At 39.6% G+C, this 115173-nt stretch overlaps 2 protein-coding genes across 9 annotated transcripts; both read left to right on the top strand.

Moving 5' to 3' along the window:
• The first annotated feature begins 1312 nt into the window (after window positions 1-1312).
• LOC133275802 (D-dopachrome decarboxylase-like) lies at window positions 1313-3015 on the top strand. The gene is made up of 3 exons (XM_061465993.1): window positions 1313-1501; window positions 1574-1749; window positions 2539-3015. Exons 1-3 carry the CDS (start codon window positions 1394-1396, stop codon window positions 2609-2611), a joined length of 357 nt encoding a protein of 118 aa, XP_061321977.1. The 5' UTR covers window positions 1313-1393; the 3' UTR covers window positions 2612-3015.
• Window positions 3016-4507: 1492 nt separating this feature from the next.
• Window positions 4508-113376, top strand: CABIN1 (calcineurin binding protein 1). 8 transcript variants are annotated; one of them, XM_061465986.1, is made up of 38 exons: window positions 4515-4642; window positions 5666-5804; window positions 7262-7327; window positions 7743-7835; window positions 7914-8027; window positions 8205-8339; window positions 8602-8782; window positions 9720-9849; window positions 11560-11709; window positions 12747-13039; window positions 13997-14165; window positions 14590-14726; window positions 15100-15317; window positions 16838-16916; window positions 17164-17351; window positions 18589-18738; window positions 19482-19676; window positions 20771-21007; window positions 22505-22658; window positions 22891-23006; window positions 27564-27725; window positions 29258-29464; window positions 29841-29986; window positions 31852-32113; window positions 34132-34392; window positions 35053-35204; window positions 35771-35949; window positions 44102-44284; window positions 45926-46263; window positions 52214-52327; window positions 81184-81347; window positions 83217-83313; window positions 84507-85148; window positions 85601-85675; window positions 98598-98889; window positions 110199-110363; window positions 112055-112281; window positions 112770-113376. In XM_061465986.1, the coding sequence occupies exons 3-38, from the start codon at window positions 7325-7327 to the stop codon at window positions 112911-112913; spliced, it is 6552 nt and encodes a 2183-aa protein (XP_061321970.1). In that variant the 5' UTR covers window positions 4515-4642; window positions 5666-5804; window positions 7262-7324; the 3' UTR covers window positions 112914-113376. The 8 variants fall into 8 exon arrangements, with proteins under 8 accessions (XP_061321974.1, XP_061321972.1, XP_061321973.1 ...); XM_061465987.1 differs by lacking the exon at window positions 4515-4642 and adding an exon at window positions 4930-5194; XM_061465990.1 differs by lacking the exon at window positions 5666-5804 and having other exon boundaries at window positions 4508-4642; window positions 12747-13030; window positions 35771-35862.
• Window positions 113377-115173: the final 1797 nt, after the last annotated feature.

Here is a 115173-nt window from a genome sequence, read left to right as displayed (position 1 = left end):
CCATCGAGAGTGAAGGAAAACACGTATCAATAAAGATGTTTGTGACAGTCCCATGTTCTGTTCTAATTGCTGACATCTGATAACTTGAATCTTTTATTTTCCCTTTGGAGGCTTTCTGAGACGCTGGTTTCTTTCCACATGGGGTGGGTTTTTTTGGCCTTGGAATTGGAAGAGATTTATAGTGTTTAAAGGAATGAAAAACAGAAAAATGGATGCTTAACAGCATCTTACTTGGAAGTCTTGACTCCCAGGGATCAGGCAGTGGTGGGCTTGCACCTGGGGTTTGCAGGGTGGGTGAATAACCCCCCTGCTGTCATTTCAGTTGCAAACTGGGGATCATCTCTTCTATTTACAAGATTATATCTTTCTGTACATTTACCCTGGAATCTAATGGTTTTCCTGGGCTCTTTTTTCTGCTGCTTTCCTGGATTTGAAGGCAGCATCTGTGTTACCACTTACCACCACAGGCAGCCACCCCGACTGCCTGCCTGCCATACCCCGTCCCCTCTCTCTTCACAATCTCTGTCCTAGAAATCTTTTTCCAGCCTTAGTGCTGGCTGGTTTACGCACAGAACTCCTCATGCCAGTATTGTCTGCATTAGCAGCAGTAAAGGCCAAGAAATTTCTCCAGCAAAACAAATGGTCAATTCCATCAGTTTTCATTAAGATTGCCTAGAACTGTAGAAAACCCAACAGTCACATCATAAAGGGTTTTCAAAACAGTGATGTGCCCTTTTAGTCTAGCTAGTTCATAACCTTTTGCTGTAAATGAGCAGGTGTAATGCTCACTGGGCAGTAGCTGAGCTCCTGAGAAAGCTCTGATGTCTAGGTTAGACACCTTTGATCTGTAGATGAGACTGTCCCTATGAGGCAGCCTGCAGGGTCTTTTATCAACTTGGGAGCTCAAAGTCCTGATTGCACAAGCTTGTTTGGTAACACGTTGCATAAAACAAGAAACCTCCCTGCTTGCCTTTTACTTTCTTGCAGTGCCTCTTGTTCTGAGACATCACTGCTCTGCCGTTCTTAACTCTCCCTGTGCAGAGGCGTCCATCCCGGTGACCAGAAATGTCTTCCCACCGGCATTAAGGCCTGTCACAGAACTCGTTCAACCCATCCATCGGTGGGACGGGAGTTCCTGGCTCCCGCAGTCTCTAACTCACACCCCAGCAAAGCACGGTGTCCAAAGCGAAAGGCCCCAGACCCAGCTGGGCTAATACGGGGAACACGCGGAGCCTGTGGCGCTGGAAGCGCAGGGTGACTCCGCATTGCTGCAGCAGCCTCGGGACCGGCGAGAGTTCCCGGTTCCGGGGCCCGGTCGGCGCTGGGGGCGGAGCGGGGGCCGGGCCGGGCCGGTCGGTGGCGGTGCGGGCGCGCTGTACCGTAGCGCGGGGCCATGCCGTTCCTGGAGCTCGACACCAACCTCCCGGCCGGGCGGCTGCCCCCGGCGCTGGCCCAGGACCTGTGCGCGGCCGCCGCAGACATCTTGGGCAAGCCGGCGGAGGTGAGCGAGGGGCCGGGGCAGCGGCGGCGGGAGGGGGGGGGAGCCGGGGCCTGACGGTGGCTGTGCCCGCAGCGGGTGAACGTGACGGTGCGGAGCGGGCTGCCCATGGTGCTGGCGGGCTCGGGCGAGCCCTGCGCGCAGCTGCTCGTCTCCTCCATCGGCGTGGTGGGCTCGGCGGAGCAGAACCAGCGGCACAGCGCCCGCTTCTTCGATGTCCTGACGGCGCAGCTGGGCCTCGGCCCCGAGCGGTGAGTGCGGGCGGGACGGGGGTGCTGCGGGGACGGGGGCTGTGCCGGCCCGCGGGCTCCGGCGCCCCGAGGTGAGAGGCACCGCGCCTGGCCCGGGGGCAGAGCGAGCGCCTCTGCTCTATCCCTTCTGAACGTGTGAAACACAGCAAACCGTACAGACGGGTGCACAAAGTAATGAGGAAGTAGGTTCCCATGTCCTCTGTGAGGTTAAAGCGTAACAGAGCCTAGACTAGGCGAGCAAACAGAGAGTGCTCATGAATGCCAAATCCCAGACGTGGTTTGGGTCCAGATAAAACTATGGACCGGTCTGCAGTCGTTGCGCAGCCTGGGTTACTGTTCTCTGAAGATGAGTAGTTCCAGTTGCTGTAACTGGTGCAAAACCCCCATGGGAACAGGTTGCCGTGCCAAATGGCTGTCCTGAAGGTAAGCCATGTCCCTCTCTGCCCCTCTTCCCTGTCTTCCCAAGGTGAGTAGTAGCATTTCCCTGCTTTTGTCAGGGTAAATACCTGACAGAGATTAAGAGCTGCATGGGTCCTTGTGAGCAAGTATCTTGTATAAGCAGTGTTGAAATTCAATCTCCTTTTTGGTTTGTGTGGATGAGGTCTGGCATCTGTTTGTACCCTGCCCGCACATGGTTTATTTTTGCGTCTGTTAAATTAACACCGTGAAGTGTGAGACAGTGAGAACATCGTGCAGATTTCCTACCTTGTTGCAAACTGGGCAGGGATAATATCTAACTGTAAACTAATGTTTCTTGTCCACTGCATTTTTGCTTTTGTACCCGAAAAGGATTTTCATCCGCTTTTACCCACTGGAGCCCTGGCAGATTGGCAAGAACAGAACAGTCATGACATTCCTGTGATACCCTTGAGCAGCCGATGGAACAAAGCAATGATGAAGATAACCTAGAGATTACCAGCTCCATCTAATTGTTTCCTCTTATGATCAAATCTGTGTAGCTCTGCACTTCACCTGTGTAATTCGCTTTTGTCTTTGCATCCTGTGCACACAAAGCTGAAGAGTGGGATGATCAACTGTATTAATGTTACTGAAATAATTCAAGGTCTTTGTCTCAAGCCTGTCTCGTATCCCAAAGGCTCTCCTGGTGTGGAGTTTTGGGATCATACAGCATCTCGCTGTCTTCCGTGGCTGGTGTTTTCAGCTCACTGTCCCTGTGGGGAAGCGTTTTAGGTTTTTAGGACCCATATGCTCCCTCACTTTATAACTGAAATACATGAGGCATTTTAGTAAAACAAAAGCACAGTATTTTTTATGTCTAATGTTATCTCCGTCTTCCACTGGTAATGAGAACACTTCTCAGTGTTTTCAGACCCCTACCAGCCACTTTGTGACTCGGTCAGGTTGCAGACGGGGAGCTCAGAGGAACTGGGAGCCCGCCCTTGGAACATAAAAGTGTCCATGGGAACACAAGGCTGGAGGATGCTCCTGTGCCGCTCTGCCATTCTGACTGCAGTTTTATTTGAGACTTGAGGACTTGAGCTAGTTGAAAATATTCCTTCTAATTACCATTTGCAGTTAGTTGTTCCCTATGCAGCGTAAACACCTGTGTTTGCAAAAGTCAGGAATATAACACCAAACACCAGTTTGTGTGTCAGGCTAGGGGGGGGACACACGTTAAACCTGATCTAGTTAATAAAACATATAAAAGCCTCTTTTTGATAAGTGTCAGTTTATTGGCTTCCAGCATTGGATGGGGTCTGCTTACCATCTGGACTTACCATCCCCCAGCTATAGTAGATCTTTTTACTGCTGTACAGACTCTAACTTCCCAGGTTTAACCTCCTAAGGTTAACCAGGATTTCTGCTTCCAGAAATGACCTCTGTTGTTTGAGAGCTCTGTGTGGGCATATTTGCAAATTCAAAGGTAAAGAGCCACTTTTGAACGTGGTTTAACCATTTCCTAGCTTCCGACCTTTGAACTGCAGAAGGTCTTTCTATGTATGTACATGAGCACGCTGAAGGGCACCCCTGACAGACATGTATTACAGAATCGTGATGGCTTCAGAGGTTATTCCGTGGGTACAACAGTCTGATGCTGCTGTTCACGGCAACACCGCCTGTACTTTGCCACAACAGAAAGATGGGGGCATTGTTTTCACCCACAAACAGACCCTGGAGTTCATCCTTCTAGCAGTAAATGCTGGGTCAGTGAAACGCTTGAGCACAAGCTGAACTTCATCAGTGTGATGTGACTCGTAACAAGAGGTGCCATCTAAGCTGTGGCTGTACCTCGCAGATGGTGCGAGGCCTGGGTGTGCTGGGTCTGCTCAGGGCTTGCCTGGACATTGTGCCTGCACCAGGGCTCCGGTAGGGCTGCGGCTGTCACACCTTGTCTTTCAGGCTCACCGCAATGTCATCACCTCAACATTTAAATACAATTATTTGTACAAGGAGCTGTTTTGCAGTTACGGTCTGGCTCGAGTCACTGCTCGCACCGTCCTGCCGCCACCACACAAACACCTCCACCTCCCTGGGGCAAAAAAGCACTTTTCCACCCCAAGTCACGGGAAGTTTTAGGGATAAAACAGCAGTTTTAGGATGCGTTCCAAGCCCATTGCGACGCCATTCGAGCGTTTGCTCCACGCCACCGGGAACAGCGCCCTCCGCCGCTGTCACCTCCAGCTCCAACCGCGACCCGCCCCGCCTTCCTGTTCCCCGCGTTCCCATTGGCTGCCAATGGAGGCAGCTGCTCTGCCAATGAGCAGCCTTTTTGTTGGCGCGCGGGTCTCCGGGGCTCCGGCGGGGGTTGCCGTGGAGACCGCCGGTGGGGCCGTGTCTCCGGGGAGCCGCCGCTCGCCTGAGGGAGCCGCGCCGGGAGCCTCGCGGCGGCCGCTCCCCGCCCTGCGCCGCCATCCCGGGGCGGCCCTGCGAGGTGAGTGTCCCGTCCGCCGCAGCACCGTGGAGGGGCTTCAGGGGCTGCCGGGGCTTTGGCCCTTCCCCTGCTGCGAGAGCCCGGCGCGGCGGGGTCGGCCCTCGCCTCCGTGGAGCCACGGTGAGGGGCGAACGTGGGTTCGCTCCTTCCCTCGCCTCCTCCCGGCCTTTTGTGCCGCCCGCTGGGACGTGGAGCCCGGCAAGCGGAGTGACAGGCGTCCCCGCTCCTCTTTGCGGAAAATGACCGTATTTCGGTAAAAGCGGCTTTTGCTAAAATGCGGCGGAGGGGATCTTTGCCCCGTTAAAAACAAAACCCGAAATAAAAATAGGGTGGTTTTATTTTGAAACAAATGTGTATTTGCAGTGAATGGATCCCAAGTGTAGCAACAACAACAAAAGCCAGGAAAGCCCAAGTCGCTCCCTTTGTTTCTTATCTTGAAGTTGGGAATCGCACGAGCTCTGGAAACGGAGCAGACCGTCGACATTTTTAACGAGGTTTTAAACTACTGAGGTAAAAGGAGACAAGATTTTGAATGCAAAAGGCTTTAAAGAGGTATTGTTGCCTTTTGAGGACGTGCCCACCTGTCATAGCCACAGATGGATCAGCTGAGACCCTCCTGTAGCTGAAAAAAGTTCAACCCAGTTTATAATACTCTATATTAAAGACTATTTCTTTTTTTTTCCCTGCTTAATTGACGTAGCTGGTTCCTCTGGAAGTGCTTGTAGTGACATGCTTTATTCCTAGATGTTACAGTACTGTGGTAACTCGGTCCACAGTTACGTTAGCAACCATGGACAGTGTAAAAAAAAGAGATGAAACAGCTCCCCACCTGCCTGACACACAGGTACAAAAGCTGTGTGGAGGCAATGTCATTGCCCTGTTTCTCAAAAGCATTACACTGTTCTGTTTGGTTATGTGCGCTCAGCTTGTGAACCCCAGAGAGGAAAGGTGCTAAATACTTGTTACAAACTCTCTGTAGAGATATAAAGTGGAATTAAAACTGTTTCCCCACCTTTTCTGTAGCTGCAGTTTCACTGGCAGTCTAACCGCAGAAGTAAACTCTTGACTGTAGTCCCTCTCCTGTTGAGTTCCTCTGCTGCCTTGAGCAAGATTATGTGGATTCAGCAAAAGACTTCAGCGATTTCTGAATATAGGTGTATCTGTAAGTGAACTTTAAAACCACTCGGGTTAAATATGTAGTTGATATCGTCTAATCATACAGTCTAATTTATTTAGATGCAATAAGCATCCACACTTCCTGTCAACACCTGGGGTGTTCAATATTTCTGAAGGACATAGCCATTAATCCCTGTGCATGCATTTTCTCCATTAGCAAAGCAGACCAGGAATGCTTCTCTTGAAAGAGATTTGAGGTTTTATTAATGTTTATTTACTTAAGGAGAAAAATGTTTTATTGCTGTGCAGTTGTCAGTCTGTTTAGCTGCAAGTGAGGAAAGTAAGTGGTGCATGGGCAAGCAAAATACCATTGCTGAATGAATGAGACCCTGTCAAAGCATTATTTTCGCTACATGCAGAACTAATCATGATGATGTATGAGCTAATTCAGCTTACAGTTCAAAACTCCCACTGCTTCCTGCTGTGGTTAATTCTGGACTTACTCTTCTATTAATGTGGCCTCCAATATTAAAGACTGTTTTTAGCCTGTCTCATGCATGTCACATTTTTTGTTTGAGTTGATGGGAAGGTTTTATGATGTAGCAGTGAAGCTTTTCTTAAAAAGCAGCACAGAACTGTCATTTTTTTTGCCTTTACTAACATAAAGTTTCAGGAAGGTAATAGAACATAAGTTCAGTTTCTTTTGTTTGTATATATCTAAGAGGTCTAAGAACTTGCTTTTGCCTTAGAAGGTGGTCTACACTCAGAAGAGACAAGTGTGTTATAAACACTGGTTCTGTTCTAGCAGGGATAGCAGTGATAGAAACATTTTTAATCAGAGGAATTTCCAGGCACAGGCAGTATTTTGAGCAGTAGGTTGACCAGCTGCTCTACCCTGCTGCAAAGTCAGTCCGACACAGATAACCTTCTATGTTTTCCCTCCTGTTTTGTAAATATCCATAAATGCTGTGGTATCCAGGCCTGAGAGTGCACTCTGGTTTGTGCTACAGGTAAAAGGTGCAGGAAGGATTCTAATTTTATTTTGGTAATGTAACTTAAGATAAACTCATAAGCAATAATGGTTCATGCTCAGAAAATGTCAGAAGCTTTTTTTGGTTTCACCTTTGTCATTAAAAGGATTCATGTTATAATGTTGTTAATATAATGTATGTTTATTAAGTATTTTGCAGTAACTGAATAATCTTATAGGCGTGATTACATTGCAAGTACTTCCACTCCCACCTCACCACCAGGACTAGGGTCTCGAAAGTCATCCTGAAGTAATGCATGTGCTTAAATTTGTATTTTGCTCTCTGCCTCTATTAAAATTCACTTTAATATTATTGTTCCTACATTATAGGGCAATTTATCCCTTGGCATGGGGGGTGGTGGTGACATAGGGCAGTTAATTGGTTGTTGATTAAAGTATTCCCAGCCTGTCTTTTATTTCTGAATGCTTCCTTTATGGACAAAATAAATATTCTAACCCTGTTTGCTTTCCAGACCTGTTTGTGTTAGGCCTTTCATCCTAATCCTGGAGAAAAGACAGTGAGAACAGCTGAGAACATGGTAAGTGCTTACTGAGATGCTTTTTGAGATGTTTTGGTAGAAATAAAATAGAAATTTTTCTCTTTCCACAGGACTAAGACTAAATTGGCATATTAAGAACATTGGGTTTGGAGTGATTGTGGTTATTCTTATTAAAGAATTTGAAAACAGTTTGCTGTAATTGTCTGTTCTGGGGAAACTGTTACTTGCAAGACACTTGAAATTTTGAGGTTTTTTTCAGCTGATTTAATGGGAGAAATAATTTTGAAGTTTCATTGTTTGCAATTAGTGATGACATTACAGTTCTTGTAACTTTATGTAGAGATCTCTCAGTATTGTCCATTTACCAAGTAAAGTAAAAATAGAGAAAACTTGACTTTGCGAAGGCACACTTGTAGCTGTAACATTTCTTGTTGCATCTCGACTGTCATTCTAGATCCGAATTGCAGCATTGAATGCGAGCTCCGCAATTGAGGATGACTACGAAGGTACCTTTAAGAGTCATAAGACACAGACAAAAGAAGCCCAGGTAAGTAAACTCACAATTTTTTTAATTATATTTAATAAAGTTGCTCTACAAAATAGGTTCTGTTTTTTTAAACCACAGGAAGCAGAGGCTTTTGCTTTGTACCACAAAGCTTTGGACCTTCAGAAACATGACCGATTTGAAGAGTCTGCAAAAGCTTATCATGAGCTGCTTGAGATTCGTCTTCTGAGAGAGGTCAGTGACCTTTAGAGAATGAAACTCTAGAAACTGGCTTTATTTGATATTATTTCATTTCTTTCTGGCTAGTTGAGAGATATCAGTGTTATCAATTGGCAAATAGTTTGCTGTTCTTTTTACTTGTGTGATGTCTAATTCCCGATGCCCACGTTGCATTTATTTTATCATTTCTAGGCAGTTCTTTCTGGTGATGAGAAAGAAGGACTGAAACATCCAGGCTTGATGTTAAAATATTCCACCTATAAAAACCTAGCACAGTTGGCAGCACAACGCGATGACTTAGAGACAGCCATGGAGTTTTACTTGGAGGTACAGTACAGCTGAAATAAAACACTGGAGCCTCAATGTCTGCAAATACTTGCCAAAATATAGATGTACACCTTTCAGCATACATCACTTGAATGTATGTCTGAATTCTGAGTAGTTGCTGACATTATATATGATAACTGGTCTACCAGTCAGTCCCTGAATCAGTAGCAAGCCTGCTAAAAACTAAAGCAGTGCCAGTCCCTGTAGACAAGTGAATATGCATGTCTGAAATGTGAATAATGGTGTTTGTTATGCTTTCTAGGCTGTGATGCTAGACTCTACTGATGTCAACCTATGGTATAAAATTGGCTGTGTGGCAATCAAACTAATCCGACTGCCTTTGGCTCGTCATGCTTTTGAAGAAGGTCTCAGGTGTAATCCTGATCACTGGCCTTGTTTGGATAATCTTATCACGATCTTGTACACACTCAGTGACTACACAAGTAAGTACAGTACACAAAAAAAAGTTGTCAAGATAGTGTAATTTTTACGTATCAGTAAAAACCTGTAATGATGCAGTTGTGCAGGAGAAAGTGTGTCTTGTGTAAGCAGTACCTTAGGTTATGATAGTGACCTTATGATAGAGATTTTGTAATTTCATGCTGAAGTATGGTGGTTTGTATCAATTCTGGCTACCCTAAAAATAAATGCTTGTGGCCTCTTAGATCAGAGTGTTCGCAAGAAGTTTCTCTTTAGACTTTTCTCTTGCATATATGTTGATTTTGTTTTTCTGGGCATTTCCAGCTACATAGTTCTAGGGTTTGTTTATGAAACTGCAATCATACTTCACAGCCTAGTATGATTAATTGTAGTTAGAGCAGTTGATACAAGAGACACCAAGATTTTACATTTGAGTAACATCTAGTGGATGAACTGATTCAAAAGAAGTTTGTGAGAGAAGCTGTAAGATGGCAGAAACACTGCATCTGATCCCTTAGGTTCAGCCCTCTGGAATAGTCCTAAATCTCTTCACTTGATTGCCCATGCAAGCAGAAAACTGGTGTGATATATTGCTTGTTCCACTAACGGAATCTGAAGTTCAGACATTTGGTAACATGAGAATGGTAAATGGCTAGGATTCTGCTTTATGATTCTAATTTCTTTTGTACAGGAACAGAGTCCTGAAAGTAAATAAAAGATACACTGCAAACATTGTTTAAAATTAATGGTACCCTTCTTCTGGATATAATACTTGGGAAGACATTGTAGGTTATTTTAGCTGTATGCATGTAAGCATTTGGCATGTTTCAAAGCTATTGGTCTAATTTATGTGAATGTCATATTTAGCTGGAATTCTGTGGTGTATACGAAGCCCAGAAATGGGAGCTTTTGAATGAATCAAAGCAGTCACTGACTATTCAATTTCTATTTCTCTGTCAGCATGTTTGTACTTTATCTGCAAAGCTCTGGAGAAAGACTGTCTATATAGTAAAGGATTGGTTCTGAAGGAGAAGATCTTTGAGGAGCAACCTTGCCTTCGGAAAGATTCCTTAAGGATGTTCCTCAAATGGTGAATGTCATTCTATAGTATGTGCAGCATTTGGAGTGTAAATTTTGGCTTTGGGGTAGTTCAGGAAAGCTGTTGAGATAGAACGCTTTTAAGCTACAACAGTGTCTTGCTGACCTGTCTTCTAAATGATAAATCAATGTTAACTGTTGGGGCTGCTGACAGAATGTTCTTCAGTAATTACTTTTGGAGGGAGGTAGAAAGAGACAGAAAGTCCATTTGCTATTGCTCACTTATTTTCATACCCAGATCTCTTGTAATCATCTTCCTTTGTTTCGTTTTGCTTATTTGCAGCTGATATCTGCAGTATGCATTTCAGTTTTTCTTTTCTAATTAAAAAAACCCCAAACCAACCAACCCAAACCCCACACATGTTACTACTTTTCCAAGCACTTACAAATTTGGAACTTAATACTTTTCTCATTTCAGTAAGTTTCAGGAAGTATTACTGATTTTTATTGACAAGTGAATACAGTCAGAACACTTTCTATGTTTCATTAGTACCAAGATGCAGAAATTCTTAGTTATTAAGCTTTCAGACCACTGCAACTCTGAAAATATTTTACAATATTATATTTGAGATATTAGTCCTTTATTATTACTTTTTTATTGCAGTACATAAAACTTTCACTAAAAGTTTGGGTTAATGTAGCTCTGCTAAGTAGAGTGTCTCTGTGTAGATTTTTGTAGTAGGAGTGGGTGGGAGGAAGGTAGGAGAAGAAAGTAGAGGCCTGTAAATTGTACAGGATCTAAGTTAACTGATAATTCAGCGTCAGAGCTGCTTCTGATACTGTAATATGTTGCTGGTGATGGTCAACAGAATTCAAGAGAAGTTAAGTTTTTAATTTAATCATGGTTCAGTCTCACTGAGTGTAATGTCATTGCATGTGCAGCTAACATCAGTACACTGTGTAAATTGTATGTGGTAATTGGAACATACATCCTAGTGTGCATCCTTCAGTTATGCAATAAATCAATCAAAACCAGTAATGTTTTAGATTAAAACAATATCTAAAATGTGAAAATACAGAGTATTTAGAAGATAGGGAAGAGAAAGGATAACAAATTTTAAGGCTCTAGGATTCTATGTATAGCAGTGGACCTTTAATAGGAAGCCCTCTTTAGTTAGAGAGACCCTGATTTATCAAGCTGCCTTAGATCTGGCTCTAAAAATGAATTGCGTGGTTTTGGCCACTTGGGTTTTGTATCTGGCTTGAGATATCTGAAAAAAGTGGATTATTCTTCACTTGCAAAAATTAATTTCTAGACTCAGACTATACAAGACAATTTTCAACTCCAAATTTTATTTGTGATGACGTGAGTTTCACAGAATAATATTTTAGAATGAAAGGAATTTCTCAGCCATACAATCTTTTTTCTGAACTGAAAACGTCTTTCCCAGAAAGAAAATAAAACCTCCTACTTCCCTTTCATTTCTCAGTGTTTGGAAAACAGAACAGAACAATCTCCCTTTGTTTTTTAATCTTTAAGAGAGAGTAAAGATTTTTGGAGGGTACATGCTTCTATATGCATGCTATAAAGCTTGTAAGATAGTTATTTGAATGCTTGTTTTAACGCTATCATTTTTGTTCCAGTATAGAGAGATATCAAATTAATCTTCTGAGGCTTAAAAAACCCCAGCGGACTCAAACAACAAAAGCACAACCAGCAAACAAAAACTTTAACCAGTCTTCGTTTCTTATTGTTTCTTAGTGACATGTCTATCCATAATGTCAATTTGAGTGCAGCCGAAACGGGAAGAATCATAGATGAAGCACTGGAATTACGAAAGAAAAGACAAGCTTTGCTAGTACGTGACAGAGAACCAGACCTCAGACTGGTCCAGCCAATTCCCTTTTTCACGTATGTCTTTGTCTTCTCTTTTTAAAAGGTTCCTCTGAAGCCACTTAGACTGAAAACTGTGTTGAGGTTCACCTATCTTCAGAACCCTTTCTTCTTGTAAAAACAAACCCCCCAGTGTTTTCATGTTTTACGAGTTTCTAGGTTGGTTTGCTGAACCCAGGACACTGTGCTTATGATTTAAGCATAAACCCCCTATCTATCACTTTTCAACCTTTGAATTAAAACCAGCAATGTAAAAAACAAACAAATATTAGTGAAGAATGTTTTGGCAGCCATTACAACTGTATTATTGGATTTTTCATATATGACTCCTTTGTATATGAACTTCAAAGTAAGTTTAGCTTTTTAAAAAATGGCTTTACTATTGGGATAATGGAAATTCAGAAAAAATACAGTTCATTATTTGCAGCAAGATGTAAGGATATTACTAAGTTGCTATATATGTCTTTATTAAAGCGCAAAAGATAGGGCTTTATTTTGGTTTTTTAATTGCACATTTTTCTGGAATATTAGTGGACTCTGCACATAGGTCCTGTTGCAGAAAAATTGCTTCTACCTGTGGATAAGGGTGAGGTTCTTTTGTTGTTGCTGACTGAATGCAGAGCCTGAAAATTGTTCCTTTGAAACTGCTTTTTTTTAGGGTTCAGTGTAATTTGCTCAGCAACTACTTCACAGGCCTTCTTTTGTTAGAGCCATTTTTTGAGATTAGACACATTATCGACTCGCATTTTCTTCCTACTGCAATGAACTCACCAGCTTCCTCTGAAAATCTTTTGCCTGCTGTCCCATTTTGTTCTTGTTTTTCTAAGTGGTGTGTTCTAGAATGAAAGCTCCTAAGAGCCTCTGTTCCAGGCCTGGAACTGTTAATGGTCCGTGTGACAGGAAACGTACGAGGATACTCTCCAGCTTTTCAGTCACAGGACGGATTTTGACACTCAGATATGTTCCTCTCCCACTGAAAAGCTGCTCTTGCTAATTTAGAAAATAATATGGCAAGAATTTATGAAGTTGTGATGCTGTTGTGTTTCCACATGCAGGTGGAAGTGTTTAGGAGAAGCTTTACTTGCCATGTATCACCACCTCACAACGTGTGACCCTCCTCGACCCAGTCTGGGAAAGAGAATTGACCTCTCAGAATACCGAGATCCAGTTCAACATGTGATGCTTTCTCCTACCTCTACTCCTGTCAGTGTTATTCAGCCAACTCCTGTCAGCACTAATCCAGTAGTGACAATACCAGATCCTGTATTACCTTATACACCAACGACACCCAACTTTCCAAGTCACAGTCAGAGTTTATTAGAACCAGGAACTACTGTAGGTGAGCAAGGTACTTCAGTCTAAGATTCAAGATATTTTTCTTACTTACCCGGGTATTAAAAGCACTACAGAATTTGTTGGGGAATACTGTCTTTAAACTGCATGTTGGTGGATTCTGAATCTTTTCAGCATATGGTAGGAAAAGTGAAGTTGAGCTCTGTAAAAGTAAGTTCTGTTAACCCTTCACATTTGAAAAGGAAGGCCACCTAAACTGCCTGAAAGTCATTGATTCCTGACTAAGACATAGGACCAGTGTTCAGGACAGTGGTCTTGCTTCTTTGTCTAATTGAATTGAGAGTCAGGTTGATTTGTTTTTCTCAATTGTTTCAGATTACAAACCTAACTTTTTCTGGTTTTGTGCTACGGAGGCTCACACTTCAGTTTTTCAGTCCTTAAGATTAGAAGAATCATGACTTCATCCCAGCAGTAATGCATATCAAGCTTTTAATGTTGTGAAGAGTCTTGAGTGCTTCAGAATGAATGAGCTATTACAGAAGATGACTGGATTATTCTGCTCATGTGTAACATTAAGAACCTGAGAGAAGCAAGCTGTCAGCTAGCTTGATTTGAAATCTGAGCAAGAGGCTTGAGTGTTTACATTGTAGCTGTACTTACATAGCTGAAATTGCCAAGGAGTTACCAGTATTTGGTTTATATTCATGGGAATTTACAGGTGTTTCTGGAGTTAAAGGCAGGCTCCTCTGATTCCCAGTTTAGAAACTTCTTGAAGACTAAATAATGAATTCTAATGAATAATGAAATGCAGAATTTTCAGTAAGTCTGCTTCTTGCCTCAGAGCAGCATTTTTATGGAAGATGCCACAGCCAGTTCATATTAATGATTAAAGAAAATTATTTTAAGATTTTGGCACTGTCTTCAGAAGGATACCAACAAATCTCAGGTGTTGCTGGAGGATAAAATAAATGGCCAGCCACTAATAATTACTTGTTTTCAATTCTGTTTCTAGGTGACATCTCTGCAGGTGATAAATCTAAGAAAGGTGTGAAGCGAAGGAGAATTACAGAAGATAGTGGTGAAACAGCAAAGAGGAGATCTGCTAGAGTCCGGAACACCAAGTGTAAAAAAGAGGAGAAGGTTGACTTTCAAGAGCTGCTGGTGAAATTCCTTCCTTCCAGGTACTGTACAGCAATAACTTCATCATGAGAATATCAGGAGCTAAGTAGAGAAAGCTGTTTGGGGTTTTGTTTGATTGATACGCCCCAACATTAAAACCATTAGACCCAGGTTATTTTTTTAAGCAGATGTGATTCATTAATAAAATTGTTTTAAATGAAAATAACTAAAAATTAATTGATAAATAAGATGGCTTTTGTCAGTATGGAACTGATTTAGAGGACAATGCGGATGTTAAAATGGGTGAGATAAGATAATACTGGTTTTGACAAAATTTGAGAGCTGGATATAAATCTCTAAATTTGCTTCAGTTAATGTAGTTTCGATGTTAAAAAATGCACAACGCGCCATGTTTAGGTTTCATTTACCAGTGAAAGCAAGAATGAGGATTTTATTGATACTGTGTTTTGTTCCCTTTTCATACAGATTAAGGAAGTTAGATCCAGAGGAGGAGGAAGATGCTTTCAATAACTATGAGGTGCAGTCAGAGATCAAAGAAGAGAATTTCCAGCATGTTGGACCACACAGAATGTCATTTGATTCTACAACATTTATGGAATCTGGTAAGGATTTTGTTGTAACTCCCACTCTTTCTCTGTTGTTTCTTCCATATCGTGTGCTTTATGTTCTGTATTTTCCTATCACATCTAGAAGATAGAGAAATAGATGTTATTTTAGAAAGAATAGAAATATCTCAGTTGGTGACAGGTATGTGGTTTTGTTTTTTTTTTTAAGTCTTGGGGACTGCTCAGTTACTGTGTGTGAGAGCTCTATTGTGTGAAGTTACCCATTTGAACAGATTGGAATGCAAAACTTAGCAACACAGGAGAACTGCTGCAATATTCGTGCATAAAACATTATTGAAACTTACTTATCTCAAATTGTTGGTTGTCTTGACCTTGAACATGTATGACTTTGTGTTTATCTGCTTTCCAGAAAAACAGGATGTTCATGAATTTCTGCTGGATAATCTGAATAATGGTGGGATCTTGGAGCTAATGATGAGATATCTGAAAGTCATTAGCCAGAAGTTTCTAGTAAAATGGCCTCCTGGCTTATGTGAGGTGGTCCTTAGTATCTATAATAGCTGGAGAAAGCATAGTAGTAGTCTTCCTAATCCCTTACTGAGGGACTCAAGTAATCAGCATATCAAGGTATGAAACACTTTTCCTTGTGCTTCTCTTTGCTGCTGTGTTGCTCTCTGTGTACCAGAAGTACCTAGCTTATGCAGCTAGATGCAGGTTTTGCTTAGCTCAGTCTGGGGAGCTGCATGTCCAAGCTTTATAAACTATGGTTTGCTGCAGCTTGCGTAACAGATTGTTCCTCATCTCCTGAACACGCATGGGTAATGTTATATGCAACTATACCTTATGCATAATCTGTGTGTATATATACACATACACACACACATATAGATGTAATATAAACTCTACAGATGTAAATATATTTTAGTCCTTTACTCTGTTGTTGCTCTTTTATTTTTCACTTCCCTCCCTTTAGTTCTGATAGGACACAAAGTTTGGTTTTGTCACCAGACTGAGATGCAGTATGACTGCAGTTTGAAATACTCTGTTTTTCAGATCAAGAGTATTTCTACTTCTTTTGCAAATAAACTGAATTATGGAAACTATGTCCCATTGACTTAATTTACAAAACAGACAAAAGCATTGCTGGGTAGCAAATGTTACATCTCTTACACATCCTGTGACTTTCATGTTTCTGTATATTTTCCATAAATATATCCTCTTTGTTAAACAAATATAAATATATTTATAAATGTATTCCCTTGGTTCTCATTATGGCTGCATAACTGCTCGCTTGTATGAAAGATCTAGAAAGTCAAGGTTTTGTAGCTATAGTGTTAAAAATCACTGTCCTCATGCTTGTCTGTTCTTTTTCATCCTTGAATTTATTTTAAACTTTATCTGCAAGCTATCCTAAGTGTAAGAAATCGATGCTTTTAGGATTGTAGAGGACTATTCTGGTAATGCGTATAGACTTTGAACTTTTTCATAAGCACCCTTTTTTAACAGCTGGACCTGTAGCCCTTTTTCCTATGTATTTAATCAGAAAATAGTGTATTCTTCACTACACAAGTCTACCTGGCAGAGATCCATGGTGATGTGATTTTTTTAATGTACTCCTGAACTTTATCCAGCAAGCATTAATAAGCTGATAAGACTAGAGTATATGCTCAGTCTCATGGAGATAAATACTGAAAAAAATTACAGCATATAGTCTTTTTGTTTCTGAAGTATCAATACTTCTGCTATATTTTGGAAACATGCTTTTAGCATGATTCAGCAATTGAATACAAATTCACATAAATACAAATACAAAGTTATTTTAGGCAGACAAAAAAATAGGGATGTCACTTTTTCCTTAACCTCAGGCAATGCTGTTTGACTGCCTTCTTCTATGAGCTGAGATTTTAATTTTTCTTTTTAAGGCTTCTTCTAAGTATTGTTTTGTTTTGTACTTGTTGATCTATAAATGCTATTATACACCTTTAGACAGAGGAAGAAATAGTCATAGCTTGGGGATAGAAATCCCAAGACGATAAGATGAAGGTTTTCTTTGAAGTAAATTTCAAATAATTTGGTGTTTTTTACTCCTCTTTTAATGTATTTCTTCCTGCGTACTCTTTTTTGCTGTCTCCATGCTTTTTCTGAAGGATATGATGTTGATGAGCCTTTCTTGCATGGAACTGCAATTAGATCAGTGGCTGCTAACAAAGGGGAAGAGCTCTACAGGTAAGAAATGGATATTACTTTCTTCAGACTTTGAAAACTCTTAAGTTATATGAAGAAGTGTGTCCAGGAATTCATTGGATTTTGGACCTATTTTTTCCTTAATCTCTTTCAGATCTGTATTTTATTGGTCTATAATTTTCTTTTTGTTGTTTTAAAGCAGATAAATACTGTTGAAATACTAGGATGTGGGACTCCTTTCATGGGATGCTAGTAAGTTTATGATAAAAGGTAATGAATTGATTTGCAGTTTCTCCACGAAATTGCCCTGCTGCCTCTGTGAATGGAAAGTTTGGCCCTGACTTCCCAGGAATTCATTTCTTGGGAGACCTGTTGCAGCTGTCATTTGCATCCTCACAGAAGGATTTATTTGAGGAAGGCTGGATGGAGTTTGTCACTCGGGTGTACTGGCTGAAAGCTCGCTTTCTAGCACTGCAGGTTGGTTTTACTTTTGATCTAACAAATGAAACTTTTCACCAAATTAAAATCATACCAGCTACAGCTGATCTGGGAAGCTCAGTTCATTTAAACATGTGGATAAAATCAGATAAAAACTTAGTGACTACTTAGATTCTACTTTTTAATATAATTAACTATCCCTAAAGGTAGATGTAGAAATGAAGTAGGAGGTCTCATGTGCAAAGCTACTATTCAGATATATTTAAGATCTAGTATTTGCTTAAATTAGCTTGTGTTCAGCCTAAAAAGTGTATTTGGGCCAAAGTTATTTGGAGCAGTATTGTGTAGTTGCAGAACATGGATTTTTTGGGGGACCTGAACTAGTGAATGCTATCAAAATCCCAGACAGTTGAAAATGCAGTTTTTAACTGAAGCAGACTCTTATGTTAAATTACTGTCCACTTGGCTTTTTTTAGGTAGCATGATTCTTTTTTTGGAGATGTTTAATTTAATATGCAGATTTTGAAAGAGTGTTTTAAACCTGAGGGAATACTTTGAAAGATACTTTTTACTTGATCCCAAACCTTTTCCTCTCCAAGTGTTGCTTTATCAGAACATCAAAGAGTTTTTCTATGCATCAATTATGTTTAAGTCGATCATGAGCTAATAACAGGAATCACTTTCAAAGTGAACTAACCAGTTCCATCCGTTTTTATTTTTGCACCTAAGGATTCCTTTCTCATGAATCTGAGGGAAAAATGAGAGTTCCTATATGGCTACTGCCATTTTTCCTTTACATTGTCAAGTTACATTTTGCCCATGCAGTTGCATTCCCCTCCTGAACCACTCAACTCTTAGTTGTAGAGAGCGAGTAGAATGCATTCCCTTAGCATAATATAAGAATGCTTGTTGACTCAGTGTTTCTATTTGCACAAATGGAAGAGTTATTTATACTGTTTTACTCCTCCATGTTTTTAAAGGAAAGGGATTTTAGCAATCGAAATTAATATTTCATATTTATGCTAGCTGAATTCTATTTCCCTGATTTGTTTTACCCGTAGCTAAAGTCACTGGTAAGATACGCTGTTTCTGGTTGTTGTTTTTTTTTTTTTTTTAATTTGAGATTGTCAATTGGATTTGTTTTTTATTTGGGAGGATGTGCAGTGGTAGTGCCTGCATTGAGTCGAAATATTTTCTTTCTATATGCTTTAGAAACCCTTGCTGCAAGTAGAACTCTAGGGTTTTTTGTTTGTTTTCCTCTGTACTGTTTCTGTAGGGAGACATGGAACAGGCACTTGAAAACTACGATATCTGCACTGAAATGCTACAGAGCTCCACTACAATGCAAGCTAAAGCTGGCAATGAATGCAGCATCATAATACGGTTACCTAATCTACATGTTGATTCTGTTGTTTCTTTAGAAGAGGTAAGAATTAACTTGCAGGTGTGTTCTCCCCACTCCAATCCTTCCCAGTTCCAAAGGTCATCTATGAATTAGCACATTTGTGATGAGCATTACCACATCTCTCGTAGAATTTTTCAAAGAGTGAAAGGACAGGTTCATAGTTCAATGATAATGTCAGGGCCATTGTAATGCTTTCAAAAAGACACCTTTTGATTCTGTTGGTCCTGTACAACTTAAAATTGCTTTTATGCAAAGTAAAAATATTAGAGCAGCTGCATGTAGAATGGTAGAATATAAGATTAGTGTTTTATTTTCTTTTCCTAAACATATATTTCCCCTTTGCCTAAATAAGCTGTTTTCTTCAGCAGCGTTTTCCACATTACAATTTACATATACTTTTAAGCAAAGGGATGTTCTTCTATTCTTCCTATTGCTGTTTTGGGGGATGAACTCCCAACACAGGAGATGCAGTCTTCTCTTTCAAATCTGTTTGATGGATGTGTTTTTGCAGTGTAGAAATGTGTGATTTGGGGATTTGAGGCAAAAAAGTCTAAAATAATTATAGCACTAAAGTCATATACTGCATAATAATTACAAATCTGTGGAATGGGTGACATATTACGTGGTAGATGTTTTCTCCCTGGTTTACATTCCTGTATGTAGCTGTGGCGTTCACACAGCTTTACTGCTAGGAGAAATGTCAGTAGTCAAATGTATGCGAAGACAAAATGAAAGTTGAATTATGCCATCTGTGATGTTTGCAGATTGAAAAGAACCTAAAATCTCTGGAGAGATGCCAGTCTTTGGAAGAGATCCAGCGACTGTATGAGGCAGGGGATTATAATGCAGTGGTGCATCTGCTTCGTCCAACATTATGCTTTAATGGTTATGGCAGAGCAAAACATCTGGAATTTGTAACATCCATACCAGAGAGACCAGCACAGCTGCTTCTCCTACAGGTTTGTTTTGCTTCTTCAAAGATCTTTTTATTAAGGAATTAAGATGTGTTCCTGAAAACTGGATGAAAAGATTTCTTGAGTGGATCTTAATGTTTTGTAAATGACTCGTTAACCAGAACATGGAACCAGACTTTTAATTTGAACAGCTTTAGCAATATGCCAGCTTTTGCTAACTGAGAATGTGGTTAAAGATACTAAAATGTCTGAGGCTGCTGTGGAATGTCCAGAAAAAATGTACATTCAAATAAACTTGAATCATTTGCAGAGGCATCTTACAGATGGATTCATGCTATCTGCATCTGCTGTGAATAGTTTCTGCTTTTGCTGATGTTGACTGTGTGGTGATTTGCCACTGTTTTGAAACTTTAAATTTACCTAACCTATGAATGATTTAGTGAGTTTATGGTGTATTGTATCTGTCCTGCATGAATGACAAACTATTGATAGACACATCCAGTGTGATTGCTATAAATATAGTCCATTTGACAGTATGAAAGGAAGCATACAGATGAGCTCAGCTGTCAGAACAATTTCGGGGAGGGGGGGGGTGGGTATTAAGGGGGAAGGTTGCACCAAAAAGACTGATGCTCTTTTAACTGGATGCAACCAAACCCTACAGCCTCCATGCCATCTCATGACCCAAACTTGGCAGAGTACAAAGAAACAGGAGGATGTTGCTATGATGCTAGCTGTATAGTTGCTATATTGTTATTTATGAAATAATAAAATGGTAGCACAAGATCATAAAGATCCAAACCCTGTTTCTATAGGGGCCTCTATTCAACTGCATATGTTAGACCTACAGCCATCCCTTCCCTGTTCTTTTTTTTCCATTTTTCTCTTTGTATCTCTTATTAAAGCAGAAAGATTCAGTGATTATTTTTTGAAATTTAGATCCTGCTTGTATATTTGTTATCCAGAGTCCGTGCACCTCCTGTTGTCCTTTTATAATGTCATATTTAAAGGTGTTCTCTTATCATTTCGTTAAAGTAACCGCATTAACTGTATATGTTACTTTGCCCTGCTGTGCATTCATGGTTTAAAATAAGCCCTTCATTCTTATAATAGATTTTTTTCATATTTACATTCCCTAGGAGTCCCTGCTCAAACTGAAAGATTACAAGCAATGCTTTGAATGCTCAGAAGTTGCCTTGAATGAAGCAATTCAGCAGATGATTAATATGACAGCAGCCTCTGTTAAAGAAGAGTGGGTTGCTACGGTAACACAGCTGCTCACAGGAATAGATACTTCATTATCATCAGTCAACAGCATCCTGAAAGACTCTTCTGTAACACCAAGCCTCGTTCGATTAACAAACAACCTGATTCAGGTAACCTGTTCACTTGCACTAGGAAGGAGGTATTGTGTGCTGCAGACCTTCAGACACAAAACAGCTGTTGTCTGAGTTGCCACCTACTCGCATTGATGGTTTGGGTGACATTTTTGTTAGGGGATGGTCAGGGGAGGATGAGCATTACCGTCACAGTCTTCATTTCTGTACGTTAGAAATGAGCTACATACTGAGCACACCCGTGCTAGGATCACTAACAGCAGGTACCACGAAGCTGCCTGGCATAAACAAAGAATGTGGTAATAAGATAATCTAAGGAACAACACTGTTTTCTAACGGGATTTGAAATGGTGGTAAATTGAAGACTGGTTTTGCTGGCTGGGTGCAGTTTGTAAGTTAGGGCACTGATCTTGGCTGTATGTGCTTTGGGCTAGAAGATGAGATCCCATAAGCCTTAGGAACATGGTAGAGTTGCTTGCAAGTGCTGGCCAAGCTATGGAGTTTTGCAGTAAAAACAAAGGATGGTGACAAGAGGGCAAGGGAAAAAATCATGTGTGGACTTTCCTATCACTGTTTCTGTCTCTGTTTCTATCGGTATGAGTACAGCTAACTTTAGCCTCTAAACAAAGTACTTTAAAACCTTAAAACCCACAAATGAATATTTTTCATTCCAGAAAATGGTAGACTCTCGGTTCCATTAAGGAGCAAGTCTAGTTAATGTCAAAATTCAATGTGATTGCAACTCTCAAATCTCCATTTATTTCAGCAAAAGCAAAGGACCTCAGAATCAAACTCTCATTGTGTAAAGTTGTATGTGTGTCACTATGTTACGGAATGTAATGGAATTTATTATTCATTATAATTTCCTAAACGGGTTTCTGCAATAAAAATAAATGATTCTTTATCTGCGTAAATAACAATAGAAAAACTGTTGTATGTGTGGAAAAATGTGAGAAAAACGTAGGACTTCTGAAATTCCTGGTCCTGAGGCAGTAAAATGAGCAGTTGTCCATGAGAAATGCTAGGACAATGGTTCCATGACACAGCATTGTGTTGCTCAAAATTTATTCAGTTAGATCATTTATACAGCATCTGTTAATGATTCTAATTGGTCTTTACCAGTTGTTGTAAGACCCAGTAAAGAATTCAGGAATTCTTATAACTAAGTTAAGTTCCTCTTCCTTGCTGGGATGCAGATAAATTTCTTGTACAGTAATGAGGCTTACTAACACTAAGAATTCACACATTTGCTTACTTTGAATTGTTTGTATATGGTATTAATGGAGAAATAACTTGTTGGAAAATAATGATGCAAGAGTAATGTTAGGGTAGGGGAAATGATCTTCTACTCTTTCCTGTACCAGGGTAATCTTATTTGTAGGATTTTTATTGCCTATGAGAAGCTCAGACTCAATTTTAGATTGTTTCCTTAGGATAAAGGAGGCTTCCTTAGCAACTTTGGGTTGTTCGGAAAGGGTTCACACCTGACCTTTATTTCATGTCACTTTATCTGTATAATGTCTGTTCCTTTATTAGATCATAGACTGCAGCATGGCGGTCCAGGAAGAACCAAAAGAGCCATATGTCTCCTCAGTGCTTCCATGGATAATCCTGCACAGAATCATCCAGCATGAGGAAGATGCTTTTCAATCCCTTTGCTGCCAGCAGCAGCAGAACCAGGGAGAAGAAGGTGAATTAGTTATTCTGTTTTACATATTGGAGCTAAGCTCCTTACTGTTTGGCAATATCAACAAGAAAATAATTGTTTGTCATCTTACCTTGTTGACTGAAGGAAGTAGAGGGGTATGCAAACATCACTTTCTTATCACAGAGGAAACTTCTTTTGCCAGGTGAAGCATTGGCTAGTTCGATTTAACTCAGTTCTGTGCTACTTAAATTATTTACCATCTTCTTTCTTCCAGTGAGTCCTGATACCCCTATGTTGCCTTCTTCTCTGATGCTGCTGAACACTGCTCATGAGTATTTGGGAAGAAGATCCTGGTGTTGCAATTCAGATGGTGCTCTTCTCAAGTTCTATGTAAGTGTTAGCGTCATAGAGTAATTTAGGTTGGAAGGGACCCTTGAAAGTCATCTGGCTAAGCCCTGTCTCAAAGCAGGGAACAATTTCAAACTTACATTAGGTTGTTTATTGCCTTGTCGTCATGTTTAAAATGCACTTTTAAAGCTACTTTCCTTCTTCTCCCATGCGTGAATGTTTCAGTCAGTTAATTTTGAATAGCAAAGGCTTGTTATTCCAGACCCCTGTCCAGAGGTATGTTTTCTAAACAGGAGTCTTCGTCAGATAAGAAATGTCTTTGGATAACTAACTCTGTACTGTAAAAACATCTTGCACGGGATGTATAAAGTAAATGATTTACCTTGCCCTGAAAGAGAAAGCATGGGAGAAGTGTTAAGTGATTATTCTGAGTACTTAGGAGAAATGTGGGCCTGTATCAGTCACTGATCCTGGTAAAACTTCAGTTGAATGACTTGAACTTTGTGATGCTTAGCTTCAAAAGAGAACATTTCTACTCTTTAAAAGTAAACAGATGTACTGTTTGAAGCTAATAAAAATTTCTAGTGCTTACCAGCATTCATCCAGATGACTGGTAACATTGGGCTTTATTTTTGCTGATGAACATATAAAACTGCTTGTGACTTGTGGGAAGGGAATACCTGATACTGAATCTATTTCCAGTTTTATCTTCTTTGTGTGGTAGCTCAGCCACAACTCTGCCCTGCTTGCAGCAACATTTTACACACAGTCCGTGTGGTGTTACCTGAATTTCGTCCTGAAGCTGTGATATGTTTGGCTGTTCTGCTGATAAATTTGACTTGTTTGATTACACCTGCCTTGGTTTTATACCACAGACTGAAAAAATAGTACTTCTGTTGTTTTCATGTTACTAACTAAACGTAACTTCAGATACACAATTCCTAAATGTAACTTCAGGTGTTGAACAAAGGGTGAAGAGAATGAAGGATTACTCTGGTCCTGTGTCTGAAGGCTGTTCTTTGCTCTGTTGTTCAGATGGGCATGTTAGAAGATCTAATATGCTCCAGAAATGGGTGTCTGGGCAGTAGTGCTGTAGCATTATTAGATGAAAGCAGTTACCCATTTGTTGTTGACCTTTTGAAGATTATTCCTTAATGTCTAGTTCTTACACCAGAAAAGAAATTTCCCATGGTTGAAGGAGGATACTTCTATGTGTTTTGCTGTTTCCTCACCTTACCCTTAGCTTAGAAACCAAAGTGCAGTCAGCTTTTCCCTGTGCAGAGTACTGACAGTCTGTTGGCAAAACTTGGCTGTTGGCAAAACCCCAACTAATTTGGTACCATGGCAGTTAACTGGGCAGTGCTCTACAGGGATATTACAGTGGCACTTCACAGATTCAGCTTGACTTCATTGAGGTTTATTACCTTCAGCCAAGAGAAAATCATGATTAGTTTAATTTCCCTTCTCAGCACTCCCTGGAGCTTATTAGCTTCAGCTCAGTGCCAGACCCCATCTGCCTCTGCATTTGAGCAGCAGCATGTCTAGGACAGTAATTTAGACAGCTGGGAAGGATGGCGTGGAGAGCCTGAGGGGTTCTGCAGGAGTCAGCTCACCCTGGTAGGGCTGGAGCTAATGAACAGTGTTTGAACTGAGGCTGACTCAGCGTAGGGCTATTAGATTACCTCTGCATCCTGCTCTCCTCAGTCTCACTGGTATTAGGAGCATAATGCTGATACACCTGAACTGCCTCTGCATGGATCTGCCTTGGGTCCAGAGGGTGGATTAGCACTGTGCTTCAAGAAAATAAATAGCTTGTCTCCACACTTGAGCTTGAACTCAGGTGCAGTGTTCCTGAGTGATGAATCTACTTGTATCTGTAGTGTGCCTGTATCCACAGCCTGGGGAGTCAGAGTATGGCCTGTGAACCAGGATAAATTGCAGATAATTGAGAGCTGTGAATGCGTTTACAGCTAGATCTTTGCAAATGTCATCAGGTACTTTGGAAAAAATCTTCTATTTTCGGCTGCAGAATTGCGCATTTAAACTAAAATATTGTATCATGTTATTGAGCCCAAGAATTTAGTTTTCAGAAACAAGCAGATGTTGGAAAGATAAGGAAGGATAAAAATAGGATTAATCATTTGAAGAGAAAGACAGCTTCAAGAATATTAAAAGTGTCATCATGTAATATTAGTCTATAAAACCTTCTATAGATGACCTGGCTGCTCAAGCACATTGTATTACTTGTGGCTGAAGGTTGTGTGCAAGAGATTAATATGTAGTTAAGTCCTTTAAGAGCAGTCAAAGTTTGAATTATGAAGACCAGTTCTGGGTTATTGCCAAGACTTTAAAAGCTAATGAAGAACACAGGAGGTTGTTTTTCATACTGTTCAAGTGAGAGTTCTGTTAGTGGTGTTAGATGTGATTTTGTGAGCAGCAGCAGAAATGCCGTGCTTTTATTAGGAGTATCCTGTGATCTTACATCTTCCTTTTAACTTATTTATCTACACTTTCTACAAATTTCAAACTTTGTTCATAAATTTGTACAGGAAAAGTAGTGGAAATGAGGTGTCTGCTGTGACTCAAAAGATGATTGCTGTGACTCAAAATGTCATTGAAGTGCCTTCTAAGAATTGTCTTTACTCTTATTGTTCAGGGGTTTGGCTCTTAATAAATGGCACTTTGTTCTTAGCGCAGATCTTTTAAGCAGAAGAGAGTTAACATCTAATAGTTAATCCCAGCACTTACAACCAAGTTTCTTACATGAAGAGTGACAGAATTTTGCCTTGTGATGATGTGCAGTGTTTTGTGTCAGGAAAGCCAGTCATGACGAGAAACTTCTTGTACCGTGCATTGTTTGCATAAATAATAGAATTTACAATCCTAGATGTTGAAAAAGGAGCAGGTAGCTAAAGTAAAAGTAAGATAATCTTTTATACAAATTGCAAATAGGTGAATGCTTTGCATTTTTCATTTATAACTGCAAAATTTCAGTTGGGTGTCGTGGTTTAAACCCTAGCCAAACAGCTTGTTTACTCACTCCCAGTGAGTGGAGCCGGGCTGAGAGCAACTCCCAGTTACCCCCCACCCTGGGCATGACGTGCTGTGGTATGGAATACCTCTTTGGCTAGCCTGGGTCAGGCACCCCGTCTCTGCTTCCTCCCGGCTTCCCCTCCTCCCTGGCAGAGCATGAGCCTCACAAAGTCCTTGGTCAGGGCAAGCATCACTTAGCAACAGCCGAAAACATCAGTATCACCAGCACTGTTCCCAGGCTGGAAGTCAAACACCACACTGCACCAGCTACCACGAAGGAGAAAAATGACTGCTACTGCTGAACCCAGGACATTGAGGAAACTCTTAATCAGTGTGCTGAGGAATAGGCGTGGCTGGTTGGGAGAAGCTGGTCCTACTAAAGTTGAATAAATGAAAGTGGATTTTTTTTTTAGGAAAATGCATAAAGGAAATTACTTACCAGTTAATAGAACTCTCCTGGTAGTATACAGCTTCCTAAAACTTTAGAGGCATATCACAGTGAAGAACTTGGTATTTTTCTGTACCCTTCAGTCTCCCAAATGAGATTTACAGCAGCAGCACTTCTACCACCTCAAATGAATTTTCTTTAGGTCTGCTTTGATGCTGGGGATGCATACACAACATATTGCTGTTGGATGTTTAAGGTAAAATGAATGTCATTGCTACCTACACATTTCATTTTTTCATTTAAATTTCATAGTGGAATAAGTTAAAACTGATTCTTAAACATCAGTGATTAAGTGTGGGTTTTGTTTTGGTTTTGAAATGAAGATCCAGAATCCCACTACACAGATTATTCTTGGTGAATATGTTTTGATTGACTTTGAAATGTCTTCCTGGAATGTGCTCTTTTTTGGCTTGCTTTTTAAGGACAGAATTACCTTTCATCTTTGGCATTCAGTTGCAGGTCTTTTTTAATGAATGTTTTAGAGTAAAAAACATCTTCCAAAATGTGCTACTGATGGGTATTTTTTTCTTGTAACGTTGAAGTTAAAGATAGCAACTTGCTACAGTGTTTAGTAATTTGGGATCAACCCAGACACTCTCCTTGGTGTGTAGCTATCTATATGATACTGTTCATACTGTGCAATTCTCCACCCATTTCAGTCAGATTTTCATTAGCTGTCGTTTCTTCTTCCACAAAGTCCTTTCCATCGCTCTTTTTCCATGCAGAGGAAATGAATGTTTGTGAATTAGGGTAGAAATTCTTTGGTAACTTTTTCTTATTCACAGGGGTGACAAAAGGAACTTGGTGTGCAGTGGAAAGCTTTGAATGATCTCCAGTCTGAAACATTAAGCTGATATCAAATCACATTGATTAAAGACAAGAATTCGTAAATTAATATAGGAAAATAAAAAATGAAACCACTTGATTGCCATTCCAGTGCCATTGAAATTACTTGTGTGAGATGGGTTTACAGAAATATGGGTAATACTGGGTTGTAATTTGGGAAAAATACATGTAGTGCCTTAATGTTGTTTTCATTGTTAGCCTTCCAACAGCTAGGCAACTTCATGCAGTCTTCAGCTTCCAGATATTTTTCATTGGTATTTGTGATGTTACAGGTTCAGGTACTACAAAAAGAACTTGCAGCATCCACTTCTGAAGATACTCATCCATACAAAGAAGAGCTGGAAACAGCTTTGGAACAGTGTTTTTATTGTTTATATGGTTTCCCTAGCAAAAAAAGCAAAGCAAGGTACCTAGAAGAACATTCAGTACAGCAGGTAAGATATGTATTATTTAATGTTAGTGGAATATCCTGAAGTGATGGAAGATACACCTTTGTTTGGTTTGAATGCCAGATATTATATTTTGGAGAAAGATTACTTTTATTTCCTTGTAAAATTTATGTATTTTACATATTGCAGAAAATAATTGAAAAAAATGTGGAAGCCTTTGTGAATATAAAGATATTTAAAGTGAAATGCTAGTGTAGTCATAGTCATAGTAGTGTGCCATTTTGAAGCTATTCACAAATCAGTCTTATTGAGCCATGACTTTCCTGTTTTCAACAGACAAGACGTTCGAGCTTGAGGAAAATTAGAAAGGAAAACAAGTCAGCTTGAGAGAAGAAAACTTTAGCAGCCAGCCCTACAGTTTGTGAAAGTGAAAAATGTCATTGTTAAAAATTATGCAAGTAAATTATATTATAGCTTATTTTGAAATCCATCTGGTAGCCTTTTATCAGAAATATGTGAAATTCAGTTGAGTTTGGGAGAACATCTACAGATGCCTTGGGAAGAGCATTGAAGTAATAAGAAAGGGACAGAAAAAGCAGGTCAGCAATACTCTGCCTTGAAACAGCACTGATTTTGTTCAGAAATCTCAGATGATTTTTGCATTTACCAAATGCAAGTGATCATAGAATTAGAAATTAAAAGCAGTTTCATACAAGGAAAATAACTGTTTGGCTTCGTTGAACTGACATTTTACAATACACAAATACTATTATGTTATTCATTGAATATTTGTGAATTCAGTCTAGTAAGCTTATCTGTTAGAAAAGGAAGATAATGAGAACATGGGAATAACAAAGAAAAAGGGATGTATAAGATTACCCTCTGCCCCCAGACTCCTAAAATAAATGTTTATATTTGGGCAATTCTGGATGAGAAAGTTTTTATTGAAGTCAATGTTAAATTGATGTTTACTAATATGACTTTCCCATTTTGAGCACAGAAGCAAAGTTTACTGTAAGGAATAAGATGAACAATAAAAAGAGAAAAACAGTCTAGCAAAGGAAAGTGTAATTTATTTTTTTTTATTACTGTTTTCAAGAAAGAAAAGCGAAAGGAAAATGTGAAATAAATTCTTAAATTAGAGAGTTTGAAGATTTTTGAGTCTCAGAATTTTGTCTGATTCCCATTTCATTTATTCTAACTGGAGTTTGAAATTGAAGGTGTAGAGCTTTTCTTATCCATATCTTACCTAAGATCTGTGTTGCTTAGGATATTTGCAGCTGATTCCTGCTTAGAAACAACTTCTGAGCAAGCAGGATGACTATTTTTCAGTGACATACACTGAATTACAGTTCAAATACCTTAGTCTTTTAAATCAGTGAGCTGTATGTTATATTTGTGAGCAGCATAAATTAATGGTGCCTTTAGTTGTTTTGTTCTTGGGAGGTTTAATTGGTTTCTTGCTAGAGTAATACGTATATTCGCATGAACTAGAATAGTCATAGAAATTCATCAGTAGACTTCTGATTGTGGAATTTGAGGATTATTTTTCTCCTCTCATCTACCTCCCTCTTCAGGTTGATCTAACATGGGAAGATGCTTTGTTCATGTTTGAATATTTTAAGCCTAAAACTCTTCCAGAATTTGATAGCTATAAAACCAGTACTGTGTCAGCTGATTTAGCCAACCTTTTGAAGAAGACTGCTACGATTGTTCCTCGAACAGACAAGCCTATGCTGAGCCTAGATACTGTATCTGCCTATATTGAAGGAGCTTGCAGCAAGGTATAATTAATTGCTTTTAAAAAATATCGAGAGGAGTAAAAAATGTTGTTATTTTTGCGTTGACTTTGAGATAGTTTGGGGAATTATTTATTCCATGATGTTGGATTTCCTCAGATAATTTAAATTAAATGACACCACCAAAGTTCAGTCTTGGAACGGCAAGAGGTAATATTGATTAATATGCAGTCAGTATGAGATGTTCATTAGTGTTTGTAAGTGCTCTGTGAATCTGTGGGATGCTGTCACTGTCTTCAGATTCTACCTTCGTGTTCGGTGATGGGAAGGCTACTTTCACTACAAGGAAGAAGGAAGTGTGCAGCTCCTTTAATGTGACTGTTTCATTTAACATGAACCTTTACTTTTTTTTTATTCTCAGGTACCGTCTCTCCCAGATGGTGCAGACTATTCTCCACCAGTGGTGACTGAGTTGTACTATCTTCTGGCAGACTATCATTTCAAGAATAAAGAACAGTCTAAGGCCATTAAATTTTACATGCACGACATTTGTATTTGTCCGAACAGGTCAGTAGTACTGATTCCTGATGCACTTCATTCATTCTTTTCGCTTCTTTCAGTACTAAAAGGCAGACAACAAAAGATATTTATTTTGGTTTCAGGAGTTTAAAAACCCCAAACTAAAAAGCCTGCAATCCATTATTATAGGTTTATTGTATAATTGAGTGTCTCGATAAAATAACCCAAAAAAAGACAAAACAAAACCTAGTGTTAAGTATTTGATTGTTCTGAAATTATAGCTGATAAATGAAATGATAAAATCAAGAATATCTGGGAAGGGCAAGGACCAAGTAATATTTCTCTTCTGCACCTTTTGTTCTTTGTTTCGTCATGTTCATACATGACAAGGAATGAAAAATGTCACTGTTAGTAGCATAGCTATAGCACAAATAGTGTTCTGTAGGTGATTAACTGTTTAGGCTGATACCTTTCCAAAAGTATTGGTCTTGCTGCAAGTGAACTACTCAAAGAATACAAACTCAAGTAAAATATTTCGGTGATGCTTAAACATCTTGTTTCTTTGTAATTTACAACTTACTGAAATACCACCAAGATTAAGCTCTGCCATCTTAAAAATAAAACCTGTTTTGAATAAAAGTTTTCTCAAATGAAATTAAATGATCTTTAATTTTACTGAAGGGTTTGCATATTAGATGTTAGCTTTCATTTTAGTTCTCCTTGAAGTTGAGAGCTCAGGGTCAGTGACAAACCCCTAGTTTGATAGATTTGAGACAAGAAAACTACTTCTAAATCCAGTGACAGAGACAAAAGGGAAGGTGAAGGCACAAAGCAATTTTACATGTGAAATCTACAGAGGAAATAGCTGTAATTTAGTGTTAATGAATCTTCTTGTCTGGGACCTCTGATTAGCAGATTGCTAAAACTTCTGTTTGAAGCTTGGTAAAGAAATTGCCATCCCCCATTTTTCTGTAGCTTTCGTACTTTTATACCTAAATGCATAAATAAATGAGTGGAATGCATTTCACTGTGTGATGTTTTGTTGCTCAGAAGATGCTTTATGTGGTAGCACAGTATTTTTATCCTAGTCATATGAGATACTACATCTTCACATGTCTATTACAGTTCTCCTTCCATTCCCTTCAGGAATCTGACTATTGAGGTCACTTGACCTAGAAATAGGTTTTCAATTGAAATCAGCAAGTAATTACAAGCAAAAAAATTAGAACATTATGATTATTTCTTTGCTGTTAGAATTATGGTAAAATTGATCAATTCCAGGGCTGATGACCCCAGATGTCAGGTGAGATTGTGGAATACAGAAACTACTCTTCAGACTGTATCGTCAATGATCTCATAAACACAGGACTAGATCCTGAACAGTCCTGTCCCCTCAGTAAACAGTCTTCATCGTTCATCAGAATTTTCCTACTGCGTGCATTTTAGGTTTTGTGATTTTATGTTGGAAAGTGATGATGAGGATAAAGACCATTCACAGTTCAGTCTAACAATACAAAATATCATAATGGCTGTCCGCTGGCCTACAGAAATGTAGGGTGACAATGTTTGGACAGGACAGGGTGGTTACTGAGAAAATAAATCGATGGGAGTGCTGCCATTAGAAGTACAGAAATGCTATTTTTGCATGGCAGATAAACCTTGTTTCATTTAACTTTCATGTGTGACATGACATTTGGCACAGTGCTTTAGTAGGAAACCATATTTAATAAAATCTGTTTGATTTAGGCTATACTGCCTCTGTTTCACTGTGAAGGGAGGAGATGTAGAGATCTTTTTTTAAGAGAGTACGATGGAAGGAAGAGAAAAGATACAACAAAATTAATCTTGTCTGTGCCATTCAATGTACTGTTTAGGGGGGAAATGGTTTATGTGTTACACTCTTGCTTGCATAGGTTTGATTCGTGGGCTGGCATGGCTCTGGCTCGAGCAAGTCGTATTCAGGACAAGTTGAACTCTAACGAGTTGAAAAGCGACGGCCCAATCTGGAAGCACTCTACTCCTGTCTTGAATTGCTTCAAGCGAGCCCTGGAGATTGACAGCTCTAATCTCTCCTTGTGGATAGAATATGGCACCATTTCTTATGCCCTACATTCTTTTGCATCTCGACAGCTTAAGCAGTGGAAATCAGAACTCCCCCCTGAAGTTGTACAGCAGGTGGGATCTAACTGAGTGGACTATTAAGTTTTAACTATTTTAAATGATATTTTCTAACATAGTAACTATTAAATATTTACATGCTTTATACCAGATATTAGACTGTATGGCTACTTAGTAATGTTGGAAATTCTAATATTCATTCATATAATCTGCTGGTGTCAGCAGTATTTAAAGGCTTTTTCTTTTTCCCATGTAGAATTAGTTTGAGCCTGATCTTTGAATTAACTTTTGTAACATTCTGGATAGGGGAATTAGAATTACCTTATCTTTCTGTAAATGTCATACAATGTTTTCAGGAAAAGGTGAAATGCATACATATTCATATAGTGAAAAGATCAGGAATTACTCTGATATCTGCGTCATACTTTGTCTCTTATATCTAAAGACATCCTTCACCCTTTTCTATGTTTTGGAACTATTTACTTAAACAAAAGATCAAAAAGAGGAGATAGATAGAATTTTCATTTGAAAAGTTACAAATTCATTAGTTCTTTTTGCATGACAGTGCTGGAAAAGTTGAAGTTTATTGCTAAGACAAAGTGAACAATTCTGAATCCTCTCTGACAGGGATAAAAGTTGCTAGAGGAAATGTTTTGTATGTCTTTTTTGACCAGTAAACTATTTCTGCTTTAACTATTCTCACTTAAAAATATTATGTAGTCCACAACGGGAAGCAGAGTGAAAAAAAGAAGTGCTCCTGGGTGTCTGCTGTAAGTTGTAAAAAACTTTGAGCGTTTGAACTGTAGAGAAGTGGTACTGGGAACGTCCTTTGTTTCCAAGAGAACGTATTTACAGCAACGTGATGTGTCTTGCGTCTGAGCATTGAATGTCCCATAGACACTTGCATAGTGTTTGACCCTCTAAAGAAGAAAGATGGTGTAAGCATGCGTATTAAAGGAGAACGTGGTTTATTAAGTAGTATATTTGAAATGACAACTAACAATAGGGGTTTCCTTCTGAGGGTTATTACATCCAAGAGCTCCAAAAGTAACTACTCAGAAAATTAAGTTATTACATTTTTATGCATTTGATCTATTGAAACTCTGATGTTAACTGTTTTCGGCCTCTTGGCTATGCGGGACTTGCTGGAGAATTCCAGGGTTAGTGCTGGAGTTATTTCGTATTATCAGATAAAAGGTACAATACAGAACAGCTATCTTAGGTGGTGGATGAAATTAGAATGTTTGTTTAGGACTAGTTGACTCTTCCATTTGAATATATTAAATCCACATATTTACTAAGAAAAGCTCTATTATAATAAATTGGAACAATATAATCTCCATTCATCAGTATTGTGTTTCTCATACATAAAACCTTTATTCTCTTCTCATTACAAAATGTTTAGAAAGGGAAGGTTGTGTTACAGTTTTTGAAGTGCAACAAGTGCTGAGGTTACTGTTGTAACCCAAGAATTTAAATTTATCAGTTTCTTTTTCAGAGAGAGAAAATTGCATGTATGCATCTTTTGATGTAGTTTTGTAGGTGACTTTACTGGCAGTTTAATTTATGCTGCTGGTTTTAATTTCTTTGATACATTGGGGGGGTATTCTTGCAATATTCAGCTCAAAATTATATGCACTGTGAGACAGATAAAATACATTTCTTCACAAATGATAATGGTCTGTAGTGGTTCTGGCAGACTTTAGGTGCAGAACAAAAATGTCTTTTATTCTTTGAAGAGTTAACATAATTACAGCTCTGAAAAAGTGGAAAAAATTTTGTAGACGTATATATTGGTTTGGTATTTTTCAGATTTATATGCATATTCTTACACTTCTGTCTTACTGTTTTGTTCTGGTTATTTGTGTCAGCAGTTACTGAAATGAACAAAAGCCTATCCATAAACACATTTTATGTGTTGTCAGGGTATATTTGATCACTTGGATATGTTCAGGTTGAAAGTATTTTAAATGATATACCTTGTTTATGCAATTTTATACACAGGAATATATTTCTAGAACCTTTCATCCCAGCACAGTGAATTCATGTATTCTCAACACTTTGTTCAATCACAGATGGAAGAGCGTCGGGACAGTATGTTGGAGACAGCCAAGTTGTGTTTTACGTCAGCATCTCGCTGTGAGGGAGATGGTGATGAAGAGGAGTGGCTTATTCATTACATGCTGGGAAAGATTGCAGAGAAGCAGAAACAGCCTCCTGTTGTCTATCTGCTGCATTACAAACAGGCAGGCCATTACTTGCATGAGGAGGCTGCCCGATACCCAAAGAAAATTCACTATCATAATCCACCAGAACTTGCCATGGAAGCGTTGGAGGTAAAAGAAAGTTAAATATGTAGGTTTGAAAACCTTGTTCTCTACAGATAGCGGAATACCAGTTATTATTAGTTCATATTATTAGGCATAAGTACATGGTGCTCTGCACCTGGGAACATTAACAGGAGTGACTGGAGAATAAAATGGATCATGTTAGTCAGGCTGGTTTTGTTTAAAAGACTGTTTATGTATACAGTCTCAGTACTGGACAGGCATGCAGAAATCCCACTTCTGGATTTTGCTGTACTCAGTTCATTAGTCAGCTTTTATCAAAATCAAATGTGTAGGTTTCAGAAGCATCTCATATCTATAAAAGCAGAAGTTCATGTAGGAGTTGGAATAGTAGTCATGCCTTTGCTTTTATTGTGTTGGCTGGTAAAAATAGTGGGTCTGGAACATACTCAGTGGTGCTTTGCCTCCAGGCAGACCAGGTCTGCTGTCATTGTTATATTCCATAGGTTGCATAAAATTTTTGCAGTGTTCACTGTCTTGTAACTTATAAGCAACTTTCAAAGGCAAGAAAAGTCCTACTCAGGTAAGTTTAGGTAACAGATGACTGACTGTACTAAATCCTATGGTTTCCTCAGAGAAGAGGCTATTTGTACTAAGTTGCAGAGTTACGAATTCTCTACTGACCAAATGGACTTTGGTGTTTTCTAGGTATACTTTCGACTTCATGCTTCTATTTTGAAACTTGTGGGGAAACCAGACTCTGGAGTAGATGCAGAGATACTAGTTAGTTTCATGAAGGAAGCTTCTGAGGGACCATTTGCCCGGGGTGAGGAGAAGAACACCCCAAAAGTTGCAGAAAAGTGAGTGTTAATTTCCAGGACTATCCTCTGAAAGCATACCAATAAATACTGTATAATAAACTGCTGAAATGAAGCTGAATGAAATGTGAACAAAACACCATGATTAGAATTAATTCTAATGCTTGGAGTTTTCAGGTACCATGAACAGTAAGACTATTATAATGATGTGTTGAGATGTTCTCAATAATTGGCCCATGGCAGATGAGAAAGGAGCAAAAGAGAACAATTTTTATCTTGTGACCCATTTTGAAGCCACTGGTTTTATATCTTAATAAGTTTATTTTTTAATCAACTAATAACAATGCAAAAGCAAATGGCCTTTGTTTTAAAGGATAAGAGACTTTAGTCCTCATAATTTGTCTCATTAACAACTACAAAGTAAAGAAAGTTTTACTGTTGACCAGTGACAATGCAGGAATATAACCTGTACTAAAAATCCATCGTTTACAATTTGCTAGTAAGATTTGATGACTGTATTGGGAACATCGTAAGAACGTGTAGTCTCCTTTTGATCTTCATGTGTGTCCCTAGTATGTTAACACTATTCTTTTTCTTGCCTGTCCCAGGGAAAAAACTTGCATGATTGATGAAGACTCTCACTCTTCAGCTGGAACGGTGCCAGGCCCTGGGACTTCCCTCCCCTCCTCCTGCGGTCCAGGTCTGACATCCCCACCTTACACAGCCACTCCAGTTGACCACGATTACGTCAAATGTAAAAAACCCCGTCAGCAGGCAACGCCGGACGGTACAGTCCCTGTTCTCAATACTGGCAGCACAGGGAGGTGCTCTAATCATGGGGGGTTTGAGCAGAAATGATCAAACTGCTCATTTTAAGGAGGGTGATGGGTCTGTGGTATCACGGGCAATATTGAACCTTATAACCTTTACAAATACAGTGCTTTAAATACAGTCAGAGCTTTAAGTATAAAATTCAAAGTTGTCACCTGCCACCATTGGCACCTATCACTTAAGAGGAATGTTGATAGGAGCATGCAGCTCATTGAGTTTTCAGTGATTTTTTTATTCTTTTTTTTTTTTTCTTCAGAGCTAAATGTCTGCTCTCATAAGGAAAGATGTGGGTTTAGTCTTTGAAGACTGCACACTGTTTCAGTGCCTGTATGAAATGATCATGTGAAAATTTGAACTGACTGAAACAAGACAAATGGTTAAAAAGGCAAACCAAACCAATGTTACCCTGTTTTTGAAGGAGGCAGGTGGCAACTGTTTTGAATATATTGTGTATCAGCACGAAGTGATTTGCATGACAGTGCAGTAGACTTCATCTTTTAATTTTTCTTTATCATTTACAATGACTGGTTAGCAGCTCATCTCTATAGAATATGAAGTTACACGATAAATTATTGGCTTATAAATGCAGAAGGTAGGGTGGTATCACAGTGTTATTGAAGATTTTGCTATATACATGTATAGTAAAAGTTAAGTTACTATTTAAGTAACCTGACATTATTATTTGGCTAGGAATTTTATTCTTATTCTGCTTTTCTAGCCATTTGTTTATCTATCTGGATCTCTATAAGTATCAGCACTCAAAGAGGAGTAAAGTATCTGCAATATATACCTTAGTGTTGGTAGAATGTGTCAGGCTCCACAGAAAAGCTCTGCTTAATACGAATTTATTTCTGGAGGGTGGGCTGCTTCCTACTGTCATTTTCTGAAGAATGGTGATTTTTTAATAACTTTGTTGACATAGTTTGGAGATGAATTTTCCTGTGCCTGGAAACTCTGCAAGGTGAATTTCCCTAGCAAATAATTCTTGGTGAAACTGACAGATCCTTCATTGCTTTCACTAACTAGAGAAATGTTCATTTTGTTTATTCTTATATTTTAATCAGGAATAATTCATTGGACTGTTTCGATATCGCATGTAGTGTGTTAGTGTGAATGGGTTATGTAGAGACCAGGCTCTTGTGTTAGCCTTTTGACATTTTTTGACACAGCAAACGCAGAAGGGAGCAAATATTTAAATATTCTCTAAATAACATTCTCTGTGAGAAGCAATTCTGCTTAAGACTACATCTGCTTAGGTCCTGAAGACTGTTGAAATTTTCCCAGGAGATACATAAGCTAGATAAATATTCCAGTACATGTCATTAGTACCTTCACTCAAAGTAAGATACTACAGACTGTGACATGCTAATTGCCTGATGGCAGCAAAGTTGGCTCCTTAGCAAAGCCTGAAGGTGTGAGCCAAGGAATGTCTACCTCTGCTGTGGCTGAAGTAGCAGTTCTTGGGTCTGCTAGCTTAGCCTAACTAGGACTGAGCTTTGTGCTGTCAAGTAATTAAAATTGTGAGCCACTGAAAGAAGCAGAGTTAGGGGGGTCATTACAAAGGCTGTGTGCAGCCATGACAAGTAAAATTGCAAAGTACTGCATCGTTCATGTTTTGTAAGTTGCTGGCAAAGCTAAATTCTGGATAGAGCATATTGGAGAGCCCCAGGAGACTGAAATACTTGCTTTGAGGCAGTTACAGATGGAAGGAGAGCTAACAGGCTGAACCACACTTAGAAGACTTTCACTTTTATATTATTACATATACCGTGCTCCACTGCCTGTATTTGCATTTTACTTGTGTTAAAATCTATACCTTTAAAGTAAAATGCTCTTGACAGCTTACACTTAATCACATCACTGAAGAAAACTAGTGCCTGCGTTCCTGTTTTGCCATTCTTGAAAACAGCAAGAAAATACCCATCATGTGACTACTCTTTAGAGGTGGTTTTTTTTAACCATTCCTATAACAAAAGAAACAGTCTGTATTGTTGTTCGCAGAAGAAATAATTTGGCCTAAATTCAGCCTAAATGTTTCTTCTTTCTGAGGCCTGGCAATACTCTTATTTACTCTTAACTCTGGTATCGATATTGTTCATCGTCTATGACATAAATTAAGAGTATTGTACGAGTCTTACGCACAAAGTTCTCTTCTTATGTTACAACATCCAAAACATGCTAGATGGGATCGCTGTCATTGCTGACCTAGGAGAATCTTTTGACCATTTTTGTGTGCTATGCTTTAAGGAAACGTGTCCTGTGAGGAGGGAGAGAAGGAATTGGGATGGTTTGTTTAAGGAGGAGAATACCACTGTAACCTAAATAGTTTTGAAGGCTGTACAAAGAGTTAGAGGCAAAACCCCAGGATTTCCTTGTCCATGGGAGACAGAACAGGTATTAGACTTAAATTGCATTTTCAATCTGGACTATTAGATTCAGTATTTCAACCAAGATTCAGATTTCAATCTGGACTAACACTATTAGAAAAGAGTGTCAAAGTAGTATTAGGAAATACTATTTAGAAAAAAAAGGTGAAACACTGTAATATATTCCTAGGGATAGTACAACACTGCAACACTTCAGCACTAGAAGTCTTTGAAAAGTGATACTACATCTGCCCGGGATGATGGAGTTGCAATTTATCCTGATGGGGAAAGGAATGGGCTAGATGCACTCTTGTAGTTCCTTCCGAGCCCTAGTTTTTTCTATTAATGTTATGTTTTGGGGGTGGTGTTTGGTTTTTGTTTAGTTTTGGTGTAGGGTATTTTTTAAACAAGATACCCAGCAACGTGCTTTCTGGTGCAGCAAATTATCTCATTACAAGCAGGAGAGAATTACTATACCACCAGACATCTTTTCTTGAAAATAATGGGACTCTGATCTTCAAGCATTCATCTGTAGGTAGGTAAAGCTGTGAGGGCAGGCTTATTTCAGATACATTATATTCAAATAAGTTGTTATAGTTCTGTAGTTCTCCGTCACGTTTTCGTGATGAAAAAAGAAGGCTGGGAGGCTGAGAGTATTTAAAAGCTTTATATCCAGTGAATGCTGGTAATACTAATTTTAAGTCAGATATTTAATAGAAATGGGAGAAAGGAACCAATAAATACAGCTTGTAAATAACTAAACTTGTTTTTCAAGGAGACAGAAGTATTGCTGAGTGGCAGCTGTTATTTGCTGGCCGACTAGCTGCTGTCATGTGTATAAAGTAGACAGCTTCCTTTCTCTTTTCTTGTCCTTCCACTCAGCAGCATCTTTTCCTTCCTTCTGTTAATCCTGTCTTTCCTGTTATCACCCCTGCCTGTTGCTGTTTCATAACTCTCCAAATTGAAAACTGGTATTTGATAGTAGAAGCCTGAGGATTAAATTCTCTTTATTTTCCAAGAGCAAAGTAGGAAACAAGAAAAACCAGGAATTCAGGGGGGATCAAGACTATTATTATCTGGGATGTCACCATATTCGCACTGCTAAATGGGCAGTGTTATATTCCAAACCAGATATGCTCATTGTCCTCCTTTATACAGGCTGGATGTATGTAGTCAGTAAAAACCAATTTCAGTGCAGACTTCAAGCAGTTTAAATGTGCTCAGAAAGCAGTAAAAGTATTTAAAAAACAACCCTGAATGAGAAATTTGTTTCCCCAACTGTGGACTGGGAGATTGTTGTGAGGTCTTTTTTGCTGTAATATGCCTTCATTGTGTTGATACCCAGTTCCATATTGTGGTGGTATTGCAGGTGATGTATTCAGTATCCATTGCTGTTGCAGTGTTAAAATGTTGTGTTGTTGAAGTCTTCATCCATGTCATGTAGTATGTATTGTGTAGTTAGATGTAATCGTCCTTTTTTGTGTTTGTCTTTGCCTGATTGCTTTTGCAACCAATATTGCCCGTGCTGCCTCTAACCTTTATACAAATCTCTGTTCCCCAGGCATCCTCTTCCTGCTTTTACCTGTCACGGCTTGCTTTTAATAATTGGCTAAACCTGCATGATACACTCACTGGGAAAGGCTACTTGCTTCATGCTGTGGGAGAAGTCTTACTTCATAGTTTGTTGGTCTGTAACCCTGCAAATGTTATGAAGATGCACATTTTTTTTGTAAATGGGGGTTCTCAACATCCTGATGAGACAAAGGTGATCTCTCAGAAACTGTATGCACCAGGTTGTCATTCACACTGAGCTAAATAAGCTTCTAAGACGGAGTGGGTGTTTCTGTCCACAAAAAGAACCTCCATGTTATATTTTGGAATATTAAAATCTTACCCTTCAAAATTCTCTCTCACCAGCAGTTTAAAATGAAATCTTTCAGTCTGCACTACATACATACCCTTTTCTGGCACATGGTACTGGATGTTCATGGGGACTGCATACTGGACCACAGTGAATAATGAATCGCATCCAGTTTTTTTGCAGTATGTTCCTTTTTTAAATTTCCCCAATTTAATCTCTCTTTGATTAGTAAAAATATCACACTGGTATTTAGTGTGAGATTATGTAAAAAGGATTTCACTAAATACGTGGAACATTGATAAGATACTCTGTTGCTCTGCACTTGAAGACAGAAGAACACAATACAGGACTGCAGGTTACAGAAACATGTTCAGTGCTCAGTGCAGCCAGACAAAATGTAGACTCTCATCTTTGACTCATAAGAGAATCCCTTTAAGCATTCAGAGGACTTGCTGCCCTCAAGAAATGAATCTGCTCCCATGCAAATCTCTGCAATTCTTTTATACAGTGCTGAATGTTGCCTTCTGTTATGGGTGTAATCTGTTTCAAGAATGAGAAGTGTGTGATACATCATGTTTCTGACTGCAGACCAATAAAGAAAAATGCTGATACATATAAGTGAAGAGGGGAGATATGGTGCCAGGCAGGACAACGAGAGAGTCTGTACATCCACAGCCTGTGAACAACCCACCTTTATTGCATGAGATCTACTGCATAGATACTTTTTTATCTATGTTATGCAGTTAGGATGTGACTTGGTGCAGTTGCCATGAGTTCTGCATTACATACTGCAGGATTTAGGTATTGACAGAGCTTTTTTATTACATTAAGATACATCTTGGGTAGCCTAACAAATGATAGCTGTTTGAGAATCTCCAGTGATTCTGTAGGTTCTCTGTGCAATTTTTAACTGTATGTAAGAGTTAAGCTAAAGATTAAGGGGGAATTAAACCCCATTGCCTCTTGCTCTGTACTTAGTGAATATGAAGAGCAGTTACTGTATTTTTATTTTGGTTAATTGTATATATTTGGAAATTCTCCTTATCATTTTGAAGTCCAGTTCTCCCAGTGTTTTTATTATATGCCATCTCATTTTTTCTCCTCTCCTCTGAATTCATTCTAGTTACTCAGTGTATTTTTTTTAAATCTGAGTCCCAAATAATTAAGACACCATAATTAAGCTTAATTTTCATTAGTGCTCAGTAGAACAGGAAGACTCTCATGTATTTTTTTCTGTTGAAGTTACTGATTATACATTCAAACGTGCTGGTTTGCTGAATTGCTTTTATAATAGCATGACATTTTGGCCATTTCTGGTTTGGGAATCACTAATTCTCTGCAGGCATATGTGAATATATGTGCTGGGATATATACATACACTTTCTACTGCTGATCTTGTTATTTTTTAGGTACTTAGACATGGATTTATTTATGCTCAGATAATTCTGTGGAAAATGAAGGCCAGCTGGCTAACAGCTTTGACCTTTTATCCTTTGTAGAGTTAGGTACTACACTTCGTTTTCTGTTCCCTGGAACTTTACCCATCCTCTGTGACTTCTAAGAAATTAATACTAATAACTGGTGGGTGCTGCTAATTTCTGAAATACTCCAGTGTTTTTCATCAAGCCCACTTAGTCTGAAAGCAACTATTGCATTCAAGAGGTCTCTGAAATAATAGGAGGTTGTCTCAAAAGCAGAGTCTTTTCGGTTATTAGAGTCCAATGTTAATATCATGAAGGTTATTTTTTTTTATATATTTATCATATTGAAAGAAAAGGCAAATGAACCTGCATATCTAGACCTACGCTGCTTTTAGTAGAAACTTTAAATCAAAATAGCTAGCTAATTGTCAGGAGGTATTTCCATTTGTTCCCCACAGGGAAAAGCTTCCCTGTCATGCATACATTTGAAATCTAACATGCTAAATCATTGTCTATTTTTGCATGCTGAGAAGTTAGTGTAATTTCCTAGTGAACTGACAGCACTGTCTCATACTGATCTAGCAGTTCTTGATTTGCGTTCTAAGGCTTCATCCGTCATAACCCACACATCAGAACTGACCTCCAGGCTTATGGCAACATTTGGAAATGGGCAATTTTATTTTTTTTTTCCCTAGATGAGTAATTCAGCTTCTTTGCCACAGATGCTGAAACTTTCCTTAAAAAAAAAAAGTCAAGGGAACTACTGTCAGTCTTTTTCCTGATGTCAACTGGGAGTTCAATAGTATCCATTTGTACCGCAGAAGGTTATTAAAGCTTTATAAATGAGTCATTTAAAGCTTGACTGACCTCTCTTCAGAAGCCTTCTCTTCCCATTCTTTATAATTATATTCTTTCTATATAAAACTTGTCATTATTAACCAACTATATAACTTCCAATTAGGAAGCAAATGCTGTTCCCCTATTCTTTTTTCTGAGAGAGTTTTATTAAGATCTGTTCACTGAAAGGGAAGGTTTTCTTTGTGTGGTGGTGAAAAGCCTATGGAGTGCATCAAATCTGGTTTAATTTTGTTGGTATCCTAATAAGCAGAACCTGATTTGCAAATTGAAGGCTTGCAGAGGGATTTTTTTTTTTCTTGATAAAATAAATTCATAGGAGGCCCTTATCTCTCTCCTGAACAAGTGCAATTCAGATGGAACAGAAGAAATTTAATTAAATTATCAGCTCATCTCAAAGCAAGGGCTTTTGCTTTTTTAAGATTTTCTTTTTTGATCTTATCAAGAAAAGGAATGACTAAGAATGCAGTGGAACTCCCTAGACAATAGAGGTAACATGCCTCTCGGTTAAGCTATTCCTGTATCTTCAGCAGAAACTGGATATTAATCCTTTGGGCTGCAGAACTGGAGACAATTGCCTAGATTAGAATTTTCTGTTGGACACTGAATTATGTTGGCACAATATTACAGAAAATGCCAGTTTCCCTTCTCACTGGGAATATCCATGCATCTTCCTGTTGGAGATATGAAGCTGTGGTTTTTAGGAATGCAGGGCTGCCTCTTGATGTAAAAGAGCTTGGGTTATATCAGGCAGGTTCCAGACATGGATGGAAGTTTTTCACATGGCTGTTTGTTCTCAAGTATGAATTTTATCCCCTGTGATAAAGTCATGATAAGGTACCACTGTAACGTCAGTGGCCAGTGTACACTACTCTAGTTTGTCAAGGCAAAGTCACTTCTGTTCTTCTGCCTACTGCCTTGACGTCCAAGAGTTTTCCTGTTGACTAGACCTAGTTTTTTGATGGATTGTTTATTTGCCATATCAAATCACCTTTCAGAACATTTGGTGAACAGCATCTAACACCTGCAGGATAGATGGCATCAGTGATCACTCCTGTAAGTCTTTGCCCTCTAATGATACTGACTTTTCTGTCCTTCATGGGTAATTTTTACCAGTATTGTTGTTCATGGCCTTCTTGTCATTTGAGATTTGCTTGCGTCAGACTCAAAATTATACTGGGTGCTTTTCAAGGGAAATGGCACAGTAAACCCAGGAAATGTTAAAGTCCATACTAGATGAAATATTGGGTCCTTAGTCTAACTGTTTTTGAAAGTTGAGCATCATTTCTTTTGAATCAGATTCCAGAGTAATATTCTAGGAGGAAATGTGGTGGGGCAGGGAGCTCTCTATTGCATTAGTGTTAAATAATACCTAGGGAAAGAAGACTAGGGTTTTAAATTCTTAGCACAAAGAGCTGAGATGAAAATGATTAGTAGACAAAAGAAAATACCTTTTAGACAGCAGAACTGGTGGTTGTTAAGGATCCTGTACTGCGTTTGTCAGAGCTTTGTAGAGTGGTTGCAGTTCGATGTTGCTGTTACTAAGATGCAAGTAACAGCTTGATGAGTGTGAAGTGGTGCATTCCTTCTTTATCTCTTTTGCAGAGAGGAGTCAGGATAGCACTGCAGCGGTGCTGTCTGACTCCAGTTCTACACAGGATATGTTTAATGAGCCTGCCAGTTCTCAAGACAGCCTGAGGAAGACTTACACAGAGAAGAGGATTTCTACTACCTGTGCTGATGCTGTGATACCCAGCAAAGAAACCCTGGGACCTACAGAGGAAAAGAGTATGCCTGATTTAATAGATAATATCAGCTGGTATATTATCATTAAAATGTTTCTTCTGGCATGCAGAAGCACTGAAATATGCTGCAGTGAGACTGAGGACTTTAAGTAGGCGTTGCTGCTGCATGTATGTGTAGCTTAAAATAGGAACTGTCTTTGCTTCTGTGACCATCATCCCAGTTTGTACTACCTGTTAAACCTTATAAAGACAAGAATAATGATAAGCTGGTGTCTGTGGTGGCCCTTTGACTAGCTTGCCTTCCTCTAGGTTTTTATTTACTCTTTTTCTCAATGTTTCCAATCCCTAAATAATTTAAGGAGTAGTCATTAGAAGCTAATCTCAAACAAAACATTTTTTTCTTTTCCCTAGGTATAGATGCCCTTTCTGTTCTAGCCAGTAGCAGCTTGATATTCAGTACATAGCAGAGCACAATTAGTGAAATTAGATGTTTTATTCCACTGGATAGTTTATTTCAGTGGAGAAGTGGAATTGCTGTCTACCAGTTTTCTCCATCTATAATAGCACTAAGTGTTCTGTATTCCACTGGAAAATTTGTTTCAATATCCATTAACTGGAATTTCCCTTTGTCTGATGTTTGCACAGTTGGAGGTGGCAGTGAATAAAGAGGCCAGATTTCAGTAGGAAAGACAAACAAGCCCAATGTATGAATTTTGCCCACCTTTCCGTGCTGTGCCTGTTTGAGGCCTGTTAAGTCTTTTTTTGCCTGTTCATGCAGTTTAAAAAAATTCATCTGCATGTAGCAGGCATGAGTTCAGCAATAATGAAATGTGGAAGCTCCAACTGCAACAGATGTTTTGTGAAGTAAGATTTGGTATCATCTAAGAAAAGATGGGTCAGTTGAACTGAGTTACCATAGATAGAACTGTAGGTCCTACATTGTCCAGAAGACCAGGTTAGCTGCTCTAATCAGTCTGTCCAAGCCTAAATTATGTTCTGGAATTGTGTTCTTCTAGGTAAATCATTAAGAAAAATATTTCACTTGGCAGGATGACTTTAATTTTCTATTCTTTTTTCCTTTCTTTACAGTAGAATTTTACTAATTACACCTTTATTTTGTTGTTTTCTCCCCTCCTCCCCCATCTTCCAACAATATATAAAATCCTGCATTGTGTAAGGTGTGCTCAGGGGAAAACCTAAAAAAGACAATGGAGAGATCAGTCTGTGGCTCTGTTAATGAGCTGAAGATTACTTAAACAGGGGAAGTTTAGGTTGGATATAAGAAGGAAATTCTTTCCTGTTAGGGTGGTGAGGCACTGGAATGGGTTGCCCAGGGAGGTTGTGAATGCTCCATCCCTGGCAGTGTTCAAGACCAGGTTGGACGAGGCCTTGGGTGATATGATTTAGTGTAAGGTGTCCCTGCCCATGGCAGGGGGATTGGAACTAGATGATCTTAAGGTCCTTTCCAACCCTAACAATTCTATGATTCTGTGATTCTATGATTATTTACTCCCTGAACATCAGAAATAGTCATAATTTTTCTCAGGAACCCCTCAATATTTCTGTCTGTGCTTTCATGAAGAGAAGGATTATCATTTGTTGCATTTAATTTTTGTTATTTTGTGTATTTCGTTTGCCTGCTTGTAATTTTCATGAGCACTTTTGTCTTCCCTTAATGTTCCAGTTGCAGGAAAGTCAGAAGAGCTGCTGGAGATCTCAGAATCTTACCACCCTGCTGAGCCTACAGGCCAAAAGATTCTGGTGGAGTCTCAGACTGCTGCTGGCAATCCCATCAAAGCTACAATCCCCACACCCTCACAGTGGGACTACAAAAAGAAAGCTGAACATAGTGGAGATACATCTGAATTTCCTCATGGCCTTCCAGCAGACCTTGAGGAACAGCGGAAGTTCCTGACAGAGCAATGTATTGCCTCCTTCTGTCTGTGCCTCAGCCGCTTTCCCCAGCACTACAAGAGCCTCTACAGACTGGCTTATCTGTACACATACAGCAAAACACACAAGGTGAGCAGGCCACTGGCACAAGAGCTGACTCGCTGTGTTTGTTGCCTGAGTAAGCAAACTGTATTGTCATTCATGCTAATTCAGAAGTCTCAGTGTTAAAACAGAGCAGGTAAATTTGTTTTGCAGTTTGGATTGGAACTGTGCTTTGGATTGGAACAGCTCCTAGATTGTCTGATTCATGTGTGTGAGGCCAGTTGAGTTGAAAGCTTCTTTTTTTATTACTGAACTAGGTAATTTTTGTCATTCAGCAGAGAATTACCTTTTAGATCTCTTACATAAACTAAGATGTTCTCACAATAATGGTAGCAATTATTTTACTGAATAAGTGGACTGAAAAGTGACTTGGAAGCAGCAATTTGTTAGTATTGGTGTAAACACAGCATGTGACACAGACTTTCTGGGTATCTTGGGTCTTTGTAGAATGAAGGTTTTCCTGCTGTCAGAGAATAGAGGTCATCTTGAGTAAGACAATTATTTACAGCTTAGAGATCACTAAGTGAAAGCCAGTCAGAGATCCTGCTGTTCATGAGCTGGAGATTTTGGATTATCAGGAATAACAATGATTTGGTGACTGTAATAGTATCAGTTCTTGTTTGAGGGGGGGAAAAATAACATGCTTCCTCCAGCATGACCCTTCTTCATAATAAAATTAATTTTAAAAGCATTCTGTTATGAATTACCATTGGTTTGGTTTTAGAATTGTGTCTTTTACTTCTGCATATTTCAGTTATTGTAATCATTTGTGCTTCTGAAGTATCAGTAAATTGTGTATGAACAGTAGGTTGAAATTATCGACGTTATTTCTCTAATTGCCATAATGAAGGTCTGAACTCACAGATTTTGCATTTGGAAGTCCTGTGTTATGTCATACGCTGCACTGCATGGCTTCCTGAATTCTCTCCCCACCGGTACTGAAGCGTGTGTGAATAACAGGGAATGGAAGGGAATGGAAACAAATCATACCCCTTGCCTCGTAGTAGAAAACACACCAAGAGCACTGCTGCGAATTGAGCAGTAGCACGTCTTACTGATCTACTGAAAGGTGATGAATGTTCCATTTGGCTGTTCAATGATTATCCAGAAAAACGCTACCATTTTGTTAAAGATAGTTTGTTTTGAAAACATTCTTATGCCGCTTGTATGTGGCAGTTGTTATTTTTTCCATGGAACTAATCATTAATAGGAGCCGTAGATTCCTGCGAGCTGTCATTACTGTTGCTGACAAATGATTTTGTATCAACATGCAACAAAAAAGGCTGCCTGTTTTCAATTTATTGGTTCAAATACCATGTCCTTGCCTGAGGAGCTACTTGCAAAATATTTTCTTTCTTTTTTTTTCTGTTTTTTTTATTTCCTGGTGCAGCCTTTTCTGTTTTTTTTTTTCTCATCTCCCTCCCTATATACATAACAACTTAGTGATTTGTAATGGTTTTCTGGTTGCAATACACATTGTTGTCTAAATCCACCTCATCTTGGAATTCAGAAAAATTGAATCCTACCTGTTTGAGCCCAGTAGTTATCAGGTGGCTTCAGCTGGGGCATTGTTGGCTTTTACTGTCCTGTTTTATGACAAACAACCTCTTAACACTGCAAAAAAAAATCTTCCCACTGATATATGTACGCTGCATACTTTCATGAGGTTGTAATTTTCTTTCTTTGATGACTCATTCAGGCTTTTGTAGAGCAATGCCAAATGTCTGTGTTTTAATGGTACACTAATATGTCTTCAGTAGGAGTTATACTCCTGAACAAAGTTAAACCACTAAATGAAACTATGCATTTTCAGCAGTAAGTGGAGTAAGAAGTATGCTCAGATATAATGTTGATAAGCCTGATTTCCAAAAATAAGATAAATTACATCAGGTGGAGTTGCTGTGGGGGGCAGAGGGGATTACTGGTGGATTTTAGAAGGCTGAAATTGATTTTTAAATGCATATAACCATCTTGAAAAATCCAACATTTAAGCACTAGTGCCAGGAATTTGTATGAAGAATTTAGACTGATGGCCAAACTTCATGGTTGGCTGGGAAAAGAGAGGATTGGCAGGTCTCCATAGTGCATAGAAAAACAAGTTTTCATATGCAATCTGTTTTCTCCCATTTTACAGTATTTTTTTTTTTCCTGTTGCAAGATTAGTAAAAATAGTTGTTGAGTGCTTTTTTTTTAACATCTTTTCCAAATCTTTCAACATTTTGTTTGGTTTTCCCCTGCTTACTATTTGGAGGCTATTTCTCTTTGTTTTATCCTCTTATCAGAGCAAATTTGTACATAGCTGTTTTTTGTTGGAATATATGTGCAGGAAAGTAAGGATGAAATTTCAGAGGTGACTTCACTGCCAGCTTGGGCAGTAGTTTCAGTTTCCCATTCACGTTGTCTCTGTCTTGAAGTAAAGTCTTTATCCTTTGTGATTTTTACCTCCAGAATGAGTGTTGGCACAGTTTGGAAGGAGAAGACAGGGCTTGGCAAGATGCTGTTTGTCAATATAACTAACAAGTTCTGTGAGAAGCGTTTGCCTTATGGTCTGTCAGGATCAGTGTGTACAACTGGTCTCATACTCTGCAACCAGCAGGTTGTCAGGAAATAAAAATATTTACTTAGGTGCTTTTTTTATCTCAAAATCAAAAATACTCTGCAAGTCCTGGAAGAATCCGCTCACAAATACTGTTTGTATGAGTTAGGGGTTTTTTTAAGCTTGCACTTTCTATTCTGTTCATTATTAACAGAGCCGTTAATGGGGAAATTAATGTCAGGTAGAACATAATGTCAGTAGCATGGCAATTTAGTCAAACTGGGCATAATACATGCGTGTAAAAATGCATGTAAAAAGATATATATATTCAATATATACATGGAAGACAGGCATAATCTGTCATCATAATGGATGTAAGCAATTCAAGTTGCAACAGGGTGGTAATAACAGTTCATTCAAAAGGCTACCCTTCAAGGTCAATAGTCTTTTGGGGTTTGCTTTTATTTGATGCAGTAGCACCAAGTATTTTTTGAAACAAAGCCTTCTAACAGACTACAAAAGACAACAGAGGGAAAGATTAAGGTATAGTAGGTTATTTTGTACACGTCTCAGCAAAACGTCGTGGAGTTTCCAGTGTAGGTAAAAGTGTCTTCTGGCACCATTCTGTTAAGGTGTATCCATCTTGGGTGACTCAGATTTCCGCTTGGTTGACCGTGAGGGATTTTGCTCTTCAACTTCAACAATGCTGGTAAATTTTTTTGCAAGTTATTGTACCCTGCCAGTCATCTTGTCATTGAGTCTGGGGGTGATAAAGATGTGGGAGGCAGCAGCTGAACTGGAAAGAGTACTTCATAATTTCCCTGAGTCAGACGGCCAAATCCAGCGTTTCAGACTAGCAAGCAGCATGCCAAGAAGAACAAATCCTTTTTGCTATGTCCTGGATCCCTTCACCCACTCCTAATAACTTCATCAGCAGAAAACTAAGCAGACCAGACTCAGTGAAATCTAATGAGTTGAGACCTGTTCAGGCGTATTTACTGGGGATAACTGATCATGCTGATTTAAGAAGAAGGGTAGTGGAAAATCTGTAACTACATCTTTTATTCCTATTAGTTTTGATTGTGTGAAGTTACCGTGTCATTGGCCCATTTGTCTGAAGTTTTTTTTTCTTCCTACCTAGGTTACTGTCATCATTTTGTTCAATAAAAGCCTCTGAATTATATGTACCAGATGCATGCCTAAGGATGGTCAGTGTAACACGCACAGGAGATCACCAGAGCATGACACCACATTTAATGGTCTCTTAACATTTTCATCATAAAACTTACATTCAGGAATACATCCACAGCTAAAATTTTAGGCTGGGATTTTATATTTAAACTTTGTGGTGGTGCCTTGCTTAAGGTGTTCAGTTTTGTTTAAGTTTCAGGTGATATTTTAACTGGAAGATCCAGATTGCCACACATTAGGCAATTTTTTAGTTTGTTTGCACACTTGAAATTTACTTAGTTTCCTGATGACTGCCATAAAATACCACATTTACACGCTGGATCTTGGATGTTATGATAGGCTTATTTTTGCTGGATTCTCTTTGGTGGATTTTATTCAAAATAGGATGACTTTCATGGAAGACCAGGTTTCTGTAGGGGGTCTTTTCTGTATCATATTTTCTTCTGTATGTATTTCAAAGTATTTTGCAGGCTTAGGTTAACAGGATTACAGGAATACATATTACAAAAGAAGTACCATAGGAAGAAGTTAGTCTACAGTTAAGTTTACATACTTTGCTTTCTTCGGTCTTAATTAAATTTGAAACTGAGTGATGATAATTAAATTTTCTGGGTCCTCTGACTAGCCAGAAAGTACCTGGTGATGTTTATGAGTGTACGTGTATTTGTTCCACACCAAAAAAAATCTCTGCAAATCCCCTTGACTGTCGTATGCCATAATCATGAAGGTCCTGTGTAAGTACCTATATCAGCTCTCTGAATGAAGGATTTTTGACATCCATAAATATCTGGTTAGGATTTCCAGTGTTCAGCCCTCTTGCACTTAAATCCATAATCAGCATTTTGCTGGAGGGGATGCTCCAGTTCTGGTAAGACATTGGAGATTTCTGCATGATTACTGTCATTAGGACAAAAGCACTTACGATTGAGCAGGGGTTTTACTGTTTCACAAAAGCCTTGCAAAGAAAATAATCTGTAAGACAGGATAAAAACTTTGATAATAACCACCCCCTCAGATAAAAAAAAAAAAAGAAGAGTTCAGAAGAGTTCTAACTGGAATATACTTTGGTGGATATGATTTAATCGAATTTATGATTCACAAAAGTGTATTTCCAGCCCACAGAACACAAATCAGAATTCAACATTTTCCTTTGTTTCTGTGAACCACACATCTTCCTCTTCTTTTTTCCTCTGCTCTGTACTGAAGTTGTCTCTAAAAAAGCCAGTCTAATGCGACTTGAATGCTAATTTCTAGTACTGAAATAAGAAATTACTTAAAGCAAAACTTCCATCAGTGAAACCTTACAATTAATAATTGTCCCATCTGTTACTAATGTTTTGCCTGGAGCTAACAGCTGTCCCAAGTTCTCAACTACACAAGAGATGTTCATGTATTGAACTCTTAGAGGCGTAGTGCTTCTATAAATTTTTGATTGTTGTCTGTCATTTAGTTTCCTATTGATACATTCTTGTTAACTCACTAAGCAGTATTAACCAAATTTGATGGCAGGCATGGAATTTTCCAGAGAGGTTAAGTGAAATTACATGGAAGGCAATGGCTGGTAGGGGTAAAAGGCTTGAATCCTCCACCGCACTAAAAGACTGCAGTTTAAGCCTAAAGCTCTTCTGTTAGGCCTGGACTAATGCCTTGCAGGTCGTTAGCCCTAGGGAAGAGCTGAGGGGCATCTTCCAGAGTGTGTGTGTAGGAAAAAAAGGGGCTTGTTTTCCTGGGGGCCTGGTCTGTGGAGGAAGGCTGCAGTACCGAGTTCCAGTGTTTAATGAGAGACTTTATACTTTTATATGTGAGTTACTTTATACTGAGCATTAAAATTCAGCTTTTACCAAAAAAAAAAAAAAAAAAAAATTAAGGTGTTTTAAATACACCTATAGTTCATGTTTTGGTGATAGGAGCTGGAGGGTGGATCTCAATGAAATGGAGACAGGTTAAAAACAAGGCAAGAAAACAGAACTTGATGGTATGAGGCTGGATTCAGCAGCTGTACGGAACTGACTAGTGTGCTGGGTCTGATCACTCTGGATGCTTGCAGTGAGAAGCAAGCTGGCTTCTCTCTGCTGAGGGATGTCTTCTCCAAATCACATGCCTCCACAAATACTGTTGTAACAGCAACTATGTGGAAAATGAGAAATGACAATGCATTAATGAATAAAAGCAAGTGAGTGCTTTGAAATTCTACCTCTGGTGGCATTTCTGTCCTCTGCCTGCAACTCACCTGCCCCTCTTTGTCCACAGAACCTACAGTGGGCCCGCGATGTGCTGCTGGGCAGCGGCGTCCCCTGGCAGCAGCTGAAGCACATGCCTGCACAGGGCCTCTTCTGCGAGAGGAACAAGACAAATTTCTTCAATGTAAGTTTACAGAGCTAATAAACACACTCCTACTTTCTCAGCCATCATTTTAACACCTGCTTCTCATTTGGAAGGTTTGCAAAGGATCAGTAATGTGAAATTCAGCAAAGGAGCATTAAACAAGCCATGAGAGGCTAAAGAAAAGGCAGAATTGTATCATAGAGAGATTTACTGTGATTTTCCTCTCTTGAAGGGAACCACATTAGAAGGATTATTTCTGATGAGCTTGAGTTACGCATCATTTACCGTGCACTTGATGGTTGAGCCGTCTATAAAAATTCTAATTCCATTCATCTTAATTATCCTCCTGTTTACTGATTCTCAACTAGACTTGCACTTCTCATGTCAAAAAATAGTGCTTGTTGCTCTAAGAAATCTCTGGGGTTGGAAGGAGCTTTCTTGTGTTAAGCTTTTGTAGTGTGGCTCAGCAGAAAGCGTATTTGAGTGTGGTAGCAGCACTGTCGTATAGATTGTCTCTGTGTCTCCGATACCTTCTCGTCCACAGGGGTGTCTGTGCTCCTCAGTGACATGGGACACAATACTTCTCAGATTTATGTTAACATTTATCTATCGGATTCCCTGCTGTGATTGCCATTTAACACATTGCTTCTATCCTCGGTATCCCTGGCTTTTCTGCGGTATGTTCTAGGTTTCTGTGCCCTTCTGTTCTTTAGGATAGATAGGACTCTGTAGCTGGTTTGTGGGTTGTGATGTGTGGCAAGAACCTGGAGATATTCTGGCTTTCTGGCTGATGTATCTGTTACATGGTTGGCTATGATTTGCAGTGAGAGAATTTTATGTCTCTGCTTTCTCTTCCAGTGCTTCTGATTTAATATTTTAATTGTGAAATTTATTTCTATTTTATATCTGTTGACATCGATCTTCATTATCTCTGTATATTGTGTTAATTAGCACTTCTGTGAAAACTTCCATTCAATATAAGGTAAGTGCTCTCTATAATTCCTCAATGGGTTGAACAACTAAGGAATAATGGTTCAAATTGTATCATGGATCAGTTTGCAAAAGGAGCTTCTGTATCATTCCATCTTTCTGGATAGAATTTGTGATTAACAAATACTACCAGCCTGATAAGGTATAGACTAAACAGTTGCGACCTGATTGATGACTACATGGCTTTGTTGTGGTTATTTCCTTGCAATATGTACCTTCTATCCCTTTAAGGGTCCTGCAGTGTGATAAACTCATCAATCGGGTGAATACTTTGGCTCAGATCCAGATAACACAAGTATTTGTGTGGAAGTTAATGAAATTACTCAACATGCTTGAGTCAGGTGTGAAGTTTGCGTGATCAAGCCTGACTTGCTCACCATTTCAGGGTTAAATTGCAAGTATCTTGTGTTTTCATGTATGAGGAAGATGAGCAGTAGGAAATTGAGCTGTGAATGTGTTTCTACCTGAAAATGTGAATTCCCAGGGAGAGATCACTCGTTGAAATAAATTATGTCTGGGTTTTGAATGCTAATGTTAAATAATTTAATTTAGATTCCATTCTATCCCTACATGGATGTTTCTAGCATTATTTCAACAAACAATCATTACTTATTCTACATATTGATCTTTGTATACTCTGAAGGATGAAAAGTGCTGGTAGAGGTACTAGACAGCTGTATAATAGTTCTGTTTTCTAAATCAACAAGAATTTAGTTCCCATCATTTAATATTATTACAAAAATAAATACACTCTGAAATGAAAGATAGCCTTCAAGAAAATCTATATGCTAGCCCAGTGCAGTATATTGGCAGTACAGTTAGAAAAGAGAGAAGATGTGTGAAAATGATGTTCTCAGCTTGAACTTGGGTCTGCCAACAGGCGAAGATTATGTTAGTCAGGAGTGCTCTGTGTAGATTGCTGCCTCCAGACTTTAGAAATTGCAGTTTGGGGACTCAAGTCTAGTGTGCCTCTCCTACTGTGATAGTATAACCAGCACATGGAGTGCCTCAGACAGCAAAACAACTTGTTGAGGCCTTTGTGAATCAGTGTAGCATCTTAACTTACTCCTGTATGCATGTAGGTTAGTCTTCTTGTTAACAAGTACAGTGTACATGATGGGTTTAGCATGACAAAATATTTTGGTCGTCTCATTTTTTACTCAGCTATATTTTTAAAATGCTCTTCAAACACAACCCTGTGTGGAACATGTGGCAGTAATCCAGTGCAGATGACACAGACAAAGCACAGTGAGAAAATCCAGATCCAAGAGAAAGGGCTGCAAGTGCCCGTGGAAAAAAAAGCTGTTAATGTCATCTGACATTCCAGAATTGGGCAAACCTAAATCTATGAACAGCTTGAGAGAAAAATATCTCAACGCGGTGTTGACTTTGTCTGGGTTAAACCTCAACTAGTTTGGTCTCATGCAAAGCTCCTAGCCAGGCAGTGGGTGAGCAAATGTACTGCATGCGCCATATGGGTCAGTGCTCAGAAACAGACTTGTCATCCACTGCACACAGGTGGTGTTACACGTGTATGCAATGTCCCTGCTAGTATCTTGACAGGTGATAAAACAGCAATTGTAGAGCTCTGTGAAAGTAAGTAGTTGCATCTAATCTTAGAAATTAAATGGCCAACCTTAAGATTTTCTATGATTTATGTCCTCCAGGGTTATTTTCAACAGAGACACTTTGCCTGAAGCATGTATTTAGTTCCATAGAATGCATCTGGTTTTATTTTTTTAGAACTCTTTAGCCTTCATGGTACAAAAGAGTTAAATGCATGTCTAAGTGGCTTTCTGTAGATAATTTACTATTGAAATACCTTTTTCTTCTGGAGCAAGTAGCACTCTTGTTTTTAATCTCTTGTACAGAAGATTCAGGGTTACTGAAATTACAGCTGACTCAATTTTACAAGTACAAACAACAGGGTGCAAGAGGGAAAGCTGCTCAAAGAGGGAAAGCTGCTGCTCAAAGGCAAGTAGGGACTGTGCCAGCCTGCTCCTCCCAGACATTTTATAAATCATGCATACTCCTAGTAGAATTATTTATGAAATGTTTATGACAGCACTGTATGAAAAGAAATAAACCTGGGTAAAGCTGTCTGCTGTTAAATTTTACTGCAGAACTGCTGGTCTGAATCTCTGTGTCATGGTCTCTTGTCTAATTTGTTACCTGTCACTCTGCTGCAACTGAAATCTGTTTGGATTAATTTTTTACAGTCTTCAGAATGAGCAAAAAAAGCATTTTCACTTAGCCCTGACTTCTCATTTGACATACTAAAGTAATGTTAGGATGCTCAGAACTTCCCTTTTTCAGTTCTAAGAAAGAAAATGCTTACTGCATCCCTGGCAGTGTTCAAGGCCAGGTTGGACAGAGCCTTGGGCGACACAGTCTAGTGTGAGGTGTGCCTGCCTGTGGCAGGGGGTTGGAACTAGATGATCTTAAGATCCATTCCAACCCCATAATTCTATGATTATTTTATCTTTTTGTTTCCCAGTCAGAAAAGAAAGGCCCTGATTTTCTAGGAGCAGAGGTTTTGGTTGTTCGTGGCCCTGCTAGTGATGGCAATCATTGTGTGAATAATTATTGCAGTTGGATTTAGAGTTTAGTTGTGTTCCCATAAATGAATAGCCAGTGGTTTTGTTTGTCCAGTTACAAAATTCTCTATAACCTGCATGTACAGGTACACTCCAACTTTTCTCCTCTTCTTTACCTGCGTCTGTGTGTGCGCGTGTAAATATATATTGAGACTTTGGGTTTTTTGGTTTCAGGATGGTTTCCACGGTAACTAAATTTGAAATTAATTCACCAGGAGGAAAAAAGTCCCCAAACATTGCTTTATATAGTAGGGCATTTTTAAATATATTCAGATTTCATGCCACCATTAATAAAACAAAGTTAAACTTCGTGTACAGATGATGGGTATTCATCAGTCTGTGGGTGGTGATTGTGGAAGAAGTGTTTTGATGGTTGAGCTCAGTGTACCAGTAACTGCTCCATATGGTTTAATATACAGTATTTGTATTTTCCTGGCACATAATCTGTGACAATAACGATCTGCTGTAATAAAGATTCTGATGTCCATCTTTGGTAACTGTTCCTCACATATGAAAGCTGTGCATGCACACAATATACTACAATGCAGACATTCATGCAAGTCTTGCTGCAAGCTGTTAAGGATAATTGTTCTATTTTTAATTCCAAAAGAAACACTGTATGTTTCTTCTCCACCGTATTCCTGAATTTCTTCATTCTGTGGTCTGAGCAAGCAGGGGCAGATTAAGATAGCAGCATCCACTGGGAGCCAGAAGCTGAGAGATAGCAGTGATTACACTTGAATATGCCATTGTTAATACCAGGCGTGACCAGGCCCTGGCAGGACACCTCTGCTGTGCACAATTGCAAGTTCTGGGCACAGAGCACTTGAAGAATAAAGTTTGGTGCTGACAGTTTCTAGAGGTGGTTCTTGCTATAGCATGGTGATAACCAGTAGGTGCTCCCTCTGTTACTCTCCCTGTACAGCAGGTTGTTTCCCTAGTTGTGTTCAGGTTGAGAGTTACATCTTTGTGTCTTACCGGAGGAAAGTTGATTCTGAAAAGGGGAGTAAGGTTCAAGGACTGACTCTGTTTTGGGATTCTGCACAACCAGAGCCATACATCTCTTTTCTGAGATGTAGAAAAGCTAGTATGAAGTCCGTAACATAGGGAACTATGAAGGCGGGTGGGGAGGACACAGACAGATGACAGTGTGCCTCAGCTCTCCTGGAAACTGGGCAGTTATATCAAGGACGTTTCATTATATGCCTCAATTGTTTTTATACCTTCTCTCAGACATACATTACAGGTCACTGTCAGAAATATGGCACCGAGTGAATATATGTGATTTTCTTTTGATCTCATACAGGCTTCTTTTGTTTCTTTCCCAGCTCCTGAAGTGTAATCTCTGCATTAATGATTCCCATGACTTGAATGAAAATGAAACATTTGTTACAGATTTTAATATCTCTGTTAGAAGTAACTGGCTATCTATCATCTAAGCAAAGAGGGGAATACATCAGGGTGGTCTGAATCTGTTCTGGACATGTGTTCTGCTGACTCTGAGGTTGCTGCTAATGTTGACCTGAGGAGCCTACAAATACCACACAAAGCCAAAGGCAGGTTGTCAAGGCTGATTGTGGCAACTTGACTGAAGCTTCAGGGTCACTGTTTCCTACCATGTACAGGAAAAGCCTGAAACTGCAGGCAAAGCACACTAAAATCACTTAACTAGGACTACTACTCCTCTGCTTTGCTTCCTGTCCTTGCCTAGTGCTAGATCTCAGTTACTCTCCTGCTCATAGTTGGTGTGTGTCTCTTCAGCTGGCAAGTGGGCTTCCAGCTCCTAGACATCTGTGTGGAACATGAGCCTTTGAGAAAAATAGTACCATTTGAATCAGAGTGGGCGAAAAGGGAAGGAAGTCACTGTGCATCCATGTGAGCTGAGATTGTGTTTCAGTGTGGTGAGTCTAATCATGTGTGGGGGCTCTCAGAGATATAATGGCTATGTTTTAGCTTGAGCGTGACTGTTTGCGACTTTCTGAAAAGAAGTTGGTCTTTTTAGTGTTTCTAACACTTTATGTGAACATGAGTGTGAGAGGTTGCTAACTCAAGTTAAAAAAAACCACATTAAAAACTCACTAGTGACACCAGAAATCACATGGATTTAGTTATCCAATTTTGCCTTTCTTGCTTTGGAGTGTTTTGGATGCCATCTTTATGCAACCACAAGGAAAAAGAAACCATAAAGGAATCATTAAAAAGAATGAACAAAACCACAACAAAAACAAAACAAAAGGGGGGGGGGGGGTGGTGGTGGTGTAGGAAACCAACCAAAAAAACCCTCCAAACCTTTTTGATTCCAGCAACTAGGTAACACTCGGACGGAACAAGTTATCAGACTTAGAACCATTTAATGGGTGGTATGCAAAAAAGTGTCTAAAAAAGGTGACCTCCACCATTAACACTGACCTTCTGTCTAGTTGCATAAAAGGAAATAATGATAGGATAACAACGCCACATGTTAATAGTCTAATATTTTTATGCTGCTTTTTTCTTTTTTGTGCTTATGGTAAACAGGGGCATCTGGTTAGAGGACAGGTAAATCCCTATCTACTTTAAAAGATACTTTAATCTTTTCAGGAGGTGGCCATATTTTAGTCATGAAATACCTGTTTTTTTCACTGTGCAGGAAATAGGCCCTGAAAGAGCGAGCTTTTGTAAAGTGCTGTTTGGTAAGCACAGATTCTTACTGCCAGCTTTCTACTGGCTGTGAAGTATTCAGATTTTAAGAAAAGACACCTCCCTGCTACATACTTTCTTCTTGTGCTAGGAAGAGCAAGCTACTTTATGAAATTATTTGGCAATTTAGAAACTAGGACTGTCAGCAGTGTGCTGGTGTGCTGTTAGGAGGCACTGTGCTGCAGGGAGCCTTTGCTGCAGAGGTGCTTCTGTCAGCTGGGGCTGTATGGGTCACGCAGCGCCTCTCCTTAAGAGGAGGTAACAGAGACCTTGCTCTGCTGGAGACACGTCCTGCATTGGAGATCTGTTTGAGTTAACATGCTGCCTGCCTGGCCTGTCTCCTTAGTAATTTTAACAAGTATTTCATCACTTTTCCTACATTCCTGAATAATGTCATTATAAAGCTATTGTTCTTCATCTGTGTGAGAAAACCATTTCTGTTGTGGTGAAGAAATACTTGTGTGGAAAGCTGCTGAGGAATAAATAAAAAACCCTGCAGGAGTCCCTTCTGAGTCAAATGGTTGTATAATGCAGTGCCTTGATTTGTAAATAGAGTCAGCAGTGTAAATGGCAGTTATTTTATGGTTACAGTATAAGCCAAAGTTTGCAAGATTGAAGAATGAAACCAAATCAGTGTCTTCCCATCCTCTGTTCCTTGTTTTTCTTCCTTTTTGGTCTTTGCCAATTTTATGTTTCCCTTCACTATATCTTCTATGGAATAACACCATGTCAGAGGTGCAGTGCTCCCAGCACCCATCATTGAATATCCATTGAGCCACAGGATAGAGGAACTCACCTGCCTGCAGATTCAGGAAGGCACAATTGCGTTGATTAAATGTAATTCGTATATACAAGGTTATTTTTGCATCAAGTCTAGAAACTTACTTTTAATGAATGCTTAAGTTTTGACTAAGTTGATTCATTAAAATACATAATGAGGTGATAGCCTGGCCCTTCTCTCAAACCATGACTGAAAATCAATTTTATAAAAGTGCATGTATGGAAGAGAATTAGTGTTTGCTTTGACTCCATTAAATTTAGTTATATTCATGGCTGTGTTAGAAACAGGCAGACATTTTCTATGTGAAAAAGGTAGCTTTTTGAGAATCCACATATTTTAGTCAAGCAAACAGATTAATTTTCATTGTTTTTATTGTCTACCATGGCAAATGGTTTCCCCTGGGGGAAGGCAAAGCAGGAAACTGTGATTCTAGTTGCCCCCACAATAAGAGTTAAAATTTAATGACTATCTTTCCCTGACTTTCCCCTTGATAGTTGTTCTTTTGCCAGTAGCTTTTTCCTTCTTTGCCTCTTTTTTTTTTTTTTCACTTTTAAAGTTAATGTAATTCTACTCATAAACCTCCTGACCAGATTTTGTAATGTTTTAATTGGAAGAATGCTTTTGGTAGTTGCAAAGGAGTTGGTTCTGTCATTCCCTCTTGCTTGTTCTTATGAAATCTTGATGCCAGCTCTGAATACAAAGGTAAGCAAGGAGTTAACTGTGCAAGTGAAACTTTCATAGTGATTGGATTAAGACCAGAAACCCAGTAAGCAATGAAGTCTTAAAGTTGCCTATAAAAAGCTAGATAACTTTTCAACCTCTGCCCAACATGTTATTTACAGTTCTTCACTCCATCCTCTTGGAAAAACAGAACTCATCAGTGAAAAATGTCCATCGTTCACAGAGTTTTCTGTCTCAATATATACACACTGTTCTTTCTGGCCAGCTCTGCAGGCTTCCAAGACCCAGCTAGTAAAGATGCCAGTAAATCTAAATCCCTAGAGATAGAAGCATGGGGGTTTGACCTGTCGTTTGTGCCAGTGGTTATTAAACAGCTATTTTTTTCCATTTGGTTTCCCTAGGAAAAGTTTCCTCTTTTGTTGAGTACATTAATATCTAGACAAAGGTAAGCTAGGGAACAAATGACCCTGAAAGAAATGAAGATATGGCTTTGTAGAAGAGAGATTGTAATGGAGCTTGTAGTGTGTTACAAGACATAAAGCAGTTAGTTTTAAAGCTGGATCTTAAAACATTAACAGCAACTGTTTAACCCACTCTAAACAGTATTTGAAAGGTGCAGACTTTCTGGAATACTGTGTGATGAATGTCCTTTTACCAACATGTAATGAATAAATCCATTATTTGTTTTTTTTCACCTGCCAGCTCTGTATCTGATACAGAGATAAGAGACACTTAATAGGGTTAGTTTTAAAACAGGTTCTTTGCTTAAAAAAAAAAAAATTAAATGGGATTTTTAAAAAGCTGAATAGATTTTTAGAAAACTGAGCAAATGAATGGTGACATTAACTTCATTAAAGCAGCGTATTTTATGAGAAATATTCTTGGAACTGCAGTTCTCAGCAGAAGGATCGAAATATCTTTTGTGGATACACATTGCCTTACTGTAAAAATGAAACCAGAAGAACGTGGGCTGAGAGCAGCATGACAGGAGTCTGTGTGTACATCTGTGCAAGTGGAGAGCATTTACAGATAAATATTTTTAACTTAATGGCTACAGCAAGATATAATTGTCCAAATTAAAGAGGTTAAGCTGGAGAAGGTAAGATGGCAGATGATGATACGCAAGAACATAACTGTTGCTGTGCAATAGCTAGTGTGTGATTAATGGTTTGCTAACTGATTGCAGCATGATTGTGTGGGGCTTAGATAAAGATACTGAGGCAGGAGTTCTCTGAGTAACAGTACTCCGTCTTTGGCAAAAATCCTAAAGTTAGAGGAGTAAAAATGTTGAGTATTGTATAGTATTATTGTTCCAGACTGTTTGGCTCCTGTGGAGGAGGTAGGATTTCCTGGCTTCAATATGAATACTTTTGGAGTTTGGGTGATAGCTACTATGTGAAACAGCCAATAGGGGTGACCATGTAAGCAAGGTGACTTTCTCAGTCTCCTGAAAGAATTTCAAACAAAAAGATGATTGAGTGGGTGAGCAACAGGAATGAAGTCCACAGTGGTCAGTATTTTAGCTTGCTCCTCTGAACACTCAAAGGTATGACTGTGATCCAAGGAAAGTCCTATTAGAGCTTGAGGGAAGAACTTCAAGAGCTTTATGACTTTTGTTCATTTCAGTTGCCTAAACTTCATCTCCACCAGTTTGCTTCCTTACCTCCTGTCAATAAACAGTTTTATTTGGCTTACATGAAGTTGTTTAATTTTTCTGTAGGTTAGAGGTAGCAAAATCAGAAAAAACACAGACTTTCACTTGAAGCACTTCCTAAGAGTTACTCAGAATGAATTACTGATTTTGCTGGCTATTTGGTTTGCTGACATTAAATAAAAATCAGAATTTAAAACACCTACCAGGTCATTTTCTAGTTAAATCTTCAGCTGCTCCCTGGGTGTATATTCAGAGTGTATCAGCACTTATACCGTGATCTGCTTACCAGAGTGGAACTAGTAAGTCATTAATATAATGGCCTTACATATACTCCAGAACACTGACTCCAAAGTGACTAAAGTATTTCCAGTGGGAAAAATTTGAACAAACCTGAAGATAGGCCTGGCTTTTATGTCTGTGTAGCTCATCCATGGAGAAGTGTATAGCCATCCCAAATTCTACGACACTTTAACACTGTCTTCTATCATGACTGGTCTGCTTAATACAAAGCACATATTTTATGTTTATAATTTATGTGTGTGTCACAGCTAATGGCATATTCAGGGTTGAAAAACATTAACAGAATCATAAACGAGATTTTAAAAAGTAGGGGTTACAGCCCAGTTTAGTTCCATAATGGAGGTGGGACTTTCCATTTGAATGCAGTGCAGTAATTTCAAAAGCATTTTCTTTGTAGTGCAAGAGAAAATATTCCTAATAGGAGTGTGTTAAAATGAACATTCCACTTACTTTGTAAGCTGAAATACTGACAATGGGATAAACTTAATCTTTAACAGTTGTTTGGTGGCACATAAAGGTGATGTTTTCATGCCTATAATGAAGTAGCTGTTCCAGCAGGGTCCACAGAAAAACATCTGGCTGTTTGCCCTTAATCTGACAGGTCTGTACTGAGGGTCTTACTGAATTATTTCCTAACACATTTATGTCAGGGTATTTTCCTTGTCACTTCCTTTGCAATAAACAAAAAAGCAGAAGTATTTTTCTGAATTAATTATACTAAAATGAATGTTGCTTTCAGGACCACAAAACATTACATTTTAGCATTTCAAGTAAAATGCACAAAAAAAGCCTAATGTTTTAACATTTAAGCTAAGCCAGAACAAAGACTGAGATTTTGAAGCTTAAGCTTTTACCTTTTATTTTTTTAAAGAACTCTTAAAATGTTTAAATTCCAGCAGCAAATAAGCAATACTCCATATAGTTTGTAAATAAAACACTAAGGTATAGAAGTACTAGAAACTGATGAAAATTGAAATTAACAATAGCTAGGTTTGGTTTTGTAAGAGAGATTATGAGAATGAAAACCTAAACAAATAGTGTCTGATTGGCATGTTCATTCCTTGTTAGTTCTTCCTTTGCACAAATCTTGGAAGTAAACATGCTGGCTGCATCTACTCCGTACCTTCTATAATGAGATGCTCTTGCTGCTTTGCAAGTACAGCAAAGCTAGAAAAAGTAGTTCTGAATAGCTTTTTTCACTTTAAGTAAATGAGAATTTGCCAGTTAGTGCCATATCCAGGAGTTACTCTTCAGACTTTGCCCCCCATAGTTCTTGTGGCCGTTGTTCTGTGAAGGGTTGGTTTTTTTTTTTTCATCTTAACCTTTTAACAGTAACTGCCCAAAACAATTGTATAGAAAGAAACAAGAAAATGTTCACCATTTCGTAACTGGTCTTCAGTTCTTGCAGTACAATAGATCCACATATGTGTCCCAGAAAGGAAATACAGTTTTCTCTGGAGGGGGCAGGGAACAACACAGCAAAATGAGTCCTGAATGCTCTGTCAGCAGTAAAATGGGATCTGCAGGCAGTAAATTCTTGTCTTGCAGGGATAAAACATGACCAACAGTAAAAGGACTTCTTCAGTTTTACTCTTTGTGTGTGCACATGTGTGTGTTTATGTGTATTTTAGGATAAAGAAATACTGAAGAACAAAGACTTTTTAAGGCAGGATAAAAATGAAAGAACTATTACTTTAAAGTATGTTAGACAATAAAATTAACCTTAATAGAAAATAAATGTGATCTTCACAGTGGCTAACTGGCTTGAGGACTTAGTCCTGCTCCTGTGACTGAAGTCCAAACCCAAGGTATTGGTGAGAAGATTGCTGCACAGTTTGATACTAACGCACTTTCTTCAAGTGTCTTGTTAGCTCATTCAAATGTCCTGTAGAAGTATGGAAGCTAAAAAGAATGAAATAATACTTCTGAGTCCAGTTGCAGCTATTTCCAATCACAGAGAGTGGAAATTAGCTTCAAATTGCGTTCGCTGTACTTGACTGACGAGGGACTGTGCAGTGAGTGTTTTCAAACTGAAGGAAGTCTAATGGCTCTCGATGAGGAAACGTGCTTGGGTTCTCAGCATTGCTAGGTTGCTTACTGAATTTCAACAGAAGATATTTACACAATCCAGTCCTGAACTGCTTTGGAGATTTTCAGTACCTGGATGAGGCACTTGGGAAGCACAACATTTGAACTGGGGGGGGGGGGGGGGGGGGGGGGGAAGAGGAGACAGACAGACAGGACTTAACTGCTTTACACATTTCATGCCCAGAGAGTTCTCAGTTTAGGATTTAGCCATTCAGTCAATGTGACCCTGCTGACAAAGTGTGGGAGAAAAGGGAAGAATAATTTTAAGCAGAAAGGGGGGTTTCTTTTTTTGTAAATCAGTACTGCACAGAGTATTGCTCTCTTCCTGAAATTGTTGCTAGAAATTGTAGATGGTGTATTCTGGGCACAGCATTACTGTGACAACGTAGGCAGGTAAACCATTCACATGTAGGCCTATTTTGTGGGTTATGTTGTCACTGTCTTTTCAATATGTCACTTTTCTCCCTTTAAAATCTGACAAGTCCCTGCTTGCTTTTTCTGAATAATTGAGCCAGAATAAAATTTCCTGCCTCTGTATGTTCTCAAATCGATAAGGTAAAGCAAAGCAAAGTGTCTTTCTTCCTGAAAACTTCTGTCTGAGAGCTGTCTCCGGCAGCAGACTGAAGCTGACAAAATGAAAGGCCCACCAGGAGATGAGTCTGAATCTGATGTCTTTTAAGTATGTGGGCAGCAAGGGGAAGACAGCAAGATGATATACCACAGATTTCTGTTCCAAATCTCCTTTCAGTTTCTTGTATTCCTATTGCTACCTTTTGACATATTCCTCTCCTACTTTTCAATTTGCATTTACTCTTTCCATCTGCCCTTTAAAGAACAGCAGTTCACATGTACTGTGAGGACAAATAATTAGGTATTATTTTACATTTGTTTGTCTCTAGACAAAGACAGCATATGTTCCATATGAAATTCCCCAGATAATAGCTTTATCCATAGAAACTCCTGTTCTTAAGAGGAGTAAGTTTGTCTGATGTAAAATTATATTTAATTGGTTAAAATATTCTTTTAGAATTAAAGTTGTGGTTTGCAAGCAAAACTAATTGTCAGAAGGGACCGAATTACCCTTATGTGTTGAATATTGAAGAATGACAGGTTTTGAAAAGGTTCGAGACCTCTGAAGGTCCAGATTTGATGCTTGCTTATGTTTCTCTTTGAAATTCAGAAGGAATAGAATTACCTCTTTATAAACAAGAAATACAAACCTGTATATAGCCAGGATAGCATCTTGACAATAAAATGGGTAAATACATAAAATGTGAAATACATTTTTCTCTCCTCCTTCCTCTTTGCTTTCCTTAACCTGGGTTACCTACTGACCACTGCGTGGGTTTAACTTAAGTGCGGGTATGTTGTTGGGTTTGGTCATTGGTAGCAGCCAGTTCGGCTACTCAGCATTAGTGATTTCCTTACCGTAGTTGCCTGGAAAACATAAGACCACAAAATTTGCTACTCAGGATTAGGCTGGGTTTTCTAGGCAAATATTCCATCTGGTAGCTATTGTTATCTGCCTGTTTGCAAGAAGATTAAAAATATCTGAGTTAAAGGAAGCAAATGCTGCTGCTGAAGGAAGAACACTTTCTAGTTCCTGTAAGACTTCCATTGCACTGGAAACTTGGGATGACTCTTATCTCTATGAGGGGAAGAGGAAAAAAAAAGCCACCTATAAGTGAAAACGATCTCCTACTTTCTTAAAAACAAAAGATGAAATCTCCTTTTCCTAAGTGGAAGCCAAGTTCATGCTAGGATTTACAGTGCATATCCTCTGAAGAAAATCATTTGAAAATGGAACAGAATTTCAAATACATTGACATTAACAAACTCATATGCTGTGTTTGCAAGGAAAGCTGCACCCTTATCTCGACAGGGCAGAGAGGTCTGGAATCTTTCTGAACATTCGTTATTCACCCTGGAACATTTCATTGAGAAATCCCAGTGTGCAAAAGTTAAAAATGCTTAAAAGTGTAAATTCACTTCCATCTGACTCCTGGTATTTGTTGTGGCACTGGAGAGCGGGTGCTAGAGCTCACATCCCATAGGTGATTCTGGCTGAGACATTCCTCAAACTTTCTCTGGTTAATGATATAAAGATATAGAAGATTGGGGGGGGGGGGGGGTGGAATTTGAAGAAATACAACTCTTAAAGAAAGAAACATGGGGTGAAATACAAACTTGCTCCTTTTTAATGGTCTGGAATTGTGCTTTGCCCTCCTCTTTTCCCATTATAAATAACTGAAAAAGAAGTATAGGACATGGTCTTTGAGGATTAACAGTTGCATCTAGGACAGTTGTTCTTTCTCAGAGATGGTTTGCTGAACTGAAACTATTCATTACCAGTATTTATTTTTAAAGGGATAAATGTTAGGTCATCTTGTTGACTCTGGGCATATTTCAAGTTCCCTGTAATTGTTCTGTCAGTCTTTTTCCCATCCATTCTTTCTTGCCAAAATGCATAAAGTTGCATCAGTTTGTTCCTGTATCACCTAAATTAAACTTAAAAAAGCAGCAGATGTTAAGTAAAGCCTTCATTTGCAGTGTCTTCAACTAATAAGCTAAGAAAATACTGTATCATCTTTTATCCCTAATCAGCCAGAAGACTTGAACAGTGTCCTAAATACTGCCCTTTGTAAAAGTAATTAATGAAAAGGCCTTTGCTATTACATAGTGTTATGTCTGAATACAGGTGTAATGGTGCTAGCCATCCTCTGCAGCAGGCATTTCATCAGCAAGCCTGGAGCAGGGGCAGTGGGATTATGGCTAGCTAAACCAGAGGAGTGTCTTAAGAGTGTGCGTGTGGGTGCATCTGAGTAACTCGAGGTTATTTCTGACATGAGCATATTTGCACCCTTTCTGTGATCACCAAGTACACAGTTTTATCCACTTTTTGCTCCAACCTCACTGAATTTTGAGTGCCTTTATAATGCATCACCCATATCCAGAATGTGGAAGCCCCATAGTCTGTGTCTGGTTCCCACAGGTACAGGGGATGCGACGTACACTTCTCTGGGCATCTGTTTTTTACCTTAAGTAACCTAATTGGAATTCTTTTGCTCAATAGCACCATAAGTTATGAACACCTGCATGTGCAAATACTGCAAAATGCATTCTGCTTGTGATGGTTCAGACAACTGAGTAGAGACAAGAACTGATAATAAACCTTTGGAATTGGCTAGAATCAAAGATAATCTGTGGTGAAAAACATACCCTTTTAAACTCTAAAGAGACAAATTTGTTTCCTTAATTTAAGTTGGTAATGGACCATTGCCAAATAATGTTTCTGTACAAAAGCAACAATGAATCAGACATGTATTAAATATTCCAATTGGTGATGTTTTAAAAATCTGCTTGTTTGTAAAGCAGTTTGAAATCTAGTAACTAAGTATTATTATAATTATTGTTTACCTTTCATTAGCATTTAAAGACATCTCTGTTCTTGCTGGTTTTTATGGTACCATGACTGCAGCATCTAAAAGGTATTAATTAGAAAACAAAATCCTTACATTGCCATGCTTATGGCTTAAAGGTGTTTAATTGTGCAGAACTTTTCTATGACATAATTTCCAATCTAATGAACACCCAGTCCTTGGGCTATTAACTTCAGACATTTCACCATGTATTTAATCCAGGGACAACAGCTACTTAATTTGCATAAATAAATGACAATGCATAGGAAGAAAACCCCAGTGCAATAGAGGAAAAAAGAGCTTAGCTGTTAACAGGGACTAAATGAGTGGATGAGTAAGGACAGGTCAAGAAGGACCCTATTTGCGTGAACACATAGAAAGGAAGTATTAATTTCAGTTTTGTATTTAAAACATAAATCCATGTTATACAGTCAAAAGAGTAACGGTTAATGGATTTTTGAAGTGGTAGTGCCCAAACTGCATTGTGAATCTGTATAGAATGGGTTAGTGCTGCCTTTGGTAGTAAGATGTAAGAGGTGATGAAGACGTGGGTTATTTTAAAGAGTGGTAATGCCCACAGTGAAGTCTTAGCTTTAAAACAAAAAACTGACTCTTACAGTTTAAGTGGGGAGACACAGGGTACTGTTGACTCATTAATGTTATAACAGATAACTAGGAGAGCTAAATTATTCTTCAGCCTTTTTTTCAAGATGCTGTTAAACATAAATGTATAAAGTATGCAAATAAGTGGGAAGGGCCAAGGTATATGGAGCTTTCAGTGTCAGAAGCCTAGAATCAATGTGTTTAGGAAAGAGGAACATCCACAAATTAAAAAACAGGTAAAAAGTGGCTAAAATAATGGGAAAGAAAGATGACCTCAGCTACTGACTTCTGCATTAGCGTGTAGGGACTGTCGCAGTTGTGGAGCAGGCTATTAAACCTGAGTATCAGTAAACAGGATAGATTTTGAGCACTTCAGAATAATCCTAGCAGATGGGAGAAGGAAGAAAGAACCCAAACAGAACAACCCCCTGTAATGTTTGGACAGGCAAGGGGGAAGGAAGTCAAAGCAACTGCCCTGGTTGCAAAGCTGACAACTGAGAGACAGGAACAAGTAAAGGAACACGTACATGTTTAAACTGTTGTGTGAAGGTAAATAAGGAGCAGAGCCCAGATGAGTGGCTGGGAAAAGAAGATGAGTTCAGCTGTGCTGTGATTAGGTTGAGAAAGACCAATCAGTTTGCAAGGCAGCATTAGAATCATAGAATCACAGACTCATGGAATAGTTAGGGTTGGAAAGGACCTTAAGATCATCCAGTTCCAACCCCCCTGCCATGGGCAGGGACACCTCACACTAAGCCATGCCACCCAAGGCTCTGTCCAACCTGGCCTTGAACACTGCCAGGGATGGAGCATTCACAACCTCCCTGGGCAACCTACTGCAGTGCCTCACCACCCTGACAGGAAAGAATTTCTTCCTTATATCCAGTCTTAGATGGACTGAGGCTGGCAGTGGACTAGCATACAGTTTGGGTCTCTTCTTGTGGGCCTGACTGAAATGGGAAATATGGAGAGGGAAGTATGGGGGGAAAGTACGAGGGCAGGCCTTTGTTCTCGCCTTCAAATAGTTTGAGAAAGGGAGAAAGATGGAATGAAAGTGGTTGCAAAGGACTCTGGTGATAGACATGCAATAGCAGGAGCTGGAGCTCAGTGGAACACTCTGGGGAGGGCAGGATACGACCCTATAAATAAAAGGAAAGGGTGTGAGAGAGGTGTCGAGCGTGCGGTGAAGGGTGTCCAGTGGCACAGGCAGCAGCGGTGCATGCACGGCGGTGCCTGGGCGAGCAGCGCAGGCCCCACGCACCGAGCGGCCATGGCTGCAGCCTCCGAGAGAGGCCGCGGCCTCTCCCCTCACGCTCCGAGCATCCCGGCGGGCTGCGGGGAGAGGAGGGGACCGGCAAAAATAGGTCAGGACTTGTGCGATGGCGAAGCGAGGGGCCATGGAGCGGCAGCGGCGGGGTTAGGCTGGGTCAGGCAGTATTTTGGGAAGGCCGGGCAGGCAGGTGGGAGCAGACAGCCGTTAGTAATGCCTGCGGACAGACGGGAGCAGCTGTTTACTCACTCGCCCTAAGTGCGATGGCTCCGAGCCAGGCTCGGCAGTAAGCGGGACCAAACATCCGATGTCAAACAAGACCGGCCTCTGCCTGGGGAGCGAGCAAACAGTGCCGGCCCCCCCCCCCCCCCGCACCCCGGCTGCGCCGAGAAGAGGGATAAAAAAACCCAGATTCGGGTAAAGCCGTGCGGGACCCCGCGGTGCGCGCTCCGGTACCACAGGAAGCGCGCGCAGCCCGCGGGGCCCGTCAGGTGGGGGCGCGGGGGCGGGCGCTCGGGCTCCGCGGGCCGCCGGGGAACTCCGGTGGAGCGATCGCACCGCCCCGGTAATGGTGAGCGCGGAGGAGGGGGGGGCTGCCCCCGCGGGCGGGCCGGGCGCTGCCGGCGGCGGGGCTGACGATGAGGGCCGGGCGCTGGGGTGAAGGGGGGCGGCGCGCTGCTGGAGTAAGTTTGCTTCCTCCCAGGCAGCAGCGGCAGCGCGGGCAGCTGCCGGGCTCCCCGCTCTGCAGGGCGTTTCTCGGTGTGGCTGCCTGCGCCCCTGCCCGCGGGTATCAGAGCCCTGCCCCGAGCAGCTGGTACCGCCGCGGGGAATCCCGTCCTCAGGGCCAGGCTGAGGCGCTGCGGCCGCCAGCCCGCGGGAGCTGTGTGTGCGCTCCGGTGGCATTTGCCGTCGTGCTTGGGGAATAGTTGTTCCGTTAGTTCGGTTCGCCTGCGGTCAGACGCTGTAACAGATCTGCGGAGGAAAACCCTGAGAGCGATGGGAGACGGAGGAGTCGAGAGAAGTTTGGAAGGGGGGACGAAAGGGTGAGGGATTTTTGTTGTCTTGGGTCTGTATTGTTTGGGTTTTCTCGGTCTCCTTCCTCCACCCCCTTAGTGGGATGAATTATTTAGCACCTCGTTTTAAATTCATCCCTGAAGCTTGCAAGGGGAGGCTTTCATGTCTAGAGGAAGAAAGGAGACGGTAGGTCTGTAAAAATCATGTCTCTCACAGAGCAACCCAGCTGTGATCTCTGGTGTGCACTCTGCCGTTCTGCCTACGACAGCCGGGCTCACGCTGGAGATTCCCCTTCTTACCGGTGACCTAACAGCAAAGCCTGTTGTTCAGCATCTATTTTGCATGAGCTACTATGCTGTAGCAGTTGCTGCTTCATTCAGCTAGAGAGGGAGGATAAGAGGATTCCAGTTTAATTAGCAGTTTGTTAAAACCAGTCGGCTTTGTCTGCTCACACGTTTATAATGTTAGAATGTATGTCTTAATTGCAGTGAATTCTGGTGGTGTGCATAAAGCAGTGCCACATGCTGTTTGCAGCATTGGCTGTGGCAGCTTCGTGGTTCTGGTGGTTTAATTTACTGCAGCATGTGTTTACTTGTGCAGCGGCAGATTTGCTGTGTGCTGGGGGTATTCTGCATGAAGCAGGTCGAGGAATCAGAGCATATGCTGTGGAGGTTTTTATTGCCCAGAGAGCTGCAAGATGTGGCTTTTTTTTATTGGAGCATATTCAGGTTGACATCTTAAATACCCAGATACTGTTCTGCTTGTTTTCAATAATAGGGCTTCTGTGTGGTTTTAGCATTCTTATTGGAGTCTGAAATACTCTAAATGTTGGGGCCTTCCTCTCTGCTCCTCCCCCTCGCTAATTACTCTGGTTGTTCTCAAACAAATAATTCCTATCTCTCAGTATCCCTGAAATCAAACACCAGCAGGCTGTACCCTGTCTTCTGCTTAGCTCAGTGAGTCACTGCCGTGCCTTGTGCTAGATTAAGCTGTTGTAGTCTTGCTACTGGTTGAATATTGAAGATCCCTTGCGTATACTGTGATTTACATTACTGTAAATAGGGTAATTGAATTACAGCTTCTCTGCAAAGTCTTGTTCCTCTGGTGTTATCAAAGATCAGCCAACTTTAGTTGGGGCGCTAGGCAGGCTGCTGCCTGAATGTTGGCTGGAATTAGACATTTCCACTAGCTCTTATAACTGGATAAAGAACTACTTTTGTTTGTTGATTTTAAACCCTGTATTGCTGAGGAAGCCCTGGGAGTCTCTGAAAGCAAGACAGCATTAGGTGTTAACTCCCCCCCCAGGGTAAAATACTTGAATAACAAAGTTAATGACATTCTTTTTTTTGTGCAGGAATTCCTGTATCAGAGGCGAAAAGATATTCTGAGGTTAGCCATGGGGTGTGTAACAGTAAGAGATTTTTTTGCCTTTTATAGCAGTCAGGATTCATTCAGGGCCTCCACTTGCTGGACAGAGGAGGGAAGTGTTCTATGGATGCTGCTGCTGTAGTGGGGGGAGAAGAGAGAATGAAATGAGTTATCTGTCTTAAATTAAGTCATAAATTATGACTTAATTTGAGGATCTTAATTGGTGAGGATGAAATGTGCAAACTCACTCAGAGCTTTAGTTGAGACTCGAGTATGGCTTCTCCATGGCTTGATTCCTTTTTACTGCTGCATATGTCTTTTTCTGGTTGATAACTGCTAATATTTGTTTCTTGCTACCTCTTTTAAATAAGGTGTTTCCTGCCCTCAACTTCAGCTGACAAGCAGTTTGAAATCCAGGATGTGTATTTCTGTCATTCCTAAGCCAGTGTGAGCCCTCAGATAGAACTGTGACCTTCAGATAGAAACTAAATCATACACTTGCAAACACATGTCTTTATAAAACTGGCATTAAGAAAAGGGAATAGGGAACCCTAGTCAGATCTTACGGGTTTCTGACTCAAGAATAAAAGGCTTTTCCACTGGCTCCTGCTGTCATTTTACCTCTGTGAGGACACCAGAGGAGTTTAAATTTTTGTTCAGTTCTCTGTTGCTTTTGTTCTTCTCAAAAAGTTGCAGGTAATTCTCTGCGCTTCCAGATTGTGTGCACATACCGAAATACCAGCCAGTGATCGAGTATGTGCCATTCTTGTTGCTTTGCAAGAGCCTTTTGGGATTTGATGGCTAATAGTGAACAGTTGAGTATGTATGGCACTTCATATTTTCTCTTGGTTGGTAGTACTTGTTTATATTCATGCTATTAAAAAATACTGACAGTTCTTCATTATATCTGGATATGCAGCTCTTCTAATTTTTGTAAATAACTTCACTGTCTGTTTAGTGGAATTTACTCACTTTTTCCATAGTAGGTTCCTAAATAAGCTGCAAAACCCCCTACCTATGTATGTTTTGAAGGTTGTGGCTCATAAGCTACTAAACATGAGTCTGAGGTCTAACAGCTTCAATGAGAGTTTGATGTAACTTTGCTAATACCCAACCAGAGCTGGCTGGTACAACCACATATTGATATGTCACTTCCTAATGACAACATGGGTCTCTTCTTACCAAGTTGCAGTATGTACAGTACTCAAAATTGTTGGGGTTTTCTTGTGGCGTTATCTTGAAAGTACTTACTTTTTCATACTTACCAGGTCGGTTGAGATGCTGTGCCTAACAGGTTGCTGAGGAAAAATGTACTCTTGAGAAGTCCTTCTGTGTGCCCTCAAAGTTAAATGATGTGGCTGCATGATCACTCACAATGCTCTAAGAGGAACTCATGTATCTGAAGGATGCATCTTAGCCAAAAGGTATCATAAGGACAGTATTTCTAGGTAATTTTATATGAAGATGAAATTAAGCTGAAGGCTCTTCCCAAGTAGTTTTAAAGATTATCACTGGATTGCATTTTATGAGCTGCCATGTGAGACTGATTTAGAAGGTTTTCTCTTTTCAAAGCTGTGATGGATGCTAGTAGCAAGTGTTCTCTGGACCTTTTTTATTTATGTTCCTTCAGGCTCAAAGATCTCTTCCAGCAGGATCTCCTAATTCCATGTGTTCTAGTGATGTGGTGCTGACAGAAAGAACGCTGAGTGCTTGATCAGTGCTGTTTTCTGAAATGATAACGTTTTGCCTTGCACTACTGATCCAACCTGAGACCCTCCAGCTTTTGGTATTTTCTGAGATTTTGAGTCAAACCTGGTGATATATTTGTAAAACACGCAGGTGGATGATGTTACTTTCTCAAAGCATTATATGAGTATGCTGAAGTATTTTGCAAACACTTGGATTTTATAGCTTCTCATCTTGATGTTTTAGTGTGGGTGTCATTATGTAGAAGAGAGTCTGAAAGATGAAAGACACTCCATGCTGTCAGTGCAGGGAAACTGGATGTCAACTGTGGGGCGGGAGTGGGCAGTTCAGCATTTTGTTTGCTGAAAAGTAAGGGGTGTAGGATTAAAGAGCAGGTTTTGTTGGCATTAAAAATTGAGTATTTTGGTAAAAGTACTTTTTAGCACTCTGACAGCCTAGCTTAAAGAACTCAAAATCAGTTGAGTATGTATTGGGTAATGGGTAATTTACATCTGGAACTTGCATATTTAAGTATGTGAAAATGTTTCTTCAAATACTGTGAAATCCTTGAAGCCTACTGAAATAGTAGAAGTTGTCATGTATAAGGAGACCCTTACTGCAGTGTTTCAGCATGAAGACTCTCCAGACAATGAATTACATAAACAGTGTGCTAAATCTCAACAATTGTCACACCTTTTAATGTTACAAAGTTCTTGTCCTCCTTTTCTTTCTAATATCATATACTGCACTAGGTAAGGAGGTGAATCAGCGCAAGCTGTTTAGAGATAGACAGCTTTAGGTTCCTGTGAGGCATGTAGGTAGGATTTGGCATTTTTCCTTTGCTGCACTCACCCACCCAACTTGAAAATTAGCTGATGTTCTTGTGAGAAAGCTGTCATCTTTTTCTTGTAGCAGCTGCCTTGCCCTTGGCCCATGTGGACATTCCACAGGTTGTATCATTTTCCACATCCTTTTGAACATCTGTCTTATGTTTAACTTCTCCATTTAAGCATTGTCCTGTTGTTATTCCCAGAGGAGTGGAAAAGCTACCCTTTGGAGAGTGAGACATTTATCTCCAGACTTTAACTCTTCTATCCCTGCATTAGATTGCTAGGTATCTCTAATCTCTCTTCTTCATACCCAGGCTTTGTTATGCTCTGCTCCTCTTGTATTGTTTTAAGGAAGGAGTGTTGTCAGGATACCAATAGTAATACAATGTGCCACGTTGGCTGGTTTTGCATATTACCAGATGTAGGCAGAGATGATAGCTGGTAGTTCTGTATTCTGAAGTAGTTTTTTATTTTATTGAAGTAAGGTTGAATTAACCCTCCCTCCACCAAATAGAATCTAATACTGGTTAAAGTGCCTCTTTGTACGCTGCTAGCTGCTTAATTTGTAACCCCTGCGGAGATGGGGACAGTCACTCTACTGACGCAGGTGTAGGGGTCTAGGTAAAAAAAAAAACTGTCAGTCCTGAAACTTGCCCTTCTCTGGCAACCAATGGCTTCTCCCAGCTGTGTTAGCCCCAGTTCTCTTTGTGGTTCCGCAGCACCTCCTTTAGGAATGAGTAGTGGGGCTCAGCCTTGGTGTGCCACTGACAGAAACCAGAACCGCCTTGCAGACTCGCCGGTTGGCATTTGTCCCACAGCTATATCTTCAAATTCATCTCTGCTCTGGAACCCCAGACTCGCAGAGTAGAGAAATGGGGAGCTAGTCAAGAGGAAATCTAAGGATTGTTTCTTAGAGTACTCAGGGGAAGGGTACTCCACTGGTGCTGTTGGTGTTAACCTGGAAATGTAGTGCAGGGAACAGTGGTAATCATCAAAGGGGTGTTGTGTTTTGCACACACCTCCTTGTGTTTCCTGTTTTTTTCAAGTGGATAATGCCTGCCTGGGGCACACACCACAAGCTCCAGAGGCAATGGAACTGTGTCGTTGCTTGAACAGGATGGCACCTTAAAAACAGGTTTTAAGAGAATGCCTGTCTCTCCTTGCTTTTCTTCTCTTTCTTTCCTTTGCAGCCATGGAGTAGAATAGATTCTTTACTGCTTTTTATTAATTTGGTTTTGTATTGTCTATTTAGCCATTTCCCTTTAAAAAGAGATGATGTGACTTTTGTTGACATTGCTGTGAAATCACATGGTACGTGGGAACCATCTGAGTAAAAACTCTTCAAGCCTCCTGACCCAGTGAACAAAACCCTCCAGATTCAGCCTGGCAAATGTCCAAACCCAGTGTTCTGCGAATGCCGTCCGTAGACCTCAGTTTCTGTTTCACTAATTCCACCTGAACTTGTAACTCATCATCTTAACAAGGCATTTCTGGCTTTATATAATTGCTTATTGTTTATGCAGCAAGGAAATGACTCCCTTTTCTTGCCTCGTGTGTGTCCACCTGACTCATGCTCACACATAGTAGTCCCCCCAGGTGGGTATGGCTTGTGTGTTCTTTTCATAGGGTTAAGACCAATTCTGTGCCAAGTCAACTGTAAAATGATTGTTCTAGAAACTGAAAAATCTGAAAATTAAGACTCTGAAAATATGTTGTGTTTTGATGAGACAAATGAGGTAAAAATGGCCCATTATGTTTCTTTATCAACCTATGATAATGGGAGCATGTGGAGCATTTTCATTTGTCAGCATTTTTCATGCTGCTCTCTTGCTTAAATAATGTTGCAGAATTCCACAGTTTTTCCAGAAGGCACACATGATCTTTATTCACTTCCAAGTGTGTGTGTATTTAAAAAAGAAGAAAAAAAAAGAATCGGACAACATTTACCTTGCAGACCAGGCATTGTAATCCTGCTTGGTTCTGCCTTACTGAAAGGAAGTTGCTGCAGCTTTGCCTTATTTCTGTTTCCTTTTTCAGGCTGATAAAGTATCATTTAGTTATTATCACACCATTGTTTTACGTTCTGTTACTGGAGTATATGAACAAGACTAACAGCAGGCAAGAGGGGTGCTGCTTAAGTGCTCTGGAAAAAGTTCATAAGATTTTTCTATAATTGGCTAAGTTACTCACAAAAAGTAGGGGCTGCTTTTTTTTCCTTGATAACACAAATCCCTACAGCTAATAATTTTACTATTTGGAATATGGGTGCTTTCATTTCTTAATGCTTTTGTGCTCACTCACATTCCTGTTCACAAAGGTGGAATTGTCCCACTGCATACCGAAAGGCAGTAAGGATGAAATGAGGAATTGAGAAAGAAAAATAACAGGATTGTCTGTAGAAAAGAAGAAAAGCCAAAAACGGGTGACAGAGTAAAATACTAAGAGATATGGGAGCACTTTAAGATTGGATGAGAAAAGGTGGTTTAGTGATTTACTACATGGAGAACGGAGCAGCAGTTTTGATGGTTACCCACAAACTAGCAGGAAGCCACGAGTTAAGCAAACACATGCCTACTGGCTTGAGCCTAAATAGAGCAATGCTTACACAGAGGAGTAGGGGTATTCAAGGTTCTGTGCTATACTTTCTTAGCTGGAAAGGGTGGGGTTTCAGCTCGTGTGTGCTGAAACTGTTCAGCTTGAACCATATTTGTTTCCTTTTCAGGCCCCCAGTGCCAAATAGTATGTTGACCTAAGTAACTGAGAAGAGAGGACACAAGGCAAACTACAAGTGCTTCAGTATGTTGCGTGTATTAAAACAGACTTAAAACAAACAAAAGAGGGTTTAGCAAGGTGTGAGCTTTCCAGGGATTATGAGATCATGCTTAGTTCAATGTCTGATTCCTGAATACTGTGTAGGTTGTTGCATTATTAATCGGTGGTTTCCCTGCACAGCTTCATTAGTTGGTTTGTCAGTTTGGTCATGTTTCCTGACAATGTTAAAATAATATTTATATTAAATTTGTGTTTTATAAGAGCTCTTAGTAGGACATTACTGGGACCGGCAAATGAAGAAGTGTGTTTTTGCTTTGGTCGCTTGAAGGCAGCAGTGGAATTGAGTTTGTTTTATGTGGTGTAACTTGCACTTCTGGGACCCCTTGTTAAAAAAGAGAGAATTGAGTCATAAGTAACTGGAGGTCCATATTTGTAGCAGTAGTCTTTTTATGTGTTTGCTTGTTGTATGTGAATTGGATCATATGAAGTGTGGCTAGCATTTCTCCATTTCGCGAAGAAGAGAAACCATGGAGCACTCGGTCGGGTTTGATCTCTGCTTAGAAAATGGCTTACTCTGAAGTTCTGCAGCATCAGCAGCAGCCATCCCCAGAGAAGTTTGGGTTTTGCTGAGAACTGTCAGCCTTCCCTCCTCAGAGAGGCATTCCTAAACCCCAGAGAATCCCCTCCCGTAAAGTTCTGGAGTAAGCAGCAAGGAGGAATAATAAGTACTTCCTTCCCTTCTATTTTCAGTGGCTGAACTAGAAAGCATCCACTAACACTGTAGCTCATGCTCACAAAAGCCAGCGTAGTGTGGTCCTCTTTTCCTCACCCTCCTCCCCAAGTCTTCAGTTTTTTCTGCAAGGAGTGGTTGTGCTGCAAGTTTTAAGCTGAAAAAGTGTCACCAGGAATATGGTTGACTGACTTCATTGTCCAGTTTCATATTTAGTATAAAAATCAGAAGTTAGCTGCAGAATTTTCATGTGCTCCAGATTTATTCTTTCTTCCAGCAGTGCGTATCAGGCTGGCTTCCCCCAGCCCCAGCTCTCACAGACTGTGTGTTTAGCTAGAAAGGCACGGAGAGCAGCTTGATGTTTTGGATCTTGGGAGGCATTTTGGAGTTTTTGGAAGTGCCTCACTCCTAGTTTCATGTAAACAGCTTTGCTGGCTGTTGCAGAGGGAGGAACCTTTCAGCTGTGGGAATGGTGTCCAGCAGACAGGAGCAGTGTGTTAGATATAAAATCCTTTTCGTGGCCAGAGCCAAAGACATTTTGTCAAGTGTCCTGAGTGAGGATAATCAGTAACAAAACCTTTCAAAGAACTGCAGATGTTTTTCACAAGGACCTGCACTCCTCTCCGTGGGTACTGTCAAACAGGGTCTTGCTAACAAATCTGAACTTTCAAATGATCATCTGAAAACTTTAATTTTAGTCAAACTGAATAACTTTTTCCAGTCTCCTCCTCAGTTATTTCATTGCAACCTTTGCATTTCTGGCTTTCTTAAGTTTTGTTAAAAAAAACCCAACCAAACAAAAAACCCCTAACATTCAGCTCTTTAAAAAGGTTGACGTGTATGATCTGATTTCAGAAATATTCTTATTGAAGGTTATTGATACTTAGAAAGGAAAAACTGATGCCTGATGGTTGTAGTTAAACTTCTCTTTGGGAGGAGTTTGAATGAGACCGTTCTTTAGTCTCTGACTCAACTTGAAGTCTTAAAAAGAATTCAGTATCACTCAAATTCTGATAAACTCATTTTAACATCAATGTTTTGTATATTGCTTAATAAAATCACAGTGGGTGGAATGAAGATTCGGCCATCTGACTCCTGATGGCGGGTTTCTTTCTGCTTTTGGCTTAAGGCTGCATGTGAAACAGGCCAGTATGTAACAGAACACTGATCTTATTTATTGCAAGTCAGCACATCAAAACACAGTGACTTCCCTTATAAAATCAAACCTTTATTAAGGTAAAACTTAATATATAAACTTAAATGCCCGTAATGTGGGTTTTAATTTAAGCTCTTCCAATGTGTCCTGTTGTAGAACTACGGAAGAGCAGCATTTCTCATAATATGCACCTTGGCATTTATCAGATGGACTTGGTCACTTCCACAGCTTTGTAGCTGCAGTTAGCAGAATCTGTCATTGCAAATGGTTTTACTGCATTATTGTAATCTCTGGAGTAGTACTACAATGTATACATGGGACATGGGAGAGCTGCAGAATTGTTTCAGCTGGTTCCAGATAAGGTAACTGAAGGCTCCCTCCAGTGATCTGCCTAATTCAAATGAAGGATGAGATAATGCTGAAAAAGACCAGGAACTTACATGTTGGCTGTCTTCCATTCCTACACAGTGTGTCTAAGTCGACCATAAATTGTTTTGTATCCTCAAATTGGCTAAGTAGGTTGTTGCAATGTGGTGCCATGATGAGGCATTCAGTTGTTTCAGGATTTGGCAGAAACCCAGTTTATGTACGTGCAGAGAAGCAAAAATGTCAGCTCCAGAATGTGTTTTATCTGAGGCCTGAAAGGAAAGTCATTGTATAGGTTGGGGGAAGAAAAAGTTTCTCTCTTTAAATGAAGTATGTGCTGCTTTACAGAACTGTTACCTACAAGGTCTGTGTGCTTGAGAGCTACTGAGCTACACGAGCAGATAAAATCTTTGCCACCAAGCCACAAAAGGTACTTGTGGATGTTGGTAGCTGGGGATGGGAGGAAGCAACGGTTGTGCCTCGGGGGTCAGTCGTGGTGGGGGTATAGGTACTTCCTGGGAAAGGAAAGCTACAAAGAAAGGTTTGAAAGAGAGATACAGGGATCAAACAGGAAAAATGGCTTTGTATGTGATCATCAGGGTGTAAGAGTAGGGAGCATGAGGAAAAGCAAGTGTAAGAAAATTTGACAGGACAGGCTGTGCATTATATCTAGTTGAAGTCACAGTTTCCTATTTAAAAACACCGGTATTTGTTGGTTTTCCCTAAGTTCCTATACATCCTATGGAGCAGAACTGCAGATTCTCTGAACACATGCAGGGGGAGGGCCTGTTGTAGACAAGTCGGTTATGCATCTGCTTCTTTTGTGGTCAGATGTCATCTGTGATTGCAGTAATCATTTTCTTTGCTTCCACTTTGCATTAAGTTCTGAAGAATTTTGCTCATACTGAAAGCAAAGCTAAAAATATCAAAGCAAGACCTTTAAACAAGGATACAAGAGTAAATATTTGTATATCCTGCTTTCTGAACAGGTTTGGAAAGCAAAACTGATTTTCAGGCAGGTCTCCTGTCAATGAGACTATTCTTTCCTGCATTGTCACCAAATGGTTTACACAACCAGAGAGCTGCTATAGGAAAAGCTTCAGGGCTGAATAAAGCACAAGGGAGGGGTTTGCACTGATGTAACAGCAGCTTTTGTGAATGGTCATAATTGGTAGTTGGGTATAGGAGGCGTTGCATTTTTCCTCCTCCTTTAACTTACTACAGATGGCAGAAATGGAGCTGACTAACCATAATGAAATTATTATTTTTATCAGACTCCAGCCTTGCTCCCCAAAGATTCCCTTGTCCCAGAAATTTAATTAGAAGGGTGAGGATGTATGCACAAGTATTTGAATCTGCCACTGGAAAATGGATACTGCTGAGGAATCCGATTCTTTCTAGCAGACTGGGTAGTGCCGTGGTGAACACTGATGATACCAAGGCAGTAACCAAGTTCCTGAGACATTTAGTAACAGATGATTTGAAGATAGAAACTTGCTGTGGCTGCACAAGAAAAGCAGCTTTCAGGCCAGGAAAACTTATTTTAAGTTACTCCTTGTTTTTTATGGTAGTTGATCTTTAGCCTAGGAAGGCATGCTCACAGACGTGTAAGAAGAATGCACGATATAATTTAGGCTTTGCTTGCTTTTATTCTGGGAGTAGTTCAGAAGCATATTTAGAAGGTGTGCTGTGGCTTCTGCAAGCCTCCCTTTTTGCTGCTGGCAGGAATCAGTTGACTCGGATCTCCCTGCCTGAAGGAGCACAGCATTTGTCTGTCCATTATTTCCCTGACCGTCAGTGAAATTCAGTATCCTGCGGAATCCCACCCATATCTGAAGATTTCAGCTGGATCCTTCTGTCCTTTTCGGTTGGATCCCTCTTGAGAGGTTTCCTCTTTTTCTTTCTCTGCAGGGAATCTGGCGCATCCCCGTGGATGAGATCGACCGCCCGGGCAGTTTTGCATCTCATATGAACCGCTCTATTGTCTTACTGCTAAATGTACTGTCACAGCTAAAGGATTACAACACCTTGCTGAAAGTCTCATCTATGCTACAGAGGACCCCTGATCAGGGAAAGTATGGTCTATTTATTTTAATCCATCACTTTGTGAAGCTTTGAATATATTTTGTTCACTGTGTAACTATTTTATTTAGTTTAGGAAAAGTCTTTAGACAGATTCCTCAGGAATATAGAGGAATGATAGTTAATTTTTCTCAGGATTACGATTCCATAATAGACTCTAGAATTTCTCTTGAAACTCAGAGCAGCCATAGAGCTGCCTTGATAGACTTGCAGAGGCTTTCTGTCATGTGGAGGGATTCACTGGTGGGACAGAGCATCATGACTTCTGCACCCTTCTGCTGGCCTCTTGCATAAGAGCTATGTCCAGTGAGGGAGGTCATGGCCCAGGCATCCTGCCTTCCTGTAATCCTTGACAACCTGAACAATGGTTATGTGCCTGTTGGCAGCTGATGCTATTTAAAAAGCTTATCCTATTCATGGGTGATCTAATTTTAATTGCATTAACCTTATTTAAGAAAAAAGACATTCAATGTGAGCTATATACAGATTCATATCAGTTGAAAGACCAAAATAAACATCTAAGGAAAACACTGAAGCAATTGAGGTATAATTCTGGTAGCTTGCCAAGTGGGAAATGTTGAACTCAATCTCTGGCAAATGCTAAGGAAGTTGAACTGGATGATTGATGGCAATAAGTTGGAGGCATTGAAGGTTTCTTCATGTGTTTTTGAGTGTGAGGGCATGTGAATTTGCATAGGTTGTAGTATGTCTGGGAATGTCACCACATGTTCAGCAAACTTGAAGCCAAAAATACTTTGACTTTTAGCATATCTGAAGTACTGAGCCATAGAAGGTTTAAATTCTGTCCTAAGCAAGCCCATAGTTGTACTAAAAATATTATGTTATTTGTAAGTCTAGACTGAATTTAACAAACAAGTAATTTGACATGTCGGATTGGCCAGTGCCAGCGATGGTGAACTTACAAATGCAAACATTCTGGGTGTGTCTGGTATATGCCTGTAACAGGCCTGGTTTTAAAAACAGGGAGTTTTCAGCTGAACTGTAGTTATACTGGACTAATGAGGAGTCAGGGGTTTGTATCTTTTGTCTGAAAAGCAAACCCTAAAATTTTGATTACCAGGTTAATGTAATATTGTAGAGAAAAAATGTGTATTAAAAATATTGGCTTCAAAATTTACTTGGTTTTTAGCCCTCTCAGTAAAAGCAGCTAATTCTGAAATGGAGATTCAGTTTTCCTCAAACTCAGTTAGGCAGGATTGATGGCTGGAAGTATTTTCCTTGAAAGTGGGCTAAAGCATTTCGTCAGAATACACTGAAGTTATAATGCTCTTGTAAATAAAATGAAGCTACAGAATGAATAAGTTTTACACATACAACTTTTATATTTTTTAAATAATACTAAATAGGAAAAAAGGTATTGGTATCTGGAACATGAAAATCCCATCAGTTCAGGATAGCTTTGTGTGACTGATGAGCCTCTTCAAGAAGAAGTTTGACTAAAAAGCTGGTATTTGAGGGTCACAGAGGGGTTGATGTAAGAAAACTGTAATTCTGGTTGTCTGTTTTGCTCCGGGTTTGGTTTGTTGGGTTTTTTTATCCTTTCCCTTTCCCTCTGTTTGTAGATCCTGCTATCATTTGCTTCATGCATGTCATCTTTGATGGTTATGCTGAGGGGAAGAGCGGAGGGAAATGTAGCTAAAGTGTTAGATTTCAATATGCAACCATTGGTGGTGTTTGTTTTCTTGTAACTTGCTTTAAAATTGTTGTGTTGAGTTTTCTGGGGGGTTGGTTTGGTTGGGGTGGGGGTGGGGTGTTTTCTTTTCAGTGTCCTGGTTCTTGCTTTTAAGGTTCTATCAGCTTTGGGCAAGTAGCTTAATTTCTGTTACCTTACTGTGGCACAGGAAGTACTTGCGTGATGCCGATCGCCAAGTTTTGGCCCAACAAGCCTTTGTGCTTACAGTGAAAGTGTTGGAGGACATTCTCAACGATCTGACACAGGTAAATGTGTTTAATGGTCCTTGATTTAGTAACTATTTTTTCCTAGATTTAGTTTGCTGACCGTAGATCTCCTGAGACGGAAGTGCTGCATTATTATCACTTATTCCTAATACCTTTTGCTTATGTGCAACTACATATTAAACTTCCTTCCAGCATTGTTGTCTTTTGTTTTTGAAATCCAGTAACAAATAACCGTTGTTGAGAACCGATTGCAGTAAGTTTGGTTTGACTGTCCCTAATATTTCAAGTGATGGTAGCTTTGTGGAGTATAAAACCAGCTACATTTGCAGGTGGGGTCTGTTGGAAATTTCCTTTTCAAATGAACTGATATTCCTCTTGCAAACTAAAACCACACAACTAGATACTATGTGCTGGTTCTTGACAGCACCACATCTTTTATTACATGTAATTGTAATTTAGGTGAAATCTTAAGAAGTCAGAGACTAATCAGTTTCCTGGTGAAGATAACTGGAACTTGGAGGTTTATTTAATAAATGCATTCAAGGAATTGTTTGTCCCTCAGGGCTTTCCAGGTTTACAAGAGTACAGTAAATGAAAGCTTCTTTAAGGACACTGGAACTCTGTATGAAATAGTTTGCTCATAAATCTGGGTGGAAGAATTGTATCAATAGCCGTTTTTGAAAGAAGAGATGATGTAGTGAGGTCTTCTACCTTTGGACCATCACCAAAGAAAAAGTGCAGAAATTAAAATACTCCAGCAGAGGTTAACATCCTTCTTGATCTACTAACAAGAAGGTTATGTAAGAGCAACCAAGGGGAAGATTCTTAAATTGGAGGTTAATTTGCAGCTGCCAAAAGGAACAGATTCAGTTTTGCTTTCAGTATATTACAAGAAAATTTAAAGCTATTAAAACCTTACCTTTCATTTAGTTGGATCACATAGTATAGACTGAAGTAGTTTGAGGGGGGAAAAACATTTCAGCTTTGGTTCACCCTGTGCTGTTGATTTCTTTGTGGTGGTTTTACTGATTAAAATACTTTAATTGTAAGACTCGTGGCATGGATTAATTAATATTCAGGAGCAAACAAGAGTGAATTTAGAATAAATGCATTTTCTTCAGCAGAAGCAGTAATGTAAAGGTACTTGCTGTCAGTTTTCATGGTAGTCATAGCTGTACTCAAATGCTTTCTGATTGCATTAATAACAGAGAAGAATGATCTCTTTTATAAAGGTTTCAGAAGATCAGAGTTCCAAGTCTTCTAACCTTGCTTCAGGAAGGATGACAACAGACGTCTCTAATAAAACTACTGCTGAAGAGGGGAAAGAGGTTCTTCCCAAAAAGCCAGTTTTATCAGATGGAGTAGCACATAGTACTGAGAATGGAGTAAAGGAGGTGACCCAGGGACAAATTCCCAATGCCATGGACATATTGGAACAAGAGGACAAGAATGACAAGGAAATTAAAGAGCTCCCGGGCCCTGGTTCAGTCGAGCCTATGGATCTTGATGGATATTCCAAGGACCCTGAAAAAATTGATTCTTCATGTAAACGCAGTGAGCCAGAACGTCTTCAGTCTGGCAGGAACTCCAAGGAGAGAGCTTCAGAGAGCCGGACTCCAGAGCTTTCTTTGGAAGAGCTAAGTATTAGCTCAAAACATCAGCAGCAGACAGCTAAAGGAATAGTTCAAGCAGTACCTACAGAAGAACCTATGCAGAGATCAAGCAGGAAAAGGAAATTACTTGAGGATGTGGAGTCTGGAAAAACACTTCTGCTTGATGCGTATAGAGTGTGGCAGCAAGGTCAGAAAGTTATGGCCTATGACCTGGGTAAAATTGAGAAGATCATGTCTGAAACGTACATGCTGATTAAACAGGTATTTTATCATTAATTGTAATTTCTCTGTGTGACCTCAAACATGATTGTAGATTACCAGGAACTGCTAAACCAAGTGGTATAAAATTTGCCCTATATCTGTTAAAAAGTTGGGGAGAGAAATACCCCCGAAGAACTATTCTCTTGACAAGACCACTGCTGGGGAGGGGTGGGGAGTAGGACCCTCCATGTTTTGGAACTAAATTTAAATATAGATAATTTAAGAGCTACAATGCAAATTGTATGGGGTTTGTTCATGCTAAATGTTAGTTTGAATTGAGATACTTGTGTATCTTTGCATATATGTTCCTGAATAACTTAAGATCACTGTTCTGCCATAGAAATGCTGCTTCTCACCCTTACTCCCATACTCTACACCCCCATTTCATATGAATTTAATTAAATTTATAGATGAGCTACGTATGACTTAATTAGTTGTGATTCTGTGTTCAGGTGGATGAAGAAGCAGCACTTGAACAGGCAGTCAAGTTTTGCCAGGTGCATATGGGAGCATCAGCACAGAAACAGGTAAGCTCTGTGAAGTCCCTGTCTGCTTATAGTGAGCTTTTATTACTTAGTCTGTACAATCAAGTCTGTCACTGAGTGTTTGCAGCAATTGGAAATACCTACTTTCCTTGTATTGTTGTCATCTAAGACAAGTTGGGCCATATCAGTGCAGGGAGCTCATCCCTATTTATGTCAGGCTTGAAGGACAATTTGCGTGCCCAAAAGCTTTTGGGAAAACCTCAGTCAATCTTGAAATTGAAATATTTATGGCACACTACAGTCTTCTTAATGACCACATCATTCCTTGGCATTTCATAGATAGTAATTACTTCTCTCTGATCCCTAAGGGCTAACAACCTCATAAGCTTTTCCCTTGCTAGCATTGCACTCTGATCTGGAGATCCCAGATATCTTCTCTCAACTTGAATGGTTGAAAATCTGATTTTAACTCTCTTATATTACTCATGTTTGTTTTAGTTTGTAGTTTCTGAGTTTATCCAGCAAATAATTAAATAGCTATAAAGGGTTGGCTATTTATCAGTCCTTAATGTGAAATGAAAGCCAAGAAGAAAACTGGATGAATGACATGTTTAGTGGTCATTCAGTTTGCCAGCAAACCATTGGTTGAAAGCCCCAAAGTATTTTGTACTGTGATTTTTGCCATCAGCACACAAGGAAGACGTTTTTGACTGGAAGATAAAATATGTTTTGAAGAAAATCTATATCCCTAGTTAATAGTCTGTGGTTTAATACTGCGTGGGGCTTTGTGCGTGTTTTATGCTATGAAAACACAGCCTGTGTTATTGATTGCTAGCTCTCAAAAAGTAATTAAAATAGTATTTGTCTAAAAGTACTTGAAAAAAATCGGTTGGAGTGCAATTTATAAACCTGTGGTCTTCGAGTGTTTCACCAGTGCTTGCCTGTACCATGCTTAAGTTTGTAAAACAGGAAGTGTCTCTTAAGTTTTCTGCACAAGAAAGGTGGACAACTATATGAATACATTGAATCATGTTCCGTACTTACTTAAAGTAGAGCTCTTTAAGGAAAGTCTTGAACAAACTTGTTTTATGAACTGCAGAAATTTATTCTGGTTTTCTGCAGGTTGTCTCTTCTGTCCCTCATGTATTTCTTCTATTCTTTCATCTTCCTGTTATCTCCTGTAACTTCATCTACCTGTCATGTGCCTTACTTAGGGGAGGTGTACAAGGAGAAGTGTAGCCTCTGACTAGTCTAGAGATATCTACACAATGCATTCCAGCTTGCCAGAGAAAAAAGTACTATGTTTGCAGGGAGGGGGATAATTGCTGGATTTTCAGTCACCTTGCCTAGGCATGGACTTCCATAAAAATGGAAGGACGGACAGTAAAAGCTTCTCAGAATTTCTCATCATCCTCCAAATTTGGATGAGGCTTTTCTTCTGTAAAATACACCTGTCTCTGCTTTGCAAAAGCATAAGCTTTTAAGGAGGTACATCTCTGATGTTAGCAAGTTAAATGCTGTCTTAATGTGAAAAGGGTTTGAATACCTGTCTTGCCTGTTTTTCAAAATTAAATGTGTTTCTGGAGCCTCCAGATAATTCTTCTGGTTCCTGAGGCAAATCTGGTTTCTCTCTCCAGAACACTGCCTCTGTTCTTTAGATCTTTTCACTCTTAACTTCAATAATGCACGTTGCCTGGTCCTCCCTTCAGTGTGTTAATGTACATGACAAATGCTTTTCAGAACTAAAGCACAGCTGTTAGAGATGCTGGTTAATAGGCAGAAGAACTTCCAAGGTGAACCTTCTGTATTATATAGAGTCAAGAGGGCTTCCTTTCAAGTTTTTCTGCCTAGTGCAGCTGAAGAAAATTGAGGCTATAAGTCAACCACTGTAACAAGGTTTAGTGCTGTCTACTCTGCAACTCCAGGAAAAGCAGGTTTTTCTGTGTCTTTCGTGAAAGGTTCTAGATGCTATTCTTGTTTCCATTTAAGATATGTGCCTTCTGGTGGAGCTTGAACCTTGTGTTTTCATGCTCTTGAATCTATGGGTACTTGTTCTCATATCATTTTGCTGGATATTGTTTTACTGGTGATTATTGCCTTGTTGAGGAGAGCAGAGGAGAATCAGAGAATAAACTAGGTTGGAAAAGACTTTTTAAGATCATCAAGTCCAACCATTAACATCAGGACTGCCAAGGCCACCACTAAACCATGTTACTAAGGGCCTCATTTACACGGTTTTTGAACACTTCAAGGGTAGGTGACTCCACCACTGCCCTGAGCAGCCTGTTCCAATGCCCTGATTACCCTCAAGGCAGGGGCTGTTATACAGCATTTGTCCTAGACAACTTCACCTTCACACTATATTTCTTCTTGAAATGGTGTTAGTATTTGTTGTCAGGAGACATGCCAGCCTAGGTTTTTCCCTGTGCTGTGTGGAAGGTCTGAGTCTGGAGTGTGCATGAAGGTCTCCAGTTACTGAGATAAAAGTTACCAAACAGTATGTTTAGTTACAATGTGCATTTGTATGGTGCATCTCCTAGCAGAGCAAGAGGAAGGGATGTAAGAGTGAAGAGAGTGTTTCTTCATTGGCTTTTCATGGCAGTAACTTTCTCCAAGTTGTGCCCCTCAGGAAGTCAGTAACGTTTTTTCCATTGAACTACAGAAATGAACAGAAATGTCAAGGCAGGTATTCTAGTAAAATCATAGTCTGGTATTTCAGATTTTATTTCTTTTTTTTTTTTTAATAAATCTTGGCATGTTAAGGTTGGGTTTTTTGGGTTGTGGTTTGTTTTTGTTTGGTTTCTTTTAGTTTATCTTGGGGGAAAATAGGTGTTATCACACTGTGATTTATGACTTCAAAATCAAAGGAATTAGCTAATAAGCTTCTTTTTGAATGTAGTCACCTTTTTAAACCTCACTCAAGCAACTCACATGTATCAGCCAAGCTCCTTGCTGGGCTTTCTTGGAAGTTCAGGGTATGCAATTGCTATGACAGCTTTTCCAGCAAGGTCAACAGTTACTCAGGCATGCAGCAAAGCATGAGAATGGGGAACTTTTCTAGGTCACTTCCCCAGGTATTTAGTTGACTTTGTAGAAGAAGATGCTGGAGTCTCACTTATTCGATACATGTGAACATCACATCAGTCATAGGACTACAGAGGATTTCTAAAATCAAGTGGAAGGGTCACAGTATTGCCAAGCTATTAAAAAGATTAGATCTCATCACAAAAGCATGATAACTCACTTTGTCAAATTCTGTTTACTGACTGCTGTATTGTTTCCTCCTTATGCCTGAAGAGCCATATAAAAAATTCAATAGTTGTTAAATATTTAGGTTAAAAACTCTGACTGGCCTGGAAGGAAGTGGAAAAGCCATAATTCAAATAATTCCTCACTTTAGTAGCAAGTGAAAGCTTTCATAAAGAAACCATATACTTCCTGGAACTGTAAAATAGAACAGCCAGCAAAAAAAGACATATATCAGGGTAGATTTTGTGTTCTCTTGGGGTTTTTTGGTGGTTTTTTTGAACTGTCAGTTTCTGGGATAAATGACTTAAGAACCACAGGTCCTGTAAACCTACTCAAACTATCCAATAACAAAGCACTTCTCTGGGCTGCCACAGCTCTATGCATGACATCATTTGTTTATAGAAAGCAAATACTTGCCAATTTTAAATAAAACAGGACTCAGTCTGTGGAAAACAGACAGATGTCTGCAAGAGTGGCTATTGCTGTGTCTCCACACTAATTCATAGTGTTATAGTAGCAGTAGGGCAGCTTCACACAGCCTACAAGATCCTGCTAGAAATGGACTAAAAGGAAACTGCAGCATGTAATAATCTCATTAGCTGGGAGTGCTTCCTTAAAAGGAATGATTGCCATCTTCAAAGTGCATCACATTAAGAGGTATGTTTTATTTCAAGTGATTTAACAGGAAATCTTGTCACTTCCAGTGCAGTCAAATACTAGCTCATCTACAGTATCCACTTTCAAGGTTAGTTTGTGTGCAGGTTTTTCACCATTCTCATGTTTTGCCGCATGCCTGAGTAACTGTTGACCTTGTTGGAAAAGCTGCCATAGCAATTGCATACCCTGAACCTTCAGGAAAGGCCAGCAAGAAACTTGGCTGATATATGTGAGTTGCTTGAGTGGAGTTTTAAAAGGTGACTGCATACTCAGAGTTAAGAGGACAAGGGCAATATTGTCTGGTCAGTTTTCAGTGATACAGAAGATTGCCCAGTGAACACTTTGAAAATAAATACCATTTGATTTGTTACAGCAGTATAATCATCAGCTCTTCAGAGAATTTTGTTGTGCTGCTTCTTGCAGATACAACTGCCCTTGTTGAAGTCACTGAGTTGGTCTTATGACTAAACTAATGTAGACTGAGGATTTAACAAAATAGCTTCTCAAATATTCACATTCTCTAGTATAGCCTGTTGACCCTTCAGCCTATTGCACTGTTTTTAAAAGCAAGAGACTGAAGTTCCAGAGACTACTTAAATTTAGTTCAGAATATAGCAGCTTCCAAAGAAGGCTGTATGGCCACCAGTAATGAGTGGGGTTGTGACTTCAAAGGCAATTGCTTATGCTAGGATTTCAAGTCATGAAATGAGTAGTCCTGCAGCTGGAAAAGGTGGGAGAACAGTAGCCCATCTCATCTGATGGGCTTTTTGTAACTGAGGGAGGAAAGAAAGTAGTTCAGGTTGGACTTACGAGTTGTGATGGTGTTGGAGTTTTCGGAGTTGTTTTGTCATTGTTCAAAGTAATACCTCTAGAAGACATGACAGTGAGTCATAGCATAAGAACATAGCATAGTTAAATCAGCATTTTCAAGTGAGAACTGCTGCTGGAAGTAAGCCTGCTTTCTTGGTGGCTGCTCTTCCTCTGTCATGGTATACATTCCTCTGTACTGGCCCAGGTATTTGAGTGGCTGCGCAGTACACGAGACTGGAGAATAGGTGTGGCTGAAAGTCATTCTTCCTCTTTCTGTTCTTTTCCATTGTAGATGTGAGCCACATTTTTGATACATACATATTTAATAGGCTGCGACTGCTATGTTAATAGTAGTCACTATGTTAATAGTAGTTAAGTACTACTATTCACTATGTTAATAGTAGTTAAGTACTGAAGTTACACTAGAGATAATTCACTTTGTGGTCAAGCAGCATTTTGAAGGATGCTTATTCTTTTCGATTTTCTCAATCTGAGAATGTTATCAAAAAGATCTGCAGAGATCCTGAAAGCAGTCAGCTATTGCTCTGAGTTATAAGATGTATTTTTAGTCTTGCCAGCTATGATTTTCATGCGAAATTAATGGCCCCTGGAAATGGAATACCAAGAGCTTGTTGAGGGAGAATGAAAGATTAAGAGGCAGACTAGTTTGACCTTGATGTGGCATTGTACTTAAATCTGTAGTCCTAAGGACTAAGGAGGGGGTGTGCTGGCAGAAAGCAGTTGTGAGGCTGCTAGATAATTGGAGAATTTCTAATACACCTTTTCTCTGGCTGCCTAAAATTGGTCACATTACAGTCTTCATTTTATACATAATGATGATGTCTGTGATACTGTTAAGGACATGTCACCCTGAGAAAGTTACTGCAGCACAATCTAGGATGAAGCTTCGTAGTGCACAGAACATTCTATTAATGCATGTGGAGATACTTCAGTCTGAAACGCATCTTTCTTTTCTTGACTTGCAATTCAAAAAGGTATTTTTATTACTGAGGACTTAGTTTTGTGTGCATTAATACTAAAATTACAGCTTTCACCAGTATTGAAACTGTCATGACAAGTAGCTTTACGAGGACAGGTAAAACTTTGTGGTTGTGTTAGGATATATTGTGGATTGCCAATCCTGAGAACTGAATAGAACAAATAGCTTAAAACATTGCAGGCATCAACATTGTACACAGGGCTGGACTTAACATCTCTAAAAATACAAGAGTGTTCAAGGGCAAAGTTCCAGAATGCCATTAAGTCTCTAGTCCTGTGTGTTGACCCTTGAGAATATGGGACTGTATGTAGAAAGTCCTCATAATGGGTAGTATTGTAGCAGCTGAAATTCCTATTGGCTCTTCACAGTATAGTATATCATCTAAATGTCATGAGAAGGGGCTATTTCAACATTGCCGAGTTATTTAAGACTCACTGCTGCCTTAGCCAAAAAAACCCTTGCTCTGGGACCACTTCCATCCCTGAAGAGTGAGAGAGAAATTTTCAACCACTGTTTCCTGATCCAGCTGCCAGACCTCAAGCTCTCCCTGCACCATTCGGACTGATCATATCCTCGCTTTCACCCTTGGCTTGAACTCGCCTCATCCAAAGTATCACCTCCTTGATCACCTTCTCCCACTGGCTGGTGCCAAATTCCGAGTGCTCTCCTCATTTCCCTTTCTAAATCTGTGGTCAAAACTCTTCAGCAGCTTTCAGTGCTGGATCTAACTAAATATGATGTTTCATGAAGAAGCTGCTGCTGGAATCAACACGAGTACATTTATTATAAACACAAAGGCACAACTAGGCTATGCAGATCAGCTGTGCCTTTTAGGCTCCTGGCAGGATCCTTGAGTTTATGAAGCTTGCTACTTCTGTAATTTAAAAGCTGTATTTGTTGAGGAAAGGCAGTGCTTTAGTGCTGCTGTTTTCTTGCCCTTCTCTAGTTTCAAAACAGGTAACTGAGGTCTTGGTTCTCCTTCCATTGGTGTTTAATTGTTCCCAGCATTGGTGATGTCTTAAAGTCCAAAATGTCCTGAAGCCTTAAACCACAGCCTCATACTGAAGAAATTTCAGGAATGATGCCATAGATGATGGGTTTGCTGTATGGGGTCTGCAGCTGGAACTACACACAACCTCAAAAGTGCTCAGATTGATTCTGGAGCATCAGTCTAGTGATGTTACAATATCTGTGTTGGACCTTACAGTGATTGTGACATTTTATTTGGAACAGGAAAAATTGTCTCTGTGAGTGAAGCTAAAGGGCACTTCAGTGAGTGTTTCCCCTTCTGCTGTGGAATGCAGTCAGCACTGCAGTGACTTGTTCTTCAAGTAGAAAACTTGAGTGACTTGTTTGAACTGCCTTGAATGTCTAGAGCAGTTTTGTCTCTAATCCCACTTAAATAAACCAACCAAACCACACAAAAACAAACCACCAAGCTGTTCTCTTCAAGAAACTGCTAAAAGCCTTTTTGCAAAGGCACTTTCCTGGGGATGGGAGGAGTTAAGTAAAATATTAAATTATTAGAAAATAATCAGCTCTATTTCTACCTCATGTGTTTTTTCCCCTCCTTTTTGTTCCACCCACATGCTGCTAATTTTTGTCTTTTCTTCCTGCACATCAAGACGTCAGAGGCTGCTTACAGAAAAAGTTGTTTTTCCTGAGTTGTCTGTATGCTTTATTAATGCAGCAAACATGACAAGAAAGGAGGGGAAGGAGGAGGTGGGGGTAGGGGGGGGGGACACACACAAAAGGATGAGCTCTTTCATGGTCTCCTATCATAGGGTGACCATTTTGTTCACTGTTGCATTTGCCAGTTGCCATGGCATCCCCCTCTCACTCTATCCTGGAGGTGTATTCTTGATATAATTAACAGCTCTCCTCCTTCTGTCTCCTGCAGAAAGCAATCATTAAGTGAACATGAAGGGAAGAAAAGTCACTTTTTATCTTTTACTTTGTCTGACAGTGGTTTTCATCCTGCTGCCTTATCTCTTTTGGTCCAATAATGATGTTTTTATGTATGGAGCATTGCTGGAACACAGCTGCTTGCGTAGAGCAGAACGTTACGCCCCTGCATGCATTTGTGTAAATGGAGGATTTTGTTAGGTTAAAGTGCAGTTCAATCAGATGTATCTAAACCTTAATTATTTTCTATATATAAAACTGTAATCTTAGGAAATAAAATTGGAACCTTGGTAAATACAAGGTTTTTTAGAATCGGGATCATGGATATTGCTGCTAGTTCTAATGTACCTTGAAGAAAACTTCCAAATGAGATTCCTTTTAAATATCGCTGCAGAGAGATTGGGGGGGAAAAAATAAGAATAGGCATAGTTTAATTGAAACACTATATTGAACAGAAGTTGAGGGGCCAGTATGGTGGCAAGTGGCCAGTGTGTTGTTCAGCCACGTTGTGTGACAGCTTCAAGGGTTTGTGGTGATGCACTGGTATTCTTTTAAAAGGCACATCTTTTTGTTAGGTGGATTCTGACTTCAGTCCCACAGAATGCCACACTGAGGCACAGGAATAAATTAAAAACCCAAGAATAAGTTACGTAACAGGTGCACTGCTAGCATCTTTCAGCAGGAAACTTGTGTTGGGAAGACCATCACTATCACTTTCTGTGGAACACCTGATTGTTACTTTTTCCCACACCCCCAGAGCAGTGGGCTGTTCTAGGAGCGGTATCAGAAGGTCCCTGTAGGATTTGTTTGTTGTGTTTTGAAAGCAACAATAAGTATGGTAATGTCATGGTTTAACCTCAGCCAGCAGCTAAGCCCCACACAGCCGCTCACTCACTTCCCCTGGTGGGATGGGGGAGAGAATCAGAAAGCTAAAAGTGAGAAAATTCGTGGGTTGAGATAAAGACAGTTTAATAGGTAAAGCGAAAGCCGCGTGTGCGAGCAAAGCAAACCAAGGAATTGGTTCACCACTTCCCATGGACAGGCAGGTGTTCAGACATCTCCAGGAAAGCAGGGCTCTGTCACGTGTAACAGTGACTTCGAAAGAAGAATGGCATCACACCCAATGTCCCCCCCTCCTTACTGCTTCATCCCCCAGCTTCCATTGGAAGGGTTTGTCCATAGCCTCCGAGAAGCTGAATGAACTCTTGGAGGAGTATACAGAAATAGTCAATGTTTTAACAAATAAGGAGTCTGATCTTGTCACCTGCGTAAGTCAGATATAGTCACAATTCAAACATGCATGCAAGTTATTTAAATTTTAGCTTTATACAGACTTCATAATGAAGAACATTTTTGCTAAGTTTTTTAAAGAAGAGCAAATAGGTTAGCAGGTATTTATGGAACTAATGGACTGTTCTAGTCATCTTCTGTGACATGTCATTTGGTTATGAATAAGCCTTGTATGTTAGTTCCATCCACTTTGGTAGTATGGTAGTCAAGAGAGATGTAGCACTGCATCATCTTCAGTAACTCGTAAAGCATGCAGAAGGAAGTCCAATCCTGACTAGATGAACCTGTAATCACAATGAAAGATAAGGCAAATAAGAGTTTTCATCTTATTTCAGTTATATGCACTTGTTCTCTAAGTAGCATCCTCATCAGTGTAAGAAAAGATTCCTTTCCTTTTAGTGACTAAAGCCACTTTGTAATAAAGCCACCATCTTTTAAACATAGTGGTGGTAACAGACACTTAACACAGTGCAGTGAATTAAAGAGGGGGAAGGAGAATTGCTATACTTTTGACTTAGTACCACAACAAAATAGAAACTTTAAAAAAAAAAACCCTCTCCTAATGAGAAACCACATAAAACGCTGGTAAAGGATTATTGTCACTGCTGCTCAGTTCCCTACTGTATCTTTGAGGGAAATAATCTTTATTATGCCTTGCTGCTGGTACAGCAGTAGAAATAGATGAACATAAAGTGCTTCTGGCAAAGCCAAGACTTCCTGTAATGAGTTTTTCTGGGATTATTTCTCATATGCAGTGTTATAAAGCCTTGTCTTTTCCTGGAGGCAGGATGATGAAATGTGGCCCCGTAAGTCTTGAGTTGTGTAGTTAGTGACTTTGCCCTGAACTGGAATTCTTGCCCCTACACTAAAACCAAAATCTCTGAAAGAAAACAACATGTGCCTTACTGTGGTGCTCATCTTAATTTTCTCCTTACAGCTTTTGGGTGCTCTTCAGTTTCTGGGGCCAGTAAAACATACAAAGAAGGTTTAAATCTCCTTTTTTATGGCTGTATGAGGTACAGAATACATAGTAGCAAAGGGTGGGGATTTTTTTATGCTTTGGACTCTTATTTTAAAAACAGGTGTTTCTCCTCTTTTTTTCTTCCACCCCCTTGTTTGAGAAGAAAAAGTCATTGAGAGGGGTTTGGGTTGGGGTTTTTTCCGCCTTTCAAGGTCTCTGTTTCATTGGGCTGAAAGAACCTGTCTCTTTACAGAAGTCTTAGACAACCCTTCACCTGATCACAGGTAGAAGGTTTCCTTTAAAGCCATAAATAAGGAAATCTTTGGTTGCCATTCTTTGGTGTAAAGCTGCACTTTTTGACTATGCATTAGAATTTTTAGTCATGATTTTACTGAGACAGAACCATCATGTTAGTTTCAGCTTCATTCTTTTGAGCAAACAAAATGTTATTCTCTTCAGGTTGGTTCTCTGCAAAAAAAAAACCAAAATATTTTGCCCAAACCACAGCTTCACCTGGAGGAACCAGTTCAAAATAAAACCTAATTTTTCTTGTCCCTAGAACAGCACCTTCACTTTGAGAAACATTAAATAGAAGTTTGGTTTCATCTGTGTATACCAGTAAGGGGTAACTTTAGTCTCAACCTTTTCTCTCTATGTGCTTGATCACATGCAACTTGCAAGACGGCCTTCTTTATTTCAGTGCTTGTCCATTGCCTGGCTAAACACGTGTTGGCCACCCACTGGGGTTCTACCTGGCAGCCAGTTCCCAGTGGCATTCCTCAAACTTATACTGGGGCGTCATTCTCCCTGATGCTTCGGATGATGGGATGGAGTGAACCCTTAGTGAGTTTACATGACACCAGCTTGGAGGGCATGGTCAGTGTGCTGGAACTTGGATAAGACTGGAAGAACTAGCTGAAGGTTCAACACTGAGAGATTCAAAATCCTGTGCCGGGGGCAGAGTGATCTCTGTGCAACAGAGCTGGCTGCGGAACAGCTCTGCCAAAAAAACATATGGAGCTATGGACAAAGAAGTTGAGCACAGGTCAGCAATGTGCCTTTATGGCAGTGAAGTCAGAGAGAGGTGGGTTTCTTTGTCCTGGAGAACAGGAGACTAATGGAGGGTGTGGGTATGGAATTGTCATCTTCAGCAGGGAGGAAGGAACCAGATGAGAAGTGCCATTTAAAGTTGCAGCAAAATTGATTTGGATGAAATGACAAGAAAAAAATGTTCCCTGTGAAGGTGGTAAAGCACTACAGCAGGGGCCCAGAGAGGTTGTGGAATCTCCATCTGTCGTGGTTTGCTACAGCTGAACCCAGGACACCATCCTTGGTGACATTTGGAACTGAGGTGGACACAAGCCCTCAGTAAGCTGATCTGACTGAAGTCTGCTCTGCTTTGAGCAGAAATTGGACTACAAACACGCAGAGGTCCCTTCCAGCAGAAGGAGTGTTGCTGTACTCCTCCTCTCACTAATCATTTTTCTTCTGAGTACCATTCAAGTATTTGCTGAGTTGTTTTCCAAGAGTCCTTTTTCTGTCTCTGGAAATAACTGTGCATTTTTATAGAAATACAGTTTGAGACGCAGTTATATTTTTAACAAGTATGTACCTAACTAGTAGTACCTTCGTGTGTTTCTGATGAAAAAAAAACCCAAACCTGGATATAATACAAGCACGAAAATGTCAGGTTCTACATAATGTATTATGTAAGTTAATGAAGTGCTTGGGTGTGAAGGGTTTTCCCTCTAAATCACAGCTGAAGACATTTCCTCTAGTGATCTCACTGCTGGCTTAAAGCTTTCTTCTGTGCTTTCCCTTAAGTTTGTATGATCCCATTTGTGAGTCTTGAGACCTTTAGTTTTGGAACTGATGGTTTAAACATCAGAAACCTGCTTTCAGAGGCAGAATAGACTTTTTTTTTTTGCTCTAACGTGATAATAGTTGTGAATATAGCTGCTATGTTTTATGTTTTGTGTGCGCATAGCATCTGGCAGGTTTTAATCAACTGCTCTTTGCAGATTGATTAATCAAGTTCAGGAACTTCAAAAATACATTCCACCAATTATTTAAAAAAAGCTGTACTTGCGTGTTTTCCACCTTTGAATTTTAAACTTGTTTGCTCCAGCTGTGATTTACTCTGTTCTCTCAGTGAAATTCTGCTGACTCCTCTGGCATTGTAAAAAATCTTTGGTCATCTAGGCCATTAGGGCCCAATTTAATGTTACATTTGACAGCAGAACTCTATTTCCTATTTCAGACACTCATACTCTAGCACCATGCTTAAAACAAGGGTTTTTTTCACAGTAGAGGTATGAGACAGGAGTTAAATAGCTGAAGATTCCATTCAGCTGTATCTTTTCCAGTCCAGTAAGTCTTCTTTGAATGAAGGCCATAAAGAGCATTAAATAAATGTGTTCTCTGGCCTCACAGGCAAGAAGATGTGATTGCTGATAAAAAATACAGAGAAGATACTCGATTTATGGGTACTTTTGTTCCCTTCTTTGGTGAATTTATGTCACCCTTCTACCTTCTGTCTGTGTAATCAATGATACTGCATTAAATTCTTAGCTCTGGCTTCAGAGTGTCACTTTTGGTGCCGCTGTTACTTCTGCAAAGGCAGCAGATCTTCCAGAACATTATTCCAAGTTGGACACCAGTGTTATTCAGTTCTGCAGTTATTGGGAATTTATGACTTGAGGTTAAGATGATCACTTATTTTGCAAGCAAATAGATTTTTCTGCTTTCTCTATTTCTTCTGACATCATTCACTAAGAATTATATCTTCTAATAATTTGCAAATGCTCTTAAAGCATTGCAGATCTGTTTGTTCAGGTCAGGAGTTTGTCAGTATGAATATGAACAAATATTCAAGTGCTGCTTTGCTAAGTAGACCATAAAGAACAGAAAAATAATCCATAAAGACAAAATATTTCTTTATAATAGTTACCTATTTTATAGTCCCTTTAGAGACAGTGTTTTCTGTCTGCAGAAAGTTGTACTGCTCACAGTCACTGAAGCAGGTAGCATATGCAGAATTACTGACATGTATTTTCTCACTGTCTCTGCCTGCCCTTTTTTGTTTTGTGTAGGCCACAGGAGAAGCACCCACGACTCCAAAGCATACAAAGGAGAACAGAGAGAGCTTCTTCCCAGTAACAGCAACCACACTGCATCCTACCCCAGTGAATCCAGACACTGCAACTCCTGAAAATCTCCTGAGACTGAATGATCTGCATTCCAAATCCAAACCAACCTCTTCCTCTTCTTCCTCCTCCTCCTCAGCATCTTCAGTACCTCCATCCCAGGAGTCACACAGGGACATTGAGCATCTGCGGAGTCAAAATGCAGAGTCTGCTCCCAGCACAAGTGATCTTGCACATGGTAAGTCTCAGGGACGCAGAATGTTTTGGTGCTCTCTAATGGGTTTGCCAAGGCCACATGGTGCGTCTGTGCCTCAGTTCTGATTCTGTCCTTTTTTCTGATCACTAGACCACACTCAAAAGGCTATAGAGATTTTTGTCTTGGTCCTGAATTGGGCACATTGACATAATACATATTTTGATTACTAGGATTGATTAAAAGAGTGACCACTGTCACATACTTGTGTATGTAATGGAAGTTGCATACTTGCATGCAAAATCATGGAATAGCAACCAAAAAATAATTGTATGTTTTTAATAGAGGATTTTAGTCTGTAATAGTATAAAAATACCCCATTTCTGTTTTATTCAGAGGTGAGGATCTGGTTCTTTAAAATCCTTAAATCTTTAAAAATATTAGAAGTGATTGCAATTGAAATAAACTGGTGGACAGCCTGCATCTGACTTGCAAGTGCCCTATTAACATAATTAGATGCACAGCTATCACTGCCCTGTATGTGTGTGTGGAGATACAGAACGTTGTGAAAATTCCAGTATTCCACATGGTTCATAAAGTTAGTGTTTCATCACTGTTAATTTTCACATTTGAGAAGAGAAGCATCTGGTGGGACTGGAATGTTGGGAATATATTATTTATAGCCCTTGTATGGTGATATGCAAGGTTAGACTACAGAGAAGGATTGAAGAATCTGAACAAGTGTTAGTTGTTCTGTAGCACAATTGTGTGGCTTGTTTAGGCCTGTGTTGTGAACTTGGTCCTATACAGTTTGTGTAGATTAGGAAAGAAGTAAATGAGAATACTGTCTTTACTGCTGTCATGGCAGACTGGCTTGTTTGCTGTAGCCAAAGTCACTGTGCAGGGCAGTACTGATCCACTTTGGGGAATGAAGTAAGATTAGACCCAATTTCAGACTTGCCTTAGGTACCTAGAAGAGGTGGTTGTGCTTATTTGTAGGACACTGTGCATGATAAGGTGGCAGAGCACCTGCTATATAGCTTGTACTTTCTTGCAACCTTAGCAGAAACACTGTCTGAAATGGTGTCTGCTGCTGCCTGTGCTCACTCCCATCTGTTCACAAGCTTGGGGCCTAACAGTACTCACAAAATGTCATAGACAAATCCATAGAAGCCCAGATAAAGTTATGAATGAACCATATATATAACAGGTATGGTGAAAAGTAGCAGATCGGAGATAGTGCCCAGGTTTGTGAGACTTAACGGTGCATGAAGTTCATTAATAATGAATAGACTCTGATCTAGTCTGGATGTTCTGTGACTTTTTGAAATTTTTATCTGTTCTACTTGTGGTATTTCATTTCTTTCCATATGAAATCAGCCTCAGCATCTGAATGCACATCATCTGCTGAATTTGTCAGCAGTGAAGAGCAAATTAGGGAGAAATCACTTTTCCCAGTTTGCTAATTCCTGAGAACAGGCTGGAATTTAACATCCAATATTAGCGGTTGCTTTATAATGATAGAATTTTTCTTTTTCACAAATCCAGGAGAGATTGTCTTGGGATAGGAAGAAAGGAAAAGGGAGTGATAAGAAAAGGAATGGCTTAGTCAATGTGTAAACCATGTTTGTTATTGTCCTTGTGAAGCTAAAGAATGGAGTTGCATAGTGTCATAAGATGTCTTGGCAAGCTTGTTCAACAGGGAGTAATTTGGGTTTGTGCCGAGACAACGGGAGAAAAGAAATGAATCCTCTGTGAAGCTGCTGTATGCTCACTAAAGAGACCAGTGGTAGGAATGACAATGCAGATACGAACTTGCGCGTTCTTTTGCTTTTCAAACAGAACTCAGGAGCATTTTTGCCATGCTGTCCTCTCTGCAAATACCCACACTGTGGTGATTGAAGGTTTATTTTAATCTTTTGATTGCCTAGTTTTTGTTAGGATTGTAAAGTTACATATCGTTCGTTGTTCTTTTGTGCTAGCTGTACATTGCCTTGGTAGAGAGAGATGGAAGAATTAGCTGCCAGAATTACACCCATGAAACTGTGTCTAAAGATAAAGGGGCTCTCTCTGCAGAGCTCTTATTCCAGTGCTGAACGCATGTGTTGGATGTGGCTTTCTGGCTCTCAGACCTACCTGACAGGTCATTTCTCTAGCTGAGAGAGAGACCAATTACTGCTGTGTCCTTTCTTTTTCTTTTTAATTCTCCTACCTCTGAATCTACCTCCTCTAAAAAGAATTACTTCTGGTTCTGCTGCATCCCTTTTTCTTCTGCCTTCCATTAGCTTTGTTTCTATAAAAACTCCTCCCATTTTTAGAGTAATCCGTTTTCATCTTTTTTTGTCTCGTCACTTCCTCCCGTATCTTTTTGTTCATGTGCAAGTATTTCACATCAAAGAGTATTAACTGTTACCATTTTCTGTGACTTCACCCAGAAAAAGGAATAGCTTTCCAGGCAATGTTGATTCTGTGCCACTCATTTCTTATGTAAATATTTTAGTGATATTTTGTGTAGTACATGACTAACTGGTACAGAATACAGCGTGATGAAGTCCAGCATCAAAGTGATGATGGTAATTTCAGCATGAGAGCTTCCTACATTGAGGTATAAATGTACATGGGACAGTTACCTTTGTGGCTCAGCCTAAAATTTTCTCTGGGGAAACTAAAATAGGACAATTAAGATAAACCCTCTCCAGCCTGTCACACTCCTCCAGCATTTACTGTTGTAAATTGCTGACAAATCTTGACATCGTATTCTTTGCTCTCATTACTCTAATAATGGTTCTTATAAGAAATGAACAGGAAAACAGTCACATCTGAGTTTCTATATCAAGAGAAGTTTTTATACTTGGAATTAAAGTTATGTGTTTTGATTAAAGCCAGCTATTTACCAAATTGGAATATAAAACCAGAGTGAAAAGTAACACTTCTCCCTCCCCTACATTCAATTTTTGTCCATTAAGGCTAACCATTTCAATATAAAGCTAAGGTCATGATATAGCTGTCCAGATTCAGAGCAAAGGAAGACAATTCTCCTGTATTGTGCAGGATGGTTGCACTCCAGTAAGTCATGTGAATACCCTGCTTTGATTTCAGATGTTTGTTAGCTAGGTGCAACAGGGCAAGTAGTGGTGTAAATGTATTGCAACTTGTATAATTTCCAGACTTTCAGAAGCATAATAAATGAATGCAAGTGAGGACAGTTGTGTGGAAAAATAAGTACAACTGTTGTGGTGAGCAATGAAGTTAAATTGTTTATGTAGGCAGCAGCAGACTCCCTAAAAGGCAGATGTTCAAAATAAAGAGTATTTTGAAGCGGCGAGTCCTAAGAATTCAGTTACAGCGTTGTAATCTGGTAGGCTTTTAACTGGCATCAGAGTTGTAAGAGTACTTTTGGGTGTACAGAGCATCTTTTCACAGAAGTCTGCAGCTTAGTTTCTTTTAACAACTGGTACATCACCTTAAGTTGATACTGAGTTCTCAAAAGACTGAGGTAATTCATACAAGGGATGGGGAAGTACTACAAAGAATGTCAGCTCTGTAATTTTGCACTTGCAGTGTCTATCTTCATATTATAAGTACATGGCACAGGGGTTCAATGTGATTCCTCACAGTTCTAGATATCCAGACATGAGTGGACATCCACAATCCCTGTTTCTGAGTGAAATAATGGAGATTGTAGGTTGTCATCATTAGTTGAGATTAGCCAAATACTGATCTCAGTGTCTTCTGTGTTTGATTGTCATAAATTTCTAAAGACAAACATGGATTTTAAAAGCCTGTAATTCAGAGAGACTGAAAACTTCCTGCTTACACAAAACATCCAAAATATTTGGCCCTGTTGGTAATGCAATACTTTAACTCTGGATTTCAGTTCAAGCTTTTGGATACTTTTAAAATGGAAGTAGTAACATTCAGCCCTCTTAATTGCAATCACTGTTTTACCATATTTTTTCTGCTGAATACAAAGCCATGTTCTCAACTGATGACTCAAAACCCCCTGAAACACAGAAAATATTAGACTGGCCAGGCTTCAGTGGCCTCATATGAGTCCTTGTCATGTAGCAGTCACCTGGCAGGAGAGTTGTCTCTTCAATGCGCATGTTCTGCTCTCTTTTTCTTGTGTTACTTGTATGCAGCTTTTATCATTTTCCCCTTCATTTCCCCTGTTGTCTTATGCTGGGTTTTGGCAGCTGTTTTCCTCAGTTCCCAAGGTTGAATTCCTGCAAGGCTTTAAAAACTCTTACTGAAATACTTGCAACCCCATGCCTTTGGGTAGGGTAGAAGCTCCTATCCACCTGTTAGTAACTGCAGAGTCACTAATAGAAATCAACTGGGCTGCCTTTAGCTAGCTCTGCGTTTGCTGTCTCTATGTCTCTGATCTCATGCTGCTTCAGCCTCCTTGGCATTGGTATTCTCACTTCCCTTTGTCTGATGCTTGCTTTTCATGAAGCTTTTTATTTTTCACAATGGGTACCCTCTGAAAACAGTTTCACTGCTGAAAGTCGGCGGAGGTTTCCTGTTTGTGAATGACTTCTTAATTCTTTTTTGCATAGTGCTCAGACAGCACCAGTCAGTCCTGTCTTTTTCTCTTCCCTTTGTGGGAAGTATGCTCATTTGCTTTGCTGTCACAACAAGGGTTTTAACTCAATGTCCATTTCTGAGCTTTACCTTTCAGATTCCTAAAGTATTGTTCAATCCAGTGCTGTGCAGAAGATCCTTTTAAATTAAAACTGATACTGTATTTATGTACCCATGTTAGATCAGTAAGAACAAATAGGACAGGAGCAGCAGCTTCCCAGCTGTAGCCTGTGAGGTGTTGGTACACAGCCAAGGGTTTAGTGCAGCCTGGGCAAGTCCAAGAGGCTCTCTAGCCCCATGCACCCTTGGATCCCCCCAGAAGATCTCAGAAAGTCACTGGCCTATGTATATCTTATACGAAAGGAATACAGGTTTTGGAGACCTTTTGTAAAAGAACATGGTAATGATGCTATACTGTTACAATATGTTTCAATTTCACTAGTTTTAGATCACTGCCAGCAGCATAAAATTTACATATATTCCTGCACAAATGAAGACTGAAGAGAGATGTAGTTGTAAGCTTACTGCACAGGTATTATGTTACTTACAAAGTTCTTAGCAAATTGTGAGGTGTCATTGTATTCTTTTAAGAGATGTTTCTGACAGCTGCTTTTGCTAATTGCATTGTGCTTAGCTGGCTATCAGGTCAAAAGAGGATAACATACTGACAGAGAAGGAAAAGTCTTACAGCTTCCGTGAGGTAATGAGTACGTAGCATTCAGAAATAGTAGGCTGCAAATGAGTGACTGGTACTATCCACAGGTGCTACTAGGTGATGCTCTTCAAATGATGTGCGCCTGCTCAGTCAGATACTAAAACACAGCTATCAGGTACCTGTATTTTCATAGTGCCATTTGAACGTTCATGTAGTTGAATATCAAACTGTTGTCTTTCTGACCTAGGCCCATACCTTTTTATTTTTATGGAAGTTCTGTTTTAAGAAGAGTAAGTATTGATTTCAGAGCGCTTTTTTGTTTGTTTACCAACAGGCACACCTGCTTTCTGCACCTCTAGGAAGCTTGGTAGTGCAGGAAGTGTTTTTTGGACATAGGTACTCCACTCTCTGCTGTTAGGCTGGCCCCAGCGTGGCTGTTACAGGGATCTGGTGTGGCCCATACTAATTAGGAATTAGTATGGGCCAGGGACTATTTCCAGGAAACACTTTCAGAGCAGCCACCTGTTTTAGTCACATTCATGTTGTTCTGTGACAGCTGACCTCAGCATTAGGAAGCATTTTGGGGTATGTCTCACATAGTTGTACAGTAGGCTCTCTGTTCAGGACCCCAGTGATAAATATAGCAATGTGCCATGCTGTTACAGTACGAACTTCTGTTCACCAGGCTGCTTGAATTTCTTTCATTTCAGGGGCAGTAGAACTTGTGTTCTGCAGCTTTTCGCCTCCAAAATTACTTTGGCACTTAATTTTTAACACATGGCTCTGTGTGTCAGCTTTGAATGTAATTTCCTGAATTTGGCATTTCAAGTCAAATACTTATTTCTACAGCTATGACTTGGTAGTGGATTTTTAGAGAAAAAAAAAAGTCATGACAGGCTATTTGGAATCAATTTAGATAAGTAAACATGTAAGGAAAGGTTAGCACCTATACCTACCACATGTGTGATGAACTAAGCTGTCTTAGTGCCTGCTGTGGTATAGTAGCTCATGGCACATACAGCTTGAGGGCTGATGCACCCTTATTTCTTGGGTCAGCATCCTTAAACAAGCTGTGTTCAGCTGAACCAACCTGTGTTCCAGTGCAGTCTTTCTGTTGACATAGTAGCACAGTGTATGAGGAAACTCTGAGTTCCTTCAAATTCAAGCTTTCCATGGCCTTTGCAACTGCTGTGTGGGGAAAAAAGCTGTATTAATTCCCAGCACTCTGGAGGGTGAGGCAGATGGAGTACAGAAGATTAATTGTTTTCACATTAGCACTGTTCTTTGGAAATGTGGTAAGATTACTGTCAGGGAGCAAAGATCAGATCCCTTTCCATCACTGTGAAAAAAATAAGATCTACCTTGAACATAAATGAGTAACAGTTCTGTGAACAATTACATGTGCTTTGGATGGCCATAAAAACACAAAATAAACCAGTTGTTACTGGGACCAGTTAAATAAGTATTTCCTAATGTCTGTAGGCACATAGAATTCAATCCTCACTCTTTTGGAGTTGCTGGAAAACAAGGTAGTACAGATTTGCTAAATCATAGTAATGTATTTTCAGGCTTTTTGTCTTGACACGCAGAACTGCTGGGGAAGGTATTTTGTAGAGGGATGAAGGCAAGTGGTGCAAGTGCTTTATTTAAGCACTTAAAACTGTTGCTTGTTCATTTCTCCAAGCATTTGCTTTCAAAATTATGTTAGTATTCTGTTCTGGAGTTCAAAGCTCAGCTCCTTCCTTTTTCCTATAATGAAATGGTGTTTTGTGCATGCAGTGTACGTTTTTTTTTTGTATCCTTTAACATATCAGTGCTGTAATATTTCAAACTGCTTTTGTCAGAAACTGGAAAACGTTTTTCTCCAGGTGCTAGTCACATTTTCGGGGCTTATCTTTCAGTTGTCATCTAATTGGTTTAGTGCATGACTAAAGAATTTCTTTGAAATTCCACCTAACATTACAGCATTACAAAATATTTTAATGTCTCGTATACCTGGCAACATGAGGAAATCAAATGCTTAAGCGTGCAGTGCAGTGCAGAGGGAGCAGAACAAATGTTTACTGGTTACAGAACTACTGCTTTTAAACTTTCTCCACATGTGCAAATTGCCACGTGAATATTTTTGACGGTGTTATTTTTCACTTTATACGCATCAGAATAGCAATGTACATTGTCTCGGTATAAAAATGGTTGCAGGGGTTGCATAATCTGTATGTTCAGAATGTGTGGATTGATGTATATAGTGTATTCTCTGTATAAAGAGAGACCGAGAGAGAGAATATTAACTGTGATGAAGTCATGAACCCAGGCGCCCGCTATAGGCATCTGCAAACACTGGTTACCCTGGCAACAAGTGGAAAGAGGTTGGAGAGGAAAGCTGGAGTAGGTTGTTGCATTGAATTGTTTTCAGCTTGTTTCTTCCTCACTAAAGCAGGGAGATGTTGAAAGGTATGATGTCCCTCTTTCTATGTGTGTACGATTTTATATGTATTTAGACAGTTGTTGGGAATGGGAAGGCTAAAAATACCCCATACTTGTCATTCAGCTCAATTGGAGACAGACTTTTCAACAGAAATAATATGCATTGCAAATCTGTGTTGTTTTTTTTTTCTCTGTGCTTGATTTCTGTGTGGTGTGTTGTAAGGTGAAAGTGCTAAATGGGTCTCCAGAGTACAGTAACTGTTCCATCTTCAGCCTGGAGACAAGTGACTGTTGCATATTATGTCTTCAGAAACTGATTTTATTTTAAACTGGGTTTGAAAAGCTTACGTTTGAAAACCTGCCAGGGCAGTACAAATACTGGGTATTGTCAAGATTTGTTAACCGATACTGAATGTGAGCTTCTGAACTTCTTCAGAATGTGCTGTGCTTATAATCTTGTGCTCTTGCACTTGTGCAGAATATTGTGGCTCATGAGTTAGTGGAGTCTTTACCTCCCTGGGGAAAGTTTTTATTAGAAAAACTAGGACATTATGTTCAGGGCTGTAACAGCATCTTCCACAAGACAAATACCAAGATAGTCTCTTAAGAAATCTGTTTTAGACAAATAATGGGAGATCCTGCCATGTATTTCTTCTTGATTACCTTTCTCTCTTTGACCCTTTCCTTCTGAAAAAAGATACAATAAAATATCTGTGCACTGTATTAAAGTATTAGTATAAATGATGAAATACACACCAGAAGCAACCAATTCTTGTAATTTTCAAGAATAAAGAAAAGTATTTTGTTCATTAACTTTAACTTGGGAATAATGCCACTCATAAAAATTGCACAGAATAAAGTGTATGACCCAGTCAGGGAATAGAAGCCAGTCACTGTGCATTTAACACCTCTGAGAGCAAGGGATTGATTCACAGACAGTGATTCTTGATTTCTCATATACTGAAAGACACCGCCTAATAGAATATTAACAAGTGTTGTTTCCAGAAGTGCAGTGATAGAAATACACACTTGGTGTGCCAGACTCCTGCTCTTTCATTTTGAGCCACTTCTACATGAAAAAGGACTGACACATAATTTTATTCAAATTAAATCTAGTTTTACTATACTATAAAACTGGATCTTTAAAACTTAATAAAAACAAGTATGTGATGAAAGATCGCTATGAGTGTACTGATGGCTCCTAAAAGAACATAGACTGGTATTAGTCTTGTAGCATCGTCCTAGAAATAGGCTGCCCAAAACAGCTTTTGTCAGTGGGACGTAATTTAGTTAAAGCACAGCAAATCACCTTAAGCAATAATGTATCTTACAATTAAACAGATTGTCAGAGCTCTTACTCTGAATGGTGAGCTAGTAAGTAATTCAGTAGTTGAGTGCATACAAAACTGTTCTCAGCAGTATAGCTGAGGCTGTGGGGTTTGCAGATTATTTGTATAGTATTGTATCTGCTAAATTAATTACTGTTTTGTACTCTTGATTAATAAGTGGATAAGAAAGATTCTGTTAGTACTTACCCTAGATACTTAAAACTGTGATTCAGGAGCATTGGAGCAAGTTAAAAAGGAGTTCTTAGCTGTCTTGCAGGGTGATCTTCTGAAGTCATTTTTAGCTTGCTTTTCTTCAAATGTTGATGTAATGTCTCTTCCTATCTTTCGATCAAGTGTCTTCTAGCATTTCAGTGTGTGCATCTTCTGGGTTTAGACTATAGCTTATCTTCAGATGCTAGCAGTGTAATGGATACGCGTATATTGGCTTTGGGTCACGTTAGGGCTGATCCTTCTTTGTATGGTCTCTTGTACTTTGTCGGCATGTGGTTAAATCATACGTGTATCTGGTATAAAGGGCAGGCAGCTACACAAAATGAGCCTTCAGCCTTCCTCTGCTTCGTAAACAAGGAAATAGTGAATTATGATTTTCCTAGTTGAGATTCCTGTAGTTAAGTACTTCCTCCTGTGTTATTTTTAAGCTCATTCGGGCTATTAATACAATGCGTGTATAGATGCAACGATTACTTTTCTACTTCTAATGCTGTATTTTGAAGTATCCACAGAGAAATGTGCAAAAGATTGCTGAGAATAAGAACTACATTCTTCTGCATTAGATGTTTCCATTTTGTGCTTGATAGTGAGTGAACATCACAGAACAGAAGCTGCCTGTGATTTGTGCTGTAGTGTGTGACCTTTCCTTTCTGGGAGCTGTTGGAGAATTCTCTACAAGCAAACTCATTTATCCTAAGGCTTATATTGGCTATCAGCTACAAGTTTAGATGATGGGTTCTTTTCTTTACCAATGAAAATTAGTGGATGAAAGAACTTACAGCCTGCTTTGTTAAGCCTTTTCTTGTACAAATTATTCAGGAACCCTAGAAAATCTAATCCTTTTAAAAATGTTGCATCTTTCAAACTGCATTGATCTGACTTCTACCAAGGTGTTAAGCTGCAGTGTTGTCTTAAGCATTTTCTACAAGTGAAACTCTTGTTCAGGAGCATCTTAGTGTGGTAAATTCCAAGTTCTTATCTACACTGGTGAAGATGGTGAAGCGTTTTCAGCACCTGAGGGATTGGAGTAGTTTAGCAGTGAGGAAAAGTTGAAATGGATATTCCTTTTCAAGGCCCCACACTGTCAAAATCCTAAATTAATGTCGAACGATGATGTAATGAACATATAAAGAATTTTAGACCAAGTTAGGCTGTGAATATATGTTGTATCTGCTGGTCCATGATAGCTGCCTGTGTGCACCGTAGGCTGTGAGAATACAAGGTGATTCAAATTAGCCTGGTTTTGAAGGATATCTTCATTTTTATCAGAGAGTGAGAGCTTGTTTGTGTGCCCATAGCCTTGAGTGGTTTGCTGCTGATTCAGTCTGCCCTTCTCAGAAAGGGCACCAGTAGCTCGCAGCAGTTCAGTGAATTTACTCCTGTTCTGTACAGTATGCATCTCGGTGTGTAAGAAAACTGTTTTAACACTGCATTAATTGAAAAGCTGATACAGCTGGTGTGTAATAAAGAGATTCTACGCACACATACATGGATTCTGAGTTACAAGCATTCCCAAGTTCTGGAATAGCAGACGGTGGGAATTTTAGACTAATGTATTTATAGAGATACAGTGGACTTATCAGTGAGAAGTCGGAATTTAGTGTTAACTTGATACTGATTTCATAAAACCCAGATTTGGCTCTGTTACCGGGTATTTCCTGTGACCAGTCTTCCTTACCAGTAAGGTGCACTCCAGTGTAGCATGTATGTGTGGTTGCAGATCAGAGGGACCACTGAGCACAGCTGGCTCATCATTAAGGGTGATGGATTTTGCTCTGCACGTGTGCTAGGTGTTTCAGCCTTCACATCTCCAAAGGGGAATGGTCAGTTGCATGTGGTTTTGTTGCAGATGTTCACAAAGTGTCATACACAGGAATTTTTTTCTTCCACTTTTTAAATGACATTTACTAGCATTTACTTTTTTTAAGAGTTTGAATTGATGGCACGAAGTATGACAAAGTTGGTAATGTCATCTTAGCTTGCCAGTACTTAATTTCACTCAGTCATGTTACAGAAATAGAGCAAGGGTTAAAAAAAAATCCTACCAGTTGGTTAGACAGCAGAAGGATTAAGGCTTGGGAGAGAGATCAGGATGTCTCTTAATATCTGTGAATTGTATTTCATTACTAAAGAGGAAGAAGAGCTTGAAGTGCCTTTGGAGGGGCTTGGATTTCAGCAGCAGGAGTCACGGCTTTGTCAGCAGATGAAAATGGCAACTGTTGCACCCTCACCAGAGCCTGTTTGCTGGCAAGTGGAATCAGTGACCAGCACAAATTTGGGACATGTTTGTACCCAAGGTAGGAGCTTTCTATGCTTCAAAGAATTCTGAACATGCATGGTTAGATGCAGATCTAGGGATTGGATAGCTGTGATTCATATTCCTCAGTTTCTTTGCCTGCCTTCTAGTCAAGTATTTCAGAATGTAGAGGCATTCCTGACAATGTCCCAGCTTCCTGGGAAAGTGCCTTGTTGTCCCTTAATGGTTATTCTTTTTGGTGCATGACTTGCATGTTAAATACCATGGCATCAGAGCCAAATCAAAAAGCTCATGGTACCAGGCCATCATGCTTTTGTAGTTTGTGCATCCTTTAAAGTAGAATTCCTCTTTTAATTGGAGTCTTCTGTGGGGCAGTACAACACTTCAAATGACACTGTTTGAATATTGAGCTGAAGGAAATGATTTTGTTTCTCCCTTATGTTCACTCAGTTTGAGTAAACATAAACCCAGCATTTCTGCAGTAAATGCTTTCTACCCCTCCTCTGCCTGCTTCCCAAGAGAAATAGGAGTTGGTGTTTTAATTGAGAAAGTGTAAAACTTGGTATTTCAGGCAGGCATAATCTAGATATTTATGTTTGGGGTATCTCATTTTTCCTTATTTGTTGAAAGGGAGCTTATCCTATGTCTGATTACTGCAGCATATTTGGTGCTCTGCTCTGAAATGATTGGCTGCCCATGGAGACGGGTCACTGACCTTGATGGAAAGCTGTGCCTCATCTGCTGTGGCAGTTCTTACAATCTTGTGCACACTTGAAAATGCACAATTCAATTTTACATCCCTTAGTAGATAATTCAACTGCTGGTGGTTTTTCAGAATAGCATCAAGAAGCTGGCATTTGTTGTGTTTAATGTCTATCAATACCTGTTATTATCAGTCTGAGATAGACCGGTGTTTTCATTCACATAACTTCATATGAAGTAGCATTATTAGTAAGAAATTGAGAAATCTCTTTTAACAAATTCTCACTTTTAATGTGAAAGCTGGTTATTGTTGTGCATATATTATTTTGTAATGTGATAGTGGCTAGAGCAGGGCTGGATCCCTCCTTACTTCATGAGATGAGCCCTGTCTGAGCAAGCTTCCATTGGAAAGACCACAAACTGAGACACTTGAGAAGTATGTGGAAATGATGCTAACTAGTGTGGGAGACAGTGGCATGAGCACCTCAAGGAGGATTTTATGGCAGGATTTGAAGATAGCAATGAGGAAATTTTAATGGGTGTTAACATATGTTTTTATTAAATTGTTGTGGAGTTGCTGTCTCCATAATTAAAGAAGCAACACGATGGTGGGAGAAATTAAGACTCATAAGTAAAGCTAAGTAGCTTTATTTGTTGCACTAGAGAATGGAGAGGCAGTTAGAGAATGCAAAGATAAGATAATTGCATCTGAAACAAGAAGTGGGAAAATGATGTTTGCAGTAGCCTTCTACATGTGGCTAGGTCACTGCTACACTGCCACTTGTCATGCTTGCTCAAATTGAGCTTCTGCTGTCCATGAAGATTATTTTTTTTAAATTATGTCTGGTTTCCAGTTGTCATTATAGAATTTTGAGGCACTTTGTTCTTCTGTTTCTAAGCCTTAATTAATGCAATGCTTCAAGAAAGGCCTTTTGAGCCAGCCATATGTCTAGCAATGAACTGTTCCCTCTTCTTTGTGAAATCCTAGATAGCTTCCTAACATGCTTTTCCTTACTATTTTCTGTTTAGCCTCAAGTTCCAAGCCTGAACTCAGCTCCAGTTCACAGACTTTGGGAAGTCAGCAGAACAAGACAGATGGCACCCGAGTAAAAACTCGCATTCTGCCCAACATGCCAAAGCTTTTCATACCTTCATCTGTCACCAAATTTCCACCTGAGATCACTGTCACTCCACCCACTCCCACCCTCCTTTCTCCAAAGGGCAGCATTTCAGAAGAGACCAAGCAAAAGTTAAAGGTAATAAAAGGGAAACAGTAATTTTTTAGATTGTTTTTATCTTAATTCTACCCTTAATAAAATACTTGTATGAAAGGAGCAACAGTTCCTGACCCAGTTCATAGCCACAGATAAGTAGTAGAAGATGATGCTAGCTGTTAGCAGGAGCCAGTTTTTAAGGACTGGTGAAATATTGGCCATGGGTGAAATGATAGCTGTCCTAGTCCTTATGCCTATTCTGAGGGAATTAGAAAGAATTACAAAAATGGGTGAGTGAGCTAGTGCAGCCATTGCAATTCTTAGGCTAGTAGAAGCTACCAGAATATTGACTGTGGGGAAGCCTACTGGTAAATGTTATGCTGTTTCACATTAGGATGCCGTATCTTTAATTAGAAGTCAGAGAGCTACTGAATGTGAAGGGATAGCAACCAGTGGGCTTTTATCCCTGTGATCACGGGTTTATCCTGACTATTTAGCAATATATTCTCTCTCTCTCTTTTTGGGATCAGTCTGCTATTTTGTCTGCTCAGTCTGCAGCGAATGTAAAGAAGGAGAGCCTTTGTCAGCCAGCTTTGGAAATCTTAGAGACCTCAAGCCAGGAGTCCTCACTGGAAAGTGATACTGATGAAGATGATGACTACATGGACATATGAGTGAATTTTGGCCATCATCAACACCAACCATATAATCATTCTTGCTGTCAGCATCTCTGGCAGTTGAAACATCTTCGTTGGCATTACTCTCCATTTAATTGGCATCATTGTGTTCTTCACTTTCATTACCTTTTTATCACCACTACCACTTGTATTGCCTTCAAAATCTTCGCCATTCTCCCCATCATGGTGCTTGATGGAAAGAACAATTGTTTACCAGGCAGTTAATTCATTTGGACCACACTCTCACCTCTACCTTCAGCAACACAAGGATGTTTTGTGCTGCAGTTCACATCTCTCTGCTGTTCCTGCTTCTTCAAACCAGAGCCTTGGAAGTCACTCCAGTAGCTCTTTTCTTTAGCATTTTCTTCTGTTTAATTGTCTGATTGCATTTTGCCCACTAGTTAAGTTTTTCTCCCAGTAATTCAGCAACCTGTTGTCTGTCCAGCCATGCCATGGTTAGTCCAACCGTGTAGCTCTCTTTGGAGGAGAATGGAGGAGGAAAAATTTCCTGAGCTGGTGGATGTTTTAATTGTATCAAGAAAGTCTGTGGCTTTGTTGTGAGGCCAGAAAGGTGAGCTGAGAGTCTGTCAGGTCCTTGGCACTGCTGAGTGCTTTGTTGGAATTTGACTGTGACAAATAGGCAAAGAACCATCTTTTTCCAGGCAGACAGAGAGGTTGGCCTCCTGTTTGTACTCATTTCACACCGATGTACTTGAGTGTTGGCTTAAAGAACTGATCTTTCCAGAATTGTCTTACAGTCCTTTCTCTTCTGATGCCTTGGACAAGCATTTTGAATTGGGGGCTAGATGATATTTTTATGGAGGTATTGAAAAAACTTGAAAGGTTTCAATACCATTTCAGTAGTGTCTGTTTTTTACAGAATGACACGAAAAGGTGTTTTTTATCTATCTGCAGAGGGACTGCTCACAGTTATTTATATGAGAAAATAATGGTAACAAAGATCCTTGGGGGGTTTTTTCTACTGAATGTTAACTTTGTAAAATAATGACCACAAACCATGCAAAAAAATGTCACACACTATATATACACAGGTGTGCGCCCACACACATATATATATGTGTATGTACATACATGTATGTATATGGAAAAAGAAAATGCATACAGCTTGCAATGTCGGATTTCTTTGTGTTTGGGGGAGGTGGTTTTCTGTAAAATGCAGAGCTTTGTATAAACTTTTGGTTTTTTTCTAATAAAGTTGAAATGTACTGTTGTCTCTGTTCCTCTGAGAGGGCAAGGAACCATGCTGCTGGAAAAAGTACTATTCCTCCCTTTTGTTTCATGGGTAAGAAAGTAGTGGAGGAAGGAGGTGTGGGAAGTAGAAGCCTCTTCCTTTTCTGAAGACTGCAGAGCTCTTCAAATGGGTTTGGTCTTGTGTGATCTAGAACCTGGGTCAGCCGGTGCTGCCAAGATTGCCTGCACTGGGTTCACTTCCCCAGTGAGACACGGTACGAGTTCTTTTTCACCTATGTGAGTTATCTTTGAATGCTAATGAACAATACAAGGGCAAAGACAGCATGTGGTTAATGAGATCACATAAAGTATTTGGCTCTGCAAATTAGCATTTAATCTACTGTTACAGTGATCGCTCTCATTCACTGTAAGAATGGTAAATAGAGCGTGGATTAAAAAAAAGCAGCATTACACTTTGTATTGCAAGCTTATTCTCATAGTCTGGGTTGTTTGTTCTAAACAAAATGTAACTTGTAAGCAAGTGAGCATGTCCATATGTCCATCTTGGGTGTATTAGCAACTGTACTGTAACTTGTGAGAGGTGAGCTGAATGCAGCTGATGTGGAAAAGAGCAGGTAACTGAATGGTAAAAGGAAGTGGGTATTTTCAATAGTAGTATGTTTTCAGTGTTGCGCTTTAATTTGGGGTGAGTTATAAATGCAGTGTCTAATATACTTTATATTCATTGATTGCTAATAGGCTAAGATAGCTGTCGATAATCAATCATCATCTTTATTTGTTTTAGAAGATGGCACAGGAGAAAAGAAATTGGCTTCTTACTGAGAAACAGAGCACAGCTCGGAGGATGTAGTTCTCAACGGGGCTTTTTCACCCAAGTAGAACAGACTACAAAGGCTTTTTGGCTAATGTGTATTCTTAAACGTGTGGCTAACTTTAACGTCACATTTAAATTCTCAGGTCTGTACTTCTATTTTGGTCTGATGTATGAAGACAAAGCATTTGATTTTCTTAATTGAATCTGGTCACTGAAAATGATTGTTATCCT

This window comes from Pezoporus flaviventris, unplaced genomic scaffold, assembly GCF_033815535.1.
Source record: "Pezoporus flaviventris isolate CSIRO_AGI_PZ_B2104156 unplaced genomic scaffold, CSIRO_AGI_Pfla_v1 ptg000041l, whole genome shotgun sequence".
Taxonomy (NCBI): Eukaryota; Metazoa; Chordata; class Aves; order Psittaciformes; family Psittacidae; genus Pezoporus; species Pezoporus flaviventris.
This window is presented reverse-complemented; position numbering and strand designations above follow the sequence as displayed.

What these genes read in the sequence shown, in the direction of transcription:
- LOC133275802 (XM_061465993.1), top strand. Translation starts at nt 1,394, where the DNA reads ATGCCGTTCCTGGAGCTCGACACCAACCTCCCGGCCGGGCGGCTGCCC. An exon ending in TCTTGGGCAAGCCGGCGGAG is followed by an intron (nt 1,502 to 1,573) that starts GTGAGCGAGGGG and finishes CTGTGCCCGCAG; the next exon opens with CGGGTGAACGTGACGGTGCG. An exon ending in CTGGGCCTCGGCCCCGAGCG is followed by an intron (nt 1,750 to 2,538) that starts GTGAGTGCGGGC and finishes GTACCCGAAAAG; the next exon opens with GATTTTCATCCGCTTTTACC.
- CABIN1 (XM_061465985.1), top strand. An exon ending in TTGAAGGAGCTTGCAGCAAG is followed by an intron (nt 29,465 to 29,840) that starts GTATAATTAATT and finishes TTTTATTCTCAG; the next exon opens with GTACCGTCTCTCCCAGATGG. An exon ending in CCCCTGAAGTTGTACAGCAG is followed by an intron (nt 32,114 to 34,131) that starts GTGGGATCTAAC and finishes GTTCAATCACAG; the next exon opens with ATGGAAGAGCGTCGGGACAG.